Source organism: Gopherus evgoodei, chromosome 11, assembly GCF_007399415.2.
Source record: "Gopherus evgoodei ecotype Sinaloan lineage chromosome 11, rGopEvg1_v1.p, whole genome shotgun sequence".
NCBI lineage: Eukaryota > Metazoa > Chordata > Testudines > Testudinidae > Gopherus > Gopherus evgoodei.
This window is the reverse complement of record NC_044332.1, coordinates 60,702,360-60,846,538: the sequence shown is the minus strand read 5'-3', so window position 1 is coordinate 60,846,538 and position 144,179 is coordinate 60,702,360. Positions and strand designations below refer to the sequence as shown.

The 144,179-nt window shown below is 41.2% G+C and overlaps 1 protein-coding gene across 2 annotated transcripts; it reads left to right on the top strand.

Moving 5' to 3' along the window:
* The first annotated feature begins 68,001 nt into the window (after positions 1-68,001).
* Positions 68,002-134,141, top strand: SPOPL (speckle type BTB/POZ protein like). 2 transcript variants are annotated; one of them, XM_030580057.1, is made up of 11 exons: positions 68,002-68,212; positions 102,662-102,798; positions 102,988-103,109; positions 103,392-103,543; positions 111,700-111,827; positions 120,380-120,557; positions 120,660-120,715; positions 123,738-123,860; positions 126,794-126,936; positions 127,038-127,091; positions 129,830-134,141. In XM_030580057.1, the coding sequence occupies exons 2-11, from the start codon at positions 102,721-102,723 to the stop codon at positions 129,972-129,974; spliced, it is 1,179 nt and encodes a 392-aa protein (XP_030435917.1). In that variant the 5' UTR covers positions 68,002-68,212; positions 102,662-102,720; the 3' UTR covers positions 129,975-134,141. The 2 variants fall into 2 exon arrangements, with proteins under 2 accessions (XP_030435917.1, XP_030435918.1); XM_030580058.1 differs by lacking the exon at positions 68,002-68,212 and adding an exon at positions 98,190-98,207.
* Positions 134,142-144,179: the final 10,038 nt, after the last annotated feature.

Here is a 144,179-nt window from a genome sequence, read left to right as displayed (position 1 = left end):
GCTGCACCTTTTCAATGTCTTTCTATAGAAAGGTGGCTAAAACTGAGCATAGTATGTTTTAATGAGGCCAGTAACATGCTAGAATAATTTCTGCAGGTTTGACACTTAGAGATATATTTTAGAAACTTGTTTGCTCTTTTTTCTTTATTACTGATGTTACCAGAAAATAGTGCTAATGGTTTACTTTATTATCTGCAGTCCCTTCCTGGTCTTTTTCTCATATGAATGTGTTGTGCTTCTATATTCACTGTAATCTTTACATTTATTATTTGGTAATTGGCTACATTATTTCACATTATGCTGTACTGAATTTTATGAATCACTTATCCATCCAAGGGCCAATGTGTTTGTACTATAAATATTACTTCCGTAGCCATTTTTACTCATTCCAGGTAATAACACTATCACCAGTGCTTAAATCTTTAATGTATTCCACTCTGAAAAAACACCTTTGTGCAATATGAGTACCAACAGTTAAATGAGCCAGTTGCTACTTTTGGGGGATGGGGACCAGGTGTCCAGTTTTCAACCAGTACACCCGGTCAAACAGGGATCCTGGTGGCTCTGGTCAGCACCACTGACCGGTCTGTTGACTCTCTGTTTGGTGGCACCATGCAGCAGGGCTGGCAGGCTTCCTGCTAGCCTCCACGCCATGTGGTTCCTGGGAAGCAGCCGGCGTGTCCCCACTCTGATTCCTATGCTTAGGGGTAGCCAGGGGGCTCCGTATGCTGCCCACACCCCAAGCACCGCTCCTGCAGTTACCATTGGCTGGGAACCACGGTCAAGGAGAGCTGCGAGGGCAGTGCCTGCGGATGGGGCAGCGTTCAGAGACACCTGGCCAAGCTTCCGCGTAGGAGCTGGAAGGGGGGACAAGCTGCTGCTCCCGGGAGCTGCTTGAGGTAAGCGCTATCCGGAACCTGCACCCCTTACTCTCCCACACCCCAACTGCCTGCCCCAGCCTGATCCTCCTCCTGGCCTCTGAACTCCTCGATCTCAGCCCAGAGCACCCACCTGCACCCAAAACCCCTCATCCCCAGCCCAACCCCAGAGTCTGCACCCCCAGACAGCCCTCAGTCCACCCACTCTTTGCCCAGAGGCCCCCTTCTGCTTGCCCCTTCCCCCTTGGCCCCAGCCCAGGCAGGCTGTTCCTCTTCTCAGAAGTGTGCTGGGGCTTGGGCTGGGGCTAGAGCAGCTGGACTGCAGCCAGGACCAAGGTGGCTGGGACCACTCAGCGCTCCAGGGCTGGGGGCACTGCGGGGCTTGGGCCACGACACCTGGTGTTCCAGGTCTGGGGACACTGGGGCTATGGCATCCGGGGCTGGGACCATAGAGCTCTGTGCTTGACGGGGTGGGAGGTGCTGGGTCCCGGGGTACTGGGGCTGGAGATGCTCAGGCAGGGTGACTGAATCTGTGGTGACGGGGCAGTGGCCTCAGGGAGGAGACACGGGCTCAGGACTTCAGCATGGGAGGGCCCATCAGTGCCTCTGGGGCAGGGTGGGACCAGAGGCTAGCCTCCCCCAACGGGTGACACTCAGGACTCTGTTCTTGATCCCCTTCTCTTCTCCCCTAAACAATATTTCTGAGTAATCTCATCTGCAAACACAAATTCAACTTCCAGACCAGACTCCTATCCTGTCTGTCTGTCCGACATCTCCTCATGGATGTCGAGCTGTCAGCTCAAGCTAAACATGGCAAACACAGAGGTCCTAATCTTCCCCCCAAAATCTACCCTGCCACCTCCTTCATCAATCACCATGGACAACACATCATCCCACCTGTCACTCAGGTCTGTAATCCATATGTCATCTTTGACTCATACCTTTCTCTAGGTCCTCGCACCCAGGCTATGTCTAAGGGCACGTCTACACTAGAGCACTAAGTCAACCTATGTTAGATCATCTTACAGCCACCTCAGTAATTACTGCAGTGGCTGATGTCCACACTCCTCTCCTATTGGTAGTGAGCGTCCTCACTGAGAGCGCTTCCACTGACTGCAGAGGGGCAGCGGGGGGTGCGAGGGCAGAGCTCCCAGCTGGGAGCCTCCAATCAGCCCTTGGAGCTCCCCATAAACATCTGCAAAGACACCTATTCTTCTCCTGCAAAGCCCTTCTTAAAACTTTTTCCATGAAGCTGTCAAAGGAAGACTCCTGTGCCTGTATGGAGCCCCATGAGAATCATAGGTGCCATGAACAAAGGATTAAATGAGGAGAGGGCAGTGGCCTTCCAGACCAGCTTAGGGAAAGTGATCTAGATGAAGTCTTCTGTGTGAGGCTGAGGTTGAGAAAAGAATGGTGGGAGAAATGGGTAAGTGAACTATTAGCATTAGCATGATGGACAGAGAAGGGGGCCAGGTTTGTAAAAGACAAGAGTGGATAAGCTGTGCGGAGCACAGGGGTGATCGAACTAGAAGCATGAATGTGAGATTTAGTGAAGGGATCTGAAGGTAATGGAAGGTGATCTGGTTAAATTAATGGGCAAAGCAGATAATCTCAGCAGCTTCTTTTTGAAGGGAACAGAAGGGTCATTGTGAGAGTCAGGAAGACCAAATAGGAGGAGGTTACCAAAGGTAGGAAATAATGAAGGCCAGGCCATGAGTTATAACTGTGTAGGTTGAAGTGTTATGGAAGAAAAAGTGACAAGATTTGGACATAGCCTGGTTGTCTGAGTCATTTCTTCTATGCCTAGAATTTTCAAATTCCTGTTGAACAGTGCTGTTGTTTTCACATCAGAATATGCAGTGCATTTATAAAGGCCAACTCATTTCACAAAGAGAAACACTACCTTTAATTCTGAATCATCCCATTCTTCTTAGTGATGATCCTGTGAGGTGCTAAGCATGCTCCACTCCCACTGAATGAGATTTGGGATTACTGAGTGGCCCATAGAAAGTATTCAGCGCCCTACAGGATTGGGTCTTTATTTTCTTCATTTTAGCCTGGAGCTAGGAAAAAAGTGCCAGATTGCTTTTTGTTTATGTAACTCTAGCAATTCAATTACTTTCCCTCAAATAACTTTAAGCACTTCAGATGGCATCTTTACATTTTTCATTTTGATGCACCCACATTTTATAAGAGCAATGAAATGACAAATGGAAGAACACTACCTTTTTAATGAGGTGTTTATCACTGTGTTTACCCCTTTAAAACCTATGAGCTTTGCTACAGCTTATAAACCTATACTGAAAGTTGAAAGAAAGGCTTAAAATGAATGTATTTCAAAACTAGTAAGGGAAGTACAGCTGGCTGGCGTTTAAAAGAGAAGATATAGAGAGAGACATGTATACTATACATATGTATTAGTTAAAGATGACATTTTCAATGGAATAAATTTGATGACCGTTTTTAAAGGACTCAAATTAAAACCAACAATTTAAAATAGCAACAGTTGGAGAATCGGAAACTGCTCATCAATTGGAGTAAATCAGTACAACTCCATTGACTTCAGTGGCACTATGTTGATTTACATCTGCTGAGGATCTGGTCCTCAGATTATTGTAATACTTGTTAGACTGCACAGACTAGGTCAGTCATGGTTTAAAGACCCTTAAACAGGTTGCTCTTGGATTTGCTCTATTTTCTTAAGGAACATGTCAAAGATCAGTTTAGTACTGCTTGACCCCACAGTACAGTAGCAGCATAAAGTGTTTCTGAGAGTAATGAAGATCTGGACAAGGCCGGTTGGCAGATGCTTTAATGTCATTCTTGTAAATACTCATATAGGCAAAAGATCCAACAGTGACTTAACAAAACTAAAAGATAATCCAGATCCTCAACTACTATAAATCAACACAGTTCTGCAGAAGTTAATGAAGCTACACTGGTTTACACCAGCTGAGGATCTTGTCTCTCATATTAAAATGTAGGAACTACTGTACAGGAATCAAGTCCAGTCACTTATTTCAATCCTGGTTCATTTCTCATGACAATATTTTAGCAGAGCTATTGCAGAGGACCCTTATGATTCATTTTGCCTTTGTGGGATTCATTGCAGGATAATGATATCGAAGAGCCTGCACCCGCTATGCCTGTAGAAGTCAACGGCAAAACTCCCATTAACTTCAAAAAGAGAAGGATCAGCCCTAGACTTTGTTGCAGAGCATTGTGCTCTCCTTTTACGTCCTTTTTTCTCTTCAGCCTTCCCCCCTTTTTCCCTTTCTAATGAAATCATCAGCACATTTTTACACTGTAAATATTTTGGGCCAGGGACTGTCATTGTCTATATCTTTGTACAGAGCCAAGCACAAATGGGATCCGTAACCCAGATGAGTGATCTCTGGTAAGCTTTTAGCATGCGTATAGGAACCTTTATGTTTTTAATGTTTTCTCTCTAATGATTAAGAAAGAATGTGCTTGCTTATCAAGGTAACTTGTAACTGCTGGCAATAACATTGTTCATAGCCTTGGAAGAGAAAGCAAAGTGCGGACGCTGGCATGTTTGGCTTGCTGCGGGTATCACAAGGACACAGGGAAGTGTGCAGCCTCAAAAAAACCTTGGTCAGGCTGGACAGGTCTCTGTCCAAGAGAGGTGATGGTTGAGGAGCCGGGAGTCGAGGATGGGTGCTCTTGGTGGATCAGGTGCAGTTGCCCTGAACTATGACATAAATAATAATAATAATATTAGAGGCTTTTATTTTGCCTTAAGTCATAGACGCAGTAGGAAGTGACTCTGATGACAGCAACTACTTGGTCTGAGGCCTGAGGCAGGCCCAAGGCTTTTAGGAGTGCTGGTGAACACACACCCCAAGGACCATTGCTACATCCTTTAATAAGAGGCAGCATGCCATCCTCCCATGCTGGCTTCTGTCTGCCAGCCAGTATGGCAGGCGAGTGAGGTCATCCTCTCCGGGGAATCTAGTGCCCCTGGCTCTAGATCCCTTTAGTCCTTGCATAGCCAGAGCATATGGACAGGACAAGCTATGCACAAAGAGCAATGAGGTCCATGGTGAACTTTTTAACCTCCCACACCTTAGTGCACACTTGTGGAACCAGCCACAATCTGGCCTTATCCATAGGCAGAACATTCTTTAACTGACGATTATTACTATGGTTTAACAGACAATGAACTTCGAGACTGGCTCATTTCACAGAATCATAGAATATCAGGGTTGGAAGGGACCTCAGGAGGGCATCTAGTCCAACCCCCTGCTCAATGCAGAACCAGTTCCCAACTAAATCATCCCAGCCAGGGCTTTGTCAAGCCTGAGCTTAAAAACCTGTAAGGAAGGAGATTCCACCACCTCCCTAGGTCAGTGGTCTTCAAAGTGGGGTGTGCAAGAGGATCCTTGGGGGGGCACAGCAGGAGGAGCCCTTTTTTTGGGGGGGGCACTTTGGCAGTTCGGGTGGAGTCTAAGCAGCTTTTTTTAATTTGGCAAAAATGGTAGAGCCAGCGCAGCAGGGGGTGCATGCTCAAAAAAAATTTTCTGATAGGGGAGTGCGATCAAAAAAGTTTGGAGACCACTTTCCTAAGTAATCCATTCCAGTGCTTCACCACCCTCCTAAGTTTTTCCTAATATCCAACCTAAACCTCCCCCACTGCAACTTGAGACCATTACTCCTTGTTCTGTCATCTGCTACTGAGAACAGTCTATATCAATCCTCTTTGGAACCCCCTTTCAGGTAGTTGAAAACAGCTATCAAATCTCCCCTCATTCTTCTCTTCTGCAGACTAAACAAGCCCAGTTCCCTCAGCCTCTCCTCATAAGTCATGTGCTCCAGCCCCCTAATCATTTGTATTGCGCTCCGCTAGATTCTTTCCAATTTTTCTACATCCTTCTTGTAGTGTGGGACCCAAAACTGGACACAGATGAGGCCTCAGCAATGTCAAATAGAGGGAATGATCACATCCCTCGATCTGCTGGCAATGGCCCTACTTTACAGTCCAAAATGCCGTTAGCCTTCTTGGCAACAAGGTCACACTGTCGACTCATATCCAGCTTCTCATCCACTGTAACCCCTAGGTCCTTTTCTGCAGAACTGCTTCCTAGCCATTCGGTCCCTAGTCTGTAGCAGTGCATGGGATTCTTCCGTCCTAAGTGCAGGACTCTGCACTTGTCCTTGTTGAACCTCATCAGGTTTCTTTTGGCCCAAGCCTCTAATTTGTCTAGATCCCTCTGTATCCTATCCCTACCCTTTAGTGTATCTACCACTCTTCCCAATTTAGTGTAATCTGCAAACTTGCTGAGAGTGCAGTCCATGCCATCCTCCAGATCATTAATGAAGATATTGAACAAAACCGGCCCCAGGACCAACTCTTGGGGCACTCCACTTGATACTGGCCGCCAACTAGACATGGAGCCATTGATCACTACCATTGAGCCTGATGATCTATCCAGCTTTCTATCCACCTTATAGTCCATTCATCCAGTCCATACTTCTTTAACTTGCTGGCAAGAATACCATGGGAGACAGTATCAAAAACTTTGCTAAAGTCAAGGAATAACATATCCACTGCTTTTCCCTCATCCGCAGACCCGGTTATCTCCTCATAGAAGGCAGTTAGGTTAGTCAGGCGTGACTTGTCCTTGGTGAATCCATGCTGACTGTTCCTGATCACTTTCCTCTCCTCTAAGTGCTTCAGAATTGATGCAGTGGTGTTAAGATCCACACCTCCTGCAGGTTTCTACTGCTACCAGACATCCCAATGTGCACATTTGGTATAGGTAGGACATCCAATCTATCATCTAAAGGAAAAGGTACACAGCTTGATGCACGCACACATAAGCACATACACACACACACACACCCCTATTCAAAGAGAAGAATGGCTATCTGTCTATGTGCTCCAACTTAATATTTCATAAGTCCTGTTTAACAGTATGAATTAAAAGCATGCTCCCCTCCCCAATGTGCATCTGGGTTAATGTGGGTATCAGAGCATAGCCTGAATAGCTGTGGTCCTATGCATCCTGGAGGGAGGAATCTACTTCTGCACCCCTGGTTATGGAGCTACTCTGTAGCCTGTCCTGTAGCTTATGGGATGCTGTAGGCTGTATCTCTGACACCTTGCCAGCTCCTTCCCTCTCTCCAAATAAAGAAGAGTTGGTAAATCCACATAGATATGGATCCACTGGTCCTGCCCCAACCCAGGGGCTTCCATCTCCTCCCCCACAGCATACAAAATTATTCCCTGCAGAGCTTTACAGAGGTGCAGAGAGTGTGCATCTTACTGCTACTTCACCCCAAGGCTGTGGAAATGCAACAGTTCTGTTGCTGACAGGGGCCTCCCCGGCACTAAAACTAGGAGCATAATTATTCTTACAGTCAGGGTTTTTTTAGACAGTTGGTCAGTAGCAATTTCAATGGAAGTTGAAAGAGCATTTGATTCGATAAACTGGCCCTATCAATAGGCAGCATCTGAAACATTTCCTTAGCATATGTACTCAAATCTTACCTAAGAACCAACAGATTAATTTGTGAGCCCTTTCTTAAAATATGGGTAATGAGTCACCAGAAAACAACATTATTTCAGATTATTGTTATGTCTAGCTGCATATATTTTCAAGTATCTGGTACCAGATTTTAGCTGCTGATTAGAAAATCTGAGCGTGGGGAGCCTAAAAACTCTCACTTATTCTCCACTCCTTACAGATACTGTACCTTTAACAGGTGTTATTAAAGAATCTGGCATACGCTTCAGTATATTTTCTGGTTTCGTGATTAGATGATACAAAACTGAAGTGTAATCTGTACAAATGTAATCAAGAGGGGATTCATTTTTTGATTAGCCATTGAAATGATCTGAAGCATAATCAGAAACATGGCTAGTTTCTCAGCCTCTAGTATGGAATCTTTATTTCCAGTAGCTGGCCCAAGTCTGTTCACAAATAGGAAGTCTGATTTAAGTACATGAGGGACTCTCTGACTCTTCTTTAAGAGTCAAAACAGACAGAATAAAAAGGAATGTTTTGGTGTGAAACTTCTACTTTATGTAATATTCCTTCATATGCAAAGAGAGAGTTTTCAAAGTAATTTTGGATTTGATAGCCATGTGACAAAATTAGATATGGAATTTATAGCATGTGAGAGAGATTTTATTAGGTTAAAAGTCCTATGTGGGTTTAGTTGCAAAATCAGGGTCTGCAATACTGCGTAGATAAAGGCAGTTTCCTTCCAAGCGATTTTGATTGGGGCCAGAACTATCTAATATTAAGATTACCCGTCTACTCCAACTGATATGCTGACTCTTAGAGGCAAATCATCTGACCCACATTCAGTCCACGTTGCTGGGCCAAGTAGATGTGCAGGGTGTTGGAGGGAGCGGTAGAAAGGAAGAGGAAGAGGACTACACCCTCCAGGCCAGAGAGAAACTATTCTAGCCCAATGGATGCAGTAAACTCTACAGCCCCAGCAGAGGTGAAAGGACAGGAAGCCCCACATAACAAAGCATACTTGCCACTGACCTTCCCTTGCACTGCCACTCAGAATGCTGTCTATAGCGGAGGGAGCCTGCATGGCTTCAGAGGCAAGAGCCAGATTTGCACACATGAGTGTTTTATCTAATCTCTGTGCAAATGTTTCCTAGGATGGTATCGCAGTTACCTCTCTTGGGCTGCCTCTCCACTACCAATCTTCATACCCAAAACTCACCACTGATGCTGCTCCACCAGTAGTAACATTGCTGGAAGCTGTAGTGCAGACAGGGTGCCCATGGTTTTATTTTACCCTCCTGAGAGATACTTCGGCAAACAATAGGTTATAACTGCAAAACATGATCTGATTTCTTTTAATTCAGAGGCATCTCTCTATTTGGCTATACATAGAGAAAAAAATATTTATTGCACTGCTGAAATTATTGTTTGTAGTAGGGTAGTTTCTAAAGGCCTCATTGTGTGAATTACTGTACACGCAAGAACTAGAGCTGGTTTTAAAAAATCCATCGAAAATGCAGTTTTGTCAAAATCAAAATGTTTCACAGAAACGTAGATTGTGATTAAACTTTTTGGTAGGAAAAACTCAATGTTTCTTTTTGACAATGTCAAAACATTTCATTTAGATTTAAATGTCATATTAAAATAAATTATTTATGTTTATATAGTTAGTGTATATTTATATTTAATATAATATAAAAGTCCAAACAAAATCTATTCACATTATCAAAATGAAATACAGTCCCAAATCAATTTTTTCAGAATGTTTGTTTTCTGCAAAATTTCATTCTGATTCGGAACAAAAAAAAATCTTTAAAAAGTCTTTTAAAAATGTTAGAATTTCCCATGAAACAGAATTTTTTATTCCTAGCCAGCTCTAGTAATAGCAGAAATAGTCCCTGATTCAAAGCCTTTTTGATCTTAACTCAGGACAAGAGACACCAAGTGGATACAAACAGGGTGAAGGGAAGGTTTAATATGTCACTGCCCACCAGCACAGCATAACTGACTAGCCATTGTCAAGTGTCCTTATATGAATTAATAGATAATTAAATGTCTAGTTAATGTCTTTTATCCAGCTGTTACTTTTCTTTTTCACAATATTTCGTATATTCGCCTATCCTTGAACAAATATTGGAAGTGTATAATGAGCTCAATTTCAACATATGTTTGTAAGTTAAATCTCCTTTCCACAATAATTTACAGCAAGTAGGGTTTGTGTATCTGATTAAAACCACTGAGACTTTACTACACAGACATATGAAATGACTGCATTTTTAGCACTGCTGCAGGATCTGAATATGATTTTTTTTAATACGAAGTATCTTAAGTAGTTCGGAGTTAATCCTGTTTGCTGCAGTATATTATCCTTAAAATTCTTCAAAATCACTGGCTAAAATTACCATATCATTCTGATACATAAAACAAGTTCACTTTGCAGTTTTTCTAAAATAGCCTCCATCCATCAAAGATAGTAGCTGAGGCATTTTATAAGCCACACATTATCACCTTAAATTAAAACATTGCTGATTGGTGACCAAAACAATTCTTGCTTTTCTGATTTCTGACACATGTTCTCCTCAATAGCTGCTGTTTAAATCTCAAGTAAAGGCAAAATGCTATTACAGTGTTGCAAATATGTCCTGAACTTAGAAGGGAAAAAAATCCACTTGGAGTTTCAGGTTCAGATTTGTAAAACTGAAAATACGCTTGTATACTTCTAAACACAATTTTATTTTTTTAAGTCTGGATGTATGAATACAAATTATTTAGAAAAGCAAAAATGTTAACTAAATGTAAATAAACTTAACCCCTGAAATCAAATGTTAAGCTTAATCAACAATTACCTACTGATACAGTTCCCCTATGCCCCGAAAGCCAACTGAGTCAAAAAGGGAAGCAAATTCAGCTTTGAACATCCAGCCTCCAACCCCAGAAATTCAAATCTAGTCACTGAATACAGGAGAGTGTACCACCCTGATTTCAGCGGTCACTCAGGGTGTAAAGAGATAGGCAGTTTCTTAGCCTCCAGTGATGAAAAATCCTGGGCATAATAAGTGCTGAGTATTGTACTAACTGTCAACTACATTGTAATTGTAATTTCAGAGGATGGGGGCAATACATCTAATACAGCTGGACCAGGGAAGAGGGACTGGGGAAAACTGCTTGAAGGGCCACATTCAGTTCTAGCATAAGCAAGAGCAACTCCACTGACTTCACCAGGACTGAAATTTGTGCTAAGGGCTTTGCTTCGAATGAAGCTTTAAAAATGGGACAAATTCATCCTGGTGTAAGTCTGCTGATTTAGATGGAGTTTCCACGGGGATGAATCTGGCACTTGATTTAAGTTAAATATGATTCCAACTAAGCAACTCTCTAAAAAGATTTTTACCAGCCAGGATGGATAAGGCCAAGCCATGCTGGAAACATGACCAAAACTTATGGCAAAGTGGCAAGAAGGGGTGCGGGATGATTAGTTTTTCTCCCCAAAGCTAATTATATAAAAAACTAAATTAGTACTTAATCCTGCCAGTAGAAATTGACCGAACAATTTTAGAAGCTGATTTAGCTGGAAGCATGCTTAAGTCAGTTTACATGAAGCATATCGAAAAAGAAGGAGAGTGTGGACTGTCTCACCAGTATTGACCAACAACCTCAAGGACATGGCTGATGGGAAGGCATGACACTCACTCTGATATCACACTCTCTCACGTGGTATGGTACCTCTAATCTCTCGCCACCCCTGCAAATCATAATATGGAGTTCTAGATGAACTATGAAATTGCCGGGTTTAAGGACCCAATCCAATGGTCACTGAAGTCAATGGGAGTCATGAGCTATATTGCTCATACTATTTTTGGCATCACGAACATGATTCTGCAACAACTCTAAACACTCTCCAGTCATTTACTTTCAGAGGGGTTGAGGTCACTTGGCTACTCTGAGGATCACGGCACGAGAGCATTTGGGAGATCTTTAGGAAATGAAAGACCATATTCTCTCCCACAAAATGTATTAAAACTCATCTACATTTATGGGGAAAGTGCAAGCTACATAAAGATACTTAATGCATAGATACTAACAAACAAAAGCAGAAGAGAGGAAAAGAAGGAAAGAAAAATTTGGCAGTAAAGATAAAAAAAGAAAAATTGAATCAATGACAGTTGAAAAGAAAAAACCATAAAATAGAACTCCCATTCCACTTTGCTTTGCAGTCTAATAGCTTGGAACCAGAATGGCTCATGAGACATCCTATAATACAAACAAAGGAACCCTGGGGGCACTATATACATTTATAATCTCAGAAATAAAATAGAGAAAACTGAAAAATATGAATTGGAAGAAATTCTAACAGGAAAATGTTTCCTATCAAGTATTATTTCCTTCTAAAATGTAATCTGGGATAGATATGTATTTGGAAACAGATCTTGGGATCTTCTCAACAGAACAGCCTTTATCATCACTGCATTCAACCTGACATTGTAAGTTGCAACCAATTCTCACAGGATTCAGTGAAAGTGGACACTAATTGGAAAGGTCAGTGAACAGTGGAGGATCCTGAATAAGATTGATTTCAATATACAAAATAATCCTTAAAGGACTCATCGGAAACTGTGGTGCAATGTAAGCCTTTCAAAAAGCTCACTATATGACAAGGCATCTCTGGGGTATTCATGTACAATACTAAGCAGCCATTACTAGGTTGAGCTTTAAAATAAAATGAAATACAGCAGAACCTCTTCATGGCTCCCTGGTAATAATCAGGAGTAAGAGGGCAGTGGAAAAGCTTAAGAGGCCAAATCTTATAGTCATTACTGCTGAAGTTGGTCCAAAATGAATAAAATTATTTCCACTTAGTTTTATTAATTTAACCCATTTTAAGCAATGTGCATGATCCCCAATGGAACAGTATGAGAATGCTCCAGAAGTGCCAGAGAACCTAGGGGACGCATGTATAGTTTGCATATTTTACTAGCACTTGACAATGGGTGGTTGCATCCACCTGTTGTCTCATTTCAAACTTAGATTGTATAAGCTCCTTGGGGCAGTGTTATGTGTTTGTATGGTGCTGGCCCCATGGGGCCCTGATCTGGGCCCCTAAGGTTTTCTATTCATACAGTAACACTCACTTACGTGAATAATTGCTGAATGAATAAAACATCTACGAACAAAACCTTTAAATATGCCTATCAGGAATATCTGCAACCTTTAAGATGATGCCCAACCACAAGGAAGGGAAATATACAAATGGAAAAGTATATCCAGTTTGAAACTGAGTTTGTCTTTTGTTCATTTTTTAAGAGGATTTTTGGTTTTAGTTCTTTAACTTCCTCTCCCTCAAGGAAATCCCCTTTAAACTCCAGGGCAGAGTAATGTTTGCAGGGGTTAGGAAAGATTGAAAAATTCCAATATGGGCATGTCAATTGCCACATTTTCTTAATGGTACATATCCAACTCTTCCAGTATCATATATATCCTACATACAGTTCTTTGGAATTTAGCTTTTTAAAAGTAATGTCCACTAGAAAATATTTTGAGTCATATGCCAGGATCTTTCATGCAACTCTTGTATCAATGGAACATTCATTGCACTTTTAAAAGTATCCCAGTGCACAAGAACCAAGGATCTACTTGCAAAAAGGATTTTTTTCTACAAAGTTGCATACGTTAATGGCAAACAGTGAAACCAGTTATGACCAAATTTCTTATCTAATTAATGTCACTCATGATTTTCATTTTCTTCTGATTAATGATTTCAGAGCTATTGCCGCTTCAGTTACATTTAAATTAAAATTCAGGTGTACCTTTGTATGTTATGTAAATTCGCTGTGCTCAGTTACAGATTTGTTTATCTGAGAACTTTTGAACAATTCTGTTGCAATCCCAAATAAGCTATTAAATTGCAAATTCTAAAGGGTAGAAAAATAATTTCCCTTAAACTGAATGCTGAAATTAGCAATTAAGCCACATATCTACATAGAAACCAGAAGGGCAGGTGGTGGAAATGTTCCAGTTTTTTCCTTGGATGTGGAAACATGGATAAATTTGAGGCTACCCAGAAAACTGATATTTATTTTAGAAAGTTGAATAATAGTGAAAGAGAGAGTCACTGGTGGACAGAACTGGTGACTTAAAAAACAACAACTTTATAAATAAGTCCAGACTTTTCAAACTCAAATTTATATTATTATAATCCTAAATTCATAGTTAGGAACCCAAACAGAAATAGGCTGATTTGCAAAGCTGCTGATAATCTGCATAGCCCATGAGAGTTGACATTTCTCAGCATTACTAAAAATCAGGCCACTTCTATGAGGAATGCAGGTTGGCAAAATTTGGATCACGGCCTACAATGCTCACATATTTGACTCAACTTTGCTGTACTTCTGACACAACCCTATAACGTCCTTTAAACTTTCCCTCTATAGTTTCCTAGGTTGAAATCTCCTTGGGCAGGAAATATCTGGTTTTGTATCTTCTATAATGAAAAGAACACTTTTGGTGTTTCAGAAATAAACTCTATTATTAATTATAATTGATATATGATGCCATAGTAATTATCATTCCTAATTCTTAACCTACCCTCATACTTGCAGGTTGATAATTTTTAGTGTGCTGTCTTCCAATAAAATTGTTAAGGAGCTTATCCTTGAGAATGTTGAACAACTTTGGGGACAAGCCACAAACCTGATACTTTTCCAACCTCACTTTAAACCAGTCTACCATTTCAGCATTAATTCTCAGACTCCTCATCATTCTTTTGTATATCTATCCAATCCTTCTAGTGAGTCCACAGAGTTCCATCAATTCCCAGACACAATCTTTCCATACTGAGTAATACAGTTGTTTAAATTCCAAAAAACATATCCACCTATCATTTCCATAGTCCCAGGCCTATTTGTTTATTCATCTCAGCAAAGCACATGCATTCTCTCCTGCAGACAGACACACTTTCCTGCAGCTCCTAAGAGCTGTAAGAGTACTCAAGAGGCACAATGAGGAGATTAATGCCTTTTGAATTCCTATATAGATTCCTGTTCCCTTTTTCATGCAGCAAAAGACAGTTGTTTTCACATTTTTTCATTATTTTATGTCTAAGTAATTTAGACATTTCACACGCATACAGTTCCATGTGCTATTTCAGCTCATCCTCTGCCGTTGACCACTTATTCTGCTTTCTGCAATTCATATCCTTTTCTGAGGTTCTCACTAGTCCAAGCTCTTGCTTTCCTTTTCTAACGGAAGTCTTACTTAGATTGGCAATACACTTCAATAATAATATTTAAGTGGTATCATCTCGTACAGTGCCTTCTTTAACCTGAAACCAAAGCTTAACTTTTTCTTCTTTTTGCATTTGCCCTGCAACTCAACAGATCCAAGACAAGGAATTTTCAATACTCACAAGCCCAAACATTTTCTAGCTACTAGAACCCAGTACATCACAGCACTGGGGTTTTTTATGATCTCACTCACGGAAGTATTGTTTCCGATTTAATGTCCAGGAATTATGAAGTGGTCCAAAGCCCACTGAAGTCAATAGGGTTATTTCCTAGGAATAGGAATTCCATCAAGTCCTAAAGCATCTAAAATTAAGAGAAACAAGTTCAGAGGCATTGTAGGTGGTTTAAATAAAATAGTTGACCTAGCTCTTAAAACTCAGGAATGCTTGGGCAAGGAAATACCCAACTTTGGTACCTGTCTGACTCACCCCTAATTGTAACGTCCAGTCTAGGTTTCGAAGTTGAAACAGCTAGAACGCTATTATGAAGTGTTTTCATTGTTCAGGAGTCACTGTCACTAAGTAGTTCGTTGAAATATTCATTTTCTTTATCTCCCTCAATGACTAGTTTATTGTGTTCCTTGCAGCTCTTTTACTAGCTCATTCAGCCTCCCACAATCCTTCTCGGCAGCCAGTATTTCCTTGTCCAAGCATTCATGAAATCATGGATGCTCAGCATTTCTTCTTCTTATATTCTTTTTATTTTTGTGATAGTTTATTCTTGCTTCTAGCTTTTTCTACAATCCTGACTTTGTTCCAACTTAAAACAGTGGCAAAATTCTCAATGATTTCGGTGAGAACAGGAATAAAACCATCATTCATAAATATAGTCACCTGCTTTTTGCAGTGATCACAATAAAATGAGTTATGTGTATTAATACAGTGATGAGTGACAGTTCTAGAATGATATATTTAATAAAGAAAGCAAGCATTAAATACATGGCCATCCCCACAAATTGCTCTGGTTGGGCTCAAGCATACAACTGAGGCTTCCCTTCAACTTTTCCTGCAGTGAAAGGACCACACTTACGCTTTTCATTACAGCTTCCTTGGAGAAAATCTTGACATGCCTTAATCCTTCACCAGACCAGCTAGCTAGCCGAACAAATAAAATAGTTCTACAATTAGCCCACCTTGTTGTATTAGCTCCTTCCAGTCAGAGCTCATAATCATGACTAATGCTTTGCATTTCCATAGTGCCTTTTGTAGTGGATCTCAAAGTACTTTATGAAGTCTAATGAGAAGCTTCTCAGCACTCCATGAGGTAGGTAGTACTGTCACCCATTTTACTGCCCAAGGGCACACAAAAAGGCATTGAACCTTCTATACGTACTTAAAAGATTATTATGTTTTAAGACTAAACATTGGTGATGTGTAGGAGGAATTGTTATTTCCCAATATCAAGGTACAAAGAAGCCGATGTAACCTCACAGCAATAAAATCATAAAAACAGTAAGATAATTATAAAAATATGGGCCTGAACCTGCCACTCATATTCCCATGAACAAGCCTTATTCGTGCAAGTAGTCACATTGAAGTCTGTGGAACTATTATTCATGTGAGTAAGGATTTTCTGCGTAAGAAAGGGAAGCACATGACACTGATAGGTCAGCTGTTAGTAAATTCAGAGATAACATAGTATTTTCTAGTCTTTCAACTGCCAAATAATAACTAGCAATTAACTTAGAGTCTTAGATTACTGTTTATTCATTCACAAATACAGAAGGTGGATGTTAAAGAAAGGTTACAACCCAATCTTTTAAACTCTGCTGAGGGGACTAAGAAAAGTTTCAGCAGGTGGCATTTTCTGGCCCTATTCTTCATCAGTGTTTGGATCCTCACCAGAGGAGTCAGTCCTTATGTTATCCAGCAGCTTTAAAAGACCTATCCCATTTTTGCTTTTTTAACAATTCCATTATGACCCAAGCATTTAATACAATCGTAAAGTCCATTCCCTCCCAGATGATAAAGCTGTCCCTAAGGAAAACCAGGTCATCTATGGACATTCTCAGTTGGAAATATTGCTCTAATATAAAAATCCACTATCTTCTAGGTGACCTAAATGAGTTTCCTGACTCTAAGAAACTCAGAAAATGCTCAAGGTATTAGACACCTAGGGTCTGGTTATGTGGTTAGGTGGCATAATGCTCAAGAGGAGACAACATTACTCTTTGAAGTGAACAGGAATGATCTGTTATCATTATTGTTGCCCTTTATAACCATACTTGAACATGTGATCATACGACACCATAAATCTCTCTAATTTGTTTGCATGGAACAGACATTCAAACACAAAAGATATATATTTTTTCATATTTTTCTATAGATGTTTCACAAGTATATTTAACATGCTGAACAATAAGTCCCTCAAGAAAATATCTATTGTGTTTAATTTACCAACAAAAGTTCCTGCTTTATATGATTTATTTTCATTGCTACAATTCTTTTTTGTGCAGATGTTGCTGCAGGATCCCCTTTACCCTATCCAAATTCCCTTCCCAAAAAGTGAGTCTGTGCTCACACATGCATGCAATGAAATCTCCACCTTTGATGCAAGGAAAATCTATTAACTGGCAGTAGTAATAAAGTTGAGATTTCCTTTTCAGTACTCAAGCTACAAGAGGGCAAGAGAGAGAACAATTAGAAACTGATAATCCACTTGATACAATAAGAATCCCTCCCTTAGAGCCTAAGGTTACATACTGTCTCCCCCTTTGGTGTGGCTTTTGATGTTAAGACATGAACAAACCCCAAACTCAAGCTACCTTCAGCTGAAACCACTTGAGTCAGTCAAATCCATAATAAAGCCACTGAATAAGTAAAAACAATAGTAACAGTAATTAGCAATATTGATGATTTCTATTTTCACACCATCCAAAGGCCCCGTCAGGACTGAGGACCGATTATGCTGAGCAATGTACACATAGAGATGTAGGAGAAATCCCTAGTTGTATGTGTTTTCACCGAAACATTAACAGCTCATAGTCCTAAGAACCTTTTCCCAGGTTTACTCCAAACGTAGCCCCTGGTTGAGGAAGAACAGAGAAGCCAGCTTGAGTTTCAGGAATTTAGCAAAACATGAAATAAGGTAAGATTTGCCCGGTTTTGGATTTTTTCTGAAAATTTCCCATAGCGCAACAACACAGGAGAGACTTTCTTAAAATAGATATGCCCTCACCTTTCCTTATTTTGTAGTTCATACCAGCAGTAATTGATATTTTTAGGCTAAATTGCTATATTTCCGAATACTGAACAATAAATTTCCTCTGACTGTCCAAAATGACTGAATGTCTTGTCATTTTTAATAAATGTGTGTTAAGATGCTTAGAGCTAGTATAATGTCTACAATTAAAGTGTAACCCTACACAAAGCATAGATTTTTGGAATTCTGACAACTATACTTTGATATTTATGCAAATAAGCTTTTTAGTGTACTGCATCTGTTGCCTCAGTCACACAAAGTGTTAGCTTGTTGCAGAAAAACATACGTAATTACATTAGGTTGGCTGCCAAGAAATAATAGTCCTAAAAGTAAAACCTATTGATCAGACAACTGGTACATCACTCTGCATGTCATATCACAGCTGCTGCTAGAGCTCTGGGATCATTCTGTTGTTATACTTCTAGCTTTTCAGTTTCACACACTGATTTTCTTCACTCTATATAGCAGTGTATCTTAATGAGATAAAGAAAGCACCCTCATTTTTTTCACACTAATAATGACAATTCTTTAAATCTTACAGATCTTTCTTTCTCTCACTCTCTCTGTATTGTATGTGAAGACTTGCATATGCAAAATATACATACTCTGCAGTATCAAGTAGATTTTCAAATTTGGGTTTGGGTATACAGCAGGGAATTTGAGCAATCATAAATAAGGAAGGAAGGAAGGAAAAGGCAGATGGTGTTAAAGTACTGAAAGTTTGGCTTGTACGCATGGTTCAAAAGCTGACTGCATACTCAGGCCGTGGCTACACTGGCGCTTTACAGCGCTGCAACTTTTGCTCTCAGGAGTGTGAAAAAAACACCCCCCTGAGCGCTGCAAGATATAGTGCTGTAAAGCCTCAGTGTAAACAGTGCCGCAGCGCTGGGAGCGTGGCTCCCAGGGCTGCAAGCTACACCCGTAGAGGATGTGGAGTACGTGCAGCGTTGGGAGAGCTCTCTCTCAGCACTTGCGCTGCGACCATACTCACACTTCAAAGCGCTGCCGCGGCAGCGCTTTGAAGTTTCAAGTGTAGCCATACCCTCAGCCACCCAGATTTTCAGAAACCAGCTGCCCCCTAAGGTAATGGTAGCTAGCTACTGTTTTGCTGGTGACTTTAAAGGGTGCAGGATTTAGTCTTAACTTCTCAGTCATCGGATGAGATGTTCACACTTCCATTTTCTTTAATGAATGCAGAAAAAATTACGTTACAAAAAGCAACTTAGGGCTTGTCTACACTACCAAGTGTTGTTGACAAAACTTAGGCCGATGCCCAAAAGTCAACAAAACAAAAATTGCAAAAGGGTGTTCACACTTGCTTCCTCTGTCAAAAGATCATGTCCACACTGGGGACATCATCATCAGCAGGGTAAGCAACGCACTATGGGTATGTATCCTACAGTGCAGTGTTGTGGGAAGGAAGAGCTGATCGCTGTGCATCTTGGGATTCTCTCCAAGTTCTTCCACAGCCCCCTCAGCTGCAGAAAGCAGCATCATGAGTAGCTCTGGGCTTGGCTACACTACAGAGTTGCAGCGCTGGTGAGGGGGTTACAGCGCTGCAACTTAGGATGTGTACACACTTGCACAGCACGGCCAGTGCTGCAACTCCCTGGTTGCAGCGCTGGCTGTACACCCGGTCGAGCCTCGGGTGTAGAGGATCCAGCGCTGGTGATCCAGCGCTGGTCAGCAAGTGTAGACACCCACCAGCGTTTTTATTGACCTCCGTGGCATAAGTAGGTATCCCAGCATACCTTAGAAGCCTCTCTGGTAATCATGCAAACTCCACTCTCCTGGGCTCACCTGACCCCTCCTTTAAATGCCCCCGGAATTTTAAAAATCCCCTTCCTGTTTGCTCAGCCAGGTGTGGAGTGCAATTAATCAATCAATCAATCAGCGAGCATGCCTCCACGCACCAAACGAGCCCCAGCATGGACCAATGCAGAGCTGCAGGACCTCATAAGTGTTTGGGGAGAGGAGGCTGTGCAAGCACAGCTGCGCTCCAGAAGGCATTAAGGGGTAAGCGGGGTCTCCAAGGATCACAGTGGGCATTTCGACGTCCCCTACTGTGATCTTGCGGTCTGGGAAAAAAGTCCCGGCCCTCAGCCTCCTGAACAGGGAACTGTTCCGAAAGATGCGTGCATCGTGCACCTTTCCAGGCCATCCTGAGTAAATGTCAGTGAAACGCCCACGGTGATCCACAAGCTCTTGCAGAACTACGGAGAAATACCCCTTGTGATTAACGTACTCTGATGCCAGGTGGGGTGGTGACAGAATAGGAATATGCGTCCCTTCTATTGCCCATCCACAGTTAGGGAAACCCATTTCTGCAAAGCCATCCACAATGTCCTGCACGTTCCCAAGAGTTACAGTTCTTCTTAGCAGGGTGCGATTAATGGCTGTGCAAACTTGCATCAGCACCATTCCAACAGTAGACTTTCCCACTCCAAACTGGTTCACCACCGATCGGAAGCAGTCTGGAGTTGCCAGCTTCCAGACTGCAATAGCCACCCGCTTCTCCACTGGCAGGGTAGCTCTCAATCTCGTGTCCCTGTGCCGCAGGGTAGGGGCGAGCTCAGCACACAGTGCCATGAAAGTGGCTTTTCTCATCCGAAAGTTCTGCAGCCACTGCTCGTCATCCCAAGATTGCAGGACGATGTGATCCCACCACTGAGTGCTGGTTTCCCGAGCCCAAAGGCGCCGTTCCACGGTGCTGAGCACGTCTGTTGCTGCCACAAGCAATTTAGTGTCTTCACCGTCAGGTGATTCAATATCATCATCTGACTCCTCACTGTCACTGTCACTCTCACTTTGCAGCTGAAGGAATAGCTCCACTGCCATGCGTGATGTGCTGGCAACATTCATCAGCAAGGTCCTCAGCAGCTCAGGCTCCATTTATAACAAAAACCGCAGAAATCGCGCTGCAGAATCACAATGCCACCAAACTGTTCGGAATGTGTAGCAAAGCACCACGGGGCATTGGAACAGGAAGCGGAAAGACCCGCACACTTCCTTCCCCTTCCCACAAACCACAGCGCCAAAATGGGACGAGGTGCTCTGTGGGATAGCTGCCCACAATGCACCACTCCCAACAGCGCTGCAAGTGCTGTAAATGTGGCCACACTGCAGCACTGGTTGCTGTAAGTGTGGCCACTCTGCAGCGCTGGCCCTACACAGCTGTACTAACAAAGCTGTAACTACCAGCGCTGCAAAACTGTAAGTGTAGCCATACCCTCTGTGAGCTCTCAGTGCTGAGGAATGGCAAAGCAGCACAGCAGTCTGTCCCCTACCCTCTGCAGCAGCAGTCTGTCTGCTGCTGTGTTCCTAGTGCCAAGCAGAACAGGAGCATTCCAATAATTTGTTCTTTGTTAATTCCCCAAATGGAGCAGCACACAGACACTTCCTAGAGCTCTGAAAGCGGAGGAGTGCATTTTGCAGGGCAGCAGAGATCAAAACAGAGCAATCAGGGCAGGCATTGTGGGATACTGGCAGAAGCCAGTTCTGTCAACAAAACAATAAGCAGTGTCTACACTAGCTCCTTGTCGACAATAAAGGGAGGGGAAAAGACAAAAGTCTCTCAGAAGGGTGGAAGTTTTTTGTCACCAAAACTTAGTGTTTTTTGCGACAAAAATCCCATTGTAGTGTGTATGCTCTTGCTGTTTTGTCACCAAAAGGCAGTTTTTGGTGACAAAACTTGCCAATGTAGACGAGCCCTTGTTTTCTTAATCTCTTCTTTGAATGGTGGAATGTTAATGATATTACAGTCAGAACATTCTCACCTTGTTTGCACAGCTGCACAATTACCAGGTCAATGTCTCTATTTCAAAGATAGACAAGCAAAGACAGATAAACACAGATAAAAGTCAAAACAAAAAGGGAAAAGAAACAACAGGAGCACTAAGGCTTTGTCTACACTGGAACTTCCTCGGCAAAACTTTAGTCATTCAGGGGTGTTAAAAAAGACACACCCCTGAAGGCAAAAGTTTTACCAACAAAAAGCACCGGCATGAACAGCGTATTGTCAGCAGGAGCACTCTCCTGCCAACAAAGCTGCTGTTGCTCATGGGGGGTGGGAGTTTTTTTGTCGGCAGGAGAGCTTTCTCCTGCCACCAAACAGCAGCTACACTGCACACCTTTTAGCGGCACAGCTGTGTCGCCACAGCCATGTCGCTAAAAGCAATGTAGTGTAGACAAAGCCTTAGCTACTATAGAGGTGGGTGCCATAGAAACCTTTAAAAGAGAAAGGCTTTTACAGGTTCCCAATCTACAACAGAGCTCTTATTTGTAGAAAAATATATATATATATATATATATATAAAATATAAAACAGATCAAGGTTACAGCCAAAGGGCTTATTTACAAGTATTGATTTAAAGTAACGTAAGCCCTGTGGTCTGAAGCTCTAGAAGGTAAAGAGTTCTCTGCTTCCATCTGTTGGTGAACAGGGGAAAGAACAGCCATAAAATTGCTTCATCTGCATAATGAATGTACCCAGAACGCCAGATCATCAGCAGCTTCACAGGGGAAGATGCTCTCTTCCCTCTTCTATTAGTTAACAGGGGAAGTATGGCTACTTAACAGAGAAGGCTATATTTGCATAAGATTTCTACCCAGAATTCCTCCAGAATACTTTGGGAGTCACCATAAGAGAGCACAGAGCACATTATAAGAGAGCTCCAGACTACTATGGTGACTCCCAAAGTATTCCTTCAGAATACTTTGGGAGTCACCGTAAGAGAGCACAAATTCAGAATTAGTTGGGTAGTGGAACTGAAGAAGGTACACAATGGATCTTATTTTGTGACTAGATTTCCATATAAGGTTTCTATATACTAGTGGTGTGCCTTATCACTGAAAATTTCATGCTGTAGGGAGATGACAGTGCAGAAGACAACAACAGAGCTGAATGAACTCCGGTGAGATTCTTCTTCTCCAGCTACTAAATAAAGCTGAAATCACTCTTGATGGGTTAGCTGGTAGACCTTCAGGACAGGAACACCTAGTGCAGTGGTTCTCAAACTTTTGTACCAGTACCCCTTTTCACATAGCAAGCCTCTGAGTGTGACACCCCACTCCCCCGCTAAATAAAAAACACTTTTTAAAATATTTAACACTATTATAAATGTGTGAGGCAAAGCAGGGTTTGAGGTGGAGGCTGACAGCTTGTGACCCCACATCTAATAACCTCATGACACCCTGAGGGGTCCTGATCCCCAGTTTGAGAACCCCTGACCTAGTGCTTCCCAAGGGGCTGGAAATAGCCCTGCCTTTGTGCACCTCAGGATTCTGGTCCTAGACTACCCACTGACACCAAAGTGCAAGTGGGGTTGAGCAGATGTGTTGGCTGAGCAGTCTAGCTAAAGGAAGTTGGATGTGGCTCATTCTGAACAGCAAAAGCACTGCAAATGGGTCAGCCAAAGGGAGCTGATATAAAGTAAGAGAAGACGTTTTCTTCCCACAGCAGCTAAACACATTTTGTCAAATAGCAGCCCCTGTCAGCCTGAGAATGAAGAACTGAGCTTGAGTTGCTGATACATTGTACTACAGCTGAAGTCTGGCCCAGACCCTGAATATTTTGTTAATATTTTTTGCATGGCACTTATTTGTTGGCTAAGTTCAATATTTTTTGCCCAGGGTCTCCCACTCATTAGAATACACGAGAGAAGTCTAGCGGCAATGTTGGTCAAGGTACAGCCCCTGAGACAAATGAAGCCTACAGAGCCTGGCCCATACCAGACCTCAGCTTTAGTTGACACGGGGTGCAGTTCTTGTAGCTGACAAGCCTGCAGAGCTCCAAAGTGATATTGATTAGAGGATGCGTGACCATGCTGGAATGTGTTGTCTTAGCAGACCAGACCACCATATTAGAGATGTGTCTGGCTCCAATCTACTCCATTTCATGCAAATTATGTTCTCTCTTGGGTTTCTGGTATGTTGCCAAGGGGGCCTCATTCAAAGTTTGCATGCCTTATCTGTCTGTATTTATCTTTAATTACATCTGATCATCGACTTCCAGAACTAAATAACTACAACACAGCGCTCCAGGACTGACTGTTTCCTGCGATTCCTGAACTTGCTTTTTCAGCAGAAGACACATTAAGATATATGAGAAATAAAGCAACTATTTAAGAACTACTTCCCCCTTTTGAAAGAAAGGTTGTTAAAGGAAATTAAAACAAGTACCATATAATGTGCTGTTAAATAAAATCATGATGCCCACCAACATTAGAACTGAAGGGTAGTTTGCTAAATGAAGACATATTTAAACAAGCCTGATAGTTATATAACTATTAGTTCATTCTCTAAGACAGCTATGGAGCCATAATACTAAAAAGATAGAGTATTACTGCAACAATCCCTGAGAAATTGATCATTATCGACAGTTAATGCCTACTTTGTCAGCTAACGGACTGGTGAGAATCAAGTGTGATTAATATTCCCAAAAACTAGTCACAATCAAGCTATGGCAAGACTAATTATGCAAGGGGATTACTACAATCTAAGAAGAAATAAATGAAAAACCATAGTTACCACTTTAGGAACATTAACAAATACCTTTTTAAAAGTTGTTGGATGTGTCCTATTAAGATAAAAAAGGATTGTCATTGTTACTCCAAACAGAGGCTCCTTTTTATGCCTTCAGCACTACTGGGATTAATTTAATCTGTAAATTGAAGTAGCAGGCAGTCTCCTGACCTCAGCAGATCAGGGCAGGGCAACTACCTTCTACTCTCTGATGATAGTGGCAGAATTAGGGAGACAGAAGGTGGCTGATGACCCAACTCCTCTGCTCTGAAAATAGCAGTATTCTCTGATTTCTCTTAAATCCTGATCCAAGTCTCATTTAAGACCATGTAATGGCTCCCATTGAATTTAATATGAATTGGATCAGGCTTTTATTCAGACACAGTTGCTTCTTCTATATGGCCCTGACTCAGTACAGCAGTAAGCTCATATTTAAATCCATCTCTACTCCAGAAATCAGTTGGGCACATACTTCCTTTAAAGCATGGGCTATAGTCTCATTGAACTCCACGGGACTGAATGACATGCTTAAAGAGAAGCACATCCCCAAGTGATTTCCTGGATGAGGGTGCTCTCCTGAAGTGGGGCCATAGTAATTTACCTTTTTGCACCGTGGTCAGCATTTTGACTTGAAATAATAGTATCTGAAAAAATCATGCATTATTTTCTGTTTTCAGATTAATAACAGATCTGACTATTTTTTTAAAAGATATTTTAATTTTAAACAGAAAAAAGAAGACAAGTACTGGAATACGGCAGTGCATCTGTTAATCCCACACAACTAAGAAAGAGGAATGATGAGCCCAAATATATCAATTTTACTTTGAAGGACTTACTACAAATCAGAAACTAAAGAAGCTTATTTCCCTTGGAGATTACTTTTTTTTAATATAGTGATATCTGACAGTGTAACCAAGCAAGTTTCCTCTGTTGATACAATGATGTGCCTCAAGTACCATGCTAATTACACATTTGGCAGTAAGTAAACTCCTCCACATTAGAGAGTACCTATTAGTCACTATGCAAAATCCAGAGCACAGATCAACAATGTAGCACAAATGCCGCAAAGCAAAAGTAAGGGGGTCATATGACCATAGCCATCTATGGCAGAATGATCTGATCCTCTGCAAGTGGCAGGAGGAAGTCTGCAAATTAAATGTCAAATCCTGCCTCTAAACTCCCTTCTCCCATGAAGCTCCCATATTAATATAAACACTGTCAGGCCCCCACCCATTATTAAAAAGAAAACCTCTCTAGAGGAGAACTTTTCCCTATGCTCCCAGTGCACTTTTGTCTGTAGTCCCCGTCCTAAGTAGTGTACAATCTTTCTTCTTTTTTGCCTCTGTTACAGAGCTAAGTACATTATTGGAGCTTAATATCTTTAACCACAAAACAAAGCAAAAGCAAACACTTACCTTTGATGTAGGTCTTACATGCATTACTGTTCATTTAAAGTAATAGGAGTTTTTGAAATCTTTGGAAGTAGAACTGAACCAGTAGAGAAGATGCTAAATATACTGAAAGCTGCTGGTGGTGGAGACTAATATCTTTTATAGGACTAACATCTGTTGGTTAAAGAGACAAGCTTTTGAGCTTACACAGAAAAGTGACAGACAAGAACTGGTGCTACTTCTGCTGTGAGCTATGTGGCTGGATTTCGTTGTACTTAGTTTAATGATTGCATTACAATTTAAAATGCTAGAAAATCCTATTATTAAGTCTAGTGCTTGATCTGAGATAACACAGAAACCTCTTTCCTTATTGGTGCGAACTTCTAAAATGTCAAATCATATTGATGCAAGTCTGATGCTCCATAGAATAAAGTGTGTGTGAGAGAGAGAGAATATGAAAAGTCCTCATTTTGCTGTTTCTGCTTTTTTAGGTACTTCCCACAGGTCCTCCTCTATACAACTTGGGGCTCCTACATACTGGCATCCAGATTTCTGTCTATGTTTTTTTATAAGGAACTGCAATACCTAAGAACCAAGGGGGGGGAAAATCCTCTGGTGATGAATTCATTAGTAATGCCCTAGATAGAAATGCTTTAATTATTGCCTTTTACTGTTATACTTAGGGAATGTCCATATGCCCAGCCAGATGCATGGTCACATTGCACTTGGCACTATATAAACACATATCAAGACACAGTCCTTGCCCCAAAGTACTTACTAGCTCTGAAGTCACCAACACCTAAAAAGATTAATTCTATTTACTTCTCATGAACTGAAAGCCAGACGACAATACAGTTTAGCAATACTGGATAAAGCACTTGCATATGGGTTTTTAAAATAAAAATCATGGCCTGTCTTAATTATGCCTGTTCTTATGGTAGGTAAATTGTCCTCCTTCCAGCATTTATTCAAAACTCACTTTCACTGCAGCTGGGAATGTTGACAGTAGCCAAGCAACTGACCTCTAAAAGGGTAACAGCACAGAGACCTTTCACCCAGAAGATGCTGCTACTGGTACAGATGATGATGTAGACTTTGACCGAGTTGTGCAGTTTATATAGAGTCATATCAAAACCAGATACTCCCTCTTAACATTATTCCCATGGTTTAATATGATCATTTGCAAATAAAACCTGACTTTCCCATGGACCATCAATGCTAACCTTTCATTGCCAGATGGTTTTGAAAATATATTAATAGCAAAACACATACTAGTTTGTTTGGAAAATTTACTCCATTCTGGTACAATTACTTCAGTATAAAGGGATAACAACTGATTATAGTTGGCAGGGGCCGCCCCAAGCATGCAGTCAGGGAGCCTTCGGCGGCATTCAGGGAGGTCTGCTGGTCATGTGGACTCGGCAGCCGGTGATCTACCAGTCCCGCGCCTTTGGCATCCCCACTGCCAAATTACCGCCGAAGCCGCGGAACCAGCAGACCTCCTGCAGAAACGCCGCCAAAGGCTCCCTGACTGCCGCCCTCACAACGACCAGCAGGCCTCCCCCCCGAGGCTTGCTGCCCAAGGCACGCGCTTGCTGTGCTGGTGCCTGGAGCCACCCCTGATAGTTGGACAAAGGAATAAAGGGGCTATAAGCAACACTCCTGGGCAAAGGACCAATATTTCCAGCAGTCCTATCAAAAAGAAAGGTTTCAGAGTAGCAGTCATGTTAGTCTGTATCTGCAAAAAGAACAGGAGTACTTGTGGCACCTTAGAGACTAACAAATTTATTTGACCACAAGTTTTCATGGGCTACAGCCCACTTCTTCGGAACATATATTGAGGAGATATATATACACATATAGAGAGCATGAAAAGGTAGGTGGGAGTTGCCCTACCAACTCTAAGAGGCCAATTAAGTAAGGGGGAAAAAAACTTTTGAAGTGATAATCAAGATAGCCCAGTACAGACAGTTTGATAAGCAGTGTAAGAAAACTTACAAGGGGAGATAGATTCAGTGTTTGTAATGGCTCAGCCATTCCCAGTCCCTATTTAAACCTAAGGTGATTGTATCTAATTTGCATATCAATTCCAGCTCAGCAGTTTCTCCTTGGAGTCTGTTTTTGAAGGTTTTCTGTTGCAAAATTGCCACCCGCAGGTCTGTCACTGAATGACCAGAAAGGTTAAAGTGTTCTCCTACTGGTTTTTGAGTGCTATGATTCCTGATGTCAGACTTGTGACCAAACATTTCCATTATATAGCCAACCATTCTATTAGAGGGCAACTGTATGTGGTACTGACATCTCGCTCCAATTTTCATAGGACTGCCTCCCTCCTTGCTATAATAAAGCGACTGACCCCTCAAATCTATAGTTAGCATAGAGCCCTCTGTTTTCTACCATAGTGTTAGCAACTGATCTAATCGTTTTATACATATTTCTTGCTGACCTGATTTTTTCCAGATTTCATTTTTAAACCTCAAATGCCTTAAATTAATCTTGCACAGAGTTTGTAAGCCCAGGAAACTCACTGAGTTTGAAAGAGATTGCCTATAAACACAATCGATGGTAGTAGAAACAGTAAACGTCTTCTCCCAAGTTTATTTTCAGTGAATTTCAGAAAGGTTAAATACCTTGTGACAAATGTAACTGACTATTATCAAATCAAAACCCAAGAATGGAATGAAAGATGGCTAAAGAAAAACTGCACATGATCAGTCATTTCAATTCAGGTGAAAACCTCCTTTTGGAGGTTACAGTATATTTGTTGCATGGGGAAATTAACCACACACTTGTCTCTACATTTAAGGCATAGCCATATCCTTGTGTGTACAATTGATTTCCTTAAAAAAACTATTTTCTTACTTAGTGGTATGTTATGAAGGCAAAATAAATATTGGTTGTACGTTGAATTCCTGAAAATACTACTAAAGCATATAAGTGGTAGCACTTGCTGTTTCTACTACGATCCATTGTGTTTACAGGAAATCTCTTTCAAACTGGGATTGAGATACACCGTGATACAGAAACAGTGTTTCTGTTCACGTTACCAATGCCAGGGAATGTAGGGGCAATAGAGCTGTGATGCTCCAATTGTAGTTGCATTTTATAGCCCTATTTTCTAGGGAAATAAATGACATGTTTGAGACATTTACTGTAGTACAATAATCTCTTGTTAATTATGAAGAACCTCTATTCATAGTAATAACTCCGAACCTTTCCCTATGTCCTGTAAAGAATGAAGGTCCAGATACTTCCATCTGTTCACCTGGGTAAGAGGATTATAAAAAGCCATGGGCTGTTTTTAAACCAGTGGGAAATGCTCTTGATCAATGGAACATAGTGTGTTATATACATCAGTCTATAAACCCAGATGAGGGGCTGCCTACCCGTTTGCTAACTTTCTAAATAAATGGCTGCATATTCATTCTGTAAAGCAGGGCAAGTTCAGTACAAGACTCATTGATTAAAGGGGTACTGAATGGATATTGAATTGAGGGAGAGAGGGGCAGACAGATATAGCCATTACACTGTATGCCATTTTCATGCTAGATTTCTTACCACCAATACATTAACTGGAATATTCTGAGCTAAGGAACTCTACTGCTAATAAAAGAAGGGTGCTGGTCACCAAACTCTCCCCCTATTCATTTTATACTCACGTTAGCAGCGTTAGAGAACACAGAGCATTTGAGCAGACCTGTGCAGTAGTGTAATTAATTTCCAGGCATGCTGAGCCAGCTTGAGCACCTGTTCTGGGTTGGCTGTTAACAGCAAGGTTCCACCTATTACACAGAGACAGAATTTGCCATGGAAATTACCCCTTGCTTCAGAATTCTCCCTTGGAATCTCAGCTTTCACTTGTTAAAATAAATAAGCCTCTAGGCCTTATAGTTATGAAGAAAACAGTAATCTACTGTAAACTGATGCAGTGATGCCCACTGCCTAAACCTACAAAGAGCTGAAACAATGGCTCTGAGTGGTATAAACTGCTCCCATTCATCTCAGTCAGCACCACATGCACTTGAAGATTCTGTGGCTACAGAACTATGCAATTCAGCATTACTATTTCCCATTTGACATTTTGCTGTAATAGATGCCCAGCATTTTCCTTCCTGACCTGCTGGGACCTTCCTGCAGCTGCTTCTTGGGCTCCAGCTTTCCTAACAAGGTAGAATTCATTGGAGTACAGCATATATGCTCTCTACATTGTTCCATTGAGCCACAGAGCAGGATGGCGGCAGAGCTAAAGTTGGAGTCCAGCTTTCAGTCAGGGAGCAATGGAAGCCAGAAGTGTAGCTGGCACATAGTGGGTGTTCACGTACTGTGGCGATAGGTACAAGAAAGACCCAGATAAACTAGGTTCCAGTTGGTCTCTCTGGGATGGGTAAGTGGGTCTTTACAAAGTGTACCAACTGCTTCTATAAACAAAATGTATGAGGCTAGGCCTTGGGTTACTGTAAAGTGTTACTAGTTTCAGACAAACCCTAACATCTAATCTTGAAACTTCTCTTCTGCAAAGTACTTGATATGTTAATTACAGTCATATTAAAAGAGGCATTCTGGAGATTATGTGCACTACTCTTTTTCCTTCTTTGTTATTAGTAGTCTGACTCTGAAAGCTAGTTTAGACTCTTCTAATGATTTATCTAGCTCTGTTTAAGTGTTTTTATGCAGTATCCACTGAGAAGACTTCCAAATTAAAAAAAAAATCACTCATATTTAACTGCAACAGCAATCCTATTACCTTATTACTATTCTGACAAGACATTAGGCTGACAAGATTGTGCATATAAATTACATATCCATTTATTAGCTAAAAACTATTAAAATAGTCTTGCAGAATGGACCTTTAAGAATTGAGAAGGTAAAAGAAAGTAAATTATGCAGGTGGAACAAAAATGAATATTTATTGATCTTAAAGTTGTATTCAATTCATGCAATTTCACTCTACAAAAATGTTTCATTGTTTTAAACGCCATTAAGATATCCATATTAATTGAGAGTTTGTGTCTGTGAAATATTTAATTTCTCCTTGTCAACTTTTTGATATTTGCACTAAATACGTATCAAATTTACTTCCAAGATCTTCACTTCAGTCAACTCAATTATGTGTATGGCTTGTTTGTTTTTCCACACCACAAATAAATTTAAATGAGACCTTTCATAATAGATATAAAACATCAATGTATTGCTTGCAAACAGCAATAAATAAAGCTAAATGGGTTCTATGGCTTCAAATGAATTTCAATCTAATCAATTATCACGGGCCTGATCCTGCAGAGTTCTGAATGACCACAACTCCCAGGGATGTGCTAGAGGATGGACTCTACAAGTAGGCTCTTGTAGCCATGATACAAGTGGGGTGGGTCTCTCCACCACCTCCAAACTGTGATGCAGGAGTCAAACTGATCCCAATGCTCCATTTTTCTCTCTTAACTTTGTTTGTTTTAAATACTTCAAAGCCCAGCTCTCTACTCATCTCCCTGGAACAGCCCAAGACAGGTGTGCAGTTTTAATGCTCCACACAAAGGCTCTAAAATTCAAGCTGCCAGTTTTCAAACCTTGGCTGTGGTTGCTGCATATTGCTTCTCTTTCTTATTCTGCCAGATTCACCCACAGAAGGAGCTTGGGGATCTTAACTCATTTACTTGCCCCTCTGAATAATACAGCCAGTCAGCCAAATAGCCAAAGCATGCATTAAGGAGAGAACCTTGACTTTCCTAGATGATCCATTGGGTTGACAAGTCTCCAAGACACCAGTTTGGTTTAAATGATGAGCCAAACAACTTTCGGATATAGTGAAGCAAGTGCTGTTTGGACTATCGTTAAATTAATAACAATGGAGCTACTGTAAATGGATAAAAGTAATCTGCTGATCCACTTGCCATTACTGGCTGCTCAGTGCTGTGATGCTAGAAACCGCTTAAGATACTCTCTACAATGCCAGATGTACCATGACTCAGAGGCAAGCGCTGAAGGCATTTTAGCAGCTAGATAGACCCGAGTTTTGGTAGGTCCCACTAAGCACATAGCTACAGTGAAGGGATATTTTACTAGGACTGGCAAGAAAGAGAAAGGTTGCAAACAATCCAGGGTGCAGTGGCTTAAACAGTTACTCTTCAAGATAAAACAGTAGCAGTTCATAGTTTGACCCCTGGGGGCATCCAAAAGAGGGTTGGGCTCCTCAGGCCTAGTCCCAGAGGTGCCTGTTCCAGTCCATTTAACTATTAAAGGCGAGTAGGTGTCTGCATTGGGGTGCCCTCTGTGCAGGGCCAGCTCCAGCTTTTTTGCCACTCCAAGCGGCGAAGAAAAAGAAAAAGAAAAAAGATAAAGCTGCGATCGGCCACACTTCAGCAGCGGCTTTACCGCGCTGCTTCATTCTTTGGCAGCAATTCGGCGGCCGGTCCTTCCCTCTGAGAGGGACTGAGGGAGTCAGCGCCAAATTGCCACACAAGACCTGGACGTACCGCCTTTTTCCATTGGCTGTCCCAAGCACCTGCTTTCTGCGCTGGTGCCTGGAGCCGGTCCTTCCTCTGTGTTGTCCCCCTGCTGCTGCAGCAGTGCTTCCTGCACAATTCCTTGAATGAAGTAGCTTATAAATAATGACCCTCCTCCCCCATATTAACTTGATTCAGTTTTTGTTGTTATTCATATCCATTTAAAGTCATTATAATTGATTGAAGGCATGAAAGATTTACTGGATTCTGAAGATAAATTTGGTCAAGATAAGCACTCTCATATTCTAATCCAGACAAAGCTGAACTGCCAGGACTTCTTGCATATGAAGAACAGGGGTACGAATCTAGCCAAAGACTATTTTCTTTTGAGATTTCATATGCTTCCTGGTTTCACTTGGTCTACAAATACTGGAAGAAAGAATGATCTGGCTCCAGATCAGAATCAAGAAGGGAAGAAGCACATGAGAATGGGAAATAATAAAATTCAATTAGGTTGTAAAATGTTTGTAGTTTGTTTTGTTTTTAACTGGGTTGATTCAGATTAGTTCTGTTTCTGATGAAGGTTCAGATCAGTTCTTCTTTTATCCTAAAAACCTATCACTATTTAACATATGCTTAAGATCTGGACCTGTAAAAAATAAAACATTTTAGATGACTCAGGCGCACAGTACTATTGTATATATTGCAACTTCATCCATTAATATTGTGTTTGATTTAGCACAGCCATGCTATAATTTTGTAAATTCTGTATCATTAAAAACACTATTGACCAGCTTAGTTGAGTGTTCTAAGAATCCATGTAAATTATCCTGATCATTGAAATAATACAAGACAGAAATTTTTGCTGCCATAATAATATAGTCTCTGGAAAAATTGTCTTTTCATGGGTATATAATCACATAATGAGATTCTGCTTGCATTTCAGAGTAAAAACTGAACTAGGTGAATGTCAGGAAAGAACCTAGCTATTTTAAAATCATAACTACCCATTCACAGCCAAACATAATTCACTTTCATTTGCTCAGTTGGCAAGGAAAAGATTTAAAATTTCCTGAAATGTCTTAGGCCTATTTATCTTCCTCCTGGCCTAACTTACTTCCTCCTTTTGTAATGGGAGTTCTAACTATTATCTGCTCTTGTCTCTTATCACATTATCTAGCACTCCTCCAATGATATCAACCTCAACAACTTTCATTTGCCACTTCTTCCACTCCACTCCTTATATATGGAATGCCCTTCCCGAACTGATCCCTACAACCATCACTCTTCAAATTACTCCTCAAGGTCCACATTTACCATGACACTTGCAAGCTATGAGCCAACTAATAATGGCTCAACAGAGGAGCAACTGGCAAGTATTTCATATTAAAAAATATGTGTTTTTTTAAAAAGCCTTTGTATGGTTTATTCCTCTTCCCCTCACCATTCATATGTTGCCTGCCTATAATGCTTAGTCCTGCCATGAGTGCAGGGGACTGGACTAGATGACCTCTCGAGGTCCCTTCCAGTCCTATGATTCTTAGAGACCAAATCTGCAAATACTCAAGCATATAGTTAACTGTACTCATGGGACTAATCCCATTCAAGAGCTTAAGGGTTTGCTCCTGTGAAGTGCTAAGTACTCCTTAAGAGTTACTTAGGGCCCTAAACTCCCACTTGTCCTAACTTGCACCTCTTAGGATTAAGCACCAAATGCTTGCAGGGTTCAACCAACAGATTGTAACGTTTTTGGGTTAAAGGACTGAGTCTAACTATATATGGGCTGACAGTGCCTAGCACATTGTAGGCTCTCCCTTAATGGAAATAATGAATAATGACAACTTCTAACATCAGTTAAGATAGCTTATGTCACATGAGTGAGTATTTGCAGGATTGGGATTTGAATGTGTAATTGTACAAAAGAACTCAAGGCTAACGTTGCCCAGGGTCAGAAAATGTCAATAAATTATGGCATATTATCAAAATCTTGTCCCTTCCCATCTCTTCTACACCCCTCCTCCAGCCCCACCTCCCTGAAAGAAAAGCCCAAAAGGAAGAAACTATGCCATGGGTTGGCGGAGGAGGATTGGCTCTTTAAGGCTATAATATTATGTGATTAACAGTACAGCTGGCAGTGGACAAACAGCAGCAGCATCTTCCAAAATTAAAACATGTAGCCTTTCAGATGGATGAGCCATAACACTTATGGGCCCAAATCCTGCAAACACGCATGTGAGTAGTCACAATGAAGCCAAAAGGGACTGCACATGTGAGTAAAGATACTCATAAACATTCTTGCAGAACCAGGCCCTGTAACTGTATGTTGTGCCACCGATGAAAATTATCTCAGTACAAACCCTGTTTACAGGACTATGTCTCTCCACAGGCATGACTATAGTATAACTCTCAGAAGTATGGTTGCTGCTCATGCTGCATTTTACAGGAAGAATGAGAAATGGCTAGTGTTGGAACTGAAGGAAAGGCAATGCAAATCTACTGTACGTGACTTGAAATAGTGGTCTGAGGTCTTGTTTACACTAGCAAATCAGGTTGGTTTAACTACTTCAGTCAAGGGTGTTAAAAATCCACACCGCTGAGCAGTGCTGTTAAGTTGATCTAAGTCCCCATGTAGATAATACTAGATAGCACCTCTTGGTAAGTGGATTACCTACACCAACAGGAGAACCCATCCTTTTGGCATAGGTAATGTTTACATTGAAGCACTACAGCAGCGATTTAAGTGTGGACAGGCCCTAGGAATCTGTGTATTATGAGATCTACATATATCCATAGTATAGAGAAACAATGTTTGCTAAGAACAAGTAGCTAGAAAACTCATATTGCAGTAAAGGAAATCCACACAAGGTCTGAATGTCACAGAATGGTATAAAGCACAGGCGTAAGTGAGTTAGCCTCACAGATAAATAGAATGTGGGATTATTTTCAGGAAATAATGTCCTTGTATACAGGACTATATGATTAACTAAATTGTTTATACTAAAAATGATTTGCTTCTTAAGATCTAAAACCTTTTTAAAGATTTATAAACTATAATGTGTGCGCGCATGTATATAGGTATGATATATATGTAAATAAAATGTTAAATATGTTTAAAGAAAGTTATTTGTCAACATTATTGAATCTACAAACATTAAGAGCCAAATCTTGCCCTGAGGTGTGTGACTGCAACTCCCACTGAAGTCACGGCTACGCGGCAATCTATGTGGAAGCCACGAACTGTGGTACTTGGTTTCCAGAGGCAGATTAGGGGTTTGTGGGGCCCTGAGCCAGAGCAAGTGGGGGCCCCTCCACCCTCCCACGGGTGCTCCTGCTGGGGAAAAGTGCAGGGCACGAGGGCTTCCTCTGCCTGCCCGGCACTCCTGGTCAGGGAGTGGGGTAGGGGCTCGGGGGCTTCCCCTGCTCCCTGGCAGGACTGTAGGGTGGGCGGAGCAGGTTGGGGCAGCACCCATTTTTCCAGGGGCACAGGCCCCATTGGCCCAGTGGCTAATCTGTCACTGTCAATTTCCACAAACTGCTAGGCTGCTTTCCCCTTATTTTTCATTTGTAGTAAGACAGCTTTTGAGATTGATCAGACACCTGAGCTTCACTGTAACACTTCCTCTTGACAACTGTTTATTGCTTTTTCATACTAGAAAGTGCAAGAATAAAAATATTATTTAAATTAAATGAGGATTTTGTATTTGATTTTTTCTAATACTAATGTTTCATAGAAGTTTCAAAAATATTTTTATTTTCATCACCTAATGTGCAAACACATTTTTAAATACAAATATTAAAGTAGCTCAGCACATATTTTGAATGTCAAATACATATAAACAAAGGTACTTTGCCTCTGGATCAGGAAAAATATATATATTGAGTCTGTAATGTTGAATGAGATCAACAAAGCAGCAATAATGGGAGACTTCTACCACCCATATATAACCTGGTCCTATGTCATGTTGGGACAAGGTTTAAAGAAGCAATGTCAACATCTTGAGACATCGCCTCTTGAAACAGCTACTTCTACAGCACAGTAGAGGAGAGATTGTTCTCATTTCAAGCTCTGTCTGCGTTAAGGAAATTTGCACTAGGGTAAATTTAAATCCTGTCTATATTAAGAAAAATATACTGGTGTAAAAACATGCTTTTCTGTACAGTTCTGGCTAAAGCAAAACTGGTGTGCAAATTCCACATTATGATAATACAGTGTATTTACATAAGGGCTTTGTATATATGCACATTTCCGTAATGTAGATGGGGTCGTAGTATGCAAGGAATTTGGTTCAAGAAGTAACTATTTTCAATCAAAAGTATTAGTGACCGGAATATCAACTACAGCTATATAGCTTATGGCACTCACTCCACAAAGGGATTTTAGCCAGTGCATCTGGCTGTCACCACTCTCCCAACCCACTTATAAAATCCCTCTGTGAAGTTCTGCAGAGTTGACTGCTAAAGAGCCTGGCTCTATTGCACACAGGAGACTTTGGAGTTCCTCCACTAGGCCCTTTTGTATCTCAGTTCCCTGAAACACCACCATACGCAATACAATGTACTAGTCTTAATCTCATTGTTTGGTTTACACTGGGTATGGCTACATTTGGAATTTCAAAGCGCTGCCACGGCAGCGCTTTGAAGTGTGAGTGTAGTCGGAGCGGCAGCACTGGGAAAGAGCTCTCCCAGCGCTGCATGTAAACCACATCCCTTACGGGTGTAGCGTGCAGCGCTGGGAGCCGCGCTCCCAGCGCTGCCGCCCTGATTACACTGATGCTTTACAGCGCTGTATCTTGCAGCGCTCGGGGGGTGTTTTTTCACACCCCTGAGCGCGAAAGTTTCAGCGCTGTAAAGTGTGAGTGTAGCCATGGCCTCAGGCCTCCTGGATCACTTCATGCTGTGGGGTGGGAGGGAGTGACATTCTTTTGGTAAAGCAAATTTCTGTGTGGAGTCAAAAGGGCACCCAGACTCGTGACGGGTAAGTTGGGTGGCTCCCATGTTGTGAGAGGGCATTAAAGGACAGCATGGGCCAAGTCCCTGTAAGATTTCCAGCTCCCATAAGACTTCTGTGGCAGGCCGGAGATCTCGCAGGATTTGGAACCATAACAGGAACCCTGTATTCAGGACCACTTTCTGTTTGCCAGTTTGCCTAGCAGTCAGGGGGACCAGAGCATGCGGAGCAGCTCTGTTCAGCATGGAGCATAGGCAGCTGTCTGGCAACAGCCCAAACCTGCTTGACTGTGCTGGGCACATGGCTGGCAGGCTGCAGGGCTGGGACCATGGGGGACACAATGGTGTGCCAGGGCTAAGCAAGAATGAAAGGCAGCCACACCCTGTGATGCTACAAGACCAGGTGGGCAGTGGGATGGGCTAACTGACCCGTTACAGCTGCTTGATACAGAGGGCCATTTGTTGCCTATCCTGGACCAGGGAACAACTGGAAAGGTCAGTAAGGAGAAAAAAAAGAGCAAGAGGCCAGGAAGGGAGCCGTGTTCTAAGCAGCCAGAGATCGGGCAATTTGTGAAGATGATGCAGTCCCTTTCAGATTCTGCAGCAGGATGAGTTCACAAATAGTCAGGGTCCAATGGGAGTGCAGGGAAAAGATCCAGTGGTCCAGGTGTTTGGGGTTCAGCATATTCCCTCAGTGTGGCTGCATAGTCTCAGACTGGCAGTTCTGGTGTGAGGAATGGGCGAGGTTCTGGATGGCTTTAGGGTCAGGCCTCTGGGGGATCATATGAGAGAATATGAACGGAGGATCATAGAATAAGCCAGCTGCCTGCAGGCATGCGGCGTGGGAGCACCCAATGCCCAGGCACTCTAGCTGCCAGCTCTCCATCTGATGGCGCCTCATTTGGCAGCCTTACAGCTTTCAGCATCACAGCTATTGGCCCCACAGCCCCATGCTCCGCGCCTCTGGTTTCCTTGTTCCTGGATCTAATGCCTCAGGATCCCCATTCTCTGCCTTTATTGCAACAACCAAGAGGGTCTACTAATGTTCGTCCGAATATGGTCTTATATGCAGCCACTTCTGATCATTGGTGGCGCATCTTCTCAAATCAACACGTGAGAAGATATGGCAGATTGAGTATATGGACATATTTTCCCTGCTGTTCTGGAAACCTATAATGGAGGAGAGGGATGAGGCCCAAAAGGAAAGAAAAAGATAGGACAAGGCACCCCAACATAGGGAAGAATTGCAGCCTACATGTGGGTGATGGTGCAGTCATGGCAATGTATGGGCCTGTGCTGAAATATTTGCTTATTATATGTAGAGCATATAATTCATTTTCAGGCACTTCAGGGCTTTTGCATGATGAGCATGTTAGAACGAGAGCCACCCGGAACGCTTCTTTGCATTGGGATAAAATTGATCGGGAACTATGACAGGAGAGCATGGCTCAAGGGCCTCCTTTAAGGGAATGCTGCACCAATAGGGGACATATACTGATAAAGTCAGGGCATGAGAAGGGGGACAGGTCTTAGCTTAAGGCTTTCATGCTGGGAATACAATGAGACAGGGGGAAAAAAATGTGCATCTGGTAGGTTTTGGCAGGAATGTGGGCGTTGTGAAGGTGGGCACACATCTCCAGTTGCCGGTGTGTTAAGTGCATCTTCCCCAGGGGATGTGGGCAGCAGCCCAAGCCCATGCAGAATGGGGCTTGGGCCAACATGGCTGAAAAAGGCAACATATCCAATTAACTTGGGTGTTTTAGCCCCCCTTTTAAGGGATAGTGTCAAGAAGGAGAAAGCAATAAACTTATGGGATGGCTTTGTTCAGGATTTTAGGATCCCCTATGAAGGGAAGAGGATTCACATCACGGCAAATAATATCAGATCTGTTAAGGGCATAAGGGGCTCAGCCAAGGACAAGATCCAAAAAGGAGGCTACTTTGGGCAAGCATGCGGGTCCTTTCCAACAGATATCATTATCTAATCTCCATATTTCCCTTTTTTTCTTAATAAAGTATCTGGTGAGTGTCACCTCATTCACCATCTCTTATAGCCTAAAGAGGGATCGGTAAACAATGCAATTAACGCCAAGCAGTGCACCGTGTGCTATGCGTCATTCAGCACAGTGGTGCACATGATCAACTCATGCGGTCCTGCTATTTTGCTTTCAAAGACCAACATAAAGTTGGCTTTCTACTTCCTGGTCTATCCAGCAGACTTTGACCTCTTGGGCTTTTTTTCCCCTATTGTCAGTTTTATGTGGACAAATGCCCAAGGGCTGTGCTATTTTGTGGGCAACCTTTGAAAAAATTCAGTACAATGCTGGACTGGGTGGTCAGGAGGCACCCAGAGTACCCACAGATAATGCACTATCTAGACAATTTCTTGTTTGTAGGAAGGGCCAAATCAGGCGAGTATGCGGGCTGCTTTGGGTTTTTCAGAAGCGGATGGAAGAATTGGGCGTGCTCTTAGCTAATGAAAAAAACTGAAAGCCCTGCTACCACATGACGTACTTTAGCATTGAGCTCGATACAGTCCAGGGCAGTCACAGACAAGCTCACAGCACAAAATCATATGGTTGTCAGTGGCAACAGGACCAAAGAGGTTTGTCTGAGGGATCTCCAATCTCTATTGGGCCATTTGAATTTTCTATGCTAAGTCATATCCCCCAGACATGTCTTCTGCATGCAGTTTGTCACTGTGACAATTGGGGCATATGCCTCACACCATTTGATAAGGGTCCCTCTGGAGATGAAGGAAGACCTGGCATCATTTCCTCATTCACTGTAAAGGGATGTCCATCTGGAGGTTTGTTTACATGTTTGAGGTTGACCTGCAGGTCCACTCAGATGCGACAGCTGTGAGAGCTTTTGACTTGTATTTCAGAGGCACTGGAGTGCCTGGAAGTGACCCTGGGAGTGGATGGAAGCTGAAATTTTGAAGAACATCCACCTTTGGTGGTAGTCATCTTCTGGGGTGGGGAGTTCAGAGACAAGATGGTCAGGTTTGGATGCCACAATCAAGAGGTTGTCCATATAATGGACTCTCAGTCCGCTAAATCTGCCAAGATAATAAGGTTGGTGAGGCCTTTCATTCTCCACAGGTCCAGTAAAAGATATTATCTCACCCACTTTGTCTCTCTAATATTCATTTCACTGTCAAGCATGTACCTGGGCTTAACAATGGCATCACCTATGGTGCTTCTCATTTGCAGGTTGACAAATTCTGAGCACTGGACTCTGTGGAGGTGCCTGAAAAGATATCAGCAGCCCTATGGAATCTTGGTTGCTAGAAGCAGTATCCATGGACAAGGGACCACTTAAACCACACATGTTTTTGGCTTACATGATGGTGTTTGAGGAGTCCTTGTATATTCCAGGGGGTTGTAGGTCTATCCATGGCCTAGCCTATACCCCAAATTTGTTGATTTGTGATCTCACTACTTAGGCAAGGGCTCGCACCACTGACAATAGCTAACCAGTTAGCCACGATGCCTTTTCCTGCAGGTCTGGGGGTATTTCAGATACTTGTCAAGGATTCATGGTCTGAAGGATGCTGGAGGATTGGGCCCAGGCTACCGGGACACTGAGTGATGCCAGAATGCCGATGACTTTGCACGTCCTTAGGAAATTAGTTAAGGTTCTTCCTCAGATCTGCCACTTGGAGGTGAGGGATTAGGCGGAACTCTTCAAGGCAGCTTTTCTGTTGGCTTTCTTCAGCGCCTTCCAGGTCAGTGAGCTGGTCCCTTCCACCAGAGGACACTTCCGGATGGGCTCTCAAACTAAAGAACATGAAGTGGGAAGCGGACTCCATCTGACTCACAGTCCACATGTCAAGAACTGATCAAATTGGGGGTTGGCAAGGCTATTGCTCCACTCCACTGTGGTGAAGGGAAATTGTGACTTGTTTGGGCACTGTGGGCATATGTGGCTCAATGGCCATCCAGTGGGGGGTCCCCTGTTCAAGCATGGCAACTGCTCCTTCCTAACCAAACTCCAGTTTGTGGGAGTGTTTAGGAAGGGACTGTCATTTTGGAGCTTGCCACCCAGAGAGTATAGCTCCCACTCCCAAATAGGAGCTGGGAGAGTCACTACCCACTTGGGTCTGTGCACACAAGAGCTCCAGGCTATAGAACACTAGCAATCCAGGGCCTATATGTCCTACATGCAGTTGCCTTATGGGAGGCCAACACAGGCGATGGGCCGTAAGTATCACAGCTTTTAACTACATCTGCTTTCTTCCTCATGTCTATTATATAGGACATAATGGCGCACACTCTAGGCTGAGAATATGGATTTATGGGTACAGCCTTGTGCATGGGGCATAGAAGAGAGCATATAATTCAGTTAGAGGTTCGCAGCCTGGTCTTGGGAGTGATGTGATTTTGTCATTATTCTCTCCTTGGTGAATAACCTGGGAACATGCTCTGGGCTCAAGATGATTCAGAAGGCTTAAAGAAATATTGGACTGCTGGCAAATGTGTTTCTTGGTATGAGGATAGTTTGGTTGGAGATGCTGGCCTGCAGGATTTGCTGGACTGCAGTCCATCCACAAAAGGTGGATAGGGCCAGGGGAAAGTCCAACCAAAACAGTGGTGGGCTGCATGCAGCCTGTGAACTGCAGGTTGCCCACCGCTGAACCAGAAGGTATCAACATGGCTGGAGTCATGAACGCAGCTCAGCTTTATCAAGAGGATGGAGAGTGCCTCACCAATACAGGTCCTGATTTGTTCCTGGATGATTTCGGTATTGAATTGGCCAAACTCCTCGATAGCCTATGCAGACAAGCTTATGCTGACATCTTGTGGCAGGTGCCCAGTCAGGAATTAACTGAATTACGCTTCCTATCCAAAAAAGGTAATACAGTGGACATTCTGAGGACATCTCCTTACATCACAAACATCTCAGGTGAGTGTCCTCCCTATAATTTAGTTGGTCAGAATGCAGTTTAGAATTTCATTCTTCCTCTTTTGTATGCAGTGTTGTACCTGTGTGGTCCCAGGATATTAGAGAGACAAGGTGGGTGAGGTAATATCTTTTATTGGGCCAAGTTCTGTTAGCTCAAAAGCTTGTCTCTCTCACTGTCCGCACCTTGACAAAATACATTTTTCCTGGTGTGCTTGTTATTCACATTCTGGCATCTAATTTTCCCAGGTGGGTTGCCTGAAGATTGATTTAGAATGTGCTCTGAAATGACTCATTTCTGCATTAGTGTGATAACTCTGTTAGACGTCACTCATTCAAACAGATCCAGAAGCCCACTTTTCCTCTCATGCTGGAGGCTCTACCTCATTCGTTCAATGTAGTATGAGAAACAAAGATAAGCATTACCAGTAATTATAGATGTGTTTACACTGCTCTAATTAAGGTGATATCAGTGGTTCCATTAACCTTTAAGTCGCTAGTATTTGTAGATTTTGTCATCTACGTGAATAAATAACATTCAAGAAAAAAATATTAGTGGATTTAGTGCATGTAAAGAAGCTAGAATATCAGAACAAGGTGCAACATATCCCCAATGCCAGAACAAGCATCTCTCCACAGTGCTTTTACCTGGAAGGACCCACAGCTCTCAGGATTGGATCCTCAGCTGGTGTAAATTGATAGTGCTCCACTGTGTTCATTGGCACTATCGCTGTAAGGCCAGATCAGTTGTCATTCCTTTTCACTTCTTGGTCAACATATTTCTCATAGGCCACTGAACGGAAATTGGATGATAGATAGAAATTGCTACTGACATAAGCCCAAATAAATAAATAATAACCCCTCCCCTAAAACTAAACATTCAAGAATACAAAACTAGAAATTGTTTGTTTCCTTTTTTATGGTCCAACATTTAGCTGTCATGAAGTTTCATTTTTTTTAAATCCAGAACAAAGCCTCCTGTATTTTTGCTGCACATGACCTCTGAATGGAAAACTTGCTAACATTTAGAGAAGTTACAGAAAGGACATACATGACAGAAACAATGGTTTGTGAAGTAGAAGAACTAAATCTTCTGGGTGTTCTGAAAAGGATGTTTGCAGATGTAGCTGTGTTTAACTGAGGGAAGATTTTTGTCTTTCCATATTTCCCAAACATTTAAAAAACCAAGATTCATTCTTCAGAAGCAGTCTGTGAAAACACTTCCCATGAGCATATGAACATCCAGGAACAAAACAGAGCCTTTGGTGGGATTTTTTAAATTTAATTAATTTATTTATTAAAGACTGTTTCTGCCAACATTGCCTTTTCCCTGACTGAATGTCCTGCTCCGCAGCTACAATGACAAGAAGTACTCCTGCAGTGATGTAATCAAAAATTCTGTTTACTGTAGTGCATTCAGCAGCTTTGTATAGTGAGAATACAGGAGCATCAACAATGGAATAAACAACCCTGCCACCTTATAAACCACTCTAAAAACCAAAATAATTCTATTTCTCTGAGAAATCATCTACCAGTATTTTATTTTTCTGACAGCCCTAACTCTAGAGGGAATAGTCCAGAAAAAATGGTGAGGAGACCTTTGTGGAAATTTCACCTCACTGGATCCTACTGCAAGAGGTAGAGATGTAACCTATCTAAAATTGAACAACACTCACAGTATCTTGTATCACCACAGACTGACTCTAGTGTCTTTAGCAGCACATGGATGATTTGGACATCCTATGGATCATCCCTTCTTTCCCTCAAATAGTATGGTGAGCTTCTGTAACATGAGACTCGCTGTTCTCCTTTCTTCAGTGTTCACAAGGTAGTTTAGGTTCTGCCACACAGACCCTTGCCACCCCTTTTCTGGCAGGACCCTCCACCAGCACAGTAAGGCTACAATGAGGGGCAGCAGCAGGGGAGAAAGCGCACATGTGATGGCAGACCCCTCTCCCCCAGCACCCAACACAGGGGAGATGAGGGGGTCTTCCTGGACCTGAAAGGGGCCCTAGGATAATGTGCAGTGACAGTGGTACAAGGTGAGTGTGCTGCCGGTGGGGAGAGAGAGGAGGACTGCTCCCTGCATTGGCCCCAGCCTCGAGGCAGCCAGCCTGCACCCTAAACTCCTCATCCCCTGCCCTGCTCCACCCTGAGCCCACACTCCTAGCCAGAGCCCTCACCCCCACCCCTAACCCTCTGCCATAGCCCTGAGCCCACCCCAAACCCCTCACATTTTTACATTATTTTTAAATATATATATATAGGCTTACAAGGCAGGTGTGTGTGAGGAGTGGGGGGGTTGTGACTTGGACCTGTTCTGGGCACCACCAAAAATTACACAAACCTGCCACCCCTGTTACCACCTAGTGTACAGGAGCTGAATACCAAACTCTCAAATAAAAGCCAATGACCAGAGAAAATTCAGAAGCTAGAATTCCTACTTTCTAGGGTAATTCCATGATATCACCCTTCAAGGTTTCCAAGCCCATGGCTAATATGGCAAACTATCACACTTCCCTCTGTTTCCCCTTGTCACAGGTCCCACTCACCATGAACGGCACCTCCTGCCAGCTGTCCTGGGGATTAGTTCTGCCAGCTTGTGTTCTCCCTCTGGTGTTTTCTTCTCCCATCTTGTCTTGCTCTGCTGCCCTGCTCACTCCCAGGTCTGCAGCTTCCTCTCCATGGCTAGGCCCTCCAGCCAGATCACTGAAGTCCTCCCCTTCAGGGAAATTCAGTCTTTCCAGACTTGCAGACTGGCTAGCACCTCCAACATCCTTTGCCACTCCACAGTGACTAGTAGGAGAACCCAGGTCTTCCCTCTACACCAGGTTCCAGCCACAGGTACCAACTTTCCAAAGTGCCAGGGGGTGCTGGATTCCTGGGTCTGCCCAGGCCCCACTCCCACTCCCACTCCACCCCTTCCCCCAAGGACCCATCCCACCCTGCCTCTTCCCACCCTCTCTACCCTCCCAGTTCAACCCCTCCCCCTTCTTCCCACCCAATTCCACCCCCTCCTCCAAGCATGCCACAGCCTCACCCTTCCCCTCAGCCTCCTACACACCCCTGCAAAACAGGTGATTGCAGCTGGTGGGAGGCACTAGGAGGGAGGGGGAGGCACTGATCAGCAGAAAGGAGGTGATACTGGGGGAAGGTGCTGATAGGGGGCTGCTGGTGTTAAGCACCCACCATTTTTCCTTATGGGTGCCCCAGCCCCATAGCACCCACAAAGTTGTTTCCTATGGTTCCAGCCTAAATCTCCCCTGCTTGCAGCCTAATTCAGCTCTTGCAGGGCTAGTGTGAGAAGTCCACCCCATCACAACCTTCTCCCTGAAGATTGCAACCCAGGAGTGGGCAGATATTCTCTAAATCAGCTACTCCTTATCTCTCACAGCTGGGTTCTCAGGTCACCCCTTTCATATCTTGGGTCCCCGACCATGAGCCACAGCCTGTTCTCTTCCTCCATTGCATCTCTACACTTTTTCTCCAGGGTCTGGGCCCCCACAGTAGCCCGTTTCACCTCTGTGGTCATTCCCATTTCAACCTGGGCCCCTTCTGTCCCAATCAATTTATCTAGCAACCCCCTTCTTCCTCTCTCACTGTGGTCCATACCTTCCTCTTTCCTACTCTGCCCTTTTTTAAGAGGGCAATGCCTCTTTATATGGCCTACTTCATGGCAACCGAAACAAACCCTTTGCCTCTCGTTGGCTATAGGCATCCCTCTGGCCTATGACCAAATTACACAAAGTCTCTTTTCACAGACTGAAAACCAAGAGCCAGTAACAACGTAACTGAGGAACACCTGTGCTGAACTAAACTAGCTTCCCCGTGAACAGGCAAAATCCCTGCCTCCCTTCAGACACTGCACATACATATGCTAGGTTAGAGGTCAAAACTAATTATTTTAGTGAGGTTTTCTTCAGGTTTAATTAAACCTAATCTAGCGGTTTTTAGGGATTGCTCCCAAAAAGAGACCAATAAACCCTTATTTGTACCATAGATTAGAGCTCATGGGCGGCACATAACTCCTGCATTTGGGGAGGCTGAGCATGAGCACCGGAAGCTTCCTAGAAGTATGGGGGAACCACCAGTAGTTAACAGTGTGGTCGGTGGTGCTGTGGGGCTAAGGCAGGCTAGTCCCTATCTGTCCTGGCACTGCGCTGCACCTGGGAAGCGGCCAGCAAGTCCAGCTCCTAGACAGGGGGGCCACGGGGCTCTTTGCACTGCCCCTGCCCTGAGAACATGCTCCGCACTCCCATTGGCAAATTCCTGGCTAATGGGAGCTGGACGGGGGGGGAGGGAGGGAAGGTACCTGCAGGCGAGAACAGCATGAGGAGCCTTCTCGCCCCCACCATCTAGGAGCCGGTCATGCTGGACACTTTCAGGTTGCAGCATGGTGCCAAGACAGGCAGGGAACCTGCTTTAGCCCAGCCCTGTAGCACCGTTGATCAGGAGCTGCCTGAGGAAAGCCATTCTCCAACCCCGAGCCCCAGCCCTGACCCCCCCCTGCACCCCAAATCCCTCATCCCTGGCTCCAGCCTAGAGCCCTCACCCCCCTGCACCCCAACCTCCTGCCTCAACCCGCAGCCCCCTCCTGCACTCCAAATCCCTCAGCCCCACCCATTAGCCTGTAGCCCCTGCCTGCACCCCAAACCCTTCATCCTCAGCCCTATCCTAGAGCCTGCACTCCCAGCTGGAGCCCTCACCCCAGCCCCCTGCCCCAGCCAGTGAAAGTGAGTGAGGGTGGGGGAGAGCGAGCCACCAAGGGGGAATTAGTGAGTGGGGGCAAGGCCTTGGGGAGGGGGCGGGGAAAAGGGAATGAGCAGGGCTAGGATGTTTGATTTTGTGCGATTAGAAAGTTGGCAACCCTACTTTGCCCCCTTCCTCCCAGGCCTCCTGCCTGCTGCTCACATTTCTTCACCCTCTCTCAAGTGCCCCCACCCTCCACTTGCACCTCTTCACCCCTCCCCTACTGCTTATGCCTCTTCACCCGCTGTCCTGAAGGGCCTCCTGCCTGCCACTCGCACCTTTTTGCCCCTTCCCCCGAGAAGCCCCCCCCCCCCCCATCCCTCACAGAACTTTGAGCAACTACGAAAACTGGAGGAGGATTCACAGCCCTCAGGCGCCCCTAATTGCTGCCTGATGCTTACCAGAATTGTTCTGAAGGGCTCTGCGCCAGGTGGAAGTGGCAGGGGATCCTCCTGTCCTGACCATTGCAGTTGGTATTGCTCAGCCACCCAGCTTAACTGGCACTGGCCCATGAATGGCAGATGGGAGGGGTCTCGGGGAAAGAGGCAGACCGGGGGTGGGAAGAAGAGCAGCATGGGCAGGGCCATGGGGGAAGTGCGAGATGCAGGAGGGGGCCCTTGGGGTAGAGCATAGGCAGGGCCACTGCCTGGACACCGTTTGGCAGCAGCACTCCAAAGGCAGCAGGCCTCCAAAGGGAGATGTGCTACATCCTGTTTGAGGAGGTTTAGCCTCCTCTGGCCTTTTACACCTGCAATCCATGTTGGAGCAAACGAGTTCCATTGGGCTTGCACGAGTCAGCAGAATAGCCCTGCCTCTCTGTTCAGACTCCTAGTGTATTCCTATCATGTTCTTCTATGGTGGAGGGGTCATGTTACCCCTCCCTCTGCAGCAGCCAGTTTAATGTATGCTGCACCTGCAGCTCTACCACTGCAGCATATGCCCCCTGGAGTCCTAAGAGAAATTCTGGTTGGGTCAGCTGCAATTCAGTCTGGAGCACGGACATTTCTACACTCCATTCCATAGGGATGTTTCCAGGGCTTAAATTCAGCTGGAGCCATCCAGAGCAGAGTTCCAGTAAATATTTTCAAACCAGCTGTAGCCCCGGCCCCTCCCACAGGGCTGAAAGTCCTGAGCCTGGGCTCTGCCATGGGGAAGAAGCCCTGAGCCCAGGCACCTCCCACAGGGCTGAAGCCCCAAGTCCCAAATGGGGAGGTGTTCTGTGAAATAATCTCTGAGAATTTAAGCCCTGGATGTTTCAATTTTGGAGAGCGAAGTAGGAGATGTTTGAGATGGGAATATACATAAATGCACAACTGAGATACTCCATCTTTGTTTGTTTGGATGGTTAGTTTGGTAATATGTACTGGGTCATGGCTGGGTGATGTGTTTCTAATACTGTGAGGGGGGAAAAACCCTGAACTAGCAGGATTTATAAATTCTAAGATAAAATGATATATGATTCATTCAAAAGCTTCTCTCAACATCTTGGAAGCTGTTCTCTACTATGACATATTGAGAGACTCCAGTACAATTTGTCTTTTCAAGCTGTCCCTGAAAGAAGATTCTGGTGGATATTTTTCAAGTGCAGAAATGTGTGCTGTCTTCTTAGCTTTCAGTTTATATCCAAGTTATAGAACAGAGAAAATTTTATATCCTGTCAGTTTTAATGGCATTGGGACTATTTTTATAATTGTGTCATTTGTGATATTTTGTGTGAGCAGAAACACACTGATTTGTAAAACTGTGACACAAGGAAGCCATTTGCAATGATTTAAAGAGAATTTTCTTTCAGTAATCACTGAAACAATGGGTCACAAGCTATAAGTTCTTCTATGGAAGGTCTTGGAAACTGTGAGTTTCCTCCAGTTCTCCCCTCTAGCCCTGTGGCAAGGGGTTCTGCTCCCTAAATTTGCAGGTGTCCTGTGATCTGTGGATCTCAGGATATATTCAGGAGTCAGAATCATCATCAAAGAAGCCAAGTGCTTCCATGCAACAGCCTTGACTTTTTTCTTATGTGGTGTCTTCCAGTAGCTGCTGCAGAATTCCTCTTTGAAGTGTAACAGCATGAGGGAGCTACTGCTGGCTGAACCAACGTTAAATCCTGGACTAAATTCTATGTGGAAATTATCCGACACTCAGAAAGAGCACATCATGTCCAGCAGCTGCTCTATGGCTCTGTCTCCAACTCCTGTCCTGCCCACTCAGTGTGGGAAAGCCCACCCCTATGAACGACTTTCCACAGTGTGTAAGGTAAAGAAGAGTAAATGCTGCACAGTTGCTGCTCTCTTTCACTGTCAGTTTAAGCGTTCTCTACACTGCAACATTTTGGCACTGCCAGCACTATTCCCTCTCCTAGCTTGCCTCTAATACATCATGCATCCAGCCACAAAAGTTTGCAGTGGCACACAACATGCACAACTCTTATGATTGCACTTGTTCTGAGTAAGCCCTTGTCTTCACTGCTAAAAAGATGTATTATTTTACCTTGGGATAATTAATACACATGAGCTACCCCAAGTTCAAAAAACACAGTGAATAGGAGGCATTTTAATCTTACCATGAGGCAAACTTGGTGAGGTCAGTGCTACAGGTCTGGTGTTTACCTTGTGGCAGGGATTCAGAACTGATCTCACAAAATTTACCTCACAGTAAGACTAAAGTGCCTTTTCTTCACTGTTTTGTCACTTGGGGTAGCTCACATGCATTAGTTTTGCCAAAGTAAAAAAATACAGGAGTTTTGTTTTAGCAAGGAAGTCAAGGCCTAGTGCTAAGTGTGGTGTTAACCAGCATGTCACACTACACAATGCTGCTGTATGAGCTACAATGGCTCAAACTGATCCTTCCAGATCTGTCCCATGCTGCACCAGGCAACCTTTCAGGGCCTGTGTGTGTTTTCTAATGGCATGAGGTCAAATCTTCTAGAAAGTCCCTCATCTGTACAAAAATAGGTGCACAAACCTTAGCTCTCATTGTGTTCCCTTTTTTTCCAGCATTTGCTACTGTGGGATGGCTGCATTCCAGGGTATTTTGCTAAACTTTCCCACACAGAGAATAGCATATGTTTCAATGGTTGTAAAACACTCTGAGATCCTCTGATGAAAGGCGCTATTTAAATGCAAAGTACCGTGATTAGTAATACTTGTTATTTCAAGTAGATATTTTGATAGAATTGTCTTTTTAAATAAATCAACAAAACACAGTGCCCTTGAATGTTTTCATAGGTAGAAACATCTGCCCCTGCTGAGAGAACATCACACATTAATTGCTTTCAGCTTTCAATTTGCTATTGTGTGATCCTGTACATTTGAAGAAAAAATAGCCAAACCTTTAACTTGAGGTGAAAGGGCGTGAGGAGTGGTGCCTATACTTCTGAGATAAGGCTTATATGCCTCTGTTTCCAGCTGATGTCCTTCTGACAGCACATTAACACCTCCCTTACTCTTTGGGCATAATCATAGTTCCTATGAAGGCTTGCTCCTCAGGAGGATGTCTAGAGGGAGAAATGTTGCTCTAGAAACATGACTGGGATAGCTAACTAGGGTTTAAAATCCATTTGATAATTTTTCCTCTTGCCTAGGTCACAGATCACATGGTTAATTATGGGACTGGTTAATATAAACTGACAATGGAAATGATGGTTATTTTAAGCTGGCTTTGGAGAAAACCTGCTTGTTATAAGTTTGGTCAGCCTGGACTGGTTCAGAAGTGGCAATTTATCCTCCTAAAGGCATTCTATTGATGAGGTTTAATGGACAGTGTGTTGGAACTTCCACAACCTCTTTCAAGGTTTGGAAGTCAAGGTTTTAAACTCCTTCCCTGGACTGAAGGAAGGGAATCAGAGATGTTTCCTGGGTTGTCAAATGGAGAGATTAGGACCTCAGTTGGGCGAGGCTATAGAATCTAATGGCAGAAAAGAAGCAGCTGGCTATAATAGGTTATAAAAAGTGAAACTGGATTGTGTTGAGTCTTGTGATCACCAATTCCGAGGTGGGGGCTTATTTTTTCCAGTCAAGGAAAAAATGAAATCTGTATAAAGGACCTGTCTTTTTCACCTGATCACATGCATAACCCTGAGAACATTCCTAGTGAAGATGTATAATGTGTGTGCACTTGTGCAATGGGGAAGTGTAGCCTGAATGAAGCCTCTCTGCCTTTGGTCTTCTGTTTCAGTGAATGTTTCACCTTCCCAAACACAGCCAGGGATTTACTCTGTTCTCTGAGCATCAGTGCTGAGATTATCACACAGATGAAGACAGGTCTTCAGGAAGGCACATCTTTGCAGGAAATTCTGGGAGTTGGTCATTCATCAGAGGCTTTTCCATCACTTGAAGTCTCTATGCCAACAGTGGAGTACCTTCTAAAAGATGCGCACTAGCTCAACCGGAAGTTAGTCACGTTGATGCAGATTTTACTGGTTCAGTGGCTAGGGCACTAGCCTAGCACTTGGTAGACTTAGATTTACTTCTTGTCTGCTCTGCCACAGATTCCTGTGTGATTCTAAGCAAGTCACTTAGTCTCTCTGTTCCTCCTCTGTAAAATGGGGATAATAGTTCCCACCTCACAAGGGTGTAGTGGAGATAAACTCACTAAAGACTGTGAAGCACTTTTAAATCTAGTAATGAAAAGTGCTATATAAGAGTTAAGTATTATTACTCAGTGAAATTCTATGGACTGTTTTATGCAGATCAGACTAGACGATCACATGGCCCCTTCTGGTCTTAAAGTCTATGCATACTCATCAAAAACGCACCTTCCTTTAGGCCAGAAGTGAGAACTAGGAGCTGGGTCCACATTTTTTATGGTACTCACCATACCCATCAAAATTTACAACCATAGATTACGTTACCAGAATGGCAGAATTGGGAAATAACAGTCCCTTTAAACTACAGGCTGGTTGATGTGATTTTTCTGTTGATACACTCTGACCACCTGCCCTTAGCTCCTTGAGAGCAGTTGCAGAAAACCATATTGAAAAAAACAAGTCAGAGAAATTAATGTCCCTAATGGTTGATAATGTTCCCAATTGGCCAACAAAGAGAGGGTGATCAAAGTGTTAAAACCAGTGATCTTGACTATCGCTCCAGACACTACCAAATTATTTATTCTTTCATTGACTATTGGCTGAAAAATAAAAGCAGATGTCTACAACAGCCAGATACCAAAGCCACAAATCAAAAATATTTTAAACAGACACTTTGATTAACTGAACTAAAGCTTTCTCTTGTGCCAATTCATCTCAGTTTCTTTTCTGCCAGGTATCATTGCTGATCTATGCCTTGCCTCTCAAAACACACTGATCATATTCAGTAGTGTCCTTAAAATTATCATAAGCGAGACGTGACTCAAAGAACCTTGGATTGCCTCAAGCTACACTATGTGTCTGTGACTACTGCTTCCTTTCCATCTCTTTATTTTCAACCCGCTGTTATTGTCTTCTAATATCTTACACCTTGTTATACCAAATAGATGTTTTGGATTACAAGTCTACTCTTTCACTGTACAGTTTGAATGCATTTTTTAAAAGTTTCATTTATGGCTGTCAATGACTTTGAGATAACACACTTTGTTTTCAAGACTGCTTTCGGGGTCAAATGACAATTTGGTTCTTTACACAATAGCATAAGCATCTTAATTTTAGAGGGGAGAGAAACAGGAGTGATTAAAGGAATTTTATCTTGCTCTAAAAGGACACTATCAGGATCAATGTAGATTTTCTTTTAACTAACTTCCTCATCTTTGTTAATAATATCAGCATAGAGAATTGAAACTGAAAGAACGTAATATGTTAGCTCTTGATCAGGCAAAGACTTAAACACGTGCTTACCATGGCATTATCCACGTTAGTAGTTTCGTTGTCATTGCCATAAAGTTAAGCATATGCTTAAGTATTTGTATAATCAAGGCCTAAATCTTTGCTTAGAGATCTGACAGAGATTTAGACTTGCAACTGTTGCTCTACTGATGCTCAGCCACATTTGGAGAAGCAAGGGTATTGCTATGAAGTGTGAAATGATATTGCTTCAGTCTCTTGTCTTCAGTATCTTGCTATACGAATGCAAGACATGAAAGCTAAAGAAACAAGAGAGTAAGAGGCATTCTGCTGTTGCATTGAAATACTACAGGTGATTGCAGGGTGTTAGCTATATGTCACACATGACTAGTGAAGAGATAGTCACTTGAATTTACAGCATAACCATGGAGTGATACTTCATATCACCAAGACAATCAGAAGTACAAACCTTGAGTTTGCAGGACATGTGGGTGAGATGAGTAGGGGAAGATGGCTGAAAGAAGTTTTGCAGGGAACTGGGCAAGGTTCAACAAAGTGGCTGACTGGACTGAATGTGATATGGTGTATTTCTCAAGCCCATGTGAAGACTGGCCAGTGACTCCCATGTGTTGCTTTTACTGCTTGTTGTGATGCCACTTTATGGTGCTTTGCACAATGAGAATAGTCTGTGCAGGTCTAGAGCCTCAAATCTGCAATTGTGGATGGACCTTTGTATCTGCATGGAGCTCTTAGCTGGGGCCCCCTATGAGAGCAAGTATTCACCAGTGTGGATCCAACTGCAGGATCAGGGCCGTAATTTCCTCTTTGCTATTTTTGCTGGCTGTCGTTTACTTTTTATACTTCATTAGGCTTATACAACAAAAATACACTAGTCAGCTTGACATCCTGGCTAGCCCCATGTATCAATGTTTGGATTTCAAATACTTCAGGGAAAGATTTAAAGTCAAACAAAAACTGTTTTTCTTGACATTAAATTCTAATACTATTTATTATTTATAGTAAAATATTATAAAACCTAATTTTAAGTCAAAACTACTTCTCAGGGTCTCTTTGAGAGAAAGAGAAATAATTCTTTATCAAACACATATTTACTGAACAACTTTATCTGAGTCTGTTATTCATTACACAACAAAAGATTATCACAAGCAATAAGAAACTACTGTAAACCATATGGAGCCCACCATTGTCTCTGCAAATTAACCTATGTTTTAATTTTTTAGTTATTTTATTATAAAATTCATTTAAAAATCCCTCCTCGTAAGTTGGCACTTGTGGAGTGTGGGATACATATCGAACTGATCATATAGCTGAAATGAAGTTCCTGGGTCAGGCAATGTAATCATAGAAGCAACAAAGAGAAGGATTCTCCTGAGAGACAGCAAACTGTGATGGCACCTGCTATCACTGACAGAGTGAAGGGCCTGACAGTCCTTTTAATATAAATGCCTAGTTTCAGATTTTTATAACTGATCATAAAAACTCACTCTAAGCTGAAGGTCTCTGCCAGAGAACATTTTTTTAAAAACAAATGTTCTCAAAAATACCTATGGCCATCTTTAGTCACCGTGTAAGCAGAAAAAATAGCAGAGTATCTGCCCTGTATACCTTTTCGAGGCATTAACAACTCACCTAAACATGAGGTTCTTTTTTTAATTAAAACCCCCAAACATATTGTAGACTTTAAGCGATGTAAATATGCAGCTTTGTTTAACAGTGATATAAGAGTTTATGTTCAGTTGTAAGTGCTGCACCGATAAAAGGGAATTGGTAAACCACATTCCCACCAATAGGAAATTGGCTAATTAGTGATTAAAGGAGGAGGGGGAGTGTGCCAGTTTTGTTTTCACAGGTCTCAGTGATGTGGCATTGCATCTTGTGGTAAACAGAGGCAGAGCAAATGGAAGAAAATGGGGACTATCTTACCTGGGTTTTTAATCTGGGCCCATTACCATGGTATCTGAGCACCTAGGGACATCTACACAGGGATAAAAGGCCCTTGGCATGGCCGTGGCTGGCTTGGGTCCGCTGACTTGGGATCCTGGTACTTGGGCTGTGGGGCTAAAAATTGCTGGGCAGCCCAAGCCTGAGCTCTAGAACCTGCCACCCTTAAGGGTTCCAGAGCTCGAAGTAAAGCCTGAGCCCGAACATCTACACAGCAATTTTTCAGTCCTAGAGCCTGAACCCCGTGAGCCCGAATCAGCTGAGTCAGGCCGGCCATGGGTTTTTTATCCTTGTATAGACATAACCCTCAGAGAGAGAAGAGAATAATTATATCCAAAGAGTTTGTGTTCCCAAGCAGACTCAATGTCAGGCAAGCAAAAGTGTATGTGTGTCCTGTGTCTAGTTATATAGGGGCACATTTCCCACTCCTGTTTCCATAAATACTAGCATATAAAAGTGACTAAGATAGAGAACATGTATGTCTCTTTAAAAAATCCAAGGTGTCCTTTCCCAGAAAGTTTTGAATTATCTGATGGGATTTTCTGCATGTTAGAAGATTAGGACATTTCAGTAGATTTTATACAAATTCTGTGTCATGGATCTGCAGGTCTGGAACAGTCCCTTCGGGTCTCACTGTTTCAAGGGTAAGCCAGTTGGTTTCACTGCCTTGGACCAAACTTTGGAGCCTTGTGCAGCACCTCTGCGTCACGCCGTGAACTCCCTTCAGCAAGTCCACCTGACTTGGACATCTGAGATATACTTGTACACCAAAGGGAGCAAAGCACCCCCACCTTCAGCATCTGCAGTGACTCTCAGCCAGCGCTGTAAAAACAGAAGGATTTATTCAATGTCTGGAACACAGAGTAGAAATGCCTTAGTTAGCACAGAAAAGAAAGTTACAGCCTGGGCTATTCTGGTTACCCAGAGCCACAGCCAAGTGGTGTCCACCCTTCGGTTTGGCTCTGTCTAACTATGTGTCCTCTTTGCTGCAGTTTCTGAGACAGTCCCATCTGGCCCCTCCTCAGTCCTTTGTTGTCCAGCTGGTCAACATGTAGCATATGGGGGAAAATGAGGCACTGCAGTATTCATACAAAATATTACATGAAATTCCCATTCCATCACACTCTGTTATCATTCATCTGTCTCTGCATCCCCAACGGGACCCCAAGGGGTGTGTATGTGTATCTGTGCAGTCTGTCTTCCACTCTTGTCCTAGAGAAGAAGGGGAAGCAACATGGGATTTCTCTCTTCCTTTTCCATCCCAGAGGGAAGGCAGAACCACAGGGGCACAGATTGTCCGTTAAAGAAAGAAAGGGATGCAGGACCCCTGATTGGGACCTCACTTCTCCCAGCAATCACTGCTCCACCTACTAGCTGGAAAGGCTTGGAACCCTAGAAACTCCTCAGCCAGGAATCAGATCCACCAGCTGCTCCTACTTCAGGTTCCCTTGCCTATTGGGTCTTGACCTCACCAGCCAAGGAGGAGGGCAGTACTGTGATAGCAGGGCGCCCCCAAGCTGGGGTAAGGAACCAGGGGATGTTTCCTTATTACTAAGTAATACAGCAGGCTGAGTTTCAGGGAAGAGATCTCTACTAAGTATGTTGAATGGCAGGTGTTATGTGCTAAGGCTCTACAGTTAAAGAGAGAGCGAGAGCAGCTGCATCCCCACCTACAGTCCTGTGCCTTTGATGTAACACCAAACTAGGGGCTTGTCTACATCAGAAAGTTGCAGCGCTGGTGAGGGAGTTACAGCGCTGCAACTTTGAAGGTGTACACATCTGCAGGGCATCACCAGCGCTGCAACTCCCTGTTTGCAGCGCTGGCCGTACTCCCGTTTTGTCTCGGGTGTAGAGGATCCAGCGGTGGTGATTCAGCGCTGGTAATCCAATGTAAACACTTACCAGCGCTTTTCTTGACCTCCGTGGAAGGAGGAAGCCTCTGGTAATCAAGCTGATCTCCTTTCCCGGTTTGCTCTCTCGTTCCCGGAACCCCGAGCAAGCAGGTAAGGAGAACCGCTTGCTCGGCGGTTCGGGGAACGAGAGAGCAAACCGGGAAAGGAGACCAGCTTTGCCGCGGTTTGCTCTCTCGTTCCCGGAGCCACCCTGCAAACCGCAGGGAAGGAGAACCGCTTGCTCGGCGGTTCGGGGAACGAGAGAGCAAACCGGGAAAGGAGACCAGCTTCGCCGCGGTTTGCTCTCTCGTTCCCGGAACCCCAAGCAAGCAGGTCTCCTTCCCTGCGGTTTGCAGGGTGGCTCTGGGAATGCGAGAGCAAACCGCGGCGAAGCTGGTCTCCTTTCCCGGTTTGCTCTCTCGTTCCCCGAACCGCCGAGCAAGCGGTTCTCCTTCCCTGCGGTTTGCAGGGTGGCTCCGGGAACGAGAGAGCAAACCGCGGCAAAGCTGGTCTCCTTTCCCGGTTTGCTCTCTCGTTCCCCGAACCGCCGAGCAAGCGGTTCTCCTTACCTGCTTGCTCGGGGTTCCGGGAACTAGAGAGCAAACCGGGGAAGGAGACCAGCTTCGCCGCGGTTTGCTCTCTCGTTCCCGGAACCCCGAGCAAGCAGGTCTCCTTCCCTGCGGTTTGCAGGGTGGCTCCGGGAACACGAGAGCAAACCGCGGCGAAGCTGGTCTCCTTTCCCGGTTTGCTCTCTCGTTCCCGGAACCCCGAGCAAGCAGGTCTCCTTCCCTGCGGTTTGCAGGGTGGCTCCGGGAACGCGAGAGCAAACCGCGGCGAAGCTGGTCTCCTTCCCCGGTTTGCTCTCGCGTTCCCGGAACCCCCCTTGAAGCCGCCCAACAGCGCTGCAGTGTGGCCACATCTAACACCACTTGCAGCGCTGGTTGCTGTAAGTGTGGCCACTCTGCAGCGCTGGCCCTATACAGCTGTACTAATATAGCTGTAACAACCAGCGCTGCAAAATTTTAGATGTAGACATGGCCTAGGTCTCTTCTGAAACTTCCATTCCAAGCTTCTTTCTCCAGGTCTACTTGTACTACAGGTAGAGTCACACTCCTCTTTAATTTACATTCTCCTCTGGGGCTAGTTACCTGTGAGATCTGAACTCTATAAGTAATCAAACAACAATGCAGATGTGAATCATTCCTTAAGTTCGCCTTACCAAATATAGTAGGTACAATCAGACTCTAGCCCCCCCAAATAGTGTGTGATCTTGCATACAGCAACACACATGCTGGAATATCCAGGCTTAATGTAGTGAGTTACAAAGGATTTTCATATTTAAATCTGACTATCTGTGAGTTATTTAGATTTAATTCAGCCGTCAATGATATCTCTGAACCCAGTTTCCTATTAGGATGATTCTTTTAAACTGTAAGCATGATGAAGGCTAGTACTTATTCTTCTTTGTAAGACGGTCATGGTGTTGAGAAGGCTCAGCCACAGCACTAAGATGTCTTGTATGTTCTCAAAGCAAAGTGTGGCGATTTAGCCTATTAACATCACTAGCAGCAGAATGACTAAATCACAGTATACCACTTTGATAATGTAGGGGGAAGAGACTAGAGTGGCCTATAAAGTCATTTTGATCTGAAATATTTTTAATACACATACTGAGCAGAATCATTGAAACTCATCCTTTGATTGTAACTGAATAGGTCTAGTGTATACTGGTTCAAACTATGAATCTTTGCTTAAATGATACGAAAATTCATTTTGCAATACCCTCTTGTTCAAAAGGGCTACAATATATTTCTTCAATGCATACCTCAAATCATATCTTGGAATTGTTTCTCTAGTTTATCTGAAGTTATAAATAGCTGAATATAGACCATGAATTAACTCATCAGAATTCAGTACCATTTTCATGGACAAAGATATTGATTTGGCACCCATAACCAGCTTATGCTACTGAACTATTATTTATAAGTAATTTATTTGAACAAAATAACATGTAACCATTATTGGTTTATGGTCAACCTCAGTTTTTTAAAGCTGTGACCACTGTACAACCAGCAGGCCTGATTTTCTCTCCTTTACACAGATGTAAATCAGGTCTAACTCTTGAAATCAGTGGAGTAACTCAGGTGCAAAACTGTCAAGAGAAGTTCAGACCCTAAATTTTCTAGTATTTAGTGAAAAATGTTGCAAGAATATCAAGACAGAAATCAGTTAAAACAAGAAAAATCATTTATCTTTGAATTTTAAGAACCCAGGGCTTTTTATGGACTTAAATATGGAAATCTTAGTAATTCTAGCACTAAAATAAATAACGGGAGAAATCTGCATGTGAGAAGATACAATGCAGTGCAACTACTAGAGCAGGGGTCAGCAACCTTTCAGAAGTGGTGTGCCGAGTCTTCATTTATTCACTCTAATCTAAGGTCTTGCGTGCTGGTAATACATTTTAATGTTTTTAGAAGGTCTCTTTCTATAAGTCTATAATGTATAACTAAACTATTGTTGTATGTAAAGTAAATAAGGTTTCAAAATGTTTAAGAAGCTTCAGTTAAAATTAAATTAAAGTGCAGAGCCTCCCAGACCAGCGACCAGGACCCAGGCAGTGTGAGTGTCACTGAAAATCAGATCATGTGCCGCCTTCGGCACATGTGCCATAAGTTGCCTACCCCTGTACTAGAGTCATGGCTTCCTTTTGTTCAGAAAAAACAAACAAACAGTGTCAATAAATTACTTTAGAAAATTAATTTTCTCCTTTGATAAAAAATGTGTTTTTTACCTTATCTGAACATAGCATGAATGAGAGTTTACTGTTTAATTTTCCTCACTAATTAGCATTTATGTTATGTAAATTTGGTGTAGCAGTTGAAGATAAAATATCTAAAATATCAAATATAGCATTCATCCAATTACAGTAATATAGAATGATTCATGGGGCGAACAGGAGCTATCAGATCATTATACTTTATATCTGTGAGCAGAGTTTGACTCAACAGGCCAGTGTCTGTTTTAATACATTTCTCCTGACCACTGGTTTTAAATTTTCTATCTAGATGGCACATACAGTATTGAATGATGCATTCTACTTATATTACATTATTTCTCTGAGCTATTTGAGTTAATGCTGCTGCTCTAGGAATCTGAATGTTCACATTCTGATCTATCAAACTCCAGAGTTAAAGGAAACTACCAGAGTTATGAATCATAATATGTCACAAGATTTAAAATGCTTGTCACCAAGAAGACAAAAATTACAAGAAAACATCAGCAGTGGGATACCTTTTACTAATGAGAAATATAGAACTTACAACAACATTGAGCTATAAGAAAGATATTAAATCTGGACTAGTGGCAGTAACAGTCTATGATAGGCATCAAACACTAGGTAGATATTTCCATTGTTTATGACTTCATAGCAGCATTCTATGATTTTCCACATGAAATTTCAAGTTTGACTCCTTGAAATGTTAGCCCTATTTAACAATTAATTTCAACAACACATTAGTGTATTTACTTAAAAATAGATATTTTGAATCCTGAAGACATTTCTTTAAGATTAGACCCTCTCCATGGATGTGAATTTGTTTTATAGGTTTATGTGGGACTAAATTAGTGCATAGGACTTGTGCTGGCCTTCCACACGTGCTGAATTTTATTCTTAAAACTTCAGCTCAAAATAAACTACTTATAGATAAAACTTTCAAAAGTACTTAGGTAAATTGAGATCCTAAATCACTTCAGTGTTTTTGAAAATGTACCCTATGTCTTTTTAAAGTAGTAATTTTAGTCTGTGACAACATATTCTTCTGTCAGCCACCTAAATCAAAACACTCAGGAACTTTTAACAGAACTCTGCATTGTCTTAACTTTATATACCAAACATAACTGCATTAGTCAACACCATACAATCATTTAATATTTGTACACTTGGATTCAGCAACTTTATTGGTGTCCTTTGTGATAGTGATGCAAGATATTATTACAGATTTTTTTGTATACAGTATAAAATATTGTATATCATTATTAGAGATGAAAATGAGTAGGGATTCAGATATTCTCTAAACTTCCAAATTTTGTTTATAAGGGCAAACTTCTGTAGCAATACCATATCTGCTCTTTAGAGCTCAGAAAGCATTGCACTGAACATCATAGATATTCCTATAGCACTTTTTATTGTACCCGGGTTATATAAATTTGTTTCTGTTCATTAATAAACTTATATTACGTATCTGTAAGATGAATAGAATGCTATTTAAATGCTCTTTTCCCCTGAGCTCAGCATACTTGCAACCCAAGCCACAGCTACTGCAAAAATTTCACACCGGAAGTACAGACCAGATTGAGGTGAAGGTGCTGAATTCAGCAGAAGCACTGAACGGCAAAACTTCAAAAAATAGGGGCCTATTTTTATGCAAAATATGAAGAATTGTACACAAACAGGTAACTGCATGTGTAAGTACCTCATGCAAAAGGGATAACTGCATGTGTAAATAAATGCACATTTGCACAAACAAATGCACATACAGTTATCTGCTGGTATATTTGGCAGGTACAATTTAGACATCATGTAGAACTGATAAATGAAATTGTTTTATTAATGTAACTTCTGTTCACTATTCACTACACTTGCCTATACTGTAACTTCCGTTCCATATTGTAATTCAAACCCCATTTTAAAACACTCACTCCATTTTGTAAAAGCTTCCTCCAACCTTCATTTTTGCAAACCCTGCTGTGATCTTATTAGTTTAGTTTAGATGTGTGAATGAGGTATGTATGAATGATGGAATCAACCTCCAGCCCCAGCCTGTTCTGATGAGATAAAGTTCAAATACCAATGGCTGAAGACCTAGACAACAGCCCTAAACAAAGTAAGAAGCATCCACCCTAAAAAGAAAAGGACAACAGAACAGAAGGAAGATCAAAGCCAGGTCCAAGGCTGAAAGTCACGCCTGCAATTGATGGGTGATCAATCTAAACCCAGAGGCAGGGTGACACAGCAAGACCTATAGACTTTGAATCCAAACTAAAAGCCTATAAAAAAGAAGGGTGAGATGAGAAACTCTGGGTAACATTCTGCTGCCAACATGGAAGAACATCGGTGCCTGCCCAACAGAAATCCAGCTCAGCCTTGTGCCCAGCTTTCCTGGCCAGTTAGCTGCCACAAGCTACGAACCCGAGCTGCAAAATCAAGCCATGAACTTAAGCTATCTTCAGGACTGATAACTATGCAGCAGCTGCAGAACACCTGATGAATGTGGGTGTGTGTGTGTGAATGTGTGTATGTATAGGTATTAGGTATTATAATGTGAATGTGTGTGTGTGTGTATATAGGTAATAGGTATAATGTGTGTGTATAAGAATTAAGATATTAGTTATTAGTCATAAATTATCATAATAAATGTGGCATCTTTGCCTTGTCCCCTTTAATAAGATCCTGCTGGTTTTTACTGGTCTGATATAATTGGTACAACAATCTGTTAAAGGAAAATACTTTGCTTTAAGTATTTATATGGTTTATTAAAAATCATGGGTACAGTGTTTTACACTTAAACTGTACTTTACAAAGTAATTTTTTTCTAATCCAAAGAATTTACAATTTGAGCCCCATCCTGTGAGATGCTGTGTCTCTCAGGACTGGGCCCAAAGTTAGCCAAGACATGGTATAGCAGTTCAAGATAAGGTGAATGAGGGGCTTATTGATGAGAAGGTAGAAAGGATTCCTCCTGAAATAAGTGCTGTGTGGGGGTGTTTCCACCTAACACAAGTCTTGAAAGGGTTAAGGGAGCTTGAAAGTGCTAGTCACCTTGCTGATTGCACCGAGGGGGTGGTCAGGTGGAGGATGGATTTAACAGAGGAGAGAGGAAGTCAGTAGAGAAGGAGACATAGAGGAGAGGATGTAGTGAGTGTCTGCTGGCTGTGAAGGGGCTGGCTGGAAGGGCAGAAAAGCAGAAGTCTACTCCTTAGATGACCCTGAAGGCTGAAGAACGATCAAAGCCACTAAAGAGTGATGGCCTTCCTGATTCCCTGGGAAGGTAGGAAATAGGCCAGCCCAGGACACTGGGTGGAGTGAGGCACAGGAGCCACAGGATAGAGGTGATGATATTGGGGTGCACCTCAGGCTTGCCTGAAAGGGAGAGTGGGTGGTCAGCAGAGTGAGAGCTGAGGACTAGAGAGATGTGAGATTAGAGATGAGGATCCTCTTGTGAGGGAGAGGGCTGGCCAGCTGACCCCAATAAGGGCTGAAGATTTAATGGCCTTCTATTTTTGTTGGTCTTATGAAAGGACTCTGTGGCCACAGAAGGGGTCAAACTCTTGAAGGTGATTTGACCAGAGGGTCAGACCATGCCTATGGCTAGACTAGGCTGAAGAACAGCAGGGAAACTGAGACACAGATGATGCAAGGTTACATCCAGCCATGGGGGTGTGCTGGAACAGCAACTTTGCTACAACCACACTTATGGATATTGCTTAGGGCTAAAAAGACAACCATTTCAAGGGTCAACATGACAGAAGTCACAATGTCCAAAATAACCTACTGCTGAAATACATATCTTTTTCTCTGGGGTGAGATGCATGTGGGGATTTTTAGTCGCCCCTAAACATGACTTTGGAGTACAACATGAAAGCTGACAATATGATCTTTGTTTAATGACGTAATACTGAGATGTCATAAATGCTATTTGTGATGCCACTAAGCTGTTCATAAGATGAAGGTCTAAATATAATTCTAGACATGTAAATGGTGAAGCTTGTGTGCCCACAACAAAAGACTCAGGCTTTGTTGTGGTAGTTTTGCATTTGCTTTCTTGGCTGAAAGTGACTCACACTTTAAACTGTTCATAGCCATAGCCAGTATCTCTTGTCACTTGTAGTGTGATAAATATGAAGTTTGAATTTGCAAAGTATATGAGTATGTGCTCTGTTTACTTGGGCACCAGCGTCAAGTCTTTTAACTGCAAACTAAATAAAGCTTTCACTCTTTTTACTGTTCTTTTCTGGTTATGAAGTCTGCCTAAGTGTGCCCTGAAACAAAAAGTTTTGTTTTTTTTTTCACTTTTAAAAATATCAGCTCTTGATTTCCATTTTCTTTAGGACTGGAAAGATATAGATATCACAATAAACTTAAAACTGAAATGTGGCTTTCTCACTCTTTAACTACAGGAGAAAGTTGAAGTGAGTCTATAAGACCAACAACAGACCTTCTCTCCTGTACACTCGAGAATTTTCTAGACTTCCTCATCAAAATCAGGAATTTAGTCTGTCCCAGGTGACTTCCACTAGCAGATTCTTTTCCTAAAGAATCGAGAGGTTGTTCTTCTGATAGTTCTGATTTGCAGTCTTACTTTTATCTAGGGGGAGTGTGTGGTATTGACCCCTGTATTTAGACTGCCTGCCATTTTTCATTATGAATAATTTCCCCACTATTTGTGTTTGTGCCTTGTTTGTTCATTTTTGTTTTGGAAATACCTCCATAGTTTGCAGCAACAATTTGAAATTTGGCAGAGTGATAACACTGCGATAAAGCAGTGCCTTTGTCTAGTTCTGTGAATTTGTTCCTACTTCGCTGAGTTATAACTTTAAGATGTCAAATATTGCCATTTGTAGTCTGCACTATGCTGCTAAAAACTGAGTATTCCGACTGCACAGAGCATGCTCCATGCCCAGGGAATCTCCCCCTGGAGCCTATCATGCTAAGCATCCTCCCTAGCATTTTCCTAAATAACCACATGGAACCATAGCCCCAAAACACAAGAGGGATGGGATGGGAGTCATAAGACAACCTCCTCACAAATCTCATTTTCTGGCAATGCTCCCCAAGCTCTATCTCCTCTTTCTGGGGAATTAGTATCTTCCCTGACCCTCAAAACATGTTGCCCTACTGCTTATCTCCAATATCCCCTCAACCAAACCATTTTCTGTTTTCCTGCTCTAGCTTAGAGCCTGTAGGCGGAAGAGGATGCAAAATATTGCAGGAGTGTCTTGCAACAGATTCTCTGCTCATGCCTCCCAACAGCTAATAGCACTAGGAGTGCTAAAGGAGCAGGAGAGTAGAGGGAGCATGGGCAGGAAGATGACAGAGCACAGCTGCATGATTGGCTGAGCTGTGAGTGGATTCTGGGCGTACTTGCACGTGTTTGAATATCTGCTTGATAGGATGTAGGGGAGAGGGGAAAAGAAGGTATGTGAGACTTCAAGGGGTGGTGACAGGAAAGACTGTGTGCAATTTTGGGATGAGAGGCAGCAGAGTACATTTCCATTAGAGAAATGTTGTGGGGAGCAAAAGACCGCTTGTAAAAAATTTTTTTGGGGGGGAGAAGCGGGGGAAGGGTGTGGAATTGCTGAAGAATGCATGTTATTTCTTGTAGCAGCCAAAGTCTCCAATGAGGATTATGACTCCATTGTGTTAAGCACTGTCCATACATATACAGTAAGAAGGTATGACCCCTGCTTCAAAGAACTTGCTGTATAATTTAAGACACGACCAGCGATAAACAAACACAAAACTGGAAGGGAAGGGAGGTATATACATAAGTTACCCTGTAACCCTTTGTTCCAATGTGTTAGTCATCATCCTTTAGTGGCTGGGCCATAAGGAGAGTTGCTTATTCCTGCTGCTAGCTAATGTTGTTGCTATATTAGCTCTAGTGGTACATTTCTCTATAGTGGTGAAGTTCCAGCATTTGAATGCAACTTGTGTGCAAACTAATAACTCATGCAGTACAACAGAACTTTTCCCTCTTTCCTTTTAGGAAGAAACCCTAGAAAATTACACAAACTGTTTAAAAGAAAACTGTTCAGGTTGTACAGGCAAGCATGGAAAGTTGGGAAATGCCTTGATCAGTGGCCCCCAGGTAGCTGCAATTGAAGGCAGCTGTGGCCCTTCTTCCAGTAAGGCAGTGTGGTCAGGAAAAATGGATGTGAAATCGGGAGTCAGGTGGTCCTGAGTTCTACATCTGTTTCTGTTACTGACTAATTAGATGGCCTTAGGCAAATCACTTCACCCTTCTCTCTCCATTTTCTCATCTATAAAATGGTAGTACTAATATTTAACCACCTACTAAGAGGTGTTGAGAGGATTCATTATTTAATGTCTGTACAGTGACTTGAATATATAAAATGCTAAGTAAGTATTCTGAAAAATGCCATAGGAGTCTCACATTGGACACTTAAATTTAGTGGACACTTTCACAAGTTTAGGCTTTCATCTGTGTGCCTCAGTTCCACATCTGTTAAGTTTTTCTACACAATTCCTCTCTGAAATATGGGGTTAAAGTATTTGTGAAGAACTCAAGTGTTATGGCAACCAGTGCCCCAGAAAAGCTCCAGAGTAAATGAATAATTCTGTGCAGATGGCATCAGAGGAGTAGCCGTGTTAGTCTATATCCACAAAAACAATGAGGAGTACAGTGACACCTTAAAGACTAACAGATTTATTAGAGCATAAGCTTTCGTGGGTAAGAAATCCACTTCTTCAGATGCATGGAGTGAAAATTACAGAAACAGGCATAAATATATGCCACATACACCCTGACTAAATTGGCCTTCAACATTGGTTCTCCACTTGTAAGGTAACTCTTAAAATAAATTTGCTTGAGAAAGAGGTGATGAAACGACTACTTTAAAACCTGGCTGAGATTTTTTAAAATTATGATTTATAAAATCTAGCAACAGAATGTGAAAAATATTATTATAGCAACAACTCTTAATACAGGTGATAATTCCTTTTTAGATACTGCCTTTCACAAACAGGCTCCCAAGGAATGTTACTATATATAAACATATAGTTTCACCTCTGAAATGCAGATAGCTATGGGGTAAAGAATGATAGCCACCTACACCCTAATCCTGCAAATCATATATTAGTAGCAAGAAATCTGTTCATTATCCACTTGAGAGCTTTGGTTAAAAAAAAAATTGTTTGATAATCAAATTTAAACCTGATTGAAACAGAACAGTTGATGTAAAACATCTCCTAGATATGGCAGAAGCCTAGACTACAGATTTGACTACATCTGTGAAAATATCCCAATGGAGCATGACTGCATCTTGATGCCATGAGACAGTATTTTAAGCACTGAGAAGGCCTGCAGTATGGTCTAGGCTCTGGTCATAAGTGTACAAACTCTGTGGGGATCCCTCTGAGGAAAGGGGACACAAAGTAGTTAGCAGGGGCATGTGAGGACCTGATGAAATAGAACAGTTCTGTATCCTTGCTGGTGGCTAAAGATCCCATTAAAACCAATGAGACCCCAAATCTCGCATGATACTTTTGGCCATCTTATTACATTTTCACATATATCTAGTAAAATATCATGCATATGGGGTGGGGACACAGAACTTCCCCCTGTAGTTTGGGAGAAGGTGCACTGTGTTAGCAGCCAGGAGACTCTGGATTGTAGCGTCACCTCTTCTATTATCTGCTGTTAATATTTTGGTGTAGCTCACAAGTCATATTACTCACCATCATAGATCTTAACTTGACTAGGATTTAAAGGTGTGATGTTAGCTAATGTGTTTTAAAGATCTATTGTAGACTAGGCATGCAGCCTTTACTGTATGATAAATTGATCATGTTAAAGCCTGGGCTGGGATTAGAACATGTCTCTAAATGACAGCATTCCCCTCTAGGAGCTGGGTCAGCTATCAGCCTAAGGCTAACAGCCAGAGGCCTGTGCTTTGGAGCTGAAGATCTTGCATTCAAATCCTCCAGTTGCTCATGCAGGAGAAAAACAGAATGAGCTCATTGCTCAAGACTGTCTACACAAGGGCGCAGAGCTAAGGTCATAGGGGTAACCTTAATTCTGGTATTTGCTAACCATGGTATGTAAAAATGACCCTGTCTTAGGTGGCACTTTTGAGAGGTCTGCATGCCTTTGGGTCTTGCTAAGGAGCCTTCAAGTTACAGGTCACCTCCTGCATGGACTGAAGCTCAAGGGGCATTAAAAGTAGTTCCCACTGAGTGGCTATTGGACAGCCCCTCAGCGAGCTGAGGCTGGTGGGCCTGAGCTGCAAGCTGATTGCTACGGACACCCTGGGTCCGTGCCCCCGAGACACAACGCTCCTTTCTGCAGCGCTGCCACCACTCAGGATGTTAGGGGGGCAGCGGCTGTCTGGACACGGTCTCAGCCAGAGGGGCTGAGGGCCCGAACGTGCGGGGTATGTGGGGGGGTGTCAAAGCTCACAGGCTGGAGAATCGCCGAGCGCCACCAGGTGCGTTGTGCTGGCCCCTCTCCCGCAGTCTGGCTGGCAGGGCACGTCCAGCTCCGACTTGGGTCCCCAGGCAGCGTTGCCAAGGAAACCGGGCAGAGGCCGCCCCAATCCGAGGGCAACGCGCCCCCCAGGCTGATGACAAAGCCCCCGCCTGTCACACCTGGCTGAGAGCCTGCGGGCGCGAGGCGCATTCAGCGTTGCTGGCGCTGCCGTTAGATGGGTGCTTGGAGTGCGCGCGGGGGGTGGGGGGGAGAGACCTCGGCAGCGCAGCACGTGGCAGCGCCCATCCCCGCGAGAACCCGGATGTGAGATCATCCCTGCACGCCGCGTGACCCCCTCCCTGCCCGGAAGTGAGGCGGCTGGGACTGTACGGGAGCCGGGAGGTGTTGGGTAGGGAGGTCTCGGCTTCGTCCCCGGCGCTCGTAGCGAGGAAGCTTGTGAAGGGGCGGAAATGTGGCTCCGCGACTGCCGAGCCTCGCCGCTCCCGCCTCCCAGCGGGCACCAGTGACCGCCCGCCAGCATGAGACCCGCCGCCGAGCCGCCTCGCCAGCGCCGCGCTCCGGTAAGTTCCCGAGCCCCCAGGGCTCCTCAGTCTGCACCCGCTGGGGGGTTTCCGCCCCTGGCCTGTGCTAGCAGCCCGGGCTCTGTCCCCTAGGGCCGCCGCGGGACACGGGCCCCGCCGGCAGTAGGGAGGCCCCGATCCCTGGGCCAGTGGCTCTCCGCGCCCCTGGGCGTGCCCGGGACTCCCGGGGGCAGGTCTACGCACCGCCCCCTCCCCCCGACAGCGCTCCTGCGTCCCGGCCCCAGGCCCCAGCGGAGGGGTCGCGATCTCGACCCTTCTCTCCCAACACACCCCAGTAGTCATCGAGTAGCGAGGCCTGGCACACTGGATCCAGGGGGTAGGGTGCAGGGCTGTGCCCTCCCCTCTCCCCCATCGCAACACTGAATCCCAGGCGGGGGAGTGAGGCCTTGCCCCCAGTCCTGCACACCGGCTGGGACTCTGAACAGGCAGGCCCTCCACTCCCCTTCCCCTGGCAGCTACTCCCCAAGATGGGGGTATTGTGCAAGGAAGGCGTGTGGAGTTCAGCTTATCTGGGGGGTGATGCAGGGCAGAATCACAGAGAAGGGTCAGAGTCCCCCCGTCCCCCACTTTTTCCATCCTCAAGGAAAGAAGGGGGGAGAGGGTCTTTTGGCTTTCCTTCAGACACCTCTTACATTTCTTTCTGTTTGAAAACTCTCAGGTATTCAACCTCTTCCCCTCTTACCTAGGGTTTTGAATAGGCAATGATAACTGTGAACTTCTTGTTTCAAATGTGGAGCTTGTATTCCCATTGGGGTAGTAGCTTGGAAACAGGGCAGAAAGGTTGCTTGGTTCCGTTTTCTGAGCTCTTGATACTTGTGCTTCTGAGTGCTTCAGTAGCTAGTCTGTGAATGAGTGCTAGTCTAACAGATGAGTTAATTTTGGGAGATTTTTTAATGAAGAGTGACTGTAGAAAGCACTGGTCTGCATCCTTCCTTACACCAAAAATCACTTGTCTCAACCTGGTCATACACCTATAAGAGGTAGAAAGGTCTATTTATTTGTGATTTGTTTCCTCTCTGTATATGTCTGTATAACATCTAGAGAGAGACACACTCTAGTATGAACGAATTAGTTTAGACATTGGCTGAGGGAGACAAGAAGGTGACTATCCAAAATCTTATGTCGTTGTTTGTTTATCCTGTACTTGTTGCCTGGACCTTTCCTGCTTATTGTAACATAGTTGTCTAAGAAAATTCCACATCTTCCTCCTTGGAACAACAACAAACATGGTTTTTGTTGTTGCCTTGTTTTGGGTTGTGTAAGTTGCTGGGGCCTGGAGCGCCCCCTGTGCACGCCAAGCGCTTGCTTGGGGCTGCATGTCGCGGGGGGTGCTCTGCCAGGAGGGCAGCAGGCGGCTCCGGTGGACCTCCCGCAAACCGGCTGGCAGAGTGCCCCCCATGGCATGCCGCCCTGCTTGGGGCGGCAAAATGTCTAGAGCTGCCCCTGAACTTGTAGAGCTTCATTCTAAATGATGGCAATAAATAGTATTTTCAATTTCGCCCTTAATTCATCCCCTACAGTTTGGGCTGTTAACGAATATAACTGTTAAGGCCTTGGTCATAACACAGTTGTCTCTTACCCTGGTTAAAATTGCTACAATTTGGAGCATGAACAGGAATGCTGTCTCACATATTTGTGTGATCCAATGAAATCCAGTTTATACCTCAAATTTTACTGTCAACTTCAGTGTCCCGATGTGGTGGTTCTGTATTGTAGGCAAGGCATTTTAAGACAAGTGATAGTTAAAGGGCAAATAGTATTTTAACAAGGGAAAGAATATGAATAAACTAAATTAACATGGACAAAAATATTACTAACTTTTTCAAAAGTATAACTTAAGAATGAAGTGTATTGTTTTGTATTATAATGAACTCTATTAACTTCGAAGATATTGTGAACATAATAGCTTAGTTTATTTTAAGTGACATTGCGCTCTGTAAAAATATATTTGTATTCTTATTACTGCCTAGCTTTTATATGGGGTCATTCATCCATACATATCTACTGGTTAATTTAAAAAAAAATCATTTGTCCGATGTTTGAGGGTCAGTGACTTTCAAACTAAATGTGTTTACATGAGTCGAAAGATGGAGTTTCTACCTGTCAGCCATGCAAAGTCAATGTGGTATCTGAGATTCAACCTGGGTTCTTTCCTATTCTTTATAATGGTTCTGCAGAATAAATTACACTATCAGTGTTTCATGTGGTGTGAACAGTACAAAGGAATTCTTCTGGTTCTGGAATTGAAGTTGAGGAATCACGTGGGATAACGTGGGGCTTTTTTAGTTAAAGTTTTCAGACAGAGCCATCAATTTCTAACGGCTCTTCTGAGATTGATTTGTTCCTATTTTCATAATTTTGCAAATTGTGTTTTACTTAACTGTTTTACGTAACTGTTCTGAGGGAATAAAACATGGTGAGCATGTTAAGGGGGCACTGGAAATTTAGAAATCACACACGTCTGAAATTTACTTAATGTTGTTACAGCGAACTCCTAGGAGTCCTATACCTAAGAGTAGGGAAATGCATTTTTTTCTTCAATTCTTGGTTTGTTCCTTGCATTTAATAGCGTGTTTGTATGCCAGTTTCACTGTTTCTGCTGCATAGTCATTCTTCCCTTTTGTGTGGATCTTTCAGACAGCCATAGGGAAAAGAGAAACATTTTAAAATAATTTTTGTAAAACCACAAAACGCTGCAGGGGCAAGCATAGTATCTGAAACTACTTCTAACTCAGTCCTTTGAAACCGACTATATCTCAAGTTGACATACTTTTAAAATATCCTGAAATACTCTGATTGGGTCTTTGTGCCACACTGAACATGTTAAACAGGCTTCTACCAGGTTTTAATTTCAACAACTAAGAATTTATTGTTGTCAAAGAATGTAACTTGTTGAAATTTTAGTTACTAACCAAGGCCTTATTTAATTTGTGATATTGCTGATTCTGCAATATTAGGCTTCCACTTCAATTTTGACAGTGGGAGCTTCTGGGCACCTCTCTCTCAGCCCTGGGCCACCAACAGTGGGAGACGCCGCTCTGAGCCCTGGGCATCTGACAGCGGAAAATTGCAGAAAAGTAATAATGGACTTTATTACTGCAAATAATGAGGTTCATTATTACTTTTCTACAATTTTCCATCGCTTGTCTGCAACTCAGCTGCAATTTTTTGACAATCATCGTGCAATTCAAGTAGGGCCTTATGCATGATTGTCTATGAGGCCCTAGAAGACCATGGTAAATTAAAGCGGTCGCTAGCTATCCATAAATTTATATGCCGGCCCCTACCGCCAAAAAAAAAAAAAAAAGAGAAAATGAAACAATGGCAAAAATTTACTGATTACAATTCTTAGAGGGATACTAGCTTGAAGGCTAGTTACTTTTATTGAATTTTCTGAAAATAATTTCAGTTAGTAAATCCCTTTGCCATTTTTTGTGGTTTTATGAGTATCTGAACTTTTTGAGCTGTAAATAAAAGAAACTGACTAACTTATGCAGGGAAAATAGTGAAACCAACTACTGTCAAATACACAAAGTAAACATATTTGAAAAAATATTTTTTCAAATGTTTGGTTTATTGTAATAGGTGCTCAGATTCAGTTTTGAGTAATGTTTAAGTTGATGATTTTTCTTTCTACTGACTCTTGCTTGTTTGTTTTTTTTGTCTCCTGTTTGAGCTACAAGCTTTTTTTTAAACCTCAGCCTTCTTGTACTGTACTTCACTTTTCTTTTTACATCATGCATCCTTGCAGAACTTTGTACTTTGAAACTGTTTCTTACCATAGTGAGTTCTAGGTGCTCAGAAGCTATGGTGATAAGCCCTATATAACAACAAAAGTTTCAAGTACCAAGATTCCTCATCATTTTCCTATTCTCTGTTTTTTCCACTGTACTGGTGAGAAGTAGATTTGGGATTGCGTTTCCTTTAGTAGCATTTTCTGACTGGATCATGCTATTGAGAAACATTCCTGGGTTTTTGAAATAGGAATTCCTTAGGCAAAACTTCAATAAAGTTAAGAATAAAGAATTCTAAATGAGGCCATTAGATGTTAAACTAAGGTAACTGATTACAAGCAATGTCAGAGTAAGTATTGCTTTTGTAAAATATCCTGATTTGCTGAGTATTTTTAAGAATCAATGTCATTTTTTTATTAATCCATCCTTCTTTGCTTTCTGGCTATCTTAACTTATTTAAATTTTTATATATGCAGCTAAATATAAATGAAAAAGACACAAATATATTTATTCATATGTATATTAATTACTTGGGAATGTTACCCAACACCCAGTAAGGCAAGGATTAAGCCTAATCGCCAGTCAAAACATACGGAGTCCAGAGTCATGCCCTCTCCTGCTGCTTGAGTCCCTCCCTCACCACATGATCCAGAAGACCCTGGTAGAGGCCTGTGAGGGATTATGACTACGCACACTTTACAACAGCTCAGTTGTGCCGCTGTAGCTGCGCCATTGTAAGCTGCTCTTTATCGCTGGGAGCTTTCCTGGTGACAAAATAAAACCACCTCCAACAAGGGGCAGTAGCTTTGTCACCAGGAACACAGCTCCTGCTGATGAAACACTGTCCATACTAGCGTTTTTCATCGTTAAAACTTTTTTCATTCAGGAGTGTTTTTTCACACATCCGTCCCCCTTTCCCCCCCCGCCCCCACATTGTTTCTTGCAAGTTTATCTCACTCTCACCTACAGAAACCTTGGATCCTGCAAACCCCTCATGCTACAAAAAAAAAAAAAAGTCGGTTAATATATAAAAGGAATTCGGACACAATTTTTACTAGTAAAAAAAACCAAATCTTGCTTAAACCATGTAAAAATATTAACTCCTGTTTATAATAGATATCACATCTCTTTCTATCCCTTGGTTAAATTTAAGTATTGAAACCTTTATTTAAACAAAAAAAAACACCCTTGTTTTACATTGCTGAAATTCTATTTGACAAACTGATGAGAGATTTAGTGTTTTCCTGCAAATTACTGCAGTCTGGTGGGTTTTTGTTTTTTGCCCACCCAGTACCATTCACAACAAAGTACATTTTACTGCTCCTGCGATTATGGGAATGGATCTGGCCAGACCCGCCGGAACCCAGTGTTGCCGCAGGGCTCTAGACCCTGGCTTTCCATTGGCTGAATTCTGCATCCCGTTATTCCTGCCCAGCCCCCCCCCCCACACCAATCAATTATGTTGCCCTTCCACATCAATGTCTGATATTAAGGATTGTGTAAGACAGCTGTTTATAAAAAATTGGGAGTTTAGATCATAGAATCTTGATGAACTTCCAAGTTTCAGTGTTCTGTAGTAAAACAGATTTTACAATGGTATTAAATATTCAATTTCAGTTTGGAGGACGAGTTCTGTTTCTCCATTTTGGCTTTAGGGTTGCAAAGGCATGTTTGGCTTTTCCTATTCTAGCTCTAATATCTTTTTGTTCCACGTTTTGTTTACAGTGCTGCCAAGATGTGATGTCAGACCTGTTGTGATAATTGAACCTACAGGTTTACCCTAATTGTGAGTCAGCTGTGAAAAGTGAAAGTTCATAAAGTGAACAGGGATGGTGTCCCTAGCTTCTGTTTGCCAGAAGCTGGGAATGGGCAACTGGGGATGGACCACTTCATGATTACCTGTTCTGTTCATTCCCTCTGGGGCACCTGGCATTGGCCACTGTCGGAAGACAGGATACTGAGCTAGATGAACCTTTGGTCTGACCCAGTATGGCTGTTCTTGTATTCTAATGACCTATGGTAAATGTTGAAAGGACAAGGTGAAAAAGGGAGGAGACCGACTGAATTAGTACAAGTGAAAAGGCCTACTGATATAATTCAAGGACTGTGTTAAGTTAATGGCTGGTAATGACTGGAAATCCATGAACCAAAATTGGTGTGTTGAAAATTAGGCCTAATTGGTGGCTGAAATAATTAAGGATGTTCCAGTCATCATTCCCTTTTGAGATCCTTAAGAGGGGAATTTTTTGGGACAGATGTGAATTCTGGATGACTGAAAAACAAGAGAAGGGGAAGGAGCAAGCTTCACCATCGTGGCTACCACGCCATCTTCCTGGGCCTTCTTTGTTCTAATTCTGAAAGATGTCCTGACCAATCTGGGTCAGAGAGAGGGACCTCAATGACATCTTCTCTGGCTCTGGCTAAATCCCAGGATGTGAGGCTTTGTCACAAACCTCCCTGCCCAGTGTGTGTTCTTTTCTTTCCCCATCATATTTCTTTTTTCCTATCCTGTTTTTGCCTACTTTTTAATAAGAATCTGACTCAATTGGCCAAGACTATATTTTACAACACTGCAGTAAGCCTGTGACCAAAGAAACAGCTAAAAGCAATGCCCTAAACAGCCAGATACTGGTGCAAGTTTGCCTGTCTTGGGAGTGGCTGATAAGACGCTGTGCTGTGTTTGTGTTTTTTCGATCAGCAAGGTTGCAAGTGAGAGTCAACCCTAGAGACAGAAGCTGCATTTTCTATCTCTGCTGTTCTTTTCTTTCCCCTGTTGTGTGTTTGTTTTGCCTTCTAGGAAACAGAATCAGTCTTGAACAGCAGCAGCAAAAACATCAGCTTCAGCCCATCTCGGCTAACTTCTTTTTGGCGAAAAGAAAAGGACAGTTATTACCATCTTTAATACCATCTAGGAGACTGTCAGACCACAGCATTTTCTTTCTAAAAATTCTCTCCAGCTAAAGAGAAAACGAAAACCATATTTAATCTTTTTTATTTCAAATTATTTAACTGTTTTGCTTTTTCTGTATCTTTAATAAAAGTTACAAAAAATTAATGGTATGGTTTCCATGGTTCTGAATAGATTGATGTCTCTATATACCAAACCCTGAACAAAACTGTACAGTTTCAGGGTCATACTAACACTTTTGACTCTTTGGGCCCACATCTATCAGAATTAATATACAGACCTTATCTATGTCAATTCCAGTAAATGCTGTTAGTGATTTTTATTGTGTTTGATTCTCATGGTTTTTGTTTTCTTGGTGTTGATTCAGCCCTATTAGTTGTGCATAAGCCTGGAGATCATTTGTTTTATCTTGCCTATCTCTGTGGATATGGGACATTACACTGTTGCCATCTGCAAAGATGAGGTCTTCTGGCTTCTCTGTGAAAGTCCATTGTATCCCTCTCGGTGGTTGTTTTTCTCAGTACCCCATCCATTACCAGAGGATGAAGGTCTTGGCTTAGGTAACATAAGACATCCTTGTCTGACTCTGGTGGTTACCTCTAATGGCTTAGTCAATTTGCTGTTATGTATTATTTGATGTCATATTTTTCAAAGAAACTCTGAATGATCAGAGTCATTTCTGGAGGAATTCCATAGTGGCATAGTAACTTCCATAATGCATGTCTATCCACTGTGTCAAACAAAAGCTTTTTGGAAATCTATGAAATTCATAGTATGTGACTGATATTTTATATGTAGGGTTACTGTTTGAGCTATGCATGATTTCTCCTGTTCAGCCCTGCCTGTTGTCATACCCATAAATCTACAGCTTTCTTCATTCTATCTAGAATGATGCATATAAATATTTTAATTGGGATGGACAGCAGTTGAATGCCTCTCCAGTTTTTGCACTGACTGAGGTCCTTTTCTTTGGCAGCTTCACTGTATGACCATTGTCCCACTTGTTTGCTATTTTTCTTCCCCATATCTTTATAAGAGGCCTGTCAAAGTGCCTTCTGCGTTCTTTGAGTCCTCCTTAAGCACTGCTGCAATAAAACTAATTAATCCCACCCAACGAATGATTCTGTGGCAAGTTCTTTTCGTCAGAACCTTTCACTGCTACTCCAGGACAATCCTCTGCATGTTGGAGTGACAGGAACCTCTCACCTCCTTTCCCCCTGTCCTACCTCACATGTCTCATTGCTAGGTTGTCTGGGTTTCCCAGAATAGTTTTTCATAACAAGGCAATGTAAGGCACCTTACTTCCTGTACAATGGCTGTCCCCTTCAGCAGAGACAGTGACACTACCCTGCCATAACTATTTGTGTACACATTGGGGCAGACATCACTGCTTTAATTTGATCCATGTTTGGAAGGTAATGTTTGCACCATAAAGGCTAGAAATTTTTTTAAATGAAAGCCTGGATTCAGTAGAAATTGTTTATCCTGAGAAGATGACTACTCACTGTAGCTTAGTAGATTTTTCTAGAACTGTGCTTGCATGTGTGAATAAGCAGAGTGTGGAGCTATGCCTAATATAATGCAGAAATGTCTCAGTTTTAGGGACAAGGTGAGTTAGGTAACATCTTTTTTTGGACTAACTTTTGTTGGTGACAGAGACAAGCTTTTCAAGCTCTTCAGGCTCTGTGTAAGCTTGAAAGCTTGTCTCTGTCACCAACAGAAGCTGGTCCAATAAAAGATATTCGAGACACAAGGTGGGTGAGGTAATATCCTGGAACTGACACAGCTACAATAACACTGCATACAACAATGGAAGATATTATTTTGAGGGGTCATTTTCATTTGTAACTTTTGCAATTTTTTTAGCTTCTAAAAATGTACAAGATATGTATGTAAATTATGTGATCTCTTAACTGACGGCCAGTGTTCTTTGGATTTGTGTAGGCATGTGTCGCTTAGGAAACTTAATAGGGAGTGTAATGCATTTCTCTCTGCTGATTCAGAAACTCATTGCTACTACAGGATCTAGAAAGATTGAATCTATGAGCTTAGTGAATCAAGTTACTTATCTACATCACTAGTACTGGCTTATTGCTCTCAAAAAGTGACTTACCTTTTAAACTTTCCTGTCAAAATGAACAGCTACCATTCTGCATTTCTGTAAAAATACTTTGTTGCAGGAGTGACCAAAGTAACATGGTGTAAAGCAGGTTAACTAGATACACAGGTTGATAATTTGACCTTTATTTTAATTTATCAGTACAGCTTCCCTTCCTGTGCTGTTTTTCCAGAGGGTGAGGCAAGGCTGTGTTGATTTCAAGTGTACTCTACACAGACTGAATTCTAGTTGCCTTGACAGAAGTATTGCCTCAGATACATTGAGGGTAATCAGTGTGTTCTTCCCTGTTTTTTTGGTGTTGGACTTCTTATGGGATTGAAGTGGGGAGTGGCTAGTTCTAGGGAATGTAAATTGTGAGCTTGTGAAGGGTTAGAACATGTTAAATTTTTTAAAAGCATCCTTTTTAACAGACATTGACAATGAGCTAAATGTGTTTTGTTAAAATCAAGCCAAGAGTTTTGGGTTTCTGCTCTTTGTCTAGACTAGAGTACTCATTTAATTGTGCTTCAGTTGATAGCATCATATATACTGAAGTATCAACAACTGAGTGTTTCCACCATCAATTGATGTAACATTTGCCCTTGCGTCCATCCTTGGGTTGCCCTACACCAATGTGAGGTGTGGGTTGTCATCTGGTATACAACGTAACTCAATGTTTTTACAGAGGTAAACTCTCAGCTCACTTGACTATGCAACATGCTGACACAACTGGGGCTCTGTCAATTCTGACAGATCAGATTGCTTCCTCAGTTGGCAAATTCTACGCTGCAAAAAACAAAACAAAACACAAAATCTACTGCAACAGCGAGTCTCCAAGCCTAGGTCAGCTGATTCAGGCTCACAATATGGGGTGAAAAATAGCAGTGTAGGTGTTCCTGCTGGTGCTGGAGCCTGAGCTTTGAGACCCATCTTCCTCTCTGAGTTTCATTGCCCAGGCTCCAGCCTGAGCAGGAATGTTTAGACTACTATTTTTTAGCTCTGTAGCACAAGCCTGCATCAGTTGATCCAGGCTCTAAGACTCATTGCAACATTTGTTTTTTCCAGTGTAGATGTACCCATAGTTTACAGGCTAAGAATCCTCTCTCTGAACTACTGCCACCATATCCCCTTCCCTCTCTGCTTTTCGGCAGAGGGGATCTCTGGTTGAGACTGCACTGTTTACCTCTTGGTCATACATGAGAGGACATGTCTTCTTTCCAGAGTTAGCGTTTCAGCCGGTGAACCACCGTTAGCTGAAGATTTACAGAGTTGGGGCATGGGAGGAGGAGAATCATGGGTAGGGAACATTTCTAGGGTAATGAGGGGGACAGAAGAGCCAGGCAAGGCAGAGAAATTGTTGTTCTGTACATGGACAGCTGTCAGAGCAGACAGATTGCTCATTTGATGTTGACAGTACACCAGTTGTTCCTTTTGTGTTGAGATAAAGCCGAGGACCCTGTTGTGCTGGGCACTGTGCAAACATATAATAAAAAGACTGTTTATGTCCCAAAAAGTTTAAAGGCTGTGTTCCAGTGTGGTTGCGGCTTAATCATTTAGTTTCTTAACTTAGAATGGACTAGTCATTGAACTGAAGTAGCTGAGAAAACTGAAATGAAAAAAATATTCTCTGTACCTGCAGAAAAGGCTAATGGTATCTAAAACAGCTTAGCACTTCAACAAACTCTGGTTCCAGACTTAGCCACTGCCTGCCAGCAGCTCAGTGATTTGACTTCCTTTAAAACTTAACATCAAATGTGTATTACTTTAATTTTTTGGATTAGTTGATTTCAAATTTAATTTTCAATGTGTTTTTTATTAAAAAAAGCCTGTATTTAATTTAAACTTAAACTTATTTAAATTTTTTTAAAAATCTGATTCTTCTTTCTTTTAAAAACCCCCTCAATTTTTATCCACCCTATTCAAAAGTTATATTTAAGTTTACATTCCATTTTTGTGTTGCTTTAAAGATTTTTATAAGGGCACACTGTTTTTTTTACAAAAACAAATAAATTGTTCTGACAAAATCTGGAGTTGGCTTGTTTGACGATTAATTGTAACCTAAAGCAATCTCTACAAAATAAAATTACAAATTTACTATGACGATGATTTGGCAAATCTTTCTGTACAATTTAAGAACCCTGTGTTAGATTATGAACTCTGCATGTATCTTGACCAGATTGCAAGCTCCACTTTGAAGTTGCATGCAGCCTGTTGTCTTTACTGTTCTCTTACCTCCATGTTGGACTGAAATTCCAACGGGGTACTGGCAAAGGTGTAACAGTAAAGAATAGTTAAACTTTTATGGTGTCCTATTAAAAAAGGAAGCACTCTAGAAAAAAGGCTGACTCCTTCCCTTCACAGAGGAACTGTTATCTGGGGAGAGGTCACCTAGCAATGAAATCACATGGGGGGGGTTACCTGTTCTCATTGACCATGGAGTCACCTGACAGAGGAGACTGACTAGAAGGTTATAAAGAGGCTACTCTGTTTGTTTTCTCTTTGGCCATTTTTTTCACCATCTTAAGATGAGGAAACTGCAGGAGCAGAGTGAGTCAGCGGTGAAGGGGAGACACAATTTGTCTATTTGAGCACATATGGTCCACCAAGCACTTCTGAGGCCATGGCTACACTGGCACTTTACAGCGCTGCAACTTTCGCGCTCAGGGGTGTGAAAAAAACACCACTCCCCCCCGAGCGCTGCAAGATACAGCGCTGTAAAGCCTCCGTGTAAACAGTGCCGCAGCACTGGGAGTGCGGCTTCCAGCGCTGCAAGCTACACCCATAGAGGATGTGGAGTACGTGCAGCGCTGCGGTAGCGCTCTCCCAGCACTGGCGCTGTGACCACACTCGAAACTTCAAAGTGCTGCCATACCCTAAGGGAAGGATGAGCTAGAGAGGGGAAATGTGTATAAGGTTTGGGTTTTTTCCCTTGTATTGATCTCTGTGATTCTCATTATTAAAAGTCAATGCTGTATTTGAGTCCTGTGCAAACTGTGTCTGTTGTGTTCTGCACCTACCATGTGCTCTTTGAAGAGATAAATCAGAATGCTCACATTTGGATGGAATTCTAAGAAAGGGAATATTTAAGTTTTGAGGGGAGTCTGAGGAGTCCATACTGGTTCCATAGGCTAGGTGTGTGGGCCATGTGGTAAGTTCTCAAGAGGGAGTATCAGATGAAGGGTCTCACTCTGACAGTGCATCTAGGACTCAAGAACTGAGACAGTGCCTGAGCCTGGGCTCTGTGCAGACTTTGAAGTCTTAAAACACCCATGAAAGCAGAGGCTGGGATTTCTTTCCTCTGTTGGGCTGCCAGCAAGAGAAGCTCAACTAGGGCTGTGACAAATTTGGCATATAATAGTTATAACTGAAGTAGAATGGACAGAATTCAGTTTATAGAACTTGTATATCCTTCATCTTCCTGCAGAATATCTCAGAGCTGGTTCTTCTGTCTGTCTGAATGCATACATTTAACAAAACTTTTTTTCATTGATTTTAGAAAAGAAAGTAGTAATAGTGGCAAGGGGCTATATTTATAGTAATCAGATACGTGGATGATTCATAGCTGGGAGAGACTGCAAATGCTGTGGAGGTTAGTATTTAAAAACACTTTGAATAATACATTGGAGAAATAGCTGAAATTAAAAAAAAAAAAGTAAAAGACATTTGAAGAATCAGTCAAAGCATTGGACACTCTAAATGGCTACTAATTTCATGGACAATTACACTGCATTCTTACTAAAGACACCTCTCGTTCGTGGGGGCTGTAACTAATTGAGATGCGTTCTCTCTGCAAGAACTGCATGAATATAAGAGGTGTGAGGAAAACTACATTAGTAACACTACAGAAGAGTGTGAGTAAAGTTGATGAGCTAGCAGTATAGCTTTGCAAAGAGCCAAATGTTATGTCGGGTTATGTTAATAGGATTATCATGTGACGTAAGCAAGGTAACTTGTATTCTTGCTCAGTATTGGCTTGTCCTCAGTTGCATATTACATTAGATTTTGGGCATTGTTTTTAAAAAAAATATATTTTTATTAAAGCAAAGTTACAATAAAATGTTAACATACATCATACAATCCTTTATTCAGCATCAGGTTAATATTCAAAGAACCTGTCTAAAGATTAATAAGAAATTGAAGCATTTCCTAGCAAAAAATGCAGCAAGAAACAACCTCCCAAAATAGTGAGGCACTCACTACAGTTAACTGAATTTTGTGAGGGAACAGTTATTTCAAATAGCTGCATCATCAAATATACTTCTATCAGATACAGATAAATCCAAACTACAGTTATCAGGTAAGTGTTTAGAATAATACACTGTAATACAGCAGTTTTAAACTGTGGTCTGCAGAGAGCAGGTTGGTCACATGATGCTGGCTCTCCTCTTGGTTTCCAACTACTAAATTACATTAAACACTTCCCTATATTTTTTTTATTAAAGCAATTTTCTTTAGTTGCCACAGGGATAGTATATGATCCGCAGTGGGCGGGGAGGTGTTCGTGAGACATTGTAGGAGTGATCCATGCTGTGTGTCTTTGTCCAAGCTATTGACATTCTTCTTTGCAGGGAAAGCTTGCAGATTCATTATAATGGAACTTACCCCAGCATGCAAAACCTTGGAGGCAGAACCAGACCTATCAGTCAAGGCAGTAGTCACTCCTGTGAAGATCCAACCAGATCATTCTGCCTCCAACAGTTGCAGGGAGGCTTTACAAGACTTCCTGCTCAGAGCAATTAGAAAATAGGGCAAAACAACCAAAAAGGGATCCTTTTTATTGTTAGTGTTTGATAAATTTGATTATAAGCATCACTGGACTGTTTAGCAAGCTTGCTGGAAATACCTCTTCTGATACTGAGGTAGCTGGCTGTAGCAGATTCTAGTGCGGTCTATCTGTGAAGGCTTTGGTAAGGACATCTCTTACACAACCAGAGAAATAAAGAAACTGGCAGAACAGAACACAAAAATGTCTGGGCTAACTGGATCCAACTTGGTGTGGATCAGCTATGCTACTCCTGCTGTGCTAATCAGAGCCTCAAACCATCCATGGACCATACAACTGCTGCTTTCTCACTCTCTCTTCCAAACAGCCAGCTTTGGAGGGATGAGACGGAGAGCAGCCCATGCATGGAATAACAAGTAGGGAGTAAGGGGCTCCATTTCTCATGCCACTCTTATGTAACTCCACCTTTCTCACTGAGAGATAATATGAAACAAAAGGGCTGTTTCGTGTTCCTGCCCTTCTCTTGAGCAGGAGGTTAGGGAACATATGTAAAATTCAAAGCAACTTAGGGAGTCCTGAAGAGTGAACCTTTCAAGTGTTACACATACTTCTACAGCACAGCAGCAGATGCTGTTTCCCCTTTCAATTCCCTTATCTCCGGGCATAGAGGCCGTTCTCCCTCTCTACTACAAAGAAGGGGTGAAAACCCTATAAAGAAAAGATACTCAGTATGTCTACACTATGGGATTATTCCGATTTTACATAAACTGGTTTTGTAAAACAGATTATATAAAGTCGAGTGCACGTGGCCACACTAAGCACATTAATTCGGCGGTGTGCGTCCATGTACCGAGGCTAGCGTCGATTTCCAGAGCGTTGCACTGTGGGTAGCTATCCCGTAGCTATCCCATAGTTCCCGCAGTCTCCCCCGCCCATTGGAATTCTGAGTTGAGATCCCAATGCAAAAACAGTGTCGCAGGTGATTCTGGGTAAGTGTTGTCACTCAGTCCTTCCTCCATGAAAGCAACGGCAGACAATCATTTCGCGCCCTTTTTCCCTGGATTGCCCTGGCAGACGCCATAGCATGGCAACCATGGAGCCCGTTTTGCCTTGTCACTGTCACCGTATGTATACTGGATGCTGCTGACAGACGCGGTACTGCAATGCTACATAGCAGCATTTATTTGCCTTTGCAAGGTAGCAGAGATGGTTACCATCCCTATTGCACTGTCTGCCATTGTAAATTGGTGATGAGATGACGGTTATCAGTCGTTTTGTACCGTCTGCTGCTCTCATGGGTGCTCCTGGCTGGCCTTGCTGAGGTCGGCTGGGGACGCATGGACAAAAATGGGAATGACTCCCCAGGTCATTCCCTTCTTTATGTTTTGTCTAAAAATAGAGTCAGTCTTGCCTAGAATATGGGGCAAATGTATTAGAGAACCAGAGAGCACAGCAGCTCCGTGTCAGAGCTCCAGAGATCCCGCAGAAATGATGAGCTGCGTGCCATTCTAGGGGGTGCCCCTGCAACAACCCCACCCATTGCTTCCCTCCTCCCCCAACCCTCTTGGGCTACCGTGGCGGTGTCCCCCCATTCGTGTGATGAGGTAATAAAGAATGCAGGAATAAGAAACACTGACTTTTTAGTGAGATAAAATGAGGGGAAGGAAGCCTCCAGCTGCTATGATAGTCCAGGCAGTGCAGAATCTTTTCTTTAGACATGAAAGGTGGGGGCTGATAGAGCTCATCCTCCAGTTGCGATGATGAGGATGGTTACCAGCCATTCTGTACCATCTGCCGGGAATGACCGGGACTCATTCCCATTTTTACCCAAGCGCCCCCGGCCGACCTCACCGAGGCCAGCCAGGAGCACTCACGGGCTGATAATGACGATAGATAGCAGTCATATTGTACTGTCTGCCACCAGGAAGGGGATGTTGGTGTTCAGCACTGCAGCACCCCGTCTACCAGCAGCATGCCGTAAACATAGGGTGACATTGAAAAAAGTCAAGAAACGATTTTTTCCCCTTTTCTTTCATGGGGAGAGGAGGGGGGTAAATTGACGAGATATACCCTGAACCACCCCGGATAATATGTTTGACCCTACAGGCATTGGGAGCTCAGCCAAGAATGCAAATACTTCTCGGAGACTGCGGGGACTGTGGGATAGCTGGAGTCCTCAGTCCCCCCTCCCTCCCTCCGAGCGTCCATTTGATTCTTTGGCTTTCCGTTACGCTTGTCACACAGCACTGTGCTGCGGACTCTGTATCATAGCCTGGAGATTTTTTTCAAATGTTTTGGCGTTTCGTCTTCTGTAATGGAGCTCTGATAGAACAGATTTGTCTCCCCATACAGCAATTAGATCCAGTATCTCCCGTACGGTCCATGCTGGAGCTCTTTTTGGACTTGGGACTGCATCGCCACCCATGCTGATCAGAGCTCCAAGCTGGGCAAACAAGAAATTAAATTCAAAAGTTCGCGGGGCTTTTCCTGTCTACCTAGCCAGTGCATCTGAATTCAGATCGCTTTCCAGAGCGGTCACAGTGGTGCACTGTGGGATACCGCCCGGAGACTAATACCTTTGATTTGCGGCCACACTAACCCTAATCCGAGATGGCAATACCGATTTCAGCGCTACTCCCCTCGTCGGGGAGGAGTACAGAAATTGGTTTAAAGAGCCCTTTTTATCGATATAAAGGGCTTGGTTGTGTGGATGAGTGCAGGGTTAAATTGGTTTAACGCTGCTAAATTCAGTTTAAACGTGTAGTGTAGACCAGGCCTCGGTGTTGGAATCCTGAGAGGTTAATTTCTCGCTCTGTGCTGCTCCCCAGCCCAATAAATCTGAGAACTTGGGAAAGAAAATCAAAAGCATCAAGGAAGGACACTACAGACTCTGACCGTAGAGGTCACTCCTCCACAGAGGAAGATTTCTAAGGCTTAATCCCCCCCGCCCTGGGTAAAACAAAAGTAACATAATACAAATCCTTCCAGTGTATAGGCTTTAAGAGGGACAAGAAAGGGCCCAGGGAACACAAAGAATGTTTTTCATATTCGTCTTCCTGGGAGCAAAAACAGTTCTTGGAGCCAGAGCTCATGGAGGAGGAGGAACCTTAGAAATATATATTTTTTAATTATTATTTTTATTTTTTTAAAGGCAGGTTGTGTTGAAACCATTCTCAGGAGTACTTTGCAGAGTCTGTATTCCTCCAGAGGAGCTCTTGGAAAAGGAGTTAGTCCACCCACAAGTAAATTTGTTCTGATACTCCCAAAAGTTCATTTAAAATAATGACAAAAAATAAAATGAAGCTACACCAGCAGCCTTTAGTAGACATGCTGCCTGCATATCTGGTGCTAGTGCCATGCGTGCATGGTCAGACTCCTTAGTGCCCACTTAGTGCCATTCAAAATCAAAAGATCCTCTGGACTAGCAGACATTTTTAAAGCAAGATTTTCATAACAGTGGCTGTTGTGGGAGATGCTCGAACCCCAACAAGCCTGAGATTTACAGTATGATTAGTGTATAATACTTAATTCTATGTGACAACACCAACTCCGCCTGCTAAGGCCTTGGAAATCCCATCCATAGACAATCAGATACTAGGTACCTCTAAATATCCTGTCAGGTAGGCTCTCTTGTGAGTCTGTAGATAAGCACTATCATAGAAATCACTTTTAAATTAAGCAAATAAAAAAAAATCAAAGGATACCTTGGAGCGCAAAAGGAAATATAGACCCTACTATAGGTCTTGGCACACATACCAATCCAGATAATTATAGGAAGGATATCCACTTTGCATAAGGAAGAAAGGAGATGTTTCTGGAAAGCCCTCTATATCAGGCAAGCATGACTACAGGATGATTCTTTGATGTGGTGCTCCCCAAATAGGGGTCAAGTAGCAGAGAATCTAAGTGTCAGATCAGTACTATGTTGGAAAAATGGATCTTAGCAGAAATATCCAGCCTCTCTTGCACATACACTTAAATTCAAAGCCAACATCAAAACGGATACCCCCTTTTTCTGCTAACCATTTGGAAAAAAAACAGTATGAAGACTGACACATATCATCTTCCAAGTGGGGAGACTTATTTTCCAGCAAACAAGAAGGCTTAGTACTCTAGTCCATCTGCTTCCGAGTACCTAAGTGTTCTAAATTCAGAGGAGCGCTTAATCTGAAGTTCTTGGAAAGATCAGTCCAGAAGCCACAAATCAGGATGGAGAATCTAAATTCTGCCATTGCAGGAATTTTAAAAAGGTTATATATATATATTTTTTTTATTGTCAGGTGTTCTTCAGATCAATTATCTGTACATCATTATATGAACCCCCATAGGTGATATCTCTGCTACACATAAAATGGACAATGTGCAGTATGCTACTTTACTTTTTAACCTACCTGCTTCTCTTTGGGCTCTTTCTATGAGCAGAGAATGGGTCACGTATACCCATTGTAAAGTGTCTTGCTTATTGGAGCAGTCGTCCTGGAAAAGGTCTACAAAGCAGCAATCACATAACCCAGGTTGTATTCTGGAATAATCTGGATTTGTCAATACAACCAAGAGCCAAATGATTCTATGCAATCTGTTGTTATTTATGGGAGTTTTCATAGAAAAACTTCTGTAGGGATTGATATCTGTCAGAGGACAGGATTCAGAAACTAGTGGTCACAAGGCAGAGAGATAAAAGCAACAGAGTGTCCTGTGGCATCTTTATAGACTAACAGACATATTGGAGCATAAGTTTTCATGGGTGAATACCCACTTCGTCAGACGCACATGAATGATGTTCATTCTCCAGCCATATTGATCGTGGCTCTGATGTCTTAGATCGGAACAATGCTGAGTGAGGTTTCACATGGGTCCTCTCCGAAGTTTCCTAATTTCTTGAGCCTATAGGGCTTATCATTCCTGTCAGCCCTTGGTAATGGGACCGCCACCACCCTGTGTTAGAACTGGAAGGGGTTGTGGGGAGAATCCATGCCAGGTTCAAGAGCGGGAAGCTCATTCAAGGAACAGCTTCATCCAGAATTAATGGAAGAACAGACCTCAACAACATATTACTTGGATCAGTCTGAGAACAATCAGTTATAACCTAATAGCCATAACGCTAGTCCTGTTCAGCCAAGATGGCTGATGGCTTACAATACTTTGGCAGTGTTTCTTCAACAAAAGGAGGTACCAAATCCCAACCTGGCTCTGGGTATCGTAATCTTTTCTTTTTCTGAGTGACCACAATAGTTCCCAGCCTAGGAAAAGTCTACGAGCTTGGATAATTCACCACTCCACCCCATTGTGGCAAACAGTGGGCAAATAAATGTTTGCACCTAGGCTGGTGTATTTTCATGACAATTTTGCAGAGTCGATTTAACCTGTAGTTGAATCTGTGTCCCGTTCATAATTAACTTCTCTGCCGAGACAGCCAACAAGAGTACTTCTCAGTGCCAAATGTGATGATTGACACTTACACGCTAGAAAGCTGAGACAAACCCCTTAGGTTATATCCTGGTTCCAAAAATTATGTTTTTATACAAAGCAGCAGAGCATGGTAGAACAGCATTCACTGCCAGCACCACCAAAGGATAATGTTAAAACAAGTTACACTGCTTACCTATGGCAGTTTTAGCTCAAATAAGGTTAGTTTCTTGGCCAAACAGTTATAAAGCACATTTCATCTTCAAAGCACTTAAGCCTCAACACCAAAACCTGTGAGTTATGATCTCTTCCACCATAGGGAAAATGAGATAGAAGTAAGGTTCCCAAGAGCACAGAACAAGTCTGTGTTAGAGACTAGATTGGCATTCAGCGTTTTTTCCTATACTTGGGTCAGAGATAAGACATAATTTGTTGTTGTGTTGTGCTGTTAAACATCTGCTGCACTTCAACTTAGTGATCTTTCAGACATCGTAATGTAGTCGCTCCCCCTTCTACTCATGTTTGCATATAAATTTGTAAACATTTCAGATAACGGGAGCTACACATATACGATTTTATTACATTTTGTACAGATTATTGCAAGAGTAATCACTAACGATAACTATGAACTTTATGATCTACTAATATAATGAGGCTGTGGAACGTTCCCTACCTCTGTCTCTCTTTCCTCATACTGCACCAGAGAAGAAAGAAGCGGAGGCAAAGCTGCACAATATTGATAAACCACAGAGTTTTCAGTTTGCAGTGTGATAGAGTAACTAATATTTGTTTGGTTAATAGTGTTTGGTTCTACACTGAAACATTGTAAATATGGCCATTTGCAAAATACCATCCCTAGTGAATGGGATTAATTGCTTTTGTAAGATATGCTTGTAAATTATGCTTTACGCTGTTTCATTGTCTCTTCCCTTGAACAACCGCTATACATCTGAACTACATATATTTTATAATATTCTAAAAAAGGAAATGAGTCCTGTTAGAACAAGGTCCAACCCTCTTTCTAAGTCTGGAATACAAAAACAATTCTAATCTGTGTATTAATGTTCCAGGACTGCCTGTGTGTCACTCTAAAGCCTAGAATGTCCGAGTCAGTGGGAAGTGATGGAAACAGCTACAAACATGGTTGAGAGCTCTTTTTGTTCAGAATATCACCAGGTTCAATTATCACTGGGATTTGTGGTCAGTTACTGTCCAATTTTAAATTCTCAGTAGTTTTGACTTTATGAATTACAGCCCTGCAATAGTAAGGCATGTATCTATGCCTTACCAGGAGTCTCTCTCATTGAGCTATCAGAGCTAACTTAATCAGTCACCATCCTTACTATGCAGCTCATTTGCTTACAACAGTTGCATTGATTGTATGAGGGAGACTAGACAGATGGTGAATTACTTGGTCCAACTGCTGCCATTCTTCAAAACCACCCACACAACATAGCCAGCGCACACAGGAAACCCAATTACATGTAGCCCCTCACCGCAGCATGCGCATCCCTCCTTTGCCACAGAAATTATCTTAAACTCCCAGCACAACACGCGCACATGCTCACTCTCACATATGCTTACTGTCAAACCATGCAAATGAGCATCAGAGCTACAGGTCATCACTAATACATGTGAAGAAAACAAAGGTACCGAAAGATCTTTCTTCAAAGGGACCACATTGGTACTGCTGAATCACAAATAGTTGTAAAGGATAGAAAAGTCCTAAGGGCACTTCTGACCGAAGGATCAACAGGATGCTTAGTCAAGGTGTTTAGTACAAGAACTAGGTCCTCAGAGGGAGTTTTTCACAATCCCACATGAATGAAAAGGTAGGCAGCTATAAGAAATCTTATGTCTAGGTAAGAGGACAATCCTGCGCCTACTTGCTGTTTTGGGAGCTGGAAATGTCCATTGCTTGAATTTGAGTGTTGGGTTTGGGGCCAATATTGAGACTTTACTGTAAGAACTTTTCTGGGCGGGGGGGAAAAGTTGCTTTACTGTCACCAAATCCATCCATGCTAGGGACTAAAGGTTTGTCTACACTACAGTGACATAGCTACAGTGATGTTGAGGGAAGGGGCTTTTCTGTTGATGTAGCTAATCCACCTCTCTGAGAGTTAGTAGTTAGGCTGACAGAAGAATTCTTCCATCAACCAAGCTGCATCTACAGTGGGGGATCGGTTGACCTAACTACGGCACACAGGGTATGAAGTTTTTCACAGCCATGAGCGATGGAGCTAGGTTGACCTAATTTTTAGGTATAGACCAGGCCTCTGGAGATGCCCAATTTGTGGGATATTTTCTTGCACACTCTAGAGGTGCCCACCTTTACCCTTCCATGGGCTCAAGGCATAACCCTGTTAATTTATGTACCCATCCTTACCCAATTCCTGAATTGGGTGTACTCTTTGTGGGTTTGCAGGACCTTTTTACCAGTGAAAGAGCCTTACACAGTAATATCCCTAACCTCTATTTATTAACAATTACCAAGCAAAATACACAAGCTAAGCATACAATGCTATACTCACCAATCCTGATCATGCAGGCGGACTTTGCTGTTAGCCAGGTAAGGTCAGTCTTGTCTGGATTCTGGTTGCTGGATTCACAGTCGTGCAGAGGATTCTTAGCAGCTCTGATCTTAGGCTGTGTCTTAGAGGTGACTACTTCTTCTTCCAGGTCTTTTCTTATTATTATTCTTCTGTTCCTTCTGCTAGTCTCCTTCTTGGACCCCAGTTTATATAGTGAAACTTGAATCCTGCTTAGCTATACCTTAGCCCAGGGGTAGGCAACCTATGGCACGTGTGCCGAAGGCGGCACGCAAGCTGATTTTCAGTGGCACTCACACTGCCCGGGTCCAGGCCACGGCTCCGAGGGCTCTGCATTTTAATTTAATTTTAAATGAAACTTCTTAAACATTTTAAAAACCTTATTTACTTTCCATACAACAATAGTTTAGTTCTATATTTTAGACTTATAGAAAGAGACCTTCTAAAAATGTTAAAATGTATGACTGGCACGCAAAACCTTCAATTAAAGTGAATAAATGAAGACTCGGCACACCACTTCTGAAAGGTTGCCAACCCCTGCCTTAGCCAATCATTTAACTAAAATATTAGTAAACAATTCTCTAACCAATTCTAACATATTGTAAAACAATTATTTAACCAATCATAGCCCACCGCATTAATTAATTTATACCTAGCAAAATTATGTAACAGAAACCATACAGATAATAGAGAAACGGGGAAAGAAGTAGAGATTTCACAACCACAACTTGTTATAAGTGATTGCTTGCCAGACAGAATGCCATCGCACAAAGTTTTCTTTAACCATCTTAAGATCTATTTATTTATCTGGTGATGGTGGGTACTATTAGGACAGGATCGCCTTCTTAACAGCCCAGTACTACATTGTTTTTATGTAATTTAGATGGAATGTGAGAGTGTGACTTTCTGCCTCTTGGCTGATGGCTGCTGCTCTCCTAATATGACTGCAGACAAAGGCCTTAGGCCTTAGAATATGGCTACAGGAAAAGGCCTTATCCTTACAAAGGCTGACAGTGCAATATATAAACACATCTGAATAACTAAGATTGTTAGTTGTGATCTTTAGTTCAAAAGTTGCAGCCACAGTTTGTCACAGTTGTGACTCAAGGTATGCAGCCTGCCTTCCAAAACAGAGCAGTGGGACAGGAGAGAGGCTGTGTAACCTGCTTGGCTCTCGAAAACATGCATGACAGGAGATATAGCTGGGCCATATTTGAGTAGCATTGTGTCCCTGTGCAACAGGCTACGATGACAGAGGGGTGGCCAGGCCAAATTTGAATAAGCAGTGTTGCTACTTGGCATTTACGGTCTCAAAGTCACTCAAATTTGCAGCAATTATAAAGAGTTGCAGTGTGTGTTAAAAGTTGCGGTTTCTGAAACAAACGTATTGCCCCTGATTTTCTTACAGCTTTATGAAGAACTATTTTAATTGATGTCCCTGAAATATTTTGTAGCTAGTTTAATTATTCTGGGCTTGGTTGTATAATTTAAACCTTGGGAGCAGATATTTCCTGTTGAGGCATAACTGAGGCCTGGTCTACATGGGTAGGGGGGGATCGATCTAAGATACTCAGAACAACATTTCTTAGATTGACTTACTTACTTTGTGTCCTCGTGGCATGGGAACGACGGCCGCCACTCCCCCCATCGACTCTGCTTCCGCCTCGCCCTGGTGTATCGTGTCTAGATGAGATACGATACATCGATCCCATATAGATTGATCACTACCCGCTGCTTGAGTGTTAGGTGCCTTATGGATCCTTTGCTGGATCCTGGATGCAAATAGGTCCGCTACTGGGGACAGGGTGAATGATCCAGGGTCTAGCTCTCCACTTGACATCCCAAACTTGAAGGGTGGTGCTGGCAGCAAATGCTGTTCCATCATGATCTGCCAGTTTGTGTTTGTATAAACCTGATTTCTGGAACCAGGATGTTACCTCTGAGGGGTTTCTCTCAATTTCCTAGTGTATAAGGGAAAGTCACATTTGGCACTGAGAGGTACTCTGGCTGGCTGTCTCGGCAGAGAAGCTAATTATAGAACGGGTGTAGATTCAACTATAGGTTAAATCAGCTTGCAAAACTGTTGTGAAAATGTACCAGCCTAGGTGCACAAATTTATTTGCTTGCTGTTTGCCATGTTTGATGTTGAGGGGAGGAAAAATACATTAACCAAGTTAGTAGGATTTTCCTAGGCTGGCACAAACTATTGGTCACTGAGTTTAGACGGTACCATTTCATCGGAACTCTGAGTTACGAAACATTGGTAGAACAGCATGAGGAAGATTATGCTAGCACTGCCTGTTGTATCCTTTCTGTGGCAAAATAGGACTACTGTCTCCAGAGAGGACAATCCAGAGCCCTTCCCAAACCTCCAAATTAGGGAAACACTCTTTATTTTCTTTATTTAAAAAATGTGAATGATGAATTTTATTTACTACATTAATTTCTTGTGATTTGTGTCTGGCTCTGTTTGGATGGAAATTCAAATATAATTAAAATGCACAAAAACAGTATTTTAGTTTTATTACATAGTACTCTTCAATGTGCTGGAAACATAAGAAAAGTTTATCGGAATATGTTCTGCATTTAAAACTAAGTAACTTACTAAACAAAGGAAGTACCTAATTAGCAAATTGAACTAGTTGTTTCCGATCATCATTCCTTGAGGATTTTAGAACTGGTAGACCTCATCCTCTCACATGTTCACACCTAGTTTTTATTTATTTTTGGAAGAAGAAAACAAACTTTTCTGCTTTTTCAACTCCAATTGGTTTCTTAACTGTGAATGAACTGGCCATTGAACTGAACTAGTTGAATAAACCAAACTGAAGAAGATGCTACTGCAGTCAGAAGCTGGTTTAGCACTTCAGCAAACTCTGGTTCCCAGTGCATAGCCACTGACTTCCACCAGTTCAATGACTTTCTTTAAAAATTGGCAGTGAACATGTACTGCTTAATATTTTTTGTATTTCATTTAAATGATTATAATAAGCTTAGACCTTAACATAGGCTGTCAATTTCAAATTTAATTTTAAATTGATGTATTTTTCTATATTGAATTGAAACAAACTGATTTTTAATCAAATTTGTATCCATCATGTTATGAAATAATTGATGCAAGGATAATTCTGAGTTTTGCTAATAGGAATATATGTGAACCAAGAAAGGATACTGCTATACTTTTTGCAGCAACTGAGGGGAAATTCACTAAGTACAGCATCTAGTTTTGAGCACCTCAAAAATAACAAAAAAATAGAGAAAATTCAGAGGAGAGCACAAATGATAATTGGAAGATAAGAACTGATAAGATGGGTTAAGATAACTAGGATATTGAGTTTTCAGTCTTTACTTGAAATGCATACACGGTTGGAGGAAAGTGGTGTTTCCCTTCCTCTAGCAATCGCTCAGTATAGCTATAGTATAATTTATTTAGAACTGATAATTTTTATCTGGCTCCTCCCCACTTTTCATTGTCATTGACTTCAGTGGATAGATGATCTCATTCTCCAATGCATGTTTTGGAACATAAAACTGAGTTATTGTGAGTTTAAACCCTCCCAGAATGTAAGTTCATGTCTGCTTTACTAGTAGCATCAAAGAGAAACATGGAGAAGATGACATTTTATAAAATGGGAAACTTATAATCAGCCAATTGTAATGAACTACATCGCTATTAACAGTTCTGTTGTTTTTAATCCAGCTTCATATTAAGGCTAGAAATATACTGGATTAGAAATGGAATGTTAGAATTATTACAGTAAACTCACATGTTTAAAGGCTCTTGTATTAATGGGTATAATTCACATCTAGTGTTACTAAAATAATAACCGTTAACTGTTGGTTTGAACGGGAGGGTAAATGTAGTTGTAGGGTGGTTTTAAAACTCCTATAAGTATTTCTGATTCCAGTGGGAAGAATCTTCAGTTTCTGGTAACCCTTTTGATTAATTAAATGTCCAGAAATGGTAGTTTTCCAAAGATACAAAAACTTTTTGTGAACTTTTTCGTTCCCCTACTTGACTACACCAAAGATAGTACAGACTTGAAAAAATCCTATTTCTCGGACAAGAGGCAGCTAGAATAGGTGACTTAGATGAAGAGTCATATTGCCTGTAAGACCAACAAATTGAAGATCAGGCTGTTGTACGTTTTTGCTGGATAACCTGGGTCTTGACTAAAGCAGTTTTACAGTTAAAGTGCATAGAAATTTAAGAACTCATGCTCTGTTGCTTTGATTTTAGAGCAGAAGTGAAAGTGAACCATCTTGTCAATTTCTTGCTGCTTCAGTGGGTGCTCTGATCAGGATCTGGGTCATTGGACACATCTGGATGTTCAGTGTGGTATGGAATATGTAGCTCTAAATCTGCTAAAAAGAAACTACAATGATGGAAAGGAGGCAGAGGTAGGTAAGAGAGAGAGTGGGACTCGAGTGATGTAGAGACAAAGACTAGAAAATTGTCCTTGTCAGCATCTGTTTAAAAGCGCTTAATAGAGAATCTCCTTTTAAGAAGTTGACACTCCTGCTCCTCATCCAAGTTATCCAACAAGTCCTCCAAAAAATAAAGCAAGACTTTATATTTCTAATATTTTTAAGGTATAAACATCTAATTTAAAGATATATTTGGCCACAGCATATTTCTAACTGCATGTAAAAGTAACATATCTAACAAAAAAAGTTTAGTAGTTGAAGTACAGTAATTGAATTAGCATATAAGGTGCTTAGATACCAGTGCCAGAGTAGTTAGTGTGATAAGAATTAGTAAATATTAGGTAAATACTATTTTGTATGTGTTTTTTAGAATTACCTGTTACTTTCAACATCCTCTTCTAAGGAACAAATGAACAGATTGGCAAATTGCATGGCCTTTTACTTTGCAAATACATATTGAGTAAATGCTGTGGATCTTCCAGCAGGAAATTTAGTCTAGCATAGTTTGGTATACAGGGAATGCAGTTTGACCTTTGGAACAAAAGTGTACTTAATCTTTATAATTAGATGTAATGATTATATTATTTGTATCATGCAGTGTCGTTATTTACAGACAGACAGAAGTCTGGATAAGGGTAACAAATTGGTCCTTTTAATTAGCTTTTTGACTGTCTTGTCTTGTCCTCAAATTCAGATTTTCTTTCCAATAAAATGTTGTTAATTATTTTTAAAGAACCAAATGGTCAGTTTACAAGACTAATATTTCGACAGAACAACTTAGTAAATAAGACTTCTCATGACTGAGGAATTTTTTTTTTTTAAAGTACACCTCTACCTGGATATATTGCTGTCCTCAGGAGCCAAAAAATCTTACCACATTATATCGAACTTGTTTTGATCCACTGGAGTGTGCAGTCCTCCCTCCTGCGGAGCACTGCTTTATCGCGTTGTATCCGATATAACACAAATTCGGGTGGTGTTATAATCGGGGTAGAGGTGTATCTGTAGGATTTGGGAAGGCAGAAGATTGCCCTGGTAAAGTGACGCTAAACCCATCTTAAACAGGCATAGGTATATTACCCTAGTGTAAGAGACCTATATCTATTGACAGCTGGTACACTGCTCCTGCATGCATGCCGTTATGCTTAAGGGAAAGAGGACATTTAAGACAGTTTTGCATGCCCCATATTCTGAGTTTGCTATGTGCTGGTTTGATACTGGGATACATCCTTCATCCTGAGTTGGGTTTTTGCACTGTGCTTTAACCTAGAATTGGGAGCCAATGAGATTTTAAGTGATCAGGTATTTGAAAACTTAATATTTCCTTCTTCCAAATAGTAAATGACAAAAATTATTATATTGACTACAATCACAGGAAACCGTAATAAATTAAAATCCAGTGGAACTGCTTTGGTTATGGGGATTGGAATGGTATCACTGGAGCTAGACCACGTTAATTTGAATCAGCTTGCAAACTCACTTTATTGTTTGGGAGGGGATTGTATTGACTTCAGATTAACAAATCAAATGTTCAGTCATCTAAACATGCACACTGGAGCCTTTATCTGCTTTCTGAATTTAGAAATTTAATAGAAATGAAAGCAGTAATTACTAGTGTTGATTCATATACACTAGCTGACCTTTGAGAAGTAGTCTGAGTTTTTTAAATTTCCGTCAAAGACAAAATTTGGGTAGGTCTAAACTACAAAAGATTACCTTGCTTATCAAACTTCTTTAGGATGATAGCTGATTTATGTTCATTGCATCTAAATACACAAAAATATTATGACAACTCAAACACGTAAAATACACAGTTAATATCTGTTGCCAATACTTTTATTATATTAGTCTTTTCCTTAATATTTTCTTAGTAACATTACTACCGGTTGCAGTAAGATCTAAAGACTCTTATCTTGGAGGATCAGTTGACTAAATACAATATTGTATATTACAGTATTATTTTAGGTAATTTCTCTTGCCAAGTTACTGCTGCTATTGTGTTTTGATCGGCTTCCAGGTTAATGTAAAGAAGAATCACTCTGGTTATTAGTTGACGGTTGTCTAGGTATTCAAATTAGCGTGGATAAAAACCAATTTTTTTAAAAATAAAAAAATACTGTTTTTGCTTAAGTTGAATAGTTTTGATTTAAACTAAAACCAGGTTCATTAAAAAAAAACACTTAAAATTAAATTTGAAAAAGCTGACCTATGTTAAGACTTAATGTACTATCTATTAGTCGTTGAAATTAAATTTTTTTTTTTTAAATTTAAGCAGTATGTTTACTGCCAAGTTTCAAAGAAAGTCAGACCACTGAGCTGGTGGAAGTCTGGAGCCTAAGCACCTGAAAGTGGAGTTGTTTCAACTGCTAAACCAGATTTTGATTGCATTACTTTCTTCTGCGGGTACAGAAGAGAATATTTTCTTCATTTCTGTTTATTTTATTATTTTGTTTCATTCAAAATTAAGAAACCAATTAGTAGCTGAAAAAGCAGGAAAGTTTGTTTCAGTCTTCCAATCTGAATAAAAACGAGGTGCAAGAGGATGAGGTGTACTTGTTCCAAAATCTTGAGGGAATAATGAGCAGAAACAGTCAGTTCAATTAACTAATTATAAACTTCCTTTTCTAATAAATTATTTAGTTTTAAGTGCAAAACATGCTTTGATAAACTTTTTTTTCCGTATTTAGCACTTTTATTTAATACAAAGAATTGTGCATTTTTAATTGTATTTGAATTTCCGTCTGTAGGGGACCCCGGAAGACTTTGTCACGGCCTAGCTAGGGCTTTGCGCTTTCTCAAGGAAAGGTTATTAGCGGACACAGTGTGCTAATAAATGCTGCTTTTAACCGATTAGAACTGCCCTGTGTGGGAAGCTCCGGTGTTTATGCGGAACTGTAGAAAGCCCCTGGCCATAGGCCCGGGGGGGCGGGGGGGGCATTGCTGATGGAAAGCCCCAAATTGCATGTGTATGTGCTGCTTTGCATGGGATTAGCATGATGTTATAATTGCTGCGGGCCATTGGCTGTGTAGTGGGACTTCGCACCAGGCCGAGCTTGTTCACGTGCTGGATTCCCCATTCCAGTGACAGCAACGTTTGGAGTCCCCGTTTGCGGGTGTGTCACTTAACCTTCATTAAAGCCAATTAATTCACCCTGTGTGCGGGCCTCATCCTTGCAGAGCATCCAGGCACGCAACACCATCCAAACAGAGCTTGACCCTAATCAGAAGTAAAAAAATTGCCATCTATTAAATAGTTAAGCTATATAATTGCTTAAAGAAATGTATATTGATATAGTATATCCTCCTGGTTAGCAAGAAGAAGCACTAAATTTAGTGTTAAGGCAGTGTATGTGCAAATCGGATAGTTTAATGCTTACCAACCAATGAGAATATACCTTTCTTGAGGAAAATAGCTAAAAAATACAAATGCAAAACTCAGTTAAAATCAAAGATTAAAATCATGCTTTTCTGCTTGCTACTTTTAATCATAATTGAAATTGGTGATTTAAATAGCTTTGATTTAAATCCGCAGTCATTCAAAGGGTCTGGGAAAATGGCACTATTTCCTTTGGCTAAATATTTATCTAATCTTTTCTGTATTGTTTTTTCTAGATTAAAAAAATATTTATTCTCACTGTACTATTCCTACAGATGAAGTATGAAAGCACTACACTTAAGGTCAATATTAATAGCTAAAAGCAATTAACATATTAGTTGAATTGCTAGGTGAGAGAGACAACCAAGTGGTTTCAGACCAAAAGCTCTTTATAACCTATAACACTGATTTGTGTTCCACAGTCTGTTCATTCATTTACTACAGAAGACATGTAAGAATTTCCAGTAGTACGGTTTTAATTGTATGGTGGTGGAATGAGAGAGCAGACCACTAAAGAAACTTCAGCAGGGAAAAGGCTATCAAAGATAGTGAAGCAAGCATTAGCAGTCTACCTTGCAAAATGGTGCTATGAATACACGTGTATTTTTTTTAACTGAAGTATTTTTCTTTAAGATGGAATGGTCAGATACGAAATGCTTCAAAGTCTGTTTAGAATAGAGCACGTTTTCATTGACTACATTATTTTGCACTGAGTGTCTGTTGGAACAGATCTTACAGGATAGCAGGTGTGGGTAAGTTGAAACACTGGTCCTCAACAGACTTCCTATTTCACTGCTTAACTTTTGGGGAGGAAAATATAAGTAAACTTCAAATCATAGGTATTCAGTAAACTTTATTCTGTGCTTAGGAGTGGAGTATGATCTGAATAGTTAAAGGATAAATTATTGGAGACCCATTATTTAAATAGGTATCAGTACATCTAATTTAAAATGTTATATTATTGCAATACAACTTTAAAGGCCTAGCATGTCATCATATTTAGAACGATGTATAATAAAACTCTTTTCCATAAAGATTTCATGTGTGCTGTGGCTCATTTTAAGGTACTTAACATCTGATACTTCAGGTTCCTAGACTCTTACAAATGCTACCTAGATTTGTTTTGAGAGTTAAAAAGTATCTAAAATGAGAGACAGACATAGATGATCCTCTGATAGCTGAACTACAACCAACAGCACATTAAAACCCAAGTAAAAATGTTCTGTAATGAAATTGAGATTGTATGCTGCATGTACAACTTAAAAAAATCTCATTAACACATTGATTTGGAAAAAGCTAACTGAGGGTATGGCTACACTTACAGTTGTACAGCGCTGAGAGTTACAGCTGTCTTCGTACAGCTGTGTAGGGAAAGCGCTGCAGTGTGGCCACATTTGCAGCATTTGCAGCACTGTTGGGAGTGGTGCATTGTGGGCAGCTATCCCAGCGTTCAAGTGGCTGCAACATGCTTTTCAAAAGAGAGGGGCCAGGGGGAATGTGAGGGAGAAAGAGAGTGAGTGGATTTCTGGATCTGTCAGCTCCCTGCCTTGCAACCAACCTGCAATAAATTTAAAAGTTTCGAGCCCTTCCTCCACCCCTCTCTTATTCACTAAATGCAAATTATGCACTCCTAAATAGCCTTCAGACAACATAAGCAGCTGTTTAACAAGGACTCGCCCCCACCCCTCTGCCGTGTGACTTCTCTCTTAACGCAAACAGCTGTGAACCTTCCAAAGCAATTCCCCTGCCTGACTCCACTTGCTCCAGCAAACAGGAGCTGTGTTTGTTTTTTAGATAAGCAGCTTGGGGGAGCTCGGAGTTCAGCCATTCTTCCGGTTTGTTGTGAACAGGCATTCTGGGATACCTCCTAGTACCCTGGAGGCCAATAACAGCACTTTTGGTGGCCACACTTGATGAGCAGTGCTGCATCACCGGTGCTGCAATCGTTACACCCCAAGCAGACCAGATGTACAGCCAGCGCTGCAGCCAGGGAGTTGCAGCGCTGGATGTGCCTTGCAGGTGTGGACAGTTACTAAGTTGCAGCGCTGTAAACCCACCACCAGCGCTGCAACTCTCCAGTGTAGCCAAGCCCTGAAAGTCTGGCTTTGTGATAGGGAGGTGAAGATTACGCTGCTGCAGAAAAGCATGGCAGCATTTACTTTTAGCTGCTTTTGAGGTTAAAACTGTTGAACCAAGACTGATGCAGGGAGGAAGCTAGTTACTTTGGATCAAAGAATATGGACGTGATGCACTTTCTGACTTTCCTCTCTTGGTGGTAGCATGTTTCCTGGAATCTTAAATTCCAGGAGTGTTTGTGGAAGATATTCTCCCCATTATACTAGGGCTCCAATTTTCTACAGAGGATTACATAGGGAAGCTGCGTTGTCTGCGCTGCAAAGAATTATGAGGGTGGGATGCGATGGGGGGCTTCTGTTGATGGCAGTGCTGGTCAAGAAAATTAAACCAGGACCAGGGGTTTTAGGGGAATGTGAAGGGGATGAAGATTCTACCACCACTTGTCATGTGTGTGGGGAAGGATAAATTTCTGGCTACTAGAAGCAGAATAACTATTTGACCAGAATTTGGCAGAGAGCACAGCTAAGGAAAATTGCTGAGGCTGAGAAGGAGGAAATATCTTCATCATTTAAAGGTCCACAGATCTGTTACAGTGGGTGCATCAGCCTGATTTCAGCTTGAGAACAGAGACAAATTTATTTGCCGCTGGCAGGAGGGGAATGTCCTGTTCCCTGAATTCCCTCCACTCTTACCTACCTACCATGGTGATCTAGCCAGATCTTGCTGCTGCAGAATTTTTGAGGGGAAATTCCAAACTTTGTTCAAATTTCTAACAATTTTGGGCAACATTTGTCTATTTAATTCCTAGCTGTGCCCAACAATAGCTTTTATAGTTAAAGATTGTCTCCTCAGCACTGCTTCCCCACTTCAGGCATTTCCAGCAGCTGGTGCCCCTTCAGGGAACAAGCTAGGCTGGAAAAGGCCAGAGGCAGAAAGAAATCTCTCTCTCCTGGAGCTCAGCCTGCTCTGTGGACAGCACATAGTTCCCCCTCACAGTCTAGTCTGAGTCGGGTCACCCAGTTCTTAGCTCTTGGGCAGGATTGGGGAAAACTGGCTCCCGGGGCAAGCAGCTCCTTCTCCTCATCACCATAAAGGGAGTGCTGCCAGTGTGCCTATGGGAGGGTCATGCTTATTATAAGTCCATAGCGTGGCTGCTGTTGGGAGGCTCTCTTGACTGGTCAGTCACTGCCTCCCCTCAGGCTGCCAATGAAAGACAGTACATATAGCATGGATAACTGCCACCACCCTACAGTGTGGTAAGGGGCCTTTTGGCCCAGCTCCCTCCTCCTAGTCCATCTCTGTTAACAGAACTGCTGGGGCTCTCCATGATATCCCAGGCTGGGTCTTGCTGGGGAAATTCAGAGCCCTCTGGCTTTTGTGGCTCCCATGTAGTAGAGGGGTTCAGTTTCTGCAGTCTTCATTCTGAATTCCAGACCAGTACCTTTCTTTGAGAAACCAGTGTGGAGATACAGTAAGCCCAGTATCTTTGAGGCTTGGAGGAGAACATTCAAGCTTAGTTGTAGGAAGACAGCTGTAGGAAGAAGAGAGAGAAGGTGACAGACCTAGGGGAGGGAGGAAGAAGGGGGAAAAATGCTCTTTGTGTATTTTTAACCAAATGGCACAACTAATCAAATTTGTGTTTTTAATTTGGTTGAAAGGATTGGCAATACTAAAACTTAGTAGGGAAGCAGGTAGAACTATGTTGGTGTTGGTTTTTTCACTTATAGAAAATTTCATGCATTTTTTTTTTCCTGTTTCAGTACCATCTGCAAGACTGTGCTTTCTCTTTATTCAGTGCAATAATTGTCAATATAGGTGTCTTTAGTTACTTGTTAGACTCAAACATGAATAAAATAAGATTTCAAAACTTAATCTGGATTGTACTCAACTCATTACCATTTTAATACAAAAATGTATGCTTTCTCTGTTAAGAGTTAGCCATGTTGCTTTACATATAAACCATACTGAAACAATTTTAAAAACTATTGACTTTGGGACAACATTGATTAAAATATACTTGAAGTTAGGCAAAAATCCATATTTATCATGACTCATAAAATACTAGGGAAAATATGATAAACTTATTTAAGTCCCTTTTATCAGAAAATGTGAAGTCTTTCTTCTATTAAATGTTTGTTGAATTTATTTAAATAATTTTGGTATTTAGAGAAACAAAACTGCTTGTGGTTATCACACCTATAGTATGGTGGTCACGGTCTAGTTTCAGTGATAGTTAGGGACTTGGTTAAAAGAGGCTTCACATACTGAGAAAAATTTTCTAAAATATTTTATTGTAGGAACATGCTTTACAAAACTCCAGTTTGTCTCAACTTCTAGTATGTTGGAGAAAACATGATACTGAGATGTAAGAGTAAACCACAGCAAGAACATTTTAGGCTATGCCTTGGAGGCACTTAAATGAGCTCCCAACTACATAATAATTGTGGCAGTTGCATACAGATGTACTCACGGCTTATTGCCAGTAATATGACTACTTCGTTAAAAAAAACAAAAAATGTTTATATGCTGTGTCCTTAATTCTACTTAACAGAAGTATGAAGAAAATACTACTCTTTAAAATAGCATACTTTTTCTTCTAAGGATCCCTGTACCGTTTGGCTCTCTTGTGGCCCCAGATGACCCGCATCCCTTTCAGCCACAATTTGTGGCCTCGCAGGCATTTTCAATTCACTTTATCATTATTAATGTATTTACAAAAAAAAAGACCCAGTCCACCATGCTTAGAATATGACTACAGGGGTCAAGTGGTAATGGTGGTCATAATATTTGAATAGCACAATTATTTTTGATATATGATATATGGATTGTCTGTACTGTTCTAAAACTAAATATCACGGTGGGATCCAGCTTGCAGATCTTTGGGTAAAATGTGCTTCTCAATGAGTGTATGGGACCTAACTAATGTAGATTTGGACACAAACTATTGCCTTCTCTGCTAGATGTTGCTTTTGATATTTTCTATAATTTACCTTAATAGAATTTCAAAATGACACCATTAAAACAATAGCCAGGGTACCAAAATGTAGTAATAGGCATATTTCCTTCCCTACCATTAAACTATTCTTTGGTCACTCCATTTTATTAAATATAGTAATCTTATTTTTTGTAGGAAAATTGCTGAAGCGTGGACTGCTGCCTTGATACAGTAAATCTGCAATAAAGGTGGCAATGTCGAGAGTCCCCACCCCTCCACCACCTGGAGAGATGTCCAGTGGACCTGTGGCCGAAAGCTGGTGTTACACACAGGTAACTTATACAAACTTCAGTGATGGGGTTTTTCTTTTCATAAGATCAGTCTAGACAGATGTTTTTCTTATAATAATTTGGACAGTGGTGACAATTCAACTAGTTCTCATTGGTTGCAGTTACCTATATGACAAGTGAGTTAAAAACTGAATCATCAAATTGAAGTAATTTTCTACATCTTTTGTTCAGGTTAAAGTAGTAAAATTTTCCTACATGTGGACCATTAATAACTTCAGTTTTTGCCGAGAAGAAATGGGTGAAGTTTTAAAGAGTTCTACATTTTCATCAGGGCCAAATGACAAAATGAAGTGGTAAGATCTCATGTTTTTGTCAATTTTTGTGGTCTCTTTAACTTAAGGGGTCGAAAAGTTAAGTAACATATTATACACTGATTCAAGAGAAGTTTCTGAAAGGCTTATAATACTAAGTTATCTAGTGTTTTTCAGATAAGTCATGGTTACAGCAATCATAGAGGGAAGGGGAAATACAAGGACAACATTAACTTATTGGTGTACACCATCATGATGTATTATCAAAATGTTTCAAAATTTATTCTATCCAATTTAAAATTTAGTCCTTTACATTTTTTTCAGGTGCCTGAGAGTAAACCCAAAGGGTTTAGATGATGAAAGCAAAGACTACCTGTCATTATATTTGCTTTTAGTCAGTTGTCCAAAAAGTGAAGTCAGAGCAAAATTCAAATTTTCTCTTCTGAATGCTAAAAGAGAAGAAACAAAAGCAATGGGTAAGTGGAGTTACAAATGGTGTAATGCAGGCTTTTAAGGAAATCCCCGTGAAATGAAACTCTGAAATTAACTTGCTTTTACTTTTAAAATAGAGAATTTAACACAGAGGCAAACTTTAAAGTATCTAATGTTTAAGATCCTCATGATCTTCATTCAATATTAAAAAAAAAAACAACCTTATTTCATATTTTGTACCTCTATGAACATTGAGCTAATCTTGTAAATTGCTAACCATAGTCATTTCAGATTCAATCTTTATTCTTTTTTTTGGCTCTTGTAGTGAGTTCTGTTTTATGTTACCCTAATTTTGCTTCTTTTTATAGAGGATTTATTTACTTATTGATCATACGCTGACACTTGCTGATTGATTTCCATATTACATTAAGTTGAAATACTTTCTATTGGCATCTCTTTACACGTGTGTAGAAAACTCTAAACTCTTTTTCCCAGTTGCTGTATAGTCAGTCCCAAGCTTTCAGAAATCATGAGCAAGGTCCCCAAAAGATCATGGGATTAAAAAAGAAAAAAAATGGGGTTCTTTGTATATGTGCCTTATTGCTTTTGAGCCTTTGCTGTCAGGTTTTCAAATTTTTCTCTCACGGGTGAGGTCTAGGAACCTTTTTTTACATGAAAGTTCAGATTATCCTGTAACTACATGATTCTAGGAGCTGGAGTGCTTAAGAAAAACACCAGATATGAGGAGATTGTGCAGCAGTGCAGTTAGTTAACTGTTTAAATGTTCAGACACTCAAAATGATGCCTGCACGGGTTGGCAGATCTCTGGATGGGAAATTCAGAGCACCCCAGAACCACGGGGCTTCCTTGAATATTTGGGTCCTTATTGTTTTCCGTCTCTGGATGACACAGACTCCTCAGGCTATACCTCCTGTAATTTCTCCCCTTACATAACTACACTGGTGTGCATTACTTAAGTAATTTCCAAAAACAGAACACAGGCCCCAGATAATAGAACATAGAACCCTGTACAGATGTGCCTTGGGATAACATTATAATATGCAAATTGTATGCCAGCCAGAGCTAGTTCTTCCTCTCCTGTCTACCATAGGTGGAAAAAACATATTCCATCCCTTTAAGCTTTCTAGTTTACTCCTATATGAGTTGACAGGAAAACATCCTTTATTTAGTTTAATACAATTTCCCTATCCATTCATACAATTAATTAAAGGTGTAGTTCATGATGTCTAATAGATATGTCCATTTCAAATAAGACAGGGTTTCTCAAACAGGGGTCGCTGCTTGTGTAGGGAAAGCCCCTGGCTGGCCGGGCGGGTTTGTTTATCTGCTCCGGGCCAATGGGAGCTGCTGGAAGCGGTGTGGGCTGAGGGACTTACTGGCTGCCACTTCCAACAACTCCCGTTGGCCCGGAGCAGCGATCTGCAGCCAGTGGGAGCCGTGATCGGCCGGACCTGTGGACAGGGCAGGTAAACCCCAGTTTGAGAAACCCTGAAATAAGAAGTGAAGAGGGATCATATATTGGGAGAGAGCTATTACTTTTCACTCATTTTTTATTTTAAACACTGGCAAGCAAGAAATGATGAAACCAGTGTTTTGGATTTACTCTAGTTTGAAAATCAGAAATAAGCAAACTTCACCCCTTGCAGTTTTTGTAGTGGCAACTCTTAAGTTTAGAGTCTACAGCTGACTCACTTTTTGGGCCCTATGGTCAAATACCTATACTCTTGAATCTTGATTTCATTGCCTTTCCATTATTTTATTAGTTTCCTATTGGCTCCTGAATCTGGAGCTGCTTTATTTTTATTTAGACTTAAATACAACACTAAAGGATGGCTATCCAAGCTCTAGGCATCCATTATGTTGACTAAAGATGCAGAGCCGTCTCCACAATTCTCCTGGACATGAAGAGAGTTGTGTGTGGAATGGATAAAGAACTGATCTTTTAATTTTTTAAATTCTAGTGTAGTAACTATTTTCATGTTGCTTCACTTCTCTGGTATTGTAAACCCCTAACAAACTGCTGTGTTTTCAGTTTAATTTTGGTTGGTGATTTTATGTAGATAGCTTTCTAATTTTAACTCATGAAGTTGGAGGTTATTGCTAGGCTGATTCTAGAGATATTGAATTTGAACATCCTTTGTTTTGTTTTCCCTCTTTCTGTAAGTTATTTTGTGATTGAAGTTTTACAATGTTGTGTGTTTTGAGCTGTTGGTCAAGAAGAATCAAAAACATGCCCCAAGGTACCTTAAAGTTGAGTGGATTGACTCTAATCAAAGTAATTAACACCATTGATTTAAATTATTTAAATCAGGAAGCGAGAAACCTTGATTTAAATGACTTTAACTTATTTTTCATCTATTTTTTTTTTTTGTATTTCCCTAAAGAGAGGGTGAGTTTCATTGGTTGATATCCATTAAAACATGGTTGACTTGCAACTAAATACAGCCATTACACTAAACTTGGTACTTTTTGCTAACCAGGAGGATATATGATATTTATACAAACGTATTTAGGCAATTTTATAGCTTGATAGCATTTAGATTCTTGATATTTAAATTTTTTTTATTATGTTAAATGGTGAATGGTGCAAGCTCTCTTTGGATGAAAATGCATTGAAATGCACAAAAACAGCATTTTAAAATCTTAGTTAAATAACTATTTTAAGTGTGTTGGATAGACAATAAAAGTGTTTATTAAAATACATTTTGCATTTAAAACTAACTGATTTATTAAACAAAGGGAGTATTTTCTGTAGTTACTGAATTGAACTCATAGACTGTAAGGCCAGAAGGGACAATTGTGAACTGATTTTTCTGGTCACCATGTCCTTCAGGATTTTAGAATTAGTAGCTCTCTTCCTCAGACCTAGTTTTTTATTCATAAATTGGAGAGGAAAACCAGCCTTTTTTACTTAAATTCTCAATCAGTTCCTTAACCTTGCATGTACTAGTCATTAAACTGAAATACTTGAATAAGCTGACATTAAGAAAATATTCTCTCTGCACCTGCAGTAGAGGCTACTGCGGTCAAAGGCTAGTTTTCACTCTGGTTCCAGGTGCTTAGTCACTATCTTCCACCAGTTACATAGTTTGATTTTTTTTAAAACTTGACTACAAATATGTATTGCTTCATTTTATTTTTGTATTTGATTTAAATCATGACAATAGGCTTAGGGATAACATAGGTTCTCATAATTTTCAAATTTAATTTAAAGAGATTTATTTTAAAAATATAGTTTACAATTAAATATATTTTAAATTACTTTTAGCCAGGCTGTTGAACAATATATTATTAAGTGGCTAAGAAGGAGGACAACATCTTGCTGCCTGGCAAATGCAGATTTAATCAAAAGGTCTGCAGGAGATCTTCTGCTATTCTCCTGCCTCTTGAGGCCCGGATTAACATTATACTGGTTGAATTTGCCTCTGCTTCTGTACTCTATGGTAGTGGCTGCTTGACTAGATTTTATAGTCAAACCATAAGGGATGGCAGTTTGTTTTCCCAGTCCATTATATCATGCAATCAAATCTATTGCAAATTTTTTCCCATCCAGTGTTTCCACAAAAATAAAATTAACTGCAGAAGAAAGAAATTAGACCTTCCTATAACTTTATACGTGAGCTTATTTGTATTCATTAAACTATTTTGACTGACAGTGCTATAGTTTTTTTTACCTTACCATATTATAAAAGTTACTGAACTGTCAAATGAAGATAGCTGAAGTAGGAATTGAGCACTCCTTTATTATAGATGAATTTATTTTGTAAAAAATTTCACTAACGATTTCATGTCGGCACAGTTCTGAGAAGGCTTCTCTACATGCAACTATAAAAGTTTCTGTAGGAGGTAGTTCTTGTACTTTTCAGAATTCTCAGGCATCTCAAAGCTATCTTTTTATCCAAAGAAGGTGGTGATTAACATTTTCAGTACTATTGGGTTGGTTTTTGTGTTGGGAAGCAAGTTGTTTTTAAAATAAATCTTGATATTATAAAACAGGCTGAGGACCCTGCATGTGACAAAGTGTAATCAAATAAATTGCCAGTTGTGATTATTCTGTATGTCAAGCCTTCTACATCATAATGACCAGACTGTTAGTGTTGGCAAATCAACATGACCTGCTGAGTGACTTTTTTGAAAAAACTAGTCACTTGGACACTACAGATTCAGTTATAATTTAAAACATGTTGACTTGGTGAAAAAGTATTTTAAAGGACAACCTAGCTCATCTTGACTATGGGGGGATTGACAGTGACTCCTAGATTTAGGATACCTAATACTTTCCATTATTAAAAAAAAAAAAAAAAAACCTTTTTTTGAGCAGTTCTATTTCCCACCCTCCCCCATCCCCCGCAGATGTTTGAAATTGGGCAGAGGAAAAGCCAGGAACATACTTTTTGCTCATTTCATGAAATTCTGTTTTAGATTTGGCTATTATAAGGTATTGGAAATTAGCACTCCCATCTCTGGCTTGAATTGCTCAGGACACTTTTTGCAGCATGCCAAAAATCCTTTACCAATCTAAGGTGGGGGTCCCACCACCAAGCAGCAGTGTATACTGCACTAAGAACCCCCAAGTGCAGACAATGTGGCAGAAACCAGGAGTGAGATGGAAAGAGCCAGACTGGGGGTCCACCACCCCAAATAATGTCCTAGACCCTGCATGACTCGAATATTGGTATAGAAGGTTGTGACTTGTTTAGAAAGGACAGCAGGGGAGAAAAAAAGTGGAGGTGTTGTATTATACATGAAGAATATCTACATTTGTTCTGGAGTGTGAGGTAAGAGACAGACCAGTTGAAAGTGTCTGGGTAAAGAGTAAAGCGGGGGATGGGGGAGGAAGAGGAGACAAGAGGAAGAGGCAGATGAGGCATTTCTAGAATAAATAACAGAAAGTGCCAAAGCACAAGACCTGGTAGTAATGAGGGACTTTAACTACTCAGACGTGTTGGGAAAGTAATACAGCAAAACATAATGTCCAGTAAGTTCTTAGATTGTATTGAGGCAATTTCCTGTTTCAAGAAGGTGGTAGCAGGTATCTGGAAGACAACCATATTATCCTTGATTCTGACTAACAGGGTGGAATTGGTTGCCAATCTGAAGGGTGACAGCAATTTGAGTGAAAGTGATCATTAAAGAATAGATTTCATGATTCTGAGAAAAGGGAGAACATCAGAATAAGGACATTTTAAAAAACAAAAATCAGAGAAGTAGTGAGTCAAGTCCCAGGGGAAGGAAATCTGGGGACAAAATGGAGCAGTGTCTCAAGGAGACAGCATTAAGGTGCAACGGGAAACTATCCCTATTCTTCCTGTCTTTCCTTTGTATAGGAAGAGGCCAGTATGGCTCCACCAGGAGCTCTTTAATTACCTGAAAATCAGAAAAAAATTCTATATAAATTGGAAACCTAGACAAATTGCTATGGATGAGGAGAAACGAATAGCACAAGCAAGCAGGCAGAAAATCAGAAAGGCCAAGGCACAAAATGAGGTACACCTAGCAAGGGATGTAAAAGGCACTAGGAGGAGGTTCTATAAATATATTAGGAACAAAAGAGAGATGCAGAAAAGCATAGGTTCTCTTCTTAGTGTGCAAGGAGTGCTAACAATGAGTGACATCAAAAATGCTGAGGTATTTAATGCCTGTTTTGCTTCAGTCTTCACTAAACTGGTAAATTGTGACCGTGGGCCAAGGAATGTGCTGGCCACGGCTTCCTGCAGCCCCCATTGGCCAGAAAGGCGAACTGCAGCGAGTGGGGGTTGTGATTGGCTGAACCTGCCAACACGGCAGGTAAACACACTGGCCTGACTCGCCAGGGTGCTTACCCCGGTAAGCCATGTGCCAGAGGGATCTAGAGGATAGAGTGATAAATATTAGCCAACTTGCCGTGATTTGTTCTTGGCAATTCCAAAGCAACCTAATTTCTTCCTTTTTTTTTCTTTCTTTTTTGACAGGGTTACTGGCCTAGTGGAAGAGGGGTGGAGGGGAAGGTATAAAGATGCTATATCTTGATTTCAATAAGGCTTTTGTCATAGCCCATGTTAACTCCTCATAAGCAAACTGGAGAAATGTGATCACGGTTAAATTACTCTAAAGTGGTTGTGAAACAGATTGAAAGACAGTACTTGAAGTAGTTATCGGCAGTTTGCTATTAAACTGAGAGGACATATCTAGTGGGGTCCCACAGAGGTCTGTCCTGGTTTGGTACTAGTCCATATTTTCATTAATGTATTAGATAATGAGTGAATATGCTTATAAAATTGGTGGAGGACACCAAGCTGAGGTTCAGAGTTCAAAACTACCTTGAGAATTGGTCAGATATCAACAAGATTGAAATTGAAGTGTCAAGTATTATGCATAGGAAAGAAAAAATTCCAGTGCAGAGCTACAGAATGGGGAAGCACTAGCTAAGAAGTAGTACCACTGGAAAAGGTCTGGGGTTATAGTGGATCACATATTGAATGAGTCAGCTATGTGACGCAGTTGCAAAAAAGGCAAGTATCATTCCGTGTTGTATTAAGAGGAGTGTTGTATGTAAGATGCAGAAGGTAATTGTTATGCTCCACTCAGTACTGCTGAGGCCAATTCTGGGTGCCATACTTCTAGGAAAGATGTGTACAAATGGGAAAGAGTCCAGAGGAGAGGCTGCATGAGAACGTTGTTGGGGTTCAAGAATTCTAGTCCTTGTTCTGCTGATTCACTATAGAGCTTCTGGCAAGTCAGTTCGTTTGTCTTTCCCCATATCTGAAACGGGGATTCTAGAGAAAATGTGAAGATGAATAAATGTTTGAGAGATTTTAAGATGCTACAGTGATGAGGACACTAGAGAAGACTGTGAAGAAATGAATAATTTTGTATTCAGTGCAGGATTTCAGTATTATTGCAGTAAACAAGGCACTGGAGAATGAAGAAAGAAATATTGAAAAACTGCCTTATGCACTGAATGGAACGGGGTCTTGTGTGTGTGGGGAGGAATAGTATATGATAATGGAATTAAAAACTGTATAATAATGCCCAAGAGGGGAGAATTCAGGTTGCCCATGGAGCCTTATTTATGGCATTTCCTCACTTTCAAGTACCTGGCTTTACAGTCTAAACTCCGGGGGTTTTTTGGTATGTAATTTTACATACCAAAGGCTTGATTACTAAAACATTTAGGATGTCTGATACCTAAATAAGATCCAGGTAAGCCTTTTTAGCCATTATGTTTACCAAAGTGAGTAACATTAGCTTGCATGTACACTGATCTTCAGTGTGTTCAGAATGATGACTAATACCAAGGTAAAGTGAAAAGTAGCATTTGGTGGTGTAGGGGTAGAGGTTTCCATGTTTTGTGTCTGACTTCAGATCATATGATCATTTTTCAAGTAAAAGATTGCTTTTCAAACTGCCAGTCCTATAAACTCAACATAGTTATTGAGAGGCAAACAAAGTTCTCTTGTTCATTTATTCCCAGTAATGCACATCATATTGTGCCTTCGTTAACTTATTTATACCTGTGCAGTCTTTGACACAATAGATTTATAATTAAGATTAAAGCTTGCATTACTGTTTTTAAGATTTTGAAAATTTTTCCTGACCCAAAAGGGGGAGAGTTGAAATCTCGAAAATTCACAAAGCCAAATCTAAAAAATTCAAATTACGTCAGTTGAGACATCAAAATCAAAACAATTGCTTTTATTGTTTTATATTTTATCATAAAATAATTTTAAAATATCTAAATGAAAGGTCATTTTGACCTGAAAAACAGGACACAATTTCCAAACTTCTTTCAAAAAATTCATCAAAACCAACCCTTTCTCACAAACAGTTTTGATTTTGAATAATCAGAGTTGTCTGACTGAAAATTTTTCCCAACTAGCTTGGGTGACTACACAAATTAGCTAGTAGCTAGGGAGGAAATATCTAAATGAATAGTCCTTGATTTAGAACAAATAAGATTATTCTAGACAATTCTAGGCAGCAATATAGAGAAAATTATTCTGGACAAGTCTTTTAAAAACAAAGTAAATATTGTTTAGGATTTTCTAACAAATGACACAATACATGAACTAAATCAATTTAACTCTTAAGCTTTCTCAGTATTGATTTTTTTTTTTTAAGCTCAGTTACCCCTTATCTTTCTGTTTAACAAAATGTTTTGCTTGAGCATACCTGTTGTGTTTCTTTTGTCTTTTACCAGAAAGCCAAAGAGCGTATCGATTTGTTCAAGGCAAGGATTGGGGTTTTAAAAAATTTATCCGAAGAGATTTTTTACTTGATGAAGCTAATGGTTTGTTACCAGATGACAAGCTTACATTATTTTGTGAGGTATGGGTTTTAATTAATTAAGATAGCTTTTAAAAATCTAAGCAAAAAGATTCTGTTTCATAAAATTATGCACTTTCTTGTGAATAATGGTGAATCAGCAAGTTTAAACCATAAATGTGAATATGGTGTGTTGTGTATTTTCTTCTTCGATACATGTGTACTAAATACCAAAACGGATGTGATCTTGTTACAGTGAACCTATTAGACTTATCTGAGTGACTACGGAATGAGCTGTAGAGTATCTTATACCAGAGATGGTTGATACATCCCATAGATGGAAACTCAATCTATTTAGAAGAACAATCAGACTGTTCTCCACTAGCTCAGGAATACATTTGGATCTGAGATTGTTATTACAGAACAAGCTAAATGTCAAGAGGAAACAGTACTACATTCATAACTAGTATATTCTAGCAAGTAAGCAAGTTTCTCAAGTAAAATGGACATCAGTTCTTTAATGAATAGCTGTCTTAATTTTTCAGCCAATGGCAAGGTTCCTACAGCAATTTCTGCTCATGAGAGGGGAATTTAAAAACTGATATATTTAAATTCTTAAAATCGAACTACTGTAGGTATACTGCTCTGATTTATATTTTGGATTTTAGCCTGAAGGCTAGTTGCATAACTTATTACCTTTATAACATTGCTTAAAAATGTTACTTAAAGCAGAACAGAATAAATACTTAGTGCATATCATGGAGTTAATTTTAGCCTTATGGAGAAACATATGAGGAAATAAAATGTAAATCATAATTTATTATGTCAGTAACCTAAATGGTCTTACTAAAATCCAGTAAGACAGTTTGACTTTTTAAAAATGGAACCCAGAGAAAATGGTTGTGATCTTAGTGCATCCTGTATTATATATACATTGGCAGGTTATCGCTGCTGCTGCCATGGACTGATTAGTGGCTTAGGGGGATGATAGATGTTTAACTGCTAATAAGTTTGCTTTGATCTGCGTATTTACAGGAAATGTGTAAAATTGTCTTGGCAAGATTACAACTTAATTATATGTCATTAGTATGTGTAGGAAGAATAATTGAAATGTGTCCCCTGAGACTAGATGGTGCAAATATAGTGCATTTTATTTTCACTTAGACAGACAAGTTAGATTAGTTATTTAATTTGTTTATGACTACTTTATAATTTATTCTGAATACAATTATTTGGTTGATAAAAGCAAATACTTGATGGTTATGTGAGGATCCTCAGGAGCTCTTTTTAAAACCTGCCCAGTATCAAATAATTTACACTGAACTAGCTTTACCTGATAGCATTTATATTTGAAAATGACTTGCTCTACATAATTGGAAAGATAAAATACATGTATAATTTTGAACATAGAAGACTTATCTGTTCTGTTAAGAAATAGGTATTTCTAACAATAAATTCAAACATTTAATCTCAAAACAAATATTTCTTCCCTATTAAAATTCTCCATATTTTCAAAATATCATTGGCTAATATCAAGTGTTAGAGATATTCTGCCTCTAAAGGCAGAAAGAAGCATCATATTTAGTAGTTTGCAATAAATTTTGTTAAAATAACTTCTGGCTTAACACTTCAGCAAAAGCTATATAATTAAGGCTGAAATCCTGCTTAAACTGCACTTATTCCACTGTTTTAGGCTGCTATGTGAAAGACTTTACACTGTTTTGAGGCATCATGACAAAGGAACCCACCTACAAATGACAATTTTTTTTCAACTTTAATTCTGAATCCCTGTTTTTTACATCACTTATACACAGGCCTGGAGAATCATTCCTACTCAAAAATTAGTAATTACTATATTGTTTTAAATTACAATGATATACTGTGGAAGCTGCTGTGTAGCAATCCTGATATTGACCACTTCTGGTAAATAGCAACTTTTGCCAATGGCTTTAATGTTATTGGGATTTGGATATTGGCAATGGCATACCACATACTGAGAACGTTTTTGGGAAGGAAGCCCCTGGCTGCAGGTAGATTGGCACATACCAGTGCTTCCTTCCCTGGTTGCAGTCCTGCAAACCTGCCTTTATCTGGTGACCATACAGGAAGTAAGGGGCTAGGTAGCTTGCATCCCCTGCTGGAGTCTTGGTGCTGTGGCTGGGTGGGGAGGCTGTGGGCAGAGCAGCATTGGTGAGGGAGGCTGCAGTGCAGGTACTAGGGCTTTCCTCAGGAGAACAAGGGTGTTTCGGGACCAGTGGAGCTGCCTGGTTTCTCTCCCCACAGCCTCCCACTCTAGCTCACAGGGACAAGTATATTGCATAGCTCAATGGGCCCTCATGCTCCCCTGTTGCTGCCTCCTACAACCTCCCTCTCACCTCACAGGGAGAGGTGACAAATCTGAGGAACTGTCCCAGTTTGAGATGTCAGTAGAATGGATTTTGAAACAAATAGATCAATTAAATAGTTAAGTCATAAGGTAATTTGCCAAGAGTTCTGAAGGAGCTCAAGTATGAAATTGCAGAACTGCTAAGTGTGGTATGTAACCTAGCACTTTAATCAACCTCTACCAAATTTCTGGATGATGGCTAATGTAATGTTGATTTTGGGTTTGAAAAAAAAGACTCTAGAGGTGATCCTGGCAATTACAGGCCAGTAAACATAACTTCAGTATCTGGCAAATTGGTTAGAACTATAGTAAAGAATAGAATTATCAGACACCTAGATAAACACAATATGTTGGGGAAGTGTCAACATGGCTTTGGTGAAGCACGATTTCCATTTACAAATCTGCAGCCAGAGAAGGCATGTTCCCCTTGGGCCCGACAAACCTGCCTGCTTCTTATTAACTCCTGGATAATGGCAACATTTTTGCTGGCAACAAAGAGGTTACTAATACCGTAGCTCCTCACTTAATGTTGTAGTCATGTTACTGAAAAATGCGACTTTATGCAAAATAATGTAAAGTGAATCCAGTGTCTCCATAAGAATTAATGTAAATAGCGGGGGTTAGGTTCCCAGGGAAATTTTTTTCGCCAGACAAAAGACATTATACACATATACAACATAAGTTTTAAACAGTTTAATATTGTACACAGCAATGAATGATTGTGAAGCTTGGTTGAGGTGGTGGAGTCAGAGGGTGGGATATTTCCCAGGGAATGCCCCCCTCCCCCCCAGTTCTATTCCCCATGAGGAGGGGCTGCTCTTCCAGAGAATCCTGCAAGCAGTGGACAAAGCAGGCAGCTGTCAAACAATGTTACAAGGGAGCATTGTGCAACTGTAAATGAGCATGTTCCCTAATTGATCAGCAACGTAACAACGTTAACCGGGACGTTAAGGGAGGATTTACTATAAGTTATTCTACTGTATGCACAGTTTGGAAAGAAAAAAATCAGTAGATACACCTAGCCCTGGTTTTCAGGGGGAGTCACTGCTTGGGGTTCCAGAACTCCAAGTCAAGGAGGGAGAACTTCACACACTTCTTTCTTCCATGCAGGCTGAAGGGGAATTATTCAGTTTGCCTCAGATTTAATGTAGAGTGCTGCACACAAGACTCTCTTTTGTAATATGCTGCCTAGTGTTCCTGTGACCAGCAGGATATGGTGAAATGGTTATGATTTCAGTGACAGCGAAGACTGGAGTGCCAAACAGCCAAGCAGTGTCATGCTCAGCTGTTTAACAAGCTGAGTCACCTCTGATGAGTAGCAGAGTGGATACTGCTGAAGAAACTGAATTGCTTCATTGGGCCACACTCCTCTCTGAGGATTGTAGTTTGAAGACAGCGGGACTTGTGCCAGTGAGTCCTGTAGATGCTTTTGAAAATCCTACTCTGGGGTGCCTTAACTACAGGTTTAGGAGAGAGAGAATCTTAAAACGGATAAATAAATAAAATCCTGGCTTGTACATCTAAAAAAGGTCATAGTGACTTTGTTTACATATTGAAAGTCTAAATAACTTTTCATTGTTAATATTGGAGCAACTTTGTTTTGAAATGACACAGATTTTATCATTGAGTTCAATAAAAATGCAAATATTTGTGTAATCTTAACCTTTAACCAAGCATAGCCCCACTTAGTCAATGGAATTATTCCTGTGAGTAATTTTTATGTACCTTTCGAAGCATTTACAGGATTATGGCCTTAATTTTCAATATTACAGGATATTCTATCAGAAATAGAAAATATTCTATTCAGAATATTCTCAATATGTTCAATATTATGGTTTTTTACCTATGCCTGTTTTGTAAAATTTAAATAGGAAACTCTACCTTCAGTGGCATTAAAAAAATAAAAAAAGCCCTCTTACAGTTTGATTCGTATAAATTTGTGGTTGCTAATAATAAAATTGGGAGGTATTGCCAAAATGGAGGAGGACTGGAATATCATACAAGAAGATCTGGATGACCTTGAAAAGTGGAGTGATAGAAGTGGGATGAGATTGAATAGCGCAAAGTGCAAGGTCATGCACTTAGGCACTAACAAAAAGAAGGTTTACTATAAGCTGGGGATTTATCAGTTGGAAGCAGCAGAGAGGAGAAATACCAAAGTATATTGGTTGATCACAGGATAACTATGAGCCACCAATGCGATGCAGCCATGAAAAAGCCTAATGCAGTCTTAGGATGCATCAGGCGAGGTATTTCCAGTACAGATAGAGAAATGTTAGTACCATTATACAAGGCACTGGTAACACCTCATCTGGAATACTGTGTGCAATTCTGGTCTCCCATGTTACAAGATTGGCAGAGATCCTGGGGTTATTTTTGCCTTCCTCTACAGCAGAGTTTCTCAACTTGGGGGATCATGGACTGGGTTTGGTGGGTCACAAGTGTAGGGCTGGCATTAGGGGGTGGCCCCTTGAAACGAAGTTGCATGTTCAGCCCCAGACGGTGAGGCTCAAGTCAAAGCCTGAGCCGGGGCACAAGGCTAAGCCCGGTAACCCGGGGCTGAGGCATGTAACTTAGCTTTGCAGGGCCTGCTTTGGCCTGGGCAATTGACCTGCTTGCCACCCTCTCATGCCAGTCCTGAGTATTATGCATAATTTACTCAATGGTATTTAGGGCAGGGGGTTGCAATTTTTTCAAGTGTTGGTGTGGGATGAAGGTTGCACAATTTTTTTAAAGTCCAAAGGGGGTCGCCAGCACAAAAAGTTTGAGAAACACTGCTCTGTAGCATAGGTTTAAACTCCGGTAAAACCTCAGCATTGCAAACACAAGTTACTGAACGGACCGGTCAACCACACACCTCCTTTGGAACTGGAAGTATGCAATCAGGCAGCAACAGAGCTGCTCCCCGCCCCTCCAACACGCACACACGCAAATGTAGTATAGTACTGTGTTTAAAAGTAAACTACTAAAAAAATAAAGGGAAAGTTTATTTAAAAAAAGATTTGACAAGATAAGAAAACTATTTCTGTGCTTGTTTCATTTAAATTAAGATGGTTAAAAGCAGCATTTTTCTTCTGCATAGTAGTTTCAAAGCTGTATTAAGTCAGTGTTCAGTTGGAAACTTTTGAAAGAAAAATCATAACGTTTTGTTCAGAGTTATGAACAGCCTCCATTCCCTACATGTTCAAAACTCCGAAGGTTCTACTGTAGTGTAAAATGGTTGAATCTCTGTAACTTGAAGTCCTTTAAATCATGATTTCAGTAATTCAGCCAGAAGTTATGGGTCTATGACAGGAATGGGTGGGTGAGTTCTGTGGCGTCTATGTGTGGGAGGTCAGACTAGATGATCATGATGATACCTTCTGGCCTTAAACTTTCTCCATTCTTATAGACTCAGAAAGAAGGGACTAAGGAAAAGAGGACTGGAGGATGGAAGAGTGGGAGAAGACAAAGATAAACCTAACATAAGAAATGAGTGGGGATGGTGTGATTTTCGGTGAACGGGAGAAAGGCTAGGAAATAAATGAAAGACTGCTCGGGATTATGTGGACTATTACCAAATTGCACCATTTATGTGCAGATTAACTGTGGCCCTCCACTTTGCACGTTGCCATTGGTGGTCTTTTCAGTAATACTAAAGCCCCCTATGCTGTGTTTTCACTAGGAAAATATGTTAGTTGCAGATTTCTGCCCTGAGAAGTTTTTAATGGTTGAGTCATAAACTTGTGATAATAAGGATTTATATGGAGGTAGGGAAAGAAACGAAACAGTTCAGGGTTGTTTTAAAACAGCCATAGAAAAAATGCCTCTGTAACAGGCATCCAGAAACTGATACAAATCATTACGGCAATAGCAGAGATTGTGAAACTTAACTTTGGAGTCAGTATGTAATATTTAAGTAGCTAATTCATTATCCTTTACTGTAATAAAATGTGTAGCCTAACATGTTAAAATTGTGTAGATGAAAAAATTACATAATATCCTGTTAACTTAAGCTAATGTCATAGACTTTTTCTGGATCGTGAACTATATCACCTAGGTACTTGTATGGCCTTTCTTATCATAATGTCAGCTTATCACCATCTTTAATGTTTTTATCGCCTCAACATCCCTGTGAGATAGAAAAGTATTATTGTACCCCATTTTACGGAGGGGGAACTGAAACAGAGGGACATGCTTAGGCCTTGAACACCTACAGAACCTGTATGGACAGAGTCCCCTTGTGTAGATACAATGTAAGCCAGCAGAAAGAGTTCTGCTAGCATAGCTACATCACCTTTCTGAATGACATTAGATTTGTTGCATCTACAGTGAGGGCGGCCAGAATAACCCTATCAGTTACGGTGTGTGAGGTGTGCCCTCCCCCCCCACCCCACTGTAGCCTGACAAACTGGCAGCATTTTTGTAGTATAGACCCAGGCCTCAGGGAATTGTCCAACGTCACACATGAAGTCTGTGGTAAGTAGGGAATTGAACCCAAGTCCAATGTTAGTGTTTTAACCACTGGACCATCCTTCCTTTCCTTATCTGACATTTGGACTGCTCAGATGAAGTTTAGGTTGTTCAACTCAGACACGTCCATGGGGCTTGGCCACATCCTTCTGCCTTTGAACCATATTCTGTGGGTCTAGAGATCCAAACAAAGCACTCAGTTGAGTGCTCTCACCTTATCCCACTTCTAAATTTCTATAGCTTGGTTTGGAGAATCACTGATCAAGATCCTTTAGCTCAATGTTTCTTAATCTTTATGATACCAGGGACCAGCGTGCTTATGCCTTCCTAAACTGTCGAGGAGATCTCAGGGACTGGCACCAGTCCAGTGTTTCTCAGCACTGCTTTGGCTCACTCTCTATTCTCCTTTAGGGAGCTTCATTTCCAGGCATTTGTCACCAGATCAGACCCCCTGCTGAGCTGTTTCTCATTTGTTCCCAATCACCATAGAGCAAAAAGATAGTGTTCAGTCTGTGAGCAGAATCTCAAGGTATGTCTACACTTCAGTTAAAAACTTGTGGCTGGCTCATGCCAGCTGGCTCAGGGTTGGGCTTAGGGATGTTTCATTGTGGTGTAGACATTGGGGCATGGGCTGCAGCCTGCGTTCTGGGACTTTCCCACCTCACAGGATCCTAGAGCCGGACCCCAAGTGTCCACTCTGGAATTAATCAGCCCCTATAGCCTGATCCCTGTGAGCCTGAGTCAGCTGGCATGGGCCAGCCTCAGGTTTTTAGTTGCAGTGTAGACATATCCTCAAAAACACATCAGAAGAACTCCACTACCATCTTCCCATTCCTTCCCAAAGACAAAAAAAAGCCAGCAAAATACAGGGAGAAAAGTCAAGAATCACTTCAGATACACATCTTTCACAATCCTCTTGGTTTAATTTAATTTAAAACCAAATTTCACATCTTAGGCACAAACATTTGAGTTTACATGGTGCCTCAATGCTACATTATAGATTCATTTTTTTCTAAAGAACTGCTTTTAAAATCTTTAAGAGGAAAGTGTCCACATTTAATTTGTGCCCAGTGGGGCAAAGGCAAAGTAAATAACGAAGGAGCTTTATTTTACTGCTCCTTAGTTCATTTCTTTTATCAGTCTACCATTTTAAATAAAGTTGTGCAAGTTCATTTTGACTAATTGGGGTAATTTATTGATAAGAACTACCTGGGATCACTTTTGTGAAACTCTCTGCTTTTTCTCTGCTCATGTAATCAGATTGGATTCAGTAAAGGGAGAGCCTTTAAGTGTTGTTGGTTTATGAATGTGTGTTCTGTTTCTCAGGTGTGTGAAGGGTCTTATATTTTGTTGATTTGTTTCTGAAATAGCAAAAATTTTTAATCAGAGATTCCATTTCTCTCCCAAGCATAGTGTCTGCCTTTGATTTAATCTCTGGCCTTTTTATCATGCTGTTTTGTGGCATCATGCTTTTGATTTTGTCTTGGTCAGATAACTATGCTAAATGAACAAATGTTTGTATCATTGAAAAGAAAAAGTTTATTTCTTCTTAAAAGGTTTGTTTCTTTGGCTTTAGTATTGTTTCATAAAACCTAGACACTCTGAAATGTAGTCTTTCCCCCTATTGAATTTTGACTGGTTTAGGGTTGTGGGTGAGAGACAGAAGTGCCAAACATATTTTTGCTTTGTCTAAGAATTACTCAAGTTCTAATGTAGGTGCTATAATTTAATGATTCAGTTATGAAGGAGTTTCTATCTTACTGTGATTTTCTGTTAGGTAAGCGTGGTCCAAGATTCCGTAAATATATCAGGACAGTCTAATACAAACACTTTGAAGGTTCCTGAATGTCGACTAGCAGAAGATTTAGGGAATCTCTGGGAAACCACAAGATTTACAGATTGCAGTTTTTATGTAGGAGGACAAGAATTCAAAGCTCATAAGTCTGTCCTTGCAGGTACTTTTTTTACTTTTGTATTGTAACATTTTTGTTTTATTAAATAAAAATATTAAAATCCGGCTATTTAATTGTATTTAATGCTTAATTCTTTTGCTACAGCTCGTTCGCCAGTTTTTAATGCAATGTTTGAACATGAAATGGAGGAAAGCAAAAAGGTAAGCATGACTGAAACTCTCGTTCTGATTCCAAAGAAAAGGAATAACTTATACAATTGTACTTCATGGATTGATAAAGATAAAAGTGAGTACTTAACATGGAAAAGTTATGTTAATCAGATAAATATCTCAAGGTATCATTGAACTGACGCCACCCTATGTCAGTAACTAAAGTTATCTTCTCTCAAGCTAGCATAGCTCAAATGAGAATGGCCACATTGCAAAATTACACTTGAGCTGCTCTGGCCGTGCTGGTGCTGCACTCATCTTTGTGTGACCCTAAGACTTTTGGGGCGTATCCCCTGTGGTTCTTTGTGCTGCAGTAAGATGAGCCACTCAGATTTTCACAATTCATTGGGAAAACTCTTTCGTTTCTGAGCACAAAAGGAGAATTGTGGTATGATGCTGCAGAACTAGTGGCATTCAAGTGGAGCGACACCACGTCTACACTAGTGTAGTTGTATTAGCAACTGGCAAGTTGCACTTCCATTAGCTGTAGCCTATACATCAGCTGTAGCCTTATGAGCCAGCCAACTACCGTTAAAAGCCCCACCACATTTGAGTTAAGGGATTTTATGTGTACATGACTAGAGTTAGGTTAGAGTTGTAAGTCAAACTAACTTCGTAGTGAAGCCTTGAGGGAAACTGAGATCCTTCTCTTCAACCAGAGATTCCACAAACACTTCACACATATAACTGGTCTACAGGGATAGTAGTTTAATCAGTCCAGATTGCTTTGTGCTCTTTATATCTCCTCTAGTGAGGAGCCATCTACCTATAATGTGGAAAAGAATACTTCAAATTCTAGCAATTTCTCCAGGACCATAGAATTGGGGAGCTAGTGCAGAATCGGTGACTGTACTGCTTGCTCTGACTGGGTTTGGACTAGCTTTGCAAGCACCGATTCTAAAAGCATTGAGGTAAATCAGAGCCACTTCATGCAAACTGGACCCTTTCTCCTCTTGGTTAGAGAAAACTAGTTCTCGGTGGTTGGGGCCACTTGCGTGAACATCATCACCACCTTAAGAGAGATAGGGCAACCTAACAAATTTTGAAAAATCTAGGAAGGACATACATTCTCAAGAAACAATCACATGCTAGTCATCCCAAAATCTCTTATCTCCTCGGGCACAGTGATCATGTAGATAATAGCTAAACTATTCCAGTTGTACCTTAGCTGTAACATCATCTTGCAGCCTTTCTAGTTCCTATTAGATCTGGAGATGATACTCATCTGAATTGTTCTAGACCTGAACCTGTGTATTCCATAGTTCTGCACCTATAGAACTTGCCATGGTTCTTTTTCTAGCCTTTATGGGTGTGAAGATAATATTGAAAATATGAAGAAAGCATAAAACGATGCAGTATTTTCTTCCTGGGTTTGCTGGCTACCCCTTCATCACAATTAGTGACCTATGAATTCAATGATTTCATGGTCCAAAATTTTGCATTTTTCCAAGATGACATGGAATTTCACATTTCGCTGCATTCAGGTGCCTGAAAGGCTTTTTTTCTCTCTCTCTGTTGGGACTTCCTGCAGCGCAAGTTTTCACCACAGCACGGTGTTAATCAGATTACAGGGCATGCTCTCTATCCTGTTCCATGTAGCTAGGCAGCAGCAAGATAGACTCCAGCTTGCAGCCAAGGAACTTAGGGAACCATAAATGTAGGGGGGCAGCTGGACTGCCTGGCGAACACCACAGGAGCTCAAGCCTGTAGTTGGTTGCAAGCTTCCTTCTTCCTTAGCATACATGGGAAGTAAGATTTTGAGGCAGGCCACCTGGATAACAATGCAACTGCGAAGCCCCTGGATCTGGATCACCTGCAGAACCTAGCAAAAAAATAAAAAATTCATAGCTGAATATCACTGACTAATTTTAATGTTCATGAGGATTTTCGACTAAACCATCGTTGGGTGTTTTTGGGGAGTGAGAAATGGAATATGAAGTGCATTTCATGAAGAGACGAGTTAAATTCTGTGGCAATATTAGGATAGCTTGCAAAAGAATTTTGTCCCATTGAGCCTTGGTGAACGTGAGTCTGTGATTATATGCTCAAACATATATGCTTATATATTAACTCTGTTCTTAATGGTGTGCTGCTAAGAGCTTGCATGGTGCAGCAGCAGCAGTAGGTGGAATTTCATTAATGTGGATTCACGCTTTGCTCTTGGTTAGAGCCCAAAGGATTTTTAATGGGCCGTTCTCACTTTCACTGAAGGTTTTCACCTGGAGTCCTGCAGGGAACAATGATGTTTTCTCTTGTAAGTGAATCCCACATGTGAGGAGGACCCGGTACTAAAAACTGCAGCTGCTTCAAAATGCAATGTGGCCTTTCCAGTTCTGTATCCATTTCAAGATCCTGGTCCTTGTCTTTTTACAGCCTGTGTCTCAACACCCTATGCTACTGCAGCAGCTGTATTTAGGGATGCTGATGAAATTCAGGTTCTAACTTGCAAAGACCAGGGCCAGACGTTTCTTAATGGAGGGCCCTAAACTGTGGGATTCAGGTGAGGTACAAATACAATCTTTGCCAGGCCTCCTTTAAGAATCTTTCAGAACAAATTGGCCCTATTAAACGGAGCAAATTAAGGTTCACTCTCCTCTTCGTTACTGGCTAACTTTTTGCTCTCTCCGGTGCGTGTAGTCTCTGCTGTTCACAGGAATGTTGATGGATTTAAATCCAGGCCAGGGTGTATCTTTTAAAAACTCCGTAGACCATATTTAGGATTCTCTGTATATACTCTAAGATAACTTTTGCAATGCAGATTCCATACAAATCCAGCCACATCTAAAAGGAGCTATGATGTCAGTGTGACTAACTGGTAAAGCTGGTGGCAAAAGAGGAGCTTGACAATAGGTCTGTAGTTGAATCTAGAAGTGCCAACGTAACCTTGTAAGGTTCTATATGGTGGATATGAAATAAAAACTTGTAATAAGCAAACCAGGTGATCTTAAATTTTTACTCCAAAATTTATAGATATTATGGTTTTCCTCTTTTTTTTTTTGTTTTTATTCAACAGAATCGTGTAGAAATAAATGATGTAGATCCTGAGGTTTTTAAAGAAATGATGAGATTCATTTACACAGGGAAAGCACCAAACCTTGACAAAATGGCTGACAACTTGTTGGCAGCTGCAGACAAAGTAAGTAATTAGCTCTTAAAGTCCTCAGAATTGTTGTTTTAGAAAACCCTGTTCTAAAAATGTATATTTTGAATTGTTTAAATACTACCACAATTGATATCTAAGAAAAATAAATAGATGTACCAACAGATATAAGAAATGGATTGGCTTGGAGGGTGACAGATTTTTGAATGGTGAGAAGATTAGAAATGTATAAAACCTTCCATGACTGCTAGGAGTATGTACTACCAAGATTTTTTCCCAAGAAATTGGGGGAGCATTAAATATCCTTAGAAAATCAGTATTGACAAAAGTGTGTCCTTGATCTTTGTATTGTGAGACTGGATTAATAACAGGGCTTTAATGACCACCTTCTCTAAACCATTGCTACTTCTATAACATCTTTCTGTCTTCTTACTACCCTAAATAGTTCTAATCTGTCATTGTACTTAATTCTTGCCTTTAAATGTTTACCCTTTAAGCCTACCCTTTAAATATTTTCACTGTTCCTCTGAAACGTTCCTCCTTCTGCTCTTCCCTTCTTGAAATGGGGGACTTAAACAACGCAGCATTCAAGGTGTTCGCGTACCATTTCATATTTTAACATGCTATCCAAAATCTTTTACAAATACAAATGTAATATCTTTTTTGCTCTTTCCACTGCTTTGCACATTGAGCTGAAATTTCATCGAGCTGTCCGCTATGAAGTCTTAGTGGTTTTCTTCTAAGTGGGTATAGCCATATGTGACCTGTTTGCTTTGTTCCTTTTGAGGTGCATTACCGTAGACTTGTCTACATATTATCTGTTGTCATGCCCAATAATGTAGCTGTGTTACCAGGTCCTTCACCAACTGTTTGGTTGACTTTGCATAAAGACTCCTACTAGCTTAGAGAACCAGATATTTTCTTATATGGAAGCTGTACTGGTTTGTTTATTATATTATGCTAACGTGAAATTGTATCTTGAAGTAATTTTTCTGGTACTGAAGTAAGGTTTGTAGCTCCCATGATCAACCCTAGCACTTTCTTTAACATACATCCAGCACAGACTTGGCTAAATTTGTTAAAAACTTCATTCTTAATTTCCTTCTGAACTATTAGATAATAGTAGTTTAGGTCTCTTCTCATACCTCTCTTAGACAGTGCCTCATCTTCAAGATTTCATTGAGTTCGAGACAGATGTTAAAGGCACTCAAGAGTGGAGAGAACTGGAGATGTAGTGTTTCTGTATGAAGACTTTTATCGAAGGCATGATTGCTAAATACAGAGAATGCAATAACTAGTAACTGCCAAAGGCTGCTTGCTCTGCCTTTCTCATGAATGAAAAATAATAGTCTGAAAAAGTAATTCTTCAGTGTTACAAAAGTAACTCTATTAAACTTCTATCTTGTCTGCTAGGGATGGCTTTATCATAACTGGCTTTTATTTATATAATCCAAATAGAAGTACCCTAGATAACAGTACAACAATACATCTAAAATAAAAATAATGTGGTCTGAGAATAGAAACATTTGGCTAAGAAATAATAAAGCAGTGGAGTTTTCCTTTGTCTTATGCAGATAAATAATATAAATAAAATTCAAATGAAAAGTAATAAATACATGTGGCAGTGTCAATATTTTATGCAGCCATTGTTTCTAAATGTGTTGTGGAGACTTTGGAACTACTTATAGAAATGATGGATTCTAAAGTAAGTACACAGAAAAAAGATCTGGGCGGTGTTATGTACAGCTTAAGAAAAACCTGCTCAGTGTGCAGCAGTGGTCAAAAAGTAAACTGTTAAGATGTACACAATACCAAAGAGAATACACAAAATGATTCCTTTACATATCAATAGTATACCTTTACCTAGATTGCTGGGTTCAGTTCTGGTCACCCTGTCTCAAGAATATAGCAGGTATGTGAGAGGTGCAGAGATAGGAAAACTAAATGATTTGAGGCATGGAAAAAATTCTGTATTGTGTGACTCAGGTTTGGGATTCTTTAAATTAAGGACAGATTGTGATACTTTATTTGCATAGTACCTATCATTTTCTTATAGGGGCTGCTATTGTGTATTATGATAGTGTACAAAGGCCCCAGTCAAGATCAGGACTCTCTTTTATCAGGCACTCTGCTAATACAGTGGCAGACACAGAGTTCTCATTCTAATATGAAAGAAGAGGCAACAAATAAGTGAGACAAGCAGGAAGGGGAGGGAGAAATAAGGTGACAAACATATTTCCAGTGCTGGGCGTCCATATTAGAATTTCTCCCTGAAAGAAATGGTTGGGGTTATTATAAAGGTATACAAAAAAAGAAAGCTTTCGATAGGGAAATTAGATACTCCTTATTCGCCCTGTACTTTGTAAAAGAATTATTGAACATTTAATTAAATACAAAAAATTTATAACTGACCAGGCTTTTTTTGGACTCATGTATACCTTTAGAACTCATTACCACAGTATACCATTGAGGTAAGAGCTCAGGAGGAGTTTAAAAGATGTATATGTCTAATAATGCAATTATGGATGTTCTATCTAGGGAATAAGCAAATCACTGGCAGGGATTAGGAAGAACCTTCCCCTTCAGTGGAATTTTACGTAACTTTCCTCTGAAGTTTCTTGCACTTTAATCTGAAATTTCTGGGACTAGAAACTGTCAAATATTTTACTAGATTATTGAGCCAGTGGTCTGATCTGATATTCCAGTTTCTATAATCATATTTAAATAATAATAATAATAATAATATTTATGGCTTTTCTTCATGTTAGTGTGGGGGGGGATGGGGTAAATTAATTTTAAGTTAGCAGTTTTAATAATTCTCCTGTGAGGGACACTAGTCAATCATCAGGAATGATGCTAAGCACTTCACAGGATTGAGGCAAATTGTTTTTTAGATTTGTTATACTTTACAGATTACAGCAGAAAGAATAAGTGTGAAGAATGATTAGTATAGTTTTTTCTTTCATTAGTATGCACTGGAACGGCTGAAAGTCATGTGTGAGGAGGCACTCTGTAGTAACCTCTCAGTAGAAAACGTTGCTGACATTCTTATCCTCGCAGATTTGCACAGCGCAGAACAGTTGAAAGCACAAGCAATAGATTTTATTAACAGGCAAGTAATGTTCCCTTATTACACTTGAAATAATGCCTTAAATATCTGTACTTAAATATCTCTTCCTTCTAAATGTTTTTGTATAATTTCCCCTGTCATAGGTGCAGTGTTCTTAGACAACTTGGGTGTAAAGATGGGAAAAACTGGAATAGCAAGTAAGTGAAATGATTCACAAAGTTTAAAGTTACCTTTTCCTACAGAGGAGTGTATCCCAAATTACCCACTAGTACAAGAGAGCCACACTCTGCTTTGACTGCCCGGGGAGTAAAGATGAACCCGCTATAGTCTGTTTAGCAGTGGAGGGCGTCTACCACCTTAATTCTCACATGATTGAGATAATTGCTGATTGCAGATGAAGTAAAGCTGTGCAACAGCAGCCTTGCTTTCTGGAAGATACTTCCCCACAGTTCTTCACCCACTTTACTTTCCCTTCCAAAAGGAAAAGAGGTGCAGCTAGTCTGTTCTCTGCCAGAAGATGACAACAGCAGCCAACATTAGCTTTTACTCACTCACTTTAGTCAGTTTTCTGCTGTGGGGAGCAGTGAGAGAGCAGCAGCAAACTGTGCAAACACATCTTTTCCTCCCTTTGTATATAGGCCTGCCAAGTTTCTCTTTGTGCCCATGGAGGCTGCAGCAAAGTAAGAGGCCCTAGGTGGTGAGAGTGGGGCTGCTTTTTTGTATTATGACAGTGTACAAAGGCACCAGCCAGGATCAGGACTCTCTTGTATCAGGTACTCTGCAAATACACTGGCAGACACAGTGTTCTCATTCTAACATGAAAGAAGAGGCAACAAATAAGTGAGATAAGCAGGAAGAGGAGGGAGAAATAAGGTGACAAACATATTTCCAGTGCTGGGCATCTGTATAAGAATCTAGACAGTATAAGATCACACAGTTAGCTAGGTTAGCTGGTATGTAGTTGGACTGTTGCAGATCATTTAGAAAGGTAACTTTAAAAACAAAGATATCAAAATCAGCTATCCTCTGCTGCTGTACAACCTAGCTCTCTATGCTTTCCTGTAAGTATTGTAACTGAAGTGGGTCTTGAGGAGGGAGTTGGCCTGGCCTGTCAATTCTTGCCTTCTCCCAAAGCATGCACAGGGGAGCTGGAACTTCTGAACAGTTTCTAAGGGTACCTTTCCTTTACTCACCTGGAACAAAAGCTTTTTATATCCATACAGGGCCGGCTCTGGCTTTTTTGCCGCCCCAAACGCAAAAAAAAAAAAAAACCTGTGCAGCAGTCGGAACAGCAAAGGAGGGGTGGGGTGGGGAAAACAACCTGCTGCCGAGCTGGAGCAGCAAGATGGGGGAGCGAGAAACCAACCTGCCGCCCGGCTGGAGCAGCAAACGGGGTAGGGGTGGGGGCAGGAAACCAACCTGTCGCCCGGCTGGAGCAGCAAACGGGGTAGGGGTGGGGGCAGGAAACCAACCTGTCGCCCGGCTGGAGCAGCAAAGGGGGTGGGGGAGAGGGTGGGAAACCAGCCTGCTGCCCGGCTGGAGCAGCAAAGGGGGTGGGGGTGGGGGCGAGAAACCAGCCTGCTGCCTGGCTGGAGCAGCAAAGGGAGTGGGGGTGGGGTGGAAAACCAACCTGCCGCCTGGCTGGAGCAGCAAAGGGGTGGGGGAGAACCAACCTGCCGCCTGGCTGGAGCAGCAAAGGGGTGGGGGAGAACCAACCTGCCGCCCGGCTGGAGCAGCAAAAAGGGAGGGTGGGGGAGAACCAACCTGACGCCCGGCTGGAGCAGCAAAAAGGGAGGGTGGGGAACCAACCTGCCACCTGGCTGGAGCAGCAAAAAGGGAGGGTGGGGAACCAACCTGCCACCCGGCTGGAGCAGCAAAAAGGGAGGGTGGGGAACCAACCTGCCGCCCGGCCAGAGCAGCAAAGGCAGGGGGCGGGAATTCCGGGAAACCTGCCTGCTGTTCGGAGTGACAAAGGGGAGGGGGACGTGAAACAAACCTGCCAGCTGGAGCAGTGAAAGGGGGGTGGGGCATGAAACAAACCTGCCTGCTGGCGGGCCAGAACAGCAAAGCAAAGAAAAAACAAAAAAAAGATAAATACCTGCGGGGCGACCGGTGCGCAGGTGCAGGGGGACTCCCAGCCCTGCAGACCCCAGGCAGCGGAGTGCACACCCCAGCTAGTGGGGGGAGGGGGGAGAGGCAGGGAGAGAGAGAGAGAGAAGGGGGTGGCCAGGGCTTCCTTAAGCGGGGCGCTCGCCATGCGGCCCCTACTGCTGCGCCGCCTGCTGGGAGGGCTCCGCGCTGCTCCGGTGGGCGGGCTGCCATGCCGGGCTTGCTGCAGACCTGGCACCGCTCCCAGCAGCTCCCCTCCTCTGCGCAGCTGCCCCCTACAGGGCGGCAGGAGCAGCAAACCAAAAAGAAAAAAACCTGCAGGGGCAGCAGAAGTGGCAAAGCGCAAAATAAAAAAAAAAGGATTGGACAGAATGCTGCCCCTTGGAATCTGCCGCCCCAAGCACCAGCTTGCTCGGCTGGTTCCTGGAGCCGGCTCTGTATCCGTATGTCCCTCAGGATACAGCATGTACTGCCACAGTGTCACTGAGCTCAGCAGTGAATAATTATAACTGGCATATAAAATATGTTGATACTCTTCTTAAAGATTGCCACACAATTGGTGTACAATCTCGGCTGAAGGCATGGCATAGATCATTTCATTCTGGCAAAATTCCATTTGCAGAACAATGCTAAATATATTTCTTCCCGTTAATCTGTAATTTTACTAAAGTATAAGCAAATACAGTGTTGGTTACATATAGTCAATTACAGCATTCCACATGTCAAATCATTCTAAGTATTTTCCAGATTCCGCTTTTATAGGATTTAGCATTATATGGACATAATAAATTTTAACTGAGATTATTCTTAAATCTTTTGTTTTCAGCCAAGCAACAGACATAATGGAAACAGCAGGCTGGAAGTCCATGATCCACTCTCATCCTCATTTAGTGGCAGAGGCCTTTCGAGCATTAGCATCTGCACAGTGTCCACAGTTTGGCATTCCACGCAAACGGCTAAAGCAGTCATGAAATCTTCCATGAACTTTAGAGAAACTGAAATGACTCTACTCCTCCATGTCCAGAGGTGTTTTCACAAACCATAACAAGAATTTGTTATCCTTGTCCACAGAACAGAAGCTGAAAAAGCCTATTGTTTGCTTTTCAGTTGGATAATTTATGGTTTAATCCTCAGCTTTAAATTAGACTGATTACTCTCTAATTCACTGAAAGGCCTTAAATTATCTTCAATGACTTTCTAGTCCATATAGTCTAATGTATCTTGATTTCTTTTATTGTGCCTTGTCTTTTTGACTAGGCTATGCAGGATTGCACTAGCTCCATAATGCAGTAAAGTTGATAACTGAAGATTAACTTTTGAAAGGGATCTTCCATTATTTAAAAAAAAAAAAAAAAAAAGATTATACTTTGGTTCTGTGCTAACTGGAAGGTTTCAACTAGACTCTCATTAAAAGCACTTGAACTGAAGGCACATAACGTGCCCCTAGTCCAAGTACAATACATAGGGAGAACCAGTTTACTTACAGAGGATGCCAACAGGCTGTTAATGGCAATATACTGCTTTGAACATAATTTATTTTTCATTGTGGGGGCAAATATGCAATGGTTTGGCCCAAAAATGTATTTTCAATATAGTTTGTAATGCCTATTGTGTGTATGTCAAAGCTGTCCAACAAACGTTAAAAAAGAAACACATAATAAACCTTTTGCCTGTGTTTCTTTATGGTCCATTGCTAGTTTACATTTAACAGAGAATAGAGTGAGAGGTAAAGATTTTTCTGTGAAGAGAGAATAGTATTGTATTGGAAAAAAAAATATTTATATCCCACGTGTATGGTTACATAGAAAAGTAAAGGACGCATAGAGTGACCAAATGTAAATTTAAGAAATGGGCCAAATGGATTCTGAATATGCACTTTTAATGCGTAACTTTTGTATGTTGTGTGGTACATATATATTTTGCTTTTGATGAATTAATGAGGTACAGGTAATTGTGGCGTAACTTTTTAAATACATTTTAAGATGCCCACAGCCACATGGGATTTAGTTTTGTTATTATGAACAAGAAAAGCATGTCTTTGAAGACTTAATTGAACGTGAATATTGTAAATTCTCATGTTCTATGTTGTTGAATATTTTCACATTTTTGAGAGAGGCATGTGAATGACAAAACAAAACTTTGGAAGAGGGTCTGTTCTCCACTCAACATGTGTGCACAATTTCCATTCACACCAGTGGAAGTAACATATAGTAGGAAGAATAGGTCCCTGAAATGTCAGATGATATTTGCAAGCATAGACTTGCTTTTTCTAGCATTTCACTTATTGTACTAGCATTGTGGATGATACTGAAATTCTGCATAATGTGAAAAGGATGAAACATTTGTAAACTGCTTATCATGGGCCAGTTCTTTATTACATGAACCTTAGCTTTAATACCAACATTTTCAGTGTTTGATAGCTTTGTTTACATTTGGGGGGGAAATCTGCAGTAGTGCACATTCTAAATGTTTCCTGAGTTATAACATTGAATTTACTGTAAGGGTAATAATATGCTATGTTTGTTGTTTGGCAAGATTGCATTTAACAGTGGGAAATGAGGAGATCTCACTGTAATTTATAAACACATTATTAAGATAAAGACTTCAGTTTGCTTGTAGACTTACATGAAAAATGAAATTTAAGAATTACCTTCTGAAAAGATCTCTCCTTCCTAATCTCTTTAAGATTTCTCTGAATTAATCCTAGGGAAGTTTTAGGAGGGTACAGTATATATGTTTTTATATTTTGTTACCAAGTAAACCTTTAGCATAGACCAACCAGAAATAAGTGCCCAGTCCAGTTTTTAAAAAAACAAACCTCCAAATGCTTGCACGCACTGTTTGAACTAAATCTTTATGTGGCTTAAATATAAAATCAGAAGCGTTCTTAGACAAGTGTCTGAACAGTACGGGGGCAATTTATCATTTATCAGTTTTTTCTTTAAATATTTATCTAAATTAAGATTTTTGTAAGCATTCTTCATGTTAGGGTTTATAAGGATCCTTGTTCCCTCCAAAATAGTGACATTTTTGCTGCAGTGTGTATAACAAATTAGAACTAATATATTCGTACTCATCATGAACAAGCTTGCTGTTGAAACTTGCAACTCTAATATACAAAGTGACTTGAATATTCAATACTGTAATTATTATTGTCCAGTTCAGCTTGTTCTAAATTACAACATACAGCTATCTAATGCGAGCTTAAGGATTTTGTTCTGAAGATTTTTTTAAAAAACTTAATTGCACACTTTGTACCAAAAAATGTCAAACACTGTGCTGTAAGAATATCTACATTTGTGGAAATGTCCATTTTTCCAGTAAGACAGTGCACACCATACATTACAGCAATGGAAAATCATGACTATTGATCTGCTTATTTTTGGTTTAATTTATTATGTATAATTTTAAGTTTTGTCAGCTCTTAAGAAAAAGGTAAAACAATTGCTGTATTCTTAAGTGTGCACTAATTATTCACCTCATTCTTGGTTGAACCACATGCAGTGTTCTCACTGGACCCAAATAAATAGCTGGTAAGAACAACTTTCTCCTTTAGATTCAGCCCCTTGTTTTTATTCCCCATATCTCAAGAGTGTGTCCTTTAAAAACCACAGTGACCAGTTTTAAGTTCAACAGATGTAAAACTCTCGAGTGTAAAAATACGGGGGGAGGGGGGAGGTTGGGCCAACATACAGAAATCCTGAAAATGTATTTAGTATGTTTTAAAGGATTTGGAGCACAAAATGTGAGGATATCTTGTTTTGGCTTTCTAACCCTACTCTCTTAAATACACAATAGCTACCACTTTCAAACTTTTCTAGGGAGAACCCTGCATGTATTTTGTGTGTATCTGCGATATTGTGTGGTGGTCTTTTTTTTTTTTTTTTAAACGACTTTCTAAAAATAAGCACTCAGTTCACTGTTGGAATGATGGTAGAGCTGATTACATCATTTTTCCATTTGGACTTTTTCTGGGGAGGTGTTTTGAATGGATGAAGTTTAAAAAAAAAATCCTTGTTTTATAGCCCATTTACTGCATTCTGAAGTATGAACACAGAGTGCCTTTTCTAGGATACCCTTGCAGTGAATACAAGATTCACAGGATATTAAATCTTTTTAAAAAAAAAGAAAGAATTTTACAAGTTCTTAAGGAGAATGCTGTTTGGTACAAAAATAACTAGAGTTGAGGTAGATACAAGTTATGGAATACTGATTTGAACTCCACCATGTTTTGCTTGGTTCTTATTTGGTTCTTAAATTCAGATTACTGTCTGGATAATAAATACTATAACTTTTAGCAAGGTTTACAGACTTGTGTATTAGATAATTGTCTCCTGCAAAAATATAATACTGGTTGTATGCTTACAGTCTGATTTTTTTTTTGTTTCTTCTATGATTTCTTAAATGTGGAAATTGCAAACACAAAGGAAGGTTAAGTTATCTGGGTTGATTTGGGTCTTATACTTCAAGTATTTGATTCTCATTGTGGTTTAAATATTTAGAGTGAAACTCACCACTGTGTTTAGAGACAGCATAAGGCCTATGTACTGCCTACCCTCATAGAATATTCACCCTTATAGAATAAGACTGTTATAGAAGATACCAGAGTGCAAACTGAGATACAGCTAATAGCTATCGGAACTAACGTTAAAATCTACACTTTACCCAAATTAAATATTCTTAATTTTAATTGACACTAAAATTGACTTAACTTTTTTCTTAACTAGCATTGATCTCACGGTAGGTGTGTAGTTTATATTCTATCTTAATTAATCTCACAACTTGGCTTTTGTTTGCAATAAATGGACTTAGTTTGGAAAGGGAATTCATTTTTTTAAGTGTTTATATTGGTAGGGTTCATCACTCTCTAACCTAGCTAATCCTGGTTTTTGAGACTTCAAAAAGAAGGCTTAACATAAATGCGTCCTGTTTTAGAAATGAAACTAATGAAATGATTTAGACCTGTTTTTGGAGTGGAAACGATTTAAGAGAATTCAGATACATGAAGACGTGCATCAAACCATCCAGCATATTTATCAGCTGATGTTAATGGTGAAATACTTTTTGTATCTTGTTGCTGAAAATATTTTTTGCATTTCAGCACATCAAGTTACAATAAAGTTGTTACTTATACAGAATTCTTCTGTGCAACTTGTATTTTCTTTTGGATTTGAACTCACTGTAGTTACCTATGCCTCTTCTCTTGAGATAAGAGTATATTAATACACAAATATACATAAGACATTTCAGAAATTTAAAATGGTGTAGCATGTCGTTGGCCCCATAAGTGGTGGTTCTTCCAGCAGAGAGCATATCGCAAGCTTCTTCCACAATCTTCACTGGCTTTTGGTTAGTCTTCAGGCTGGCATTTAAATGCTTTGACCTATAAAACTCTAAATATTTTGAGGCCTGCATACCTGAGAGACCAATTTCTCCCCATGCAATACCTCCAAAGTAGTGATCATTGAGGGAGGTATCCAAGCTAAAATCCTTTGGAATAAAAATGAGGGGGTAGTGGAGGCTCTATAAAATATCCTTGTGTGTCTTCCATTTCCACCACATTCCCACAGACCCAAGACCGTAAAAGGATCATACATAACTCACTGAAAGCCCAAGAAAATGATGAGTGGACATAGGTATATGACGTATAGATGTGCCGGTGACATTATTAACATTTGTTTTAAGAAAATGTTTGGGTTTGACCTGTGTTGATAGCTCATTTATTTAATGTATTGTAGCTATTTTGTATCATATTTTTTTCTTTTTTAATATTTGCAAAAATGCATAGAACTATTTGTATTGCTGATGTAAAGAATATAAATCACATTAGATGTGGAGGAAAATCTAAAACTTTAAGAAAGATAGACTTTCAGAAATGGACACTACTGAGACAAGTTACTACATCAATTAACAAGGACCAAAAGATAATCTTGACTGTAACAAAAAGAGATACCTGTGCAGCAGTGCCTAGGCAACTTAAACTTCAACTGTTTTCCTAACACTGGGCTGCACCAAAGGCCCTTTTCACCCCCTTTCCCTATGACTAGGATCTTAAGCAGTTACGTCACTCCGGAGTCAGCCTAGTGAGCTCAATTAACTTCTTTCTGAGGTCCATGCCAACAGTTAATAACAATATCCCCACACAGTTAAGTTCGAAGCAACCCTTATTGATCTAGCACAGAAAACAAACCTACTATGAAATTTAGCTTGTACTATGCAGGTTATTACAAAACAATTCTTTAACTAGGCACTATGTTTTAGCTGATGTTAAAGAAAACTCTTCTGGCTAAGTCCTCCAACTCTGCCTGCTTGAGATGTACTGTATTTTTATCAAGGAGCACCTTATAAGTCCATCTTTCCTCCTGTGGAGATGAGGCATTTACTTTGTCATCTCACAATAATTCCTTGCTTTGTGTGGCTTACTATATTTAAATTTAGCATTGAGACAAAATTGTTTTCTTCCTGTGCTAAAGTCTAGTAAGTTGCTTCCTGTTTTCATATTGGGAAACTGATGGGCATGTAAGAGAGCGTTTCCTCACCGAATACCTTAGATCATAAATATTCTACAGTAAAGATATAACAGGATCTTATCTCAAGACTCATTAGCAACATTTATTGTCTTCAGCAACTTTTGGAGGATAGTTTACTTGTTTCAACATGTATATTTCAACTTTATATTTTAAGAGAGAAAATTGAGTAGCAAATCTTGATGGTGCTGGTAGGATAAGTCATGGAAATAGAAGGCACTTTCCCTATTACACAGTATGCCAAGCATGCCACAGTCTAGACAATTGGTTAGATGAGGGAAGTGCCATTTCATACAATGTATATCTTGGTGCTACTCCCTTGAATTTTATAACTTGCTCTTGTAGTTAATTAAAGCTATGATAACCTATGCTGGTTTTAAAAGCTTCATTTAACTATCTAAAAGGTTGATTTGTTTTTAGATCGTAATGTACCTTCTTGTCTTTATTTTAAAGCAAATATACAGTGCACTCAGTTATGCTCTTTATTGAAAATATTTAATTTTGAGGTTTTCGATCTGTCAGTCTGAACTGCCATTATAAATGATGGACTTGTTTGCAGTCCATGTCACAAGGTTATTGGACAATTAAATTCCAATACAGATATTACTGGATGAGTTTATTTTTAACAGATTGTGTTAAAGATAAAACTGACTATGTGCCCATACAGAAATGACTCGGCATTTAAAATTATGATCATACAGCAGTTGAGGAGACTGCTCAAATTGCACCAGATTTCTTAGACTGCTTATCTTGCTGTAGGCTCTTTTGTAGTTTTCCACTGTCTGCCTTGAGTGGCTTATTTTATTGTTGCATCATCTATTTTGAAGATTCATTCTTCTGCTAGAGAAAGCTGGAAGAAATACAAGCACAGAAATGGAATAAAGCACTTCAGATCTATGATGCAAGGGACTTCCTTTTTTACTGCTACCACAAAAGACAGATTCTGCTGACAATATTCAGAGTGTTCTGGAAAAGAGGAGATGGCATTGCAACTACAGGCAAACCAGTTATCTCAATCCAATATTTTACATTGACAGTTTTATGTGAAGCCATGTTTTCAGTTATGTACAATTAGGGTTGCCAGTTTTGGTTGAACATATTCTGGAAGTTTCCTCACATGACATAATCTTTAAAGATTAATCTTTAATTCCTGGAGACTCCAGGACAATCCTGGAGGGTTCAGAACCCAATGCACAATGTGCCACTGAATTTTCATTGTTTCAATATTATAAATGGCAGACAAGTTACTTTGCAATTTGGAACTCCTGGGAGGAAAAAGCAAGACTGCAGAATTTCTGTTTGGCATGACTTTATAGAAATAGTAGAAAGGCTTTTTGGTTTTGAGTCAGTACAAAGTATTCCACTGCAGATTAGGTTAGTATCCTTCAAAATACATTCTAAATCCTGTGGAGTAGAGAGGATTTAACTTGCTTTGAAAGATTCTATTCCAAAATAAGGTGTTGGGGCCTGATGCTGGTATTTGTTTTGGATTCTGCCTAGACTTTTGGAACACAATGATGCAAACTATTTTTATGTAGCTAATTTTTATTGAAATAAATTATGAATTGTAATATGGCACCAACTGATCAGAATGGTGGCAGTCAATTAAGTCAGTGGCAGTTTAAGTATATTACTACTCTTCCTACTGGCTCTGCGGAGTCAAAACTTGTACAAGTGTGTGAGCTGGATTCTTTTATGGGTTGTGAATCAACAAAATTGTTAAATTGTTCTATCAGAATTTACTTATTGCTAGTGATGAAGAGCAAGCAAAAAAGAACAGCTTGACTTTTAATTTGCTGTCCCAGAAGTTAGGGAAGCACATTTTATGGAAGTCCTTGAAAGACACACACCGTTGTTGTTATGACCTTGATCCTGCAAAAACATATGCACGTTCTTAACTTTATGCACCGAGAGCAGTCCCAGAGAAATTAATATGACTACTCACAGTTCATAAAGTTAAGAAAATATGTAACTCTAGAGAATATGGGCCTATACAATTTTTAGTCATTCTTCAAAGAGTAACTATAGTGTAAGATGAGTTGAAAATTATCAGTTATCTTACTCTCTGACATCATTGTTCAGTTATTTTTGAATTTCAATTGTTGAATAATTTTTAGGCTCACAAAAACATACTGTTGATAGTTCTGTCTAGACCGTAATAGGATAGGCAGATACTATACAAGTTTCCATGCAAAATATTTTATCCTGATCTATCTAAAAACTTTCCCAGGGTCATATAGTAAGTCAGTGGCAGAGCTGGGAGTAGCACCCCTGTGTCCTAGAGCAGCACCCTGTGGCCTGGAACTTGACGTTCTTTCCTTGCGTGTATTTACATATATGAATATTCTGTAACTTCATTGTTAAATGTTTTGCAATACCATATCACTCACTGTAGCTTACTGATTGCTATTAACAGCTAAAAGCACATTTTCGTAGTATTTGCAAAGACTAGTATGTTTAAGATGCCAAACTGCCTTGACAAATAAAAGTTATTGAGAGCCAGGATATTTTGACCTTTTTCCCAAGTAAATCATTTTGAGGTTTAAAATGGTAACTCTGAAAGGTTTAAGGTTAATTTGTATGTATTAGGTGCACATAATTTTCCAGCTGAGTTCAGTTATATTTATCGGGCCTTGAAATTCAAAAACAAATTACCTGCTACTGAAGCATGCAGTTTAAAAGCATGGAACACAGCAGGCAACAAGAACTAGTCTGCAGCATCATTGTGCCACCAGCACCCTACCCCTACCAAATTCAGACCCGAATAATGTTTCCAGACACACCATGCAATGCATTGTAGAAAGTAAGATGCACATTAATTGTTGCTAACCTCATGCTGCAATGTTGTCTGTATGTCTTCAGACACAAAATAAAAGCCTGAAGGAAATAACCTGTGAGGAAAGATGGAAAGTACTGAGGCTCAATCCTCTCCTGCCTTAGGCCTGCTATGCATTATGCTAGCTCATAAAACCAGGATAGCCAACAGGATCACCCAAGTGTAGGGGGCCTCTTCCAGTGGCATATGCCTGGAGCTGTGGCTCCTCTTATTTCTTTGCCTACAACTGGCATAAGGGCCCACAGCTGGGAGAAAGAGGGAACATAACCGGAGTGTTTCTACACTTCAGCAGTGCCTTGCTGCCATAACTGCTCCTAGTAGCCATCTCTTGAGTTATGTTGTGAGTTTCTTGGCTGCAGCCAGTGATCTGCACATAAATGGGTGCAGAGCTTGGCTAAGCTATCATGAGAGGATAGGGAGAAGATACAAATGCCAGAAAAGTGTGGGGAGAGCTTTGGGTGATACAAGCATGTGTAACTAAGAGAATTGGAATGGAAGTCCAAAATTAAATTCTAGGCTCAACATGAACAAGTATTACTGGTCTATGAACTGCTGTGAAGGGATAGTATAGAATAGATCTAAAAATTCTACTCTCCCCCCTGCAAGTCATCTCCTATAGAAAAGCTTTCATAACATCACCTCTACCCTTACACTATAGGAGGAGTAATGAATGAGACTCCCATCAGATCAGTCACCAATCCTTAATCATTATTTAATAAGACAGTCGAATTCCATACCAGGAAATAAGTATGCTGCCTTTGCAGATTGCAACCCCTGCCAATTCAGGCAAAAGGCTGAAACCACAGCTCTAAAAGACCATTAATGATACTTAGAACTGACTTATCAAAGCCAGCTTTAATTGGTGGTGCTGATTTTGAAGTCCTATATTGAGAAGTTATCAGAGCAGTTTTAATTATATTCAGGGACAGGCTTGTAAACTAATTTTTTACTGTAATTTTAAATATTGAAGTGGTGTTATCCAAATTCTCCTTAGATGTTTGAGTAAAATATTTGGAAGGTGTTGCGTATTCACAGACTAATCTATTCAAGGTGAATTGGTGCAGGGTGTAGATATAGAGAAACATAAATGCTTTGTTTTGGACCTTATGAGCAAATTCATTCCACTTGCATATCTGGCATATTTATATGACTGCACCTTCCAAGTCAATTGTGACAATACAGGATATTTCATCTAGCAAACTTGTTAACTAATACGCAGTGTTTGTAGCAGCATCGGTCCCAGGATATTAGAGAGGCAAAGTGGGTGAGGCAATATCTTTTATTGGACCAACTGTTGGTGAGAGAGAGCTTGAAAGCTTGTCTCACTCGCCAATAAAGGTATCACTCACCTTGTCCCTCTAAGCTCTCTAATAGTGAGAGCCTAATTAAGTTTCTTTAAAACAATGCTTTACAAGCCTTTCTGTTAATCTTGTTTATAATATTGCCCATTAAATAGAAAATGTACCATGCCAGATCTGGTTAATTTCAAAGCAAATTATAAGGACAGCGAAATGGTACACCAGTTGGGGATGGGGGGAGGAGAATGAAATGTTTAACCCAGTAATACTGGAGTAGCAGACATCTACTTTTGACAAGCTGACAGAACAAGAGAATTGAAACGATGAATCTTAATGCGTTCTGTCACGTACTTCAATTTTCTCAAATTATTTCTCCAATTACTTCTAGTCTTTGTGAAGGAATGACTAATGATAATTAATACATTCTTACCATTTGCATATTCAGGCTCCAGTATTTCTGAAAAATGCAGATTTGTTGTGAGGACAAGCCAAGTATTTTCTTGGGAGATCAAAACACTTTAAATGCACTGCTGCAGTATATTTTCAAATGAACAGGAATCTAGTTGTTTGATTAGAATGAGTTTAACCTATTTTTCCCTAGGAAATAGATTGCACATAGTCCAGGACATGGACCCATTTGTGTGTTTGGTTTTTTTGGTTTGTAAAGCATCTTTTGTCTCTTATGTACTGCCCTTTGCTTTGTTTGGGTGGAGGGGAAGGGCTCTCATTGTTTGGGCGCAGGGGAAGGGCTACCAATTGGCCATTTAGTGCACCCACAAGGGGAGGCTAAATTTAGTTTTTAATAATATTGTTTGTTCAAGTTTCAGAAGAAAACTGTCCACATAAGATACAAAGTCCATATGAGTGCAAGCTTCTTTATGTTGGCTCTGACAGCATGCCTCAATTGTGACTCTGAAGGGTCACCTTTTAGGGGTGAGTAGTACAGCTGGGCGGAAATGATTTTCCTGTCCTGCATCAGGACAAAACCAAGACCATATGAAGTTGTTTGTGAAAAATCAGAGCTGGACAGATCCCAGAATTCCCAACAGCCTGGTGGTTAGGGCACTCATCTGGGATATGGGAGACCTTGGTTCGTGTCCCTGCTCCAGTGAATATTTAATTTAAGTGCAATGGGTCCAACAGGAGATGTTGAAACACACCTCCTGCCACCCCAGAATAGTCAATACTATTGTGGTTAGGACTCTTATCCTGGATATGGAAGATCCAAGTTCAAGTCCCTAGTCTGAATGAGGCAGAGCTTGGGTCTTACATGCCCCCTAGAATAACCAGGTGGGATAGCACTCTCTCCATATGGTATGGACATCTATCCTGGACCTGGGAAACCTTCCTTAGCAAAAGTTTGTGTTGAAACTGGTAACGTCCTACAAAATTTTTTTCCTTTTGACAAATCTGAATTTTCCTATTTAAAAATAGTTAAGAAATCCCCGTTTGATGTAGTGACATAGTTCAGTTTGTGTGTTTACTCAGTCTTGTCATCTCTTCTGATATGGCCAGCAAGAGAGCCCTTTCTGATACAGACACATGTCTACTTGCAGCTGAACTGAACTAAAAAAACAAACAAACCACAATCTGTTAAAGCCTGTAGCAAAAAAGATCCGGAAGGCAACATTAAAGCTAGGACTGAGTAATGGACAGGAAATTAAAATGAGATTCAACTTGGAAAAACCAAACTTAATTTTTGTCAGAATGGTCCACTGATACAGATTCAATGGAAGGGAGATACTTCATTCCAATAATGCAGAAAAAATGCCAAGAGGAGATAATAAACAACAAGAGATGAAAGTCTGCAAAAAAGGCAATGCAATTCAATTAAACATGGAGACATCACACCAAAGTCTGAGGAAGTGACTCTGATTCACTCTGATTCAGCTCTCGACTTGGGCAAGTCTATGTCAGTCTTTTCCAGCAGACCACCTCAGTTCCAGAATGTTGTTGCCTTGGGAATGGGGGGCAGGAGGGAATAGCAGGATTCAGTTAAGGGTGACAAAAATGAGGGCTTCAGGCAGCAGTTGTGAAAGATCAGGGTGAGCTGGTGGAATACTAAATATGGACATCTTTTTCGAGTGCTTGCTCATGTCTATTTCAATTAGGTGTGTGCGCGCCTCATGCACAGTAGCCGGAAGGTTTTTCCCCTAGCAGTACCTGTCAGCTCAAGTGCCCCCTGGAGTCGTGCCTTAATAGCGCCATATATAGGGCCCTGCCAATCTGCCACCACTTCAGTTCCTTCTTACCACCTATGAGAGTTAGCTGGAATGCTTGTTTCTCTTGCCTCAGCAAGCCTTCTCCCTAGTAGTCTTCAGACAGTTTTTCTGTAAATACTTAAATCAGTCAGTTAGTAGTTGTAGTTAGTTAAGTCATTATATAGTTAGAATTCCAGTAGGGAATTATTCTGGGGGTACCCCCTGTTTCCCTCTTCCCACCCCAGTCCCAGGGCATGCTTTGGTCCCCGGGGTTTAAGCCTATGCCCAGGAACGACCATCACACTTCCTGCTTGAAGTGCCTGGGGGAATTGCATCAGAAGGACCACTGCAAGATCTGTAGGGGTTTCTGTCCCAGGATTCAAAAACAAGGAGACGCAACGATTGAAGATCTTTCTGATAGAGGCTGCTCTCCATCCCCACTCAGAGCCAAGATTAGCTGAACCAATGCCTAACACTTCAACATTGGTGTGCAGTGCTCCAGCATTGGCACAAGAAACTTTGGCGCTGAGAAAGGACTCAGACACAGACACTCAGTATCAACAGAGCTCCCTGCACAGGGGCTCCATGCATGGCAGCGTGCAGCACCACTCCCAGTCCCCAGTGCCCCACAAGAAGAAGCCAGACGGGGCACTGAGTCACACTGAGACCGGGACGGAAGGACTCATAAGCGTTGGTCCATGTAAGTGCAGCACCACTTAGCCCGGCACTCCTGCCCCAACAAGGGGTCATTCAAGTTTGGCTCCTCAGGACTCCCCTCTCCAGGAGAGTCATGGGGAGGCTTTGGAGCTGCCCTCCACACTGGAGGTCTTTGAGGTGGCAAAAGAGTTCATTGTCCTCACGGCACCACCACCTTCCCCACTCAGACGAGACAGGACACTGAAGGCAACAGCACCTCAGAGGCTCTCAGTGCCATCCTGAAGCAAGACAGCAATGGTACCACGTCTGTCACCATCAACTCGGCAACAGTCCCCAGTACTTTCTGGCAGCAGATCAGCAGGGGAGTCATACCGGTCCCCAATGTCCCAGCACCGCTCCATGGCAGTGGTGGGCACTGCTCCCCCATAGTCCTCCCAGAGTGAGTCCTCCCAGTCAGAATCAGAGGCAGAGTCCTTTGTGTCCAGGCAGAGCAGAGACACATGAGGTCAGACAGGAGACAAAACAATTCCCCTGATGCCATGGCCCATGCAATGGTAAGCTCCAACCGAATGGCCATTTTGGACCCCCTGGGCATTCCCTCAAAGCCAGGGGTCCTATTCCAGGAGGTTGGTGTCAGTGGCTTCAGAAACCCATGCACCTCCCCCACCTGTGTCGGTAGGACCAGCCACCCCACACCGTACCGGTTACGGCATTGGAAGACCTGGCACCATACAATCCCCACAGTGCTGAGGGCCAGGAGCAAGAGCAGGTCCCAAGTCGAACCTCGTCTTCATCATCGCCAGATGAGGCAGTGGCTGGAACCTCCATTGTTCCTGCACTCGAAGACAGTAGGGTCCACCAGCAGTTCCTGAAGAGGGTGCCTGAGAACTTGGGGTTCCAGATCAAGGAAGTCTGAGTTATCAAACCCCACGGTTAACATCCTGGCCCCCTGGGCACCCTCCTGAGTTGTCCTGCCACTTAAGACCAGACAGGATATCACCAAAATGCTGTGGCAGACTCGCGCCAGTGAATGGACAGAGAGGAAGTATTTTGTCCCCTCTAAATGGTTTGAATACTTTCATTCACACCTGCCACCAGACTCTTTTTAGTGATGGTGGTGATAGCAAATGAGCAAGAACATCAAGGGTACCAAGGTCCATCACCTAAAGCCTGAGATGCGAAGAAGCTGGACCTCTTCAGGAGGAAAGTCTATTCTACTGGGGGACTCCAGCTTTGGATTTCAAACCACCAGGTGATCCTTAGCAGATATAGTTTCAATTCCTGCAGGGCTATGTCAAAATTCAAGGAGCTTCTGCCAGAAGACTTGAGGGCAGAGTTCTCTGCCTTGGTGAAGGAGGGCAAGCTTGTGGCACAGGCTTTGCTACAGGCAGCCCTATATGGTGCCAATTTGGCCACTCGCTTCATGGCTTCAGCAGTGGCCATGAGAAGGAGCTCCTGGCTGCAGGCATCAGGGCTTCCATATGAGGTCCAACAGACCATCCAGGAACTCCCATTTGAGAGCTCAACCCTCTTCTCTGAGAAAATGGATTCGTGGCTTCACAACCTTAAAGACTCAAGAACTACTTCCAAGTCCCTGGGCCTCATGCCTCCACTGCATAGATGGAGCATCTTTAATCCCCAGTCACTGCCTCAATTC

What these genes read in the sequence shown, in the direction of transcription:
- SPOPL (XM_030580057.1), top strand. Translation starts at nt 102,721, where the DNA reads ATGTCGAGAGTCCCCACCCCTCCACCACCTGGAGAGATGTCCAGTGGA. An exon ending in TGTTGGCAGCTGCAGACAAA is followed by an intron (nt 123,861 to 126,793) that starts GTAAGTAATTAG and finishes TTCTTTCATTAG; the next exon opens with TATGCACTGGAACGGCTGAA. An exon ending in GCAATAGATTTTATTAACAG is followed by an intron (nt 126,937 to 127,037) that starts GCAAGTAATGTT and finishes CCCCTGTCATAG; the next exon opens with GTGCAGTGTTCTTAGACAAC.